General features: G+C 39.8%; 2 protein-coding genes across 2 annotated transcripts; one reads left to right on the plus strand and one right to left on the minus strand.

The window, feature by feature from the left end:
- The first annotated feature begins 3,927 nt into the window (after window positions 1-3,927).
- LOC126475250 (NHP2-like protein 1) lies at window positions 3,928-23,040 on the plus strand. Its single transcript, XM_050102952.1, has 4 exons — window positions 3,928-4,078; window positions 4,181-4,298; window positions 19,638-19,775; window positions 22,838-23,040. Exons 1-4 carry the CDS (start codon window positions 4,076-4,078, stop codon window positions 22,960-22,962), a joined length of 384 nt encoding a protein of 127 aa, XP_049958909.1. The 5' UTR covers window positions 3,928-4,075; the 3' UTR covers window positions 22,963-23,040.
- On the minus strand, window positions 23,030-112,386 carry LOC126475249 (chitobiosyldiphosphodolichol beta-mannosyltransferase). The gene is made up of 6 exons (XM_050102951.1): window positions 112,043-112,386; window positions 76,124-76,466; window positions 57,824-58,083; window positions 51,456-51,629; window positions 23,444-23,558; window positions 23,030-23,263 (listed from the first exon to the last, which is right to left on the minus strand). The coding sequence occupies exons 1-6, from the start codon at window positions 112,242-112,244 to the stop codon at window positions 23,050-23,052; spliced, it is 1,308 nt and encodes a 435-aa protein (XP_049958908.1). The 5' UTR covers window positions 112,245-112,386; the 3' UTR covers window positions 23,030-23,049.
- Window positions 112,387-144,179: the final 31,793 nt, after the last annotated feature.

Here is a 144,179-nt window from a genome sequence, read left to right on the forward strand (position 1 = left end):
ACCTGACCGAAATCTTTCTCTTGCAGAATTTTGAGTGATATGGCTTTAATACTGCATATTTATTCCGTGATGAATGTTTCTTCATGCTTGTAAGCACACTGCTAGAAATTGTACACTGGTGCAGTGTTGCATTTGCTAAGCTTAAGGCCCGTCGATACACAATAATATGTCTGCACAAATATCTATGTAAATGTCTGTATATGCAATTAATTGCTGCTAATTTGATGTGTGAACGCACCAAATTCAATCCAGTCTACTGTTTATCCACCATCTGTCAGTGTAGAAAAGAAATTTCAACAGCAAGCTATTAAGCATTCGTAACTTCAATGTCTATTTCATTTTTTCAGAAATTCGCATCGGAGGAATTTTTTTTGTAGTTTGTGTCGGCAATAAACACACATCAAAAAATTTTTACATCACCTGGTTCCCAGAACGCCTGAAGATAGACGTTGACTGTGGATATTTTATCGCAGACACAGTCCCTTTGACTGTTCAGAGATGTCACTAAACCCACTCAAACATGTAAACAACCTTGCATGGTTCAAATGGTTCTGAGCACTATGGGACTTAACATCTGTGGTCATCAGTCCCCTAGAACTTAGAACTACTTAAACCTAACTAACCTAAGGACATCACACACATCCATGCCCAAGGCAGGATTCGAACCTGCAACTGTAGCAGTCGCGCGGTTCCGGACTGCGCGCCTAGAACCGCTAGACCACCGCGGCCGGCCAACCTTGCATGAGCAGTGCCTATTAGATGGAGAGGGTCTGACAGCCGATCAGTTCCAGTCATGCCACCAGGAAGGAGGCACACAGCTCGTGTTGGCTGTAGTTCAATCATGCCTAGACAGTCAATAAATCGGGTCCATCACATCCACTTTGTTACTTTGTGCCAGGAAGGGCTCTCAACAAGGGAAGTGTCCAGGCATCTCGGAGTGAACCAAAGTGATGTTGTTCGGACATGGAGGAGATACAGAGAGACAGGAACTTTCGATGACATGCCACTTTCAGGCCACCGAAGGGCTACTATTGCAGTGGATGACTGCTACATACGGATTATGGCTCGGAGGAACCCTGTCAGCAACGCCACCATGTTGAATAATGCTTTTCGTGCAGCCACAGCACGTCGCGTTATGACTCAAACTGTGCGCAATAGGCTGCATGATGTGCAACTTCACTCCCAACGTCCATGGCGAGGTCCATCTTTGAAACCACGACACCAAACAGCGCGTTACAGAGGGGCCCAACAATATGCCGGAGACGTGTTTAGAGGCAACCCAATCAGGCTCAACGCCTTAGACACACTGTCCAGCGAGTGCAGCAAAGTGGAGGTTCTCTGCTCTTTTGGGGTGGCATTATGTGGGGCCGACATAAGCCGCTGGTAGTCATGGAAGACGCTGTAACGTCTGTACGATATGTGAATGCCATCCTCCAGCCGATAGTGCAACCATATCGGCAGCATATTGGCGAGACATTCATCTTCATGGACGACAATTCGCGCCCCCATCGTGCACATCTTGTGAATGACTTCCTTCAGGATAACGACTTAGCTCAACTAGAATGGCCAGCATGTTCTCCAGACATGAACCCTATCAAATATGCATGGGGTAGATTGAAATAGGTTGTTTATGGACGACGTGGCCCACCAACCATTCTGAGGGATCTACTCTGAATCGCCGTTGAGGGGTGGGACAAATCTGGACCTCGAGTGATTGATGATATTGTGGATAGTATGCCACGACGAATACAGGCATGCATCAGTGAAAGAGGACGTGGGGGCTGGGTACTAATGTGTACAGCAATCTGGACCACCACCTCTGAAGGTCTCACTGTGTGGAGGTGCAAACTGCAGTGCGTTTTTATGAATAATAAACATGACGGAAATGGTGTTTATGTAGATCTCTATTCCAATTTTCTGTACAGGTTCTGGAACTTTCGGAACCGAGGTGATGCAAAACTTTTTTTTATGTGTGCATATCTAAAAAATGCAAACAAAGTGCAAGAAAGAGGAAGACTGATCAAAATGTCGAGACAGTGGTAGCATAAGTGAAGGCAGTTTTCGAATGTAAAATTTACTCGCTAGCTGCAGAGCATACCCAACGACTAGCGTAATTATTTGCGGATGGACTTGGAAACACACAGTTATCTTTTGATGCTCATGACCTGTCGTATAACACGAAAAAGTACTTATGTGAGGAGATTAATTTCTCCACTTGAGCGGCTGATGCTGACGTTAAGGTTCCTGGCAACAGAAAAAAGCTATAAAGAGAGAGATTTCGCTACTACACCCCCAAAACAAGCATTGAATGAAATCATATCCAATGCATGTGATGCTATGTATGCTGTCCTGAAAGAGAATTTCACAGAGAAAATAAAGTACCAGTATCTGAACTCTGTAATATATCAATTCTGAGAAGTTACAGATAGCTGTCCTGAAAGAGAATTTCACAGAGAAAATAAAGTACCAGTATCTGAACTCTGTAATATATCAATCCTGAGAAGTTACAGATAATATTTTTACAGGTTTAGACACGCTTGAAACTTAGTACAGTCTTAGAAATCTTAGGTGTGGCCAATGAGGTGTAGTTTAGTCTGTTCCTGAGTCAGGATTTTCATTTCTGTGCCTGAAGTCCTCCAACAACCTGTGTAGACTTTTGTACCAACACATAAAACTCCAGTCTGACCTCTGGACAGGGATTCATAGCATATCTCGAAAGTTTTACTTCTAGTATTGTTGTAGTGAATTCTACAGGTTGTCTCTGATTCACTCTGGTTGTGAACCACATATTATTTTTTGCAAGAAAAACAAGTTTAAGAATTCTTGTGCCCCTGAAGGCACTGCTGTAACATCTTCAATTACGAACTCCATATGGCATTATTAGTGTACTTTCCTTTAGAATAAAGAGGACAATTTTGGTACACTGTTACGTAAGATTATAGTAGAGGACAGTAGTGAGTGAAAGTATGCTAACAATTAGTTTTGCATGTCGACGTAATGAGAGAGGTTCTCAGTGCAAAGTACACAGAACTGCGCATTTAGGTTTCCTCATCCACAAGCTAGAGCCATCTCAATTTGACGAAAAGATTTCCATCAGTACCATCTAAAAGAGGAATCGGGTAAAACTCTGTGTTAAAATCGGCAGTCACGCCCTTCATTTCTTACTTGTATGTTTTTTGTGGAGTAGATCAGTGAATAGGGTTGAAAAAGACAATTTGTAATTAGTTCTACCTACAAGACAAATCTTAAAATGTGTTTCATATGGGCCACCTTCATAGGAATCAAACAGAAAGCGGAGGATATCAAAATACCACAAACATGGCTTTCTTATCGTCGCCCCCAGTTTCAGATCAAATATAATTCTTTACTTTGCTTAGCTCTTTGCGGTGCGTAGTCCGCAGCGAATGTATTATTTCTATTGCTTCTCCCCTGTTTGGTGTAGGGCCAGTCGCACCCAATTTCTCTAATAAACAGTTAAAAGCTGCAGTCTTCTTGTTTCTATCGCTGATTCCTTGCTCTTAATTTTCCACAGTAGTGTGATTTCTATAGATTTCAGTAAGTTCAGCAATGAACTCTCTAGATAACTCATGAATGTCTGCCACTTTGAAATTCACTTCGGGCACACAGACGAGAAACACTCGACTGATTAAACACCTGACTCAAACATGTTTCGCTCGCCAGATTTGCCGCGATCTTCCGTTCACACGCTAGGATTTGTGAGCGCAGATATGGTTGGTGCCCCATAGATTTGAGCAATTTTGCTCAAACTACCAACTTCAGCTTCCCAGTTTGCGCAAACCTCCGACATGTCGGCGTAGATGTGATGTGTACAGAAATTTGTGCAGACAGATCGTTGCATGTGCCTTCAAATGAAGTGGCGTATCTCCGACGTCATCTAGTTGAAGTGACATATCTTCCGGAGCCTCATTGAAGTAGTTTGTATTCGACGCGGAACGTGAGCGTGGTTGGGAAGAGTGAAATTAAAGCAGTGTGAAGTGTAAATCCTCAGTGAAGCGAAAATATTCGCGGAGAGGTAATTCCAAGTCTCTCATTCCGAACCACCAAAGCTGCAGAAATGGTAAAGCATGATTATTATAGTATCGTAATGAAAGAAGCACGTGTTTCTTTCCCCCTTTAAAAGACGCATTACAGTGTTTATTTACTTGAATACTTTTTTTAGGTCGAGGAGGTTAATCCAAAGGCGTACCCTTTGGCAGATGCCACACTCACAACGAAGATCCTTAATTTAGTGCAACAAGCCATGAATTATAAACAGTTAAGAAAAGGCGCTAATGAAGGTAAGCAAATCCCAACTCTGATTGATGTTATCAAGTCGTAAGTCACTGGCAAATTTTAGTGCTCCACAAGTGTAAACACATTTGGTTCAAATAGCAACAGACTATATTAGAGTTGCACGTGTATCCTCACGCGCTACACATAGGGGGAACATGCGCTGATCACGAGAAAAGTATCTATATTTGAAGGAAAGTTGTATTTGTGAAGATATAAGCACAACCACAAATCACGTGAGTCAGTCTGGCAAAAAACTAAAGGTAAAAAAAAGGACAAAAGGCGTTTCGGAATTCAGCGTGCTATGCTGAATAACACCTGGCGGAAATTTTTCTGGCGTCAACGTGTTGGGGAAGATCCATTCCACAATTTTGAGATGGTCGAAAAGTCTGTCGTAATGCTGCAAATTAACTTGAGGTAGCTGTTTTTATCTAATCTGTGATTCGAGCTCTAATGTTTATATCTGTGCAAAATAAACAAATAAGATTTTTTGAGAAAATTTTGTTATTCCATCTTTTTTGCAAAACAAAAAGTTTTTGAAATTCCGTGCATACATATGCAATACAGTATTTTTTATAAAAAAAAAAATTTTGACAGTTAATTGATCTTTTTTTTTTATCCATATGAAAATAAGTACTTTTTTGGTGACGAACGCATCAGATATGACTGTAACACACAATTTTTGAAATAAAAATTTTTTTTGGTATTCCGTGCATATATATGCTTATACCTTCAGAAATAAGCGTTTCCTTCAAAAATAGGTACTTTTCTAGTGATCAGCGCATAGACCCCCTAAACTGCAATAAGTGCCGTAAACAGTCTCTAATTTGAAATTAAACATAGACACAAAGAATGTGTCTACCTAATGCAAATCAGCTTTTGCAGAATGTCATTTTGCTTTTTTTGAATATCGAATTTTCTGGTGTTAGGTTTTGGTTGATGTACTTTTATAATAAAATTTAAGGTCAAAAGCTACAATTATGTAGTATCCATACGCCCCAGAAAGAACAATGTTCTTTCACACTATAATACATGTCTAGCACATAACCATGCTCATTTTAACTGTTACACAATTTAATTATTTTTGTCATTTGTGTCTTCTTAATAGGTACGTGCATAAGTTGTTTCATGGTTGTGACTGCTAATAAACTGGTACGTAAAATATATGAAGGAAAAGATCCTACATCTATCATCTTTATACCTATAGAAAACTGAAGGAGATATAGGACTGGGGTGTAAAAATAATACATGGAAAAAGCCTCCACATTATTCCCATTTGTTCGTGAAGTTTCTGCGAACATTGGTTTCTGAATATTATTGTGTGATGCTCATATATTCAGGGACAGTGCTGTAAATATTCATGCAGGTTGATATTTTATTTGCAGAAATAATGAAACTGTTATTCGTTGTTTCATCTTACACAATTAAGAATAATCTGTAAATGTGAAATTGCTGAGTCCCTTGGTTAAGAGAAGAGCCTCACTGCAGAAGTAACACACTTAAAAATGGAGTTCTGGAGGAATGGGTGCTGAGAACATCTGGGAAAGAGGTAAAAAAAGAAACCAAGAACTGCTTATCTATCCACTACTTTCCAATATGTGGATAGATTGGCAGACTTCCATGAAAACATGCGTCCTGTGCACTTAAGGTCCAGCACAAAATTTATTGAGATTTTGCTGGCCATCTCATTCAAGAGAGATAGGCGGTACTGAGAGAATGTGTGTTTCAGGTATGGGTGCAGGACCTGAGAAACAAAAGCATCAAGACATAGTGAGCATCAGGAGTTGAACTCTCATTTAGATATAAACAGCAGTGTGGGACCAGCAATAGTTTAGTCTAATTAAAGTCCAGGCATTAAGTACAAATAACAGGAAAACTCTAGCATGTGCGGAAGACTGGGTTGATCAAAATATTGTGCAAAAATGGAAGCAACTCGACTGCATACCCAGGAGCACACCAGTAATGAGAGGTGTGGCTGGAGTGTAAGAAAGAAACAAAAGACTGAATAATAAACTCAGAGCTTATATATGCTTGTGAAGCTATGACCAGACAGCTGGTTTGGAATTCACAACATCCATTTTGAAGCCCTGCAGTGCTTTGCTCTGCGATTCAGATCTCTCTTCCCCTAGAGACAAAAGAGAGAATAGATTTCCACTATATGTTTCACAAATTTCAATATGGTGAGTGCAACCAAACAGCAGTCCCATTCCATATGGTTAAGGAAACATGGTGATTAGCTATGTCACAAGGCAGCACGGGTTCTACAGGTGAAGATGGAGCCTACACATACTACTACCTGCAGTCTATGTATATTCACTTGGCTCTTGCAAGCCGCGCAGGCAGCTGTGTCACTAGGCAAGGTAGTCTCAGGACTCTTCGGCAACTTATGCCAAGAATATTTCCCCTCTCTCTTCGCACACTGCAACCAAATGGTCAGAAGGGGCATGTGCTCACTGTGCACTACTCAGCACCAATTGGCTCAGTGTCATTTGGATGCAGTGTAAGGGTAATGGGGTCAGTGGACCACACTTCCAGCCATTGTCCATTTCCCAGACCTTTGAACCACTAATTGCCATTCAAGTAACTCCTCAGTTGGCATCATGAAGCTGAGTGGCCCTGTTTTTTTTTCCCCCACCAGGAAAAATCAGTGGCAGTAATGGGAATTGAACCCGGGTCCTCCATGTAGCAGTCACACTGACCACTTAGCTACAGAGGTGGACATCTAGTCCAAGACCTCTGTCAAAGTCAGTTCTATCAAGAAAAATGTTGTGACTTTTAACTCTAGGAATACCACCAGAGGGAGGAGCAGGGAGTGTACTTTGTGTCCATCTCCTTTTACCTTTTGTAAATACTGTAACTGTCAATTACTTTATATTTTAAAATTTTGAAAAGTTTTTAATTAATTCTGTAGGGTTAAGTTTTTCAGTTAAACCTAATCCAAAAATTTCAGCTTAATTGACCCCGTTTGGTAGTAGGTACAAAATATATTTTCAGGTTCTGGACCCTACTCACACATCTGTATCTCCTTAAAAAGTATGTTGTTAACAAAAGTCAACAAGAAATTAGAGTATTTTTTATGGTCATAAAGTACCTCCCCATTGGTAATACACAGTATTGAAAATTTGTTGTGTTGCTAGGGTTACTAATGATGAAAGTGATCTTAGCACTGAAGCAGATGTCTTATTCCTGTACCTCAAACCATATTGAATATTCCCCATGCAAACCCAGTCTTGTTTATGGAGTGATTCCAAGAATAACACAAAGAACCTAATTCAAGGTCTGTCGACTTAAGTCCACGAGCATCATGTAGGTGATGCAGACACAATGTTGAGCCATTTTATAAGAAAAATTTTTCTTTGTGGAGCTAGAACATTAGCTCTTCTTGTAAATCAAGTGGCAAGTATTTCATAAGAGAAGAGCTCGTGGTGTAAATATTGAAAAATATGTTTCATTGGAAGAAGTAAGGTTGATGGTGGGAGAATTTCCATACACTGACTGAGCATTCTAATGGGAAGAGCGTTAACCCATCACAGTACTACCACAATTTCTGGGGCTGGATAGACCTTTGAGGCTAAAGTCCAGTTATAGTGTACCGGTGCTCGTTTCATGTTCCTGTTGACAATTTATTGTTGTGCATAGCCAGTCAGGTGATAATATACCGTAACCAATGAGAAATGCTTAATCTTATAATCCTGGTTGTCACAGATAATTTACTGAATATCAATATTTCCTAGATTGTGATTAGATTGGGATTTAATAGTTTAGCAAATTAAGTTAAATACCACTACCTTCATTTATGTTGCATAAGAAATCATGAATGAGCAGTGTGACTGGCAGCATACATCAGGCTCAGGATGTCGCGTTTGCTTCACATCATTCATCGCGCAAACGATTTAAAACAACAGTGTGCAACAGAAAAGCCAGTGTACATCATAATTACTTTTACTAGCCTTTCAAGTAGCTAATAATTGTAAAACCAAATCTTCTCCTCGATAGTGGTCTGAGCTTGTCAAAGCTGATAGGGCTTCAGAGTGTAACCTCAATAGGCAAAGCAGCATTGCTGCATATGTGGTGATAAAGCAAAGCACTCGGTGGACAAGTAAACCAAATTGCTTGCAAGTCCTTAACATCAAATTGCAGTGTGTGCAAAGCAGAAATATTCCATGAAAGAGATCCCAAAAAGAACTAAAATTGAAATGTTTCTATTTAGAAAGTGTAAAAATAACACACAACCGCACATGCACTCAAATGCAAACATTCGTGGTAAGACTGCCTATTGATGATAGTTTGTTGAGCAGTTGTTTGGACAGGTAGAGGGAGGACAGGGAAAGTCTCACAAGACAAGAAGAGGGTGTAGCAGGGTACTGTGAGGCTACTTTTTTGGCAGATGACTCAATGGCTGCACAACAATATGAAAGGAATTCGGAGGATAGGGAGAGAGGAGGAAAGGAGGGGAAGCTGGTGATGAAGATTGGGGGGGGGGGGGCAAGAAGGAAAGGGAGTAACAGGGGTAAATGGAAAGGGGGGAGGGGCAGAGAGGGAGAATGTAAATGTAGGGAGGTGGAAGAAGCCAGTACACAAGCTGGGTGGGGAAGGTGTGTTGTGTATAAAAGAGGGAAAGGAGAAGTAAGGTGAGGCAGTGGAAAACTGGTTAGCAGAGGATTAGGCCAGGGTGTTTGTGAGAGCAGGGGATATGCTGGAGAGATAACTCCCACCTGCAAAGTCTAGAAAAACTAATGCTGGAATAGAGTATCCAAATGACTCACACAATGTAGCTGTTAAGTCATTTGTGGTGTTGTGCATGGGATGTTCACTAATTGGATGGTAAAGTCTGCAGTTTGGCGGTGGTCATTCATGAGAGTAGATAGTTGGTTACACACATGTTCATAGAGAAGGCTGCACAGTAATTGCAGCATAGCTGGTATATAGGGTGTTCCAGAAGGAATGGTAAATATGCGGGGATATGACAGGAATGTTCACTCAAATCAAAATTGTCTCATAAACAGGGACTCTAAAGTGCATATCTTAAAAGCTATGAACATTTCTTCGGTAGAAGAGGTCTTTTTCACAGTAGCAAAGATATACAATTGCACATAGCTTTTAAGGTATGCATTTTAGAGCCAATTTTTATTAGACTTTTTCCTTCACTGTAACTTCGTATGATATACCTTAATACAAACTGACCATTCTTCCAGGGATACACTGTGTAACATCTTGCTTTCACACATGGCCCTGCCTTCCATTGGGTAGGAAATACCTGTGACTGGATTGCAGTAGGAGGTGATGTGTAGGTGTAATGGACAGGCCCATGGTGCAGAGATGGAATAGGGATGGGCAAGGACATTATGTATGTTGGGAGGGCAGCGGAACATTCCTTAGGGTGACATATGTAATATTGGGTGGGATATCCCTGATATCTGGGAATGTCGAGAGTTAGATCCATAGTATAGGATGAGGTTGAGCTTTCCAAGGCCAGGCTGAAACTGAGTGATCAGTGTGTTGTTTGGTGGCTGGTTAATAGGTTTACTGGTATCGAAGGACGGGGCAAGGTAAATCTGTTTATGGATTACCTGGATAGGATATTGTCAGTCAGTAAAGCTCTGGTAAAGTTATTGGTATATTTCGACAACTCCTGCTTTCTATAGCAGGTACAGTGTCCACATGTGGTAAGGCGGTACAGGCGGCTTTATGACTGGGAACTGCTGACAGCTGTCAAAGTGTAGGTAATGTTGTTGCACTTGATGTGAATTGATGTATTTATGTAGCCATCTAATAGGTGGAGATAGACATCTAAGAAAGCGGACCATGAAGCAGATACGGGAGTAGATGTAGAGGTTATGAAGGAAAGAGCAAATATTGTCACTGCTTTGAGTCCAGATCATGAAAATATCATAAATGAATTTGAACAAGGCGAGGCATTTTAGGAAAATATTCTCCAGGTGGCCCATATATAGGTTGGCATGGTATGCTGCTATGTGAGTCCCATAGCAGTATCACGGATTTGTTTAAAGATTTGGCATTTGAAATTGAAATCATTGTGGACCAGGATGTGGTTGGCTAGGAACATTAGGAAAGAGGTGGTAGTTTTAGTGTCGGGGTGACATTAGGGAAGGTAGTTTTCATGGCCACAAGGCCATGTACCAGGATGTCACTTCCACAGCGAACAGGGAGTGTGGTGGTAGTGGACAGGAACAATGAGGTTATGGAAAATAGTTTGGAAGTTTAGGTCAACAAAGCCATAGGTTTGTTCTGCGAGAGCATTGTAAGCAGCATCAAAGGAGTGAGCAGTAGGGTGCTGTTTGGAGAGTAGGAAAAGGTGTGTGTGTGTGTGTGTGTGTGTGTGTGTGTGTGTGTGTGGTTTTGGGATGAGCCTAAGGCATTTAGAAGTTGCTGGAGATCCTGGACTTCTGTAAGGGGATCATTGTCATTTTTGTAAGCAGAGGTGTCCAGAAAGTTTTCAGACCTCCAGCCACATGTTACTAAGATTAATGATCACTGTAGTGGAGCCTTTGTCTGTGGAAAGTATAAGGTTTGGACTTGTTTCCAGGTCACCCATAGCAATGTGTTTCATAGGAATGATGTTGGATTCACTGGGGAGGTACTTACGAAAGGAAGCTGAGGCCAGGTTAGAGGTGAGGAATTCCTGAAAGAGTACTGAGATGACTTACGTGGAGGGGAAGGAGATGGGAACTTTCCTAAACCAGGTTCTGTGTGGGGTTTTGGTTGGCTGTTATCATTGGGGTGTGTGGCGAAGAAATGTATTTACTGTAGACTGCAGGTAAAGGACAGACCACCTTCACAATCCAGCAAGGTTGAACTTTGGTTTTCCTCTAAAGGTCAGACCTTTAGAAAGTACTGTGACTTGTGCATGGGTTAAAGTGGAGCACATCAGCTGCAGGTAATCTCAGCCAGACATTGAACAGGAGTAACTGGGACACCTATTTCAGATGGTGCTGGGAAATCTGTTGCAATCGTTGAAAGGCAAGAGTCTCTTTCACAGTAATAGAATGAAGGACTCTGTGGTCAGAGTAATAGGATTTTGTGAAAGGAGTAGAGGCCATAAAGTGTGGTTTGATCTTAGACTGTATGATTATGAAGCAACAGATAGGTAAGTGTGAGGGACTGAAGGAATTGGAAGAAGTGAAGGTCCTTGTGGTAGGATGGGTGACAGCCAGGGATGCCAATTTTAATGTTGGGATATCATGTGCCAGACAGTATTTCAGAAAGAGGATGTGTGATTGGAGTTCCACCCAGGCAGAGTGGAGTTTTTGAAATTAGCAGAGGTAGAATGGGGAGGGATTTGTGGTTAATGTCTGGGAGACCAAAAGGTTGACTGAAAAAATAGCTAAACACATAATAAAAATAAGTCTGCTTGATAGTCACTGATGACATTTTTATGATCTGGACTCATGAGAGGGGCAACATTTGTTCTTTTCTCAATAACCTCAACCTCTGCTCTCAAATCTGTTTCACCTAGTCTTTCTTAGTTCCAACAGACAACCTTACTACATTTCAATCTCCACGTCTCAGATGGCTTGATAGATATGTCTGTTCATAATAGTGTACCAAGCACCAGCAGTATCTCCATTTTGACAGATGTCACCCATTTCATGTGAAAGTCTCTTCTTCACAGCCTCGCCACTTCTAGAAAGCAGTAGTAGATGGAGTACACCAATAACCTTACTAGAGTCTTTGACAGATAATACCCTGTCCAGGTCATCCATTAACATATTTCCCTTACCACTGTTACCAGTTAACAAGCCATTGTTCAGTACTCCTCTGATCACTCAGCCTCACCCTGGCTTTCCCCCAGGGGCTCAAGGTTCTTTTTTGAGTGCACATGGGGCCCTGAGCTGTTGTAGCCCATTTGTCCATCCCTGGCTGTATTTCATTCACCGTGCTCCTCCCTCCCCATCCTTGCTGCTTCCCCGCTGCCCCCTTCTTCCCTTCTCTGTGTTCTGATTTAGGTCAACCTGGCTGTCCACCTGACTCCCTGTATTCCTTGCAAGTTTGTTTCTCTTGCCTGTTCTTTCATCCTTTTTGGCGTTTTGGTCCCCCCTTGGGATTTGACGTCTACTTATAAATTTTCTGTCTTTAGTATGAACTATTTGAGAAATAACTCCCTCCCTAGCATCTACAGTGTGGACTCCTCCTGCCTTTCCCCTTCCTTCCGCACCATAGCACCCCATTAGGTCACCAGTACGTGCAGCCAGTCCATCTGGTGGGCCTGTTAAGTAACCATCTGGCTGATCCCCCTGACAACAGTGATTACACTACTGATACCTGCGCAGTTGCCTCGCCTTGTATGCCAAGGAGTGGCTGCTTGTCATCCTTGAGCATCAGAACTCCCGGCAATGACCGCCGTGATAGGCAGCCCTTACTGTGGCTGGTATGCACATGGGGAGAAAGCATGATCAGAATGGGTGGTATCAGGGTGGATGCTTGGCGCATGAAGCATATCAAGCTGCAGAAAAATCTGTCTGTTTGCAAACAGCCATCTGTGAGTGGTAAACATTCATTGACTGCTGCTTTGTATGACCCTGCAGGCTTCCCTTGCCTGGCTGCACCGTGGGAGGAGGACCAGTCTTGCCATCTCGGAATGAAACACTTCCCCTGTACCTGGTCTGTACTAGGGCTGACAGGAACACATTCACTGCCAAAAAGCCATTTTCTGTGGAGAATATTCAGGGTAAGTTTGGCGAAGTGGAGTCCCAGTAAGCTGCAGTTGGACTCGCTGCTGATCAAAGCTTCTTATGCTGTCCAGTCTGCAGCTCTTCATCCTTGTGATTGCCTTAGTGACATCCTGGTGTCTCTTACCTCTCACCAGCCATTGAATGTAATCTAGGGAGTGATTTTTCATTGGGACCTCTTGCTACAAACTGATGAGGAACTCTAATATAATCTGGGACAACATGGTGTTCACTTTGTTCGACATGTGCAGAAGAGTCATAAAAAGACAATCACACCAGTAATGGTGCCCTTACGCGTCTTAAGAGGGATATACCCTCCCATAGAAGGTCAAGATTGTGTGTTATCGATATGGCATAAAGCTGTATGTCTCGTCATCCATGAGGTGTTTTCAGTGCTCGCATTTTGGGTGTTTGTCTTCCCGCTGAATGGTGGACCCTGTGGATACCCACTCCATGAGGAAAGCCCCTGTGTCCCACCACCCATGTCTGAATAGTCATGACCGCCATTCTCCACACTCGCCAGATTGCCCAGCTTAAAAGAGAGAGAAGAAGATGCAAGAGTAAAATTCCCTGCGTCACCTTTCTTACGCTAAGGCTCATCAAAAATGGCAGACTCCACCCAGTGTCAATTTCTTCAACTTTTGCTGCTGCCTTCCTACTTAGGCACCCACCGGTACTGGAAGCCTGCCACCACAACTCGGCCATGAGACACACCATCTATGCGTTTCAAGGTCGCTTGCTCTCTTTTGGTCCCGGTTCTTGCAGAAGCCTGCTGCCCCTCTGCACCCTGCCCCCCTCATCCTCCAAAAGAGAAGATGATGAAAGATATGTCCCAGAAGAAGACCCTCCCCCTCACAACCTTAGTCTGACATCTTATTTATGGAAGTGACCCCATCTTCCTCAGTGACACACACTGCCAGAGTGACATGACCGTCCCTCGGCTTCTTTGTGTCTAACATGGATTCTCACCACATGAAAATCCAGTCGTGTACTGAAATCACGAAACCTTGTTTCCTTTTATTTTGCATTTTGTCTTGCTCTTAAAGAAAAGTACTTCTGTGGTGATCACCCTCAAACATCTTGTGGTTATCAAGTGTTCTGTCGGAACTGTGCCGGCCCTGGGATAGCATCTGGAGGGATCTACACTTTAATGGGTCACACCAGTCATTAGTAACTGCATCCCCGTGTACCAACCTGGTAGCAATAGTGGTATGAGTGCGAACAACTCAAGCAATCACAATTTTAAATATCTACCTCCCTTCGGGTAGGCCACTTCCGTACATTGCACTGCATACCGTAGTACAGTAATTAAAACACACCGAACAGGCCGTGAAGGCCCAACGGTGCCGACTGGTTGTTGTCATCCTCAGCTCATAGGCGTCACTGGATGCGGATATGGAGGGACATGTGGTCACCACACTGCTCTCCCAGCCATATGTCAATTTCAGAGACCAGAGCAGCTATTTCTCAATCGAGTAGCTCTTCAGTTTGCCTGACAAGGGCTGAGTGCACCCCACTTGCCAACAGCGTTCGGCAGACTGGATGGTCACCCATCCAAGTGCTAGCTCAACCTGGCAGCGCTAACTTCGATGATGTGACGAGAACTGATGTTCCCACTGCAGCAAGGCTGTTGGCGTAATACAGTAACTCATGCCCCTATATCTTCTCCTCAGGGTTTTCAGTGCACACCACCTCGTAGGTGGGGAGTGCCACTGTAACTGATGGGGGGCTTCTAGTTGACCAACTTATTACAGACTTTAATTTATGTCTCCTCAGTTACTGCTCCTTACCCACTTCAGTGCCACACATGGCACCATTTCTGTTATCAATCTCAAGATCTTTTCCCCTGCTCTCATGGCTTCTCTGCATTGGTCATCCCATGATGGTCTTTGTGACAGTGACCACTTTCCGGTGATTCTACCATTCCCCTGCCACTGCCAGACAGACAGGCCCCCACTTTGGGCATTCTGCAGAGCCAGTTGGTCTCTATATTCATCTTCCGTGCACTTTGACGCCTCTCTTTCGGATTGCATTGATGTGATAGTGCAAGGCATATCTGACGTTATCCTTCATGCTGCTGGCACTGCTATCCCCCTATCCACAGGTTGCCCTCATCGTCGACCAGTACCTTGGGGTCCAAGGAGGTAGCAGTCACTATCCAGAGCTGCCGACAGGTGCTGCGGTGATTTAAATGACACCCTTCACAGACCCTCTTCAACACCTCTGTGTTAAGGCTCATTACTTTATTAATCAGAGTAAAAAGGAATGCTGGGAGTGCTGTTTCCTCACTGGGGATGCCTCTTCATCACAGGTTTGGTCCGAGCTCTGTAGCCTTCTGGGCTGCCAGTGACAATTAGCTTTCCAGGGTGCTCTGTGTACTGATCCATCGGTCCTTGCAGAACATCTCGTGACACACTTTGCTTCAGCATCAGCATCTTCTTCATATCCTATTACCTTTCCCAATAAAAAACAAGAAGTTGAAGAAACTTTTCTCTGTTTCAACATCCATTTTTGTCCTTGTATCAGTGTGGCTTCCAGGAAGGATGATCTACAGCTGACCACTTACTCAGATTGGCAATCCAACTGGCTTTTACTAACTACCGGCAGCTTGTCACAATCTTCTTTGACTTACATAAAGCTTACGACATGGCTTGACACCATCACATTTTAGTTACCCTCGATGACCAGGGCTTTTGTGGCACCCTTCAGATTTTTATGCAAAAGTTTTTATCCTATCAGCTCTTCTGGGTTCAAGTTGGCACCTCTTTCAGCACCTCTAAGATCCTGGAGAATGGTATCCCAAACAGTTCTGTGTTAAGTGTCACGCTCATCACCACCATCAATGAGCTTGTGCCTTCTGTTGGGCCTCTGGTTACCTCGGTGTTGTCTGTTGACAATTTTTGCATCTGGTGCAGCTTCCACTCTGTAGCATCCGCTAGATGCCACATCCCAGGCACCATCTGATGGGCTCTTTCACATGGATGGGCCCTTTTCCATTGCTTCCAGTTTTCTCCCTCCAAAACATGGGTTATGCATTTTTGCCTTAGACCTACAGTACACACCGATCCCGAACTTTATTTAGGTGACCAGTGCCTAGATGTTGTTGCACTGTCCCATTTCTTGGGCCTTCTTTTTGATAAAAAGTTGACATGGCTGCCCCATATTTGCCACTGGAAGACTAAATGCTTGTGGAATCTTAATGCTCTCGGTGTCTAGGCCCACAAGTGTTGGGGTGCAGACTGTGCAGCTCTTCTCCATCTTACTGTGCTCTGGTTTTGTCCAGACTAGATCATGGCTGTCAGGATTATGGCTCAGCAGCTCTTTCCACTCTGAAACTACCTGACCTTGTTCATTATTATGCGGTGCATCTGGCTATTGGTGCCTTTCACACTAGTCCTGCAACAGCCTCCTCGCAGAAGCAGGGATTCCCCTTAACAAATACGAAAGAGTCAACTCCTGGTTTCTTGCGCAATCGCCATTCAATAATTACCTGACCATCCCGTGTACCCCACCGTGTTTGCAAATGAGGGAGGTCTCCCTCCTGATACCCACCCTCGAGTGGATTTGCTGGTTGGAATGTCTCTCACTTTCATCTGTCAGTATCTCCACTCTCTGGGAAGTGTCCTGTGGTACCTCAACCATAGATTAGGACTGATCTATTCCAGGGTCATAAGGTCTCTGTTGTCACTAAGTTATTCCAATGTCCTGTACGTTCCATCCTTGAATAGTTAAAAGGTGCTACCATCTTCTGCACTGATGGTTTTTTGACAGATAGGTGGGGTATGCTTCTATATCTGCTATTGGCATGCAACACCATTTACTGCTGGGACTGTGGAGTGTCCACAGCAGAACTGCTAGCCATTCACAGGGCCCTCCATAGTGTTTTAATATTTACCAACTCAATGAGCAGCTTGCAGGCTATTGACTGATGCTAATCTCGTCACACTTTGGTCACTGCTATCCATGACCTTCTCTCTCCCCTTGGCTGTGCCGCCTACCTACTGAGTTGTCTTTCTCTGGGTCCCAAGTCATGTGAGCATCCCAGGGAATTAACTGGCTGGCTGTTTGGCTAGGTGGGCAGATACTTAGCCCTATTGTCTTTCATGATTCCAGGTCCAGGTATGCGGATTCACATAAGACCTCTTTTTGTTCAAAAGTGGAATGATATCTGGTGTGCTGCTGCTCTCAATAATAAATTCAACACAATCAAGGAGACTACTGAAGTTTGGCACTCTTCCTTCCACTCCTCTCAGGAGGAGTCCACTGTCTCATGCCATCTACGCAATGGTCATACTAGGCTCTCCATTGTTTTCTCTTGCATAACAAGCCACCCCCTCAGTTTGGTTCTGGAGCCAGATTGACAGTATGGCATATATTGGTAGACTGTCCCCTCCTTTTGGGCCTTCGTACTAAATATAGCCTTCCAAATTCCTTGTCTTTAATATGAGCTGACGATTCACAGATTGTCGAACTGATACTCAGATTCCTTAGTGAAAGTGGTTTTTATTTTCAGTTATAAGGTTTTGCTTTCCTTCTGGAGCAAGGGCTGGGTTGTTGTGGTTGGGAGCCTCTTTGTGTTTTTTTGAGTCTGGGACCCATGGCCGCTCCCCCGTGCACAGACAGCTCCTTTTTCCCCCCATGTTTTTCCAGCTTTTAGATTTGACCCTCCCTTTTATACCTTCTACTGTGTGTGTGTGTGTGTGTGTGTGTGTGTGTGTTTAGCTTTGTAGTTTGACTCCTCAATCAATCACTCTGGTCTTGAAAAGCTTAAACACATCATTCACTAAAGCTTAGACTTCTCGTCATGACGTGAGATGAGGGTAGCCTACCCGACATCCTATCAGTATCGGCCAAAATAGTGTTCTGCTGCCCACCCAAATTTCAAAGTAGTCTTCATCCATCATGCACCCTGTGGATCCATTTCCTTGTTGTCCCCCCCTTTCCCCCTACCTGCCCTCTCTCCATTTCCCTTTCCTTTCTGCTCACTCAAGTGGTTATGTTAATATACACAACTGTAGAATTTGGGGCGGTGAAAATCCACGAAAATCCCTGGAACAAAAATGTGACAGCAGAAAATTGAATGTGTTTTGTGCATTGAGCAACAGCAAAGTTAATGGAACTTTCTTTTTCCAAGAAAAAAACGATCAGTGGAATAGTAGTGTGCATAGATATGTTGAAAACTTCTGAATCCCTCAGATGGAGGTTGATAACAAAGAATGCAGAACAATGTCCAGGATTTTCTAAATATCCACTATGTCAACTCTTGATAACTGGCTTAGTTTGATGAAGAAGGTATGCTGGAGCCAGTTGAAGCCACTTCTTGATTACATCCCACAGAACTACTAAATTTTTGGGGCATTGACTGCTAAGTTTCACCCATTCCAAATAGTCCCAGGCATTTTTTGTGGGATTAAGGTTCGGCGATGTAGCCAGCTAGTTGGCGTGCCATAGGTGTTAAGATGTTAATCAAACCAAGCGTTGCAGCCCTTTGAACACGACTGTTACCTCATAAGACAGAAGTGTCCACAGCATACTCACCACGAAGATATAGAAGAAGACACAACACGATAAGTTTTGAAGTAAACACCCTGTTTCCTGTTCTTGGTACCTTGAATGAGTTGAATGACTTGGTCCAGGTTTTAATATGAAAACACCCCTCAAAGCATCACAGAACTACCTCTGACCTGAACTACATCAACACTCTGCGAGTTAAGTAGACCATCAGAGCACTCTATGCCTTGCATCATTTACAAAATTAATCGGGTCCTACTTCTTGGAACAGAATTCAAGCACTTTTCTTCATAATTAAATCTCACAATTTTTATGATGATGTTACTTTGTACTTTTTAAACTCAGAGTGGGCAATGATAATTGTATTAATTTGTCTAAACATAGGTTTAACCATGATAGAGTTGTTCGCTCAAAGTTTCATGGAAGCATATAATAATATCAATTGAAGTATAAAAAGTGACACACTACAAAGCAATTATACCTGCGGTTTCTTTTCACATTTCTCACACTTGCCAAGCAGTCTCTGTAACAAATGGCAAGTGGCCAGCCACATAAGACTGGTCTAGTGCAGATGCCCCTCTCTCTTGTGTTTGACAATGCCGTAGTATGCCTAACAGACTGCAGTGTGTTGCAGCTGCTACCCATTGTTTTTGACTAAGCCTTAAATAAGTATGGTGCAACATTCCTCCAAAAGGTTTAGCTGATTTGAAGTATTTAGTGCCCAGGGAATTATGAAATGAAATGTTAAATGTCAGCTTATTGTGTAACATTTAAGTTTCATTAAAATTAAACACAATAATTCAGAAAAATAGCCTGTGATGTAATTCTGACTCAAGGTAATTATTCCTTAAAAGTAAATTGCAAAAAGGAAGAAAATAGCATTTATACAGTTTGGAAGTGATGGCAGAACAAATGGATATATTCCACTTAGCTATGTTTCAAAATCTAAGTTGGCTTGAAGGTCTGTTAGACTTGGGTGATTCAAGGAAATGTACACCAAAATTGACACTGCAGCAGAGTTTAACTTGCATTCATGCTTATTTTTAACATAAGACACCCTTATCACAATACATATATTCAATCTTTGTAGGTGTAACATCTGTTTTTATTCCTATATGTTGTCTTAATTTAATTTTAATGTTCCAGCTACAAAAACTCTGAATCGTGGGCTGTCAGAATTTATAGTAATGGCTGCAGATGCAGAACCATTAGAAATTCTGCTTCATCTACCTCTTTTATGTGAAGACAAAAATGTTCCTTACGTGTTTGTGCGCTCGAAGCAAGGTAAAGTTAATTTCTTACTCGTATCAACTAAATTTGCAATAAATTCATATACCTTTAAAATATATTGACTTCACTTTGTGTGAGGAATTCTATTTACTTAGGGTGTTTCACAATCCAAATTACAGGCTTCTAGAGGTTGTAGAGTGGACTTTGTGCTGATCACTTTCCAATTTGGTGTGTGTGTGTGTGTGTGTGTGTGTGTGTGTGTGTGTGTGTGTGTGTAATTCAGAGACATCCAGTAAAACTTAGGATTCTGGGAATTTTTCATTGTTTTCGTTTTCAGTTAGATTTTTGTAATTCAGACTGGTAAGAACTGATACTCTAACAAAGAATTTTACTGTGTCCCACTACTGCAGAATAATACTGCAGCAATAAAACAACGGAAAGAAAAAATAAATAAAACTTAAGTTGCAAAGGAAATGTGCCATTTACAACAACAAACATAGTGCACACAAGTGTCTGCCAACAGCAAAATGTGTCGAAGGCTTTAGGATGAAGACTACACAATACTTCACAAGAACGAACTGCTCCTGATGAGCATGAAATCACAACTGCTTACATTAAGTTTGTTTGATCGGATGCCAGTGGGCTCATGCACATGCACAGTTGAGTTGCCCATGAGCAGTATCATTTCCCACTTCTGGCTACTTAAAAAAAATTTATGACGTGCCGAATCTGCGCAGAACAGTCTTGAGTTGGAGTAGGGAGGGGCCTGTCTCCCATGTTTATGTTTAGTTATTTTGCTGTTTCTTCTTTGTTCACAGCTCTCACATCAAATGAAAACAAAACTAATTTGTGGCTGGAAGCTATGTAGTGAATTAAAATACATTCGCATAATCATGCCCACCCCTCCCCCCTCGAGGCTCACCTCTCTTTGGTGGGTTCATGCCTGGCTACCACAGGGCCCCATCCTTTGCAGCATCTTTTCCTTTCCATGCTGCATGTCTATCCACTTGCTGTTCTTTTTCCACTCCTTTGGGGAACATATCTGAGCTGTTTCTGGAAATGTGTTCTGCATTCTCAGTAGTCAGTATCGGAATAATCTCCATCATTTTCCGTTCCTTTATTCGTTCTTCATTCCATCTTCTCCTATTGTTCCTCCACTTCGGCGTTTGAGGTTCCTCTTTTTCTTCTTCCTCTCTGTGCACTCCTGAAGGCCAGCCCACGCATCTGACTTATTAACAGGTGATTGGGTAACGCATAATTCCCAGCCCCAGGTTGACAGGTAGGGTTCGTGATACTCGTGGTACAGGCCAGGCCCGGGGCGGGTTGTTTGCCTGAGCTGCTACCTTCCCAAACTGTAGATTGTTTCAGGTGTTCGGGTGGTGTGACCTGAGGTGTGAACAATCACCTAAGGCGAGTGCACTCCTTGTGAAGGAGGCCCCCAGTTGGAAGGAGCGTGATATCAGAGATGCTGGCAATTGTGGGAGTTTTCTCACAGTGAGCCAATCATCTTCACAATCAGCACCTACGAAATGTAAACAGAATGAGGCTAACGATTCAAAGAGCCTCCTAGCAGCACCATAGTTCCTCGTTGCTTCATGTACTGAAGAGTCAGTCCTTCACTACAGTAAGTCCGTTTATTATTCAGAAAAAATGCTGATGCAGTTGCTGGCCCTGTGAACTGCTCTCGTTCACGCAATGGCACTTTGCTTTCGGAGACTACTTTTGATTCTGAAGCACAACTACTGCTTGGAACTACACTTCCCCTTGGCTATCATGTTCGTGTTGAAAACTGCATTCTTCCTGTGGTATTATATACACCAGGCTGCTCGATGGGCTGACCAAGGCAGAGATCTAAATATACCTCTCTTATCAGGATGTCATTGCTGTCCATCAGGTGATGCCTCCTTAGTGGCCACAAGCACCCTTTCTCACTTTTGATAGTGGTTCTTCCAAAAAGATCAAAGCAGGTTATAAAGTTATCACAGTCAAACTGTATATTCCAAACCTGATGCGCTGCTACCAGTGTCATTGTTACAACCACACTCGTGAGTCCTGTCTGCATACAGCTAAATGTGTAACCTATAGTAGGGATGCTCAACGCTCCACCTCCATCTCCCCGCTGCATCAACTGCAATGGTGACCATGCCGCCTCCTCCCATAATTGTCCTATACATCTTGATGAGTGGGCTGTCCAGGAGATCTGGGTGAAGGAAAAAGTACCTTACCCGGTCACTCGCAAGTTGTTGGCTAGTCGGAAACCCTGTGTTCTACCATCTGGCACGTACAGTACTGTTCTTGCTACATCTCACTCCACGCAGACATGTGACTTCAAATTCTGGAATTGTTTGCTAAATTTCAAGTGCACATTTTATCTTCTGGCGTGTGTGGCATTATACCGTAATAAAGAGCCAAACGTGAGGTAATACGATGTTAGTGCACCAGAAAATCTGTGTCTCGAAAACTGCACTGAAGAGCTTAATATTCGGTGTATTGTTAACTGGGAAATCAGAGACTTTCCCCCCCTTGTCCTCATATGGAAATGAAATCCTATGCTTCTTGACAGAGCATAGGGAACGGTGTGGGTAACTTGCACCACCGTACTAGGCAAGGTCCTAATGGAGTTGGTTTGCCATTGCCTTTCTCCATCCATAATGGGAATGAATGAAAATGAAGACAACACACCACCACCCAGTCATCTCAGGGCTGGCGAAAATCCCTGAACCCCCCCACCCCCCTTGGGGAATCGAACCCAGGACCCCATGCTCAGGAAGTGAGAATGCTACGGCAATATCACGAGCGGTGGACTTGTTCCGTATGTGTGTGTGTACACCATGAAATAATCCTTTGTTACACCCAAACAGTAAATTTCCAGACATGGGTTCAATATCAAAACTTCATACAACCTCTAGCAGCCTGCATTTTTCATGAACACCCTTTACCCAACTGCCAGTAAGTTTGTTTGTTCTGAATCAGACTGTCAGTGAAATGCAGTTAATATTCATAATTACTCAATAACTTCAAGTGTATTTCCCGTTTGTGCAGATTGATGCATTTCTAGCATATTCTGTCAGTGTAATCTTCTCAAAAACACCTAAAAAGTGTTCTTTGTGTTGCAGCTCTGGGGAGAGCGTGTGGTGTGTCACGTCCCGTCGTTGCGTGCTCTGTAACTGTTAATGAAGGCTCACAGCTGAAACCACAAATCCAAGCTATCCAACAGGAGATAGAAAGGCTCCTTGTGTGAACAGATGTTTATGTAATTTTGTTACAAAACATTCATTTTATATCTAGTTTCATAAATAAAGTTTAAAAAAATATGAAAGTTATTTATTTAATTTGTAAAAATGGGCATAACATTAAACTTCCAATTTTCGTGCCAACGCAGTTGCTGAAATTTCCTCAATTCATAGCGAAAGGATTCGGCAATTCTTTGTTGTGTCTCATTCTCTGGAAAACGATAAAACCAAGTCTGCAATTGTTCAGAGAGCTCAGAACTGTTTGTAAATTCATAGCCATTAATTTTGTGCTTTACCAGTTCATGTAAGCTGAAAGGAATAAAAAATTTAATTAGTATCACATTACTTCCATGAAATGAAAATTAATCGTCTGCAGTTGGTTCCAGTTAGATTTATATGCCATATTATCTTAATCAAATTGTTTTTACTTCCACAGATTTAGAATTGAGTACAATATAATACATTTTTAATAAATATAAAAAGGCTTACCAGCCATAACTGTAGGCACAAACAGGAAGCCCGCAACCAAACATATCAACTACTTTCATTGGCAAATCCAAGCCACTGGATGATGTGTGAAGACATACACCAAGGTCAGCACTTGCTGAAAGAGAAAATGTATTATGGCAATCTAACCAGAATTGTAAATTCAGTAACATACGAGGGGGGACCCAAAAGAAACCAGACTTCGAGGACGCTGCCACTTGTAGATGTAGTGCAGGGTTCTCACGCTAGATGGTGTTAGTAGAGACCTTCCTGAAACAGCTGTGCAGAGCTAAACGTGCAAGTGTGGTATTGTGTTTCTCTTACTGTTGGCGGGTTACCTTTGCAAAGTCGTTATGGCAACTTTAAAAGAACAAAGAGAGCGTGTGAAATTTTGTTTCCTGCTTAAAAAAACTGCAATGGAGACACACCAAATGCTTCAGGAAGCTTTCCAGGATGACGCTACGAGCCGCACACAGGTTTTTGAGTGGTTTGGGCGCTTTAAATGTGGTGAGATGTGTGCTGAAGACCAAGCTCGTTCTGGACACCCTTCAACATCGCGAAATGAGAACACTGAAAAGGTCCGCCAAAATATCAACGAGGATAGTCGCCAGAGATAGGAATCAGTTGGAGCTCGTGCCAGCAGATTTTGAGTGGGGATTTGCAGGAGATGTGTTGCTGCTAAATTTGTGCCTTCTCACACAGGAGCAAAGAACCATCCGCATAAATGTGTGTCTGGACTTTAAACAGAGATTGCACGTGATCCAAACTTCTTGAACAAAGTCATTACAGGGGATCAGAGTTGGTGTTACGGGTATGACCCAGAAACTAAACAAGTGTCAAGCCAGTGGAGGACTCCCAACTCTGCCAGAGCAAAAACTGCAAGGCAAGTGAGGTCAAATGTGAAGACGATGATCATTGTCTTTTTTGATGTTCGTGGAATTGTGCATCGGGAATTCGTACCCCCTGACCAGACTGTTAACCAGCACTTTTACTTGGATGTTTTAAGGCGTCTGCAAGAGGAGAAAACGCCCAGAACTTTGGTGATCAGGTGACTGGTTTCTGCATCACGGCAACGCTCCAGCACACACGGCCTGACGAGTGACCCACTATTTGGCATCTCAGAGATGGTCTGTCATTCCCCATGCTCCGTATTCGCTGGACCTAGCCCTTTGCGACTTTTTCCTATTTCCACGAATGAAAAAAAACTCTAAAAGGGGAGTGTTATGATGATGTGGAGGCGGTAAAAACAGTTTCGCAAAGGGCACTGGACAATATCAAACTTGAAGAGTTCCAAACATTCTTCCAACAGTGGGAAAAGAGACTTGACAAGTGCACTGCATGTAATGGAGAGTATTTTGAAGGTAACTGAAGTAATTTTGTAAAAAGGGTCATCAATAAATTTTTTATGACAAGCCGCCCCCCCCCCCCCCCCCCTTGTACAGAGCATCTCAGGCATTTAAGATCCATAATGATTTTGATATTTCTGTAATACATACTGAACACAAGATAAATTATTGTATTTACTGGATAAGAAATTTTTTCCCAAATTTGTCATAATAAAACCAGGGTTGTCATACTCCCAGATTAAACTACTGCTGCCAAGGTCAACATTTTTATGTCGTTTGGTTGTGTGTATGGTATTTGTAGGGGTCATCTTAAATTTAGAGAAGAAGCTTTGGGTACTGAGTTCAGGTGCACATTTATTTTGAATAATTTGGAAGGGTAGAGCTCAACAAATGATGATCACATTCCAACAGGATCAACACTAGCAGTCACATGACACACGCCAGAAACTACACTGTTGTCCAAAATTAAAGCAACAAACTGCAATTTCCCCATCTTGTGTCTAATTCATGTCATGGTATAATCATATAAAATGTCAACTGATGTCTGTACAATCGTGTTTCTACATGGAATATGGCATTCCAGTCAATGGATAACCATGTTAACGATAATGTCAGGGCACCTATCAAACGCTGTAGTGTGTGCCACATCCACAATAGCTGTGTATACAGTCACAGGCTGGTCAGTATGGCACAAAGAAGGTCCCTACCAGACACTCTGCAGTGGAGAGCCATAAGAAGAATTGTAGCAGGACAGTCACAAACTGATGGGGCCCGAAGATTAATGTGAATCATTCTGTAGTTTCTCAGATGGGGCAAAAATGTAGAGAGACTGAAACAGTACCCCAAAGACCATGGTAGGACCATCGACATGTGATATCAAAAAGAGAACAATTAATTGGCCATAAAGGCACGACGGTACTGCCTCAATAGTGCACTGCAACTTGCTCTAAACTCTCAGCATTCACTGGACATTTCGTATTGTAATAACGATGTACAGAAGGCTTTGTTGGAGACCTTCTGTACGTGTACCTCTGATGCATGTTCACAGAAGGGAACGTCTAGAGTGAAGTCGTCAATGTGCCATCTGGACGGTCGAACGGTGAACCAATGTTCTCTTTGCAGATGAGTCCCGATTTGGTCTGGAGAGCGATTCTCAAAGCATTTACATCTGGAGGAACATGATTTTGGGACCCAAACATTGTGGAAAAGAGACAGATATTGAGGAAAATCCTTAATGGTGTGAGCAGGGATTATGTTGACCATCAAACCCCTATTCGTGAAATTGTACAGGTGAATCGGCAAGGCTTATCTGTTGCTGGGTATCGCGACAAGATCTTGGGACCTTATGTGCGGTTGTTCCAAGGTGGTGTGGGCTCAGACTTTGTATTCATGGACAATAACACTCAACCCCTTAGAGAATGGGTGGTTGTTGTTTTCCTGGAAACAGAAGATGGTGTGGCCTGCTTGTTCTCCCGATTTGAACGCCATAGATCATATGTGGGTCCACTAGGGAAACAGTTAGCATCACGTCAGCATCCACCAACCCCTCTCGAAGGTCTGCGAGCCAGCTCTGCAGGGAGAATGGGTGTTATTGTCTCAACATAAAACTGATGACATCACTCACAGCATGCCCTGTCGTCGTCAGGCCAGTATTGGTGCTGGAAGTGGTCACATTAACCAGTTTCAGGAATGTTTGTGCAAATCCATTACATTGGAAAAATGGACATTTTTGTCTACCATTATGCAAGTTGCAGTTGTTCATATTGTTTTTCTACTTTACTATCAAACGTTTACATGGTTTTGTGACAAAATAAATGTAGCCTTGCAAAATTTTCGTTTATTGCTTTAATTTTGGACACCAGTGTATGAACTAGCCACTACAACAGTCTGCTGCTGTAATTAAAATTTGACAGTTTTGTAAAACACACGAGGAAATTGCGTTAATTATCGTCGTCTTAACTTCTGTTGTATTTGAACAGGTTTGCAATAAACCTTCTCGTACCTCTATGGATACCATATTCAATGTTTGTTGCTCTTTAAGAAAAGGTAACATTCAAGAACGGAAATGTCCTTCAAAAAACGTTAGTTGATTCAGAACCCAGACCAGTATTTTATTTAGTTATAAGGTACTCTTATAATTTACTAAGTAGTGGATTGCAAATGAGAAATTCGGTCACTATTCACATATCAGAATACCACCAGGTAGAAATGTTACTAGCTTTAGAACACAGTGACATTCAGTTGAAACAAGATGGAAAATTAATCGAAAATGAAATGTCTGATGAAGGAAACAAATCATATTAAACAGGCTGCAATTGTTATCACGAGACTGCTAAAAGATGTCACTAAATTGTGGGACAAGCGAAAGTTCGAGAATGGTACTGCATTCTAATTGTGATCTTCATTTATCTATTAGTTGTTGCTGTTGTTAAACATGATTTGCAGTCTGTTTTTTCACAGTTCCTCAAGCTCAGCACTACAGAATGATTGGAAGAAGAACAGTGACATCAGTTTGGCCAAGAGCCAGGGTGATTGCAGAGCGGGGAGTAAGTGGCAAATTTTGTCATGTTGCCATCCAACTTTGGCTTTTTTCTTTTCTCCTGGGACATGTACCATACTCAACAATAGTACTAATTTCTGCAGGAGACAGTAAAAGTCTAGATAGTGGCCAGTGGCATACTTACGTATTTCTTGATGCAATGTCGTCAACACTAACCATAACGTACGAAGACAATGAAATGGGGTGCATCAGGTGGTTCTACAAAACCAATAAGAGAGCAACGGGCATGTTTGGAAGCAAGAGACAATGTAACATTCTCGCATCATTATAGAAGCAAAATTCGATACATATTCGGGGGAAAACACAGTTGTGGTCTTAGGTCACACCCTAATGACAACCTCAGAAATAGCAACACATTCTGAAAAGAAATTTTTAAAAAAAGCGAAATACTTTGGACAAAAAAACATAAATTTAACAGCTGTTCCATTAGGAGGGGGGGGGGGGGGGGGTGATAGTGGCAGCAATGATTAAAAATGATACTCATGCTGCAGGGTTAGAAAGCAAAAAAGGTACAAAAGAAAATATTCCAAAAATTAATGTAAACCATTTCTTTTTATTTAAAACAAAACATACAGTATTTCAGTCCAGAGAGAGTTACAAAAAATTTGCACAGCTAAACCACCCTCCCATACAAAGGCTAAACACACGTGCCTCTATCAGCACAAATGAAAACACTTATGGAATGTATATAGATGTATACAGGGTGGTCCATTGATAGTGACCAGGCCAAATATCTCACAAAATAAGCATCAAATGAAAAACTACAAAGAACGAAACTCGTTTAGCGTGAAGAGGGAAACCAGATGGCGCTATGGTTGGCCCGCTCGATGACACTGCCACCTGTCAAACGGATATCAAATGCGTTTTTTTTTTAAATAGAAACCCCCATTTTTTATTACATATTCGTATAGTACGTAAAGAAATATGAATGTTTTAGTTGGAGCACTTTTTTCACTTTGTGATAGATGGCGCTGTAATAGTCACAAACGTATAAGTACGTGGTATCACGTAACATTCCGCCACTGCGGACGGTATTTGCTTCGTGATACATTACCCGTGCTAAAATGGACCATTTACCAATTGCGAAAAAGGTCGATATCGTGTTGATGTATGGCTACTGTGATCAAAATGCCCTATGTATGCTGCTCGGTATCCTGGATGACATCATCCAAGTGCCCAGACCAATCGCCAGATAGTTAAGTTATTTAAGGAAACGGGAAGTATTCAGCCACATGCGAAACGTCAACCACAACCTGCAACAAATGATGATGCCCAAGTAGGTGTTTTAGCTGCTGTCGAGGCTAATGCGCACATCAGTAGCAGACAAATTGCACGAAAATTAGGAATCTCAAAAACATCGGTGTTAAGAATGCTACATCAACATCGATTACACCTGTACCATATTTCTATGCGCCAGGAATTGCATGGCGACGACTTTGAACATCATGTACAGTTCTGCCACTGGGCACAGGAGAAATTACGCGATGACAGATTTTTTGCACGCGTTCTATTTAGTGACGAAGCGTCATTCACCAACAGCGGTAACATAAACCGGCATAATATGCACTATTGGGCAAGAGAAAATCCACGATGGCTGCGACAAGTGGAACATCAGCAACCTTGGCGGGTTAATGTATGGTGCGGTGTTATGGGAGGAAGGATAATTGGCCCCCATTTTATCGACGGCAATCTAAATGGTGCAATGTATGCTGATTTCCTACCTAATGTTCTACCGATGTTACTACAAGATGTTTCACTGCATGGCAGAATGGCGATGTACTTCCAACATGATGGATGTCCAGCACATAGCTCGCGTGCAGTTGAAGCGGATTGAATAGCATATTTCATGACAGGTGGATTGGTCGACAAAGCACCCTACCATGGCGCGCATGTTCACCGGATCTGATGTCCCCAGATTTCTTTCTGTGGGGATAGTTGAAGGATATTTGCTGTCGTGATCCTCCGACAACGCCTGACACCATGCGTCAGTGCATGTGCGAACATTACGGAAGACGGACTACTCGCTGTTGAGAGGAATGTCATTACACATATTTCCAAATGCACTGAGGTTGACGGACATCGTTTTGAGCATTTATTGCATCATTAATGTGATATTTACAGGTAATCACGCTGTAACAGCATGCTTTCCCAGAAATGATAAGTTCACAAAGGTACATGTATCACATTGAAACAACCGAAATAAAATGTTCAAACGTACCTCCGTACCCATATAACATTCCAAGCAAATTTTTTTTTTTTTTTTTTTTTTTTTTTTTTTTTTTTTTTTTTTCCCAGGAACTGGTTGTTGCAGCTCCACTAAAGACTTTTCCAGTAAATTAGGGTCACAGTGACAAGTTATTTTATCAGCAGCTGGAAAGACAAGAATTTACTTCAGCAGCTTGGCTCTGGATCCAAGTCCCCAACATCACTACCTTTCAGTTTTGGCTCTTGAGTACTACTGTACTGCTATTCCTGAATGCAGAATGATTTAAGTGTCAGGAAGTCATTTCTGAAAGTATTTGTATGGAGTGTAGCCAAGTATGGAAGTGAAACATGGACAATAGTTTAGACAAGAAGAGAATAGAAGCTTTCAAAATGTGGCGCTACAGAAGAATGCTGAAGATTAGATGGGTAGATCACATAACTAATGAGGAGGTACTGAATAGAATTGGGGAGAAGAGGAGCTTGTGGCACAACTTGACTAGAAGAAGGGATTGGTTGGTAGGGCATATTCTGAGGCATCAAGGGATCACCAGTTTAGTATTGGAGGGCAGCGTGGAGGGTAAAAATCATAGAGGGAGACCAAGAGATGAATACACTAAGCAGATTCAGAAGGATGTAGGCTGCAGTAGGTACTGGGAGATGATGAAGCTTGCACAGGATAGAGTAACATGGAGAGCTGCATCAAACCAGTCTCAGGACTGAGGACCACAACAACAACAACAGTTAATTTGTTGTTTATAGTGCATAGGTACATCATCAGATGATAGGTGAAAGCCATACACACATGCCAAGACGCCTAAGTTTAAAAAATGTCAATCAACCTTTAACAAGCTGACCGCCGCACACTCAGCCCTTCCGTGACGGGTGTTTCACTGTGATGCCAGGCACATGGCGTCTGGCATGTGGCCAAACGGCATTGGACTTGTGGCTGTGTTGCGGCCAGCGGCAGTCAACTCATTAAAGATGGCAATAGCAACACAGTGTAGCTTAGGAATGAATGAGCTTGTCTCGTGTAACTTCAACTTCTCAGTGCTTATCTTGTAAAGTGTGTCTCATGAGAATCTCAGTAATGTAAGCATGCTTTTAGTGTCACCATTCTCCTGAACTGAGTCACAGGACAGTAGGCTCATGTGACTTGTGGAATGACAAATAGGCAGTCATAAATGGGTGCGGCCTCCTACTGACAGTGAAATCATACAGGGTGTTTCAAAAATGACCGGTATATTTGAAACGGCAATAAAAACTAAACGAGCAGCGATAGAAATACACCGTTTGTTGCAATATGCTTGGGACAACAGTACATTTTCAGGCGGACAAACTTTCGAAATTACAGTAGTTACAATTTTCAACAACAGATGGCGCTGCAAGTGATGTGAAAGATATAGAAGACAACGCAGTCTGTGGGTGCGCCATTCTGTACGTCGTCTTTCTGCTGTAAGCGTGTGCTGTTCACAATGTGCAAGTGTGCTGTAGACAACATGGTTTATTCCTTAGAACAGAAGATCTTTCTGGTGTCGGAATTCCACCGCCTAGAACACAGTGTTGTTGCAACAAGACAAAGTTTTCAACGGAGGTTTAATGTAACCAAAGGACCGAAAAGCGATACAATAAAGGATCTGTTTGAAAAATTTCAACGGACTGGGAACGTGACGGATGAACGTGCTGGAAAGGTAGGGCGACCACGTACAGCAACCACAGAGGGCAACACACAGCTAGTGCAGTAGGTGATCCAACAGCGGCCTCGGGTTTCCGTTCGCCGTGTTGCAGCTGCGGTCCAAATGACGCCAACGTCCACGTATCGTCTCATGCGCCAGAGTTTACACCTCTATCCATACTAAATTCAAACGCAGCAACCCCTCAGCGCCGCTACCATTGCTGCACGAGAGACATTCGCTAACGATATAGTGCACAGGATTGATGACGGCGAAATGCATGTGGGCAGCATTTGGTTTACTGACGAAGCCTATTTTTACCTGGACGGCTTCGTCAATAAACAGAACTGGCGCATATGGGGAACCGAAAAGCCCCATGTTGCAGTTCCATCGTCCCTGCATCCTCAAAAAGTACTCGTCTGGGCCGCCATTTCTTCCAAAGGAATCATTGGCCCATTTTTCAGATCCGAAACGATTACTGCATCACGCTATCTGGACATTCTTCGTGAATTTGTGGCGGTACAAACTGCCTTAGACGACACTGCGAACACCTCGTGGTTTATGCAAGATGGTGCCCGACCACATCGCACGGCCGACGTCTTTAATTTCCTGAATGAATATTTCGATGATCGTGTGATTGCTTTGGGCTATCCGAAACATACAGGAGGCGGCGTGGATTGGCCTCCCTATTCGCCAGACATGAACCCCTGTGACTTCTTTCTGTGGGGACACTTGAAAGACCAGGTGTACCGCCAGAATCCAGAAACAATTGAACAGCTGAAGCAGTACATCTCATCTGCATGTGAAGCCATTCCGCCAGACACGTTGTCAAAGGTTTCGGGTAATTTCATTCAGAGACTACGCCATACTATTGCTACGCACTGTGGATATGTGGAAAATATCGTACTATAGAGTTTCCCAGACCGCAGCGCCATCTGTTGTTGAAAATTGTAACTACTGTAATTTCGACAGTTTGTCTGCCTGAAAATGTACTGTTGTCCCAAGCATATTGCAACAAACGGTGTATTTCTATCGCTGCCCATTTAGTTTTTATTGCTGTTTTAAATATACCGGTCATTTTTGAAACACCCTGTACATGCAATCTAGTAGAACAACACAGAAGAAAAATTCATTAATTTCATGTGAGCTCTGTCTGCTCAGCACAAGTAGGCAAAATCTGCATGCATCAAACTCAGTGCAGTATATAGTGATGGCAACAAAGAAAGCACGAGTCAGGGAATATTGTCCATATGTCTAAAAATAATGTGAGATTTCGTATTTGTTCCTTGTATATTATTTTCATAAAATTAATGCAGTGGGTACAATTCAAGGCAGTAAGAAAACAACTGGTAGAGCTTCCTCTTTGCATCTTATAATTTAGTGCAGTTATGACTAATAATGTCTATTGGTAACTCGTTTTCTGGCAGAAAGAGATTTTAGTGTGTGTAAGGGGGTGAGGGGTTAAAGCACATCATTGTATTGTCATAAATATTTCAATAAATATGTATTAAATTGGCTTTCTTTGTAGTAAACACATGTAATAGCTTTCTCTGCTCTATTTTTATGTATGCTACATGTAAATTGCATTCAGTTAGTTCTGCTTTAGAAGTTGTTTAGGACATGAAACACGATTAAGATGAGTCATATGTTGAAGATGTACATTTTAGACATATATCTTAAATAATTAAAATTAACACACTGTGCTTAATAAATAAAACTTTTGAAGTAGTCATCCATTTTGTAAGAGTAACAAATATTAGCAATTACCGAAGTTTTCAAATTCTTCAAGGTAACATAGATTGAATGTATCTGGAAACTTAAAGCTGTTACAGCACAAAGGCAATTTGAAGTTGAAGGTTGTACTGGTACAACTTATTGCCATCATATAAAAACTGAAAATTTGAAGTTGCATAAAACAAAAAATAGGCATAGGAAACTTGTGCATATAGTGTCATACTGAACACCATCATTAACAGATGTTTCTTCTACATAAATACTCTTTAGAAAAAATGTGATTATGTCACCATTGCCAATATTTTCTCAGGCTTCTGCAACTGGTTTCATTACAGGTGCCCCAAAACAATGAATACATTCTTTGAAATTGCGTATCTCCTTAATTAATACAAATAGAAAATTTCTTGTTATTGTTTATATAAGGTGGTAAATGCTCAAAATCACTACCTTCCACCGCTATGCATCATCGACGATGGCTTGGAACTGAGCAGCATCACAAGCCTGCTGAATTTGCTTTTGTAAATCATCCATTCTTTGTGGTTTTGCTCTGTACGCTGTGGTCTTCACAACATTCCAAAGATAGAAGTCTAGAGAGCTTAAAGTTGAAAGTGGGGTGGCACTCCATCCTATTAGAGCAATAGTCTTCATTGACAAAAATGTCATTAAGACATGGAGTTCTCATGTGCAACTTTCCTACGTAATAGTCACTTGTGAAAGTCATTTCAAAGAAATACAGCCAGATTAACCCTCTAGATGGCACACTCCTAGTAGATTAGCATTCCTTTCTTTGACTATGTATGGGTTTTTGGTAGGGTATAATGCGCTATTGTGGCAATTGATTATTCCATTAAGTTTAAAGGTTCTTTCATTTGACCAAACAAATCATATACATTCATTCTCTTCATACGTGTTTCAACAAAATTCAATCTGGCTATCAGGATCATTCTCATTCAGAGCAAGGAGAAATGTCAGAATGTAAAGCTTCCATCTCAAGAGTCCACAAAATTCTGGGAATAGTTGTTATGTTGACTGTTGAACATCTTTCTTCCACTACACTCCTTCGCAACATACACCATTCCAGCAACTTCAAACTTGTCTCAGATTCTATCAGCTGTGGACTATGAAAGTAGTTATGTTCCAGATTCAATTCTCCAACGTTGCTGATCTTTCCAGTAATACTTTAGCACCCACTTCCATTCTTCAAACAATAATGCTGTTTATTTCCAGTCCTGCTACAAATGAAAGCATTTCTCAGTTTCTCACTGCCTTAGTTTCAAAGAGTGTATGTGTCATTTTTGAACATACTGTAATGCGATTGCTTTTACTGCAGAGTTTATGATGTTCCACAAAATTCAACAAATATTAATCAAGAGACTGGAGTGTACAGTATGTTTAGTACACTGTCCTGATGGATGATTAACAGTGCGAGACATGTGGTAGAAGGTTCTTAATGTACCACAGTTTCCAAAGTAAACCCAATTTTTTCATACATGCATGTGTCTGCTTCAGTTTATCAGTAGTTCATTTTGTCAATTATTCCTTCAGTGAAACGTAAGTTTCTCGATTTCACCCCAACTTATTATGCGCACCCAAACAAGGACTGACTTGTCTTTGTAATTTTGACTGGAATTACTGTACATCTATGGACTGCAGATGTATGTTTGGTGTAAAGTTACTGAACTTCATTTTCAAATTGTGTTCCAAAAACAACTATTTTTTAATGAAAAACATCCTATAATGAATAGTATTACATACAGACATTATTTTTAGCCTTAAAAGCTGTCTTTATAAGTTAGAAAATTTTGAAAAGCACCAACAATAAAATCCCAAGTATACTCCTGCATTGGACTGACTAAAATATCCTGAAACCTGAAGTCAATTTTTAGCTTCTGTGTATCTCTGAAGTCTAACCACGTATTTCACAACAGTTCGTGGAGGAGCTAGCTAGAACACAGTGGATTTATCTATCTTGTAGCAATGACGAGCAGTTGTCGCTCAGCTGACAAACTATCGTCACCTTCAGTGTCTAATGAAGTAACATTACATTCTTCTTCACTATCTGAGCTGCTAAATTCAATGTCAGACTCAAGATGACTATAGTAATCCATTTTCAAAGCACTGCCTGGACATCGGTATACACTACATGATCAAAAGTATCTGGACACCTGGCGGAAAGTGACTTACTAGTTCGTGGCGCCCTCCATTGGTAAATGCTGGAATTCAATATGGTGTTGGCCTCCTCTTAACATTGATGACAGCTTCCACACTCAAAGGCATATGTTCAGTCAGGTGCTGGAAAGTTTCTTGAGGAATGGCAGCCCATTCTTCATGGAGTGCTGCACTGACGCGAGGTATTGATGTCAGTCAGTGAGGCCTGGCACGAAGTTGGCGTTCTAAACATCCCAAAGGTGTTCTATAGGATGCAGGTCAGGATTCAGTGCACCCTAGTCCATTACAGGGATGTGATTGTCCCGTAACCACTCCGGCACAGGCTGTGCATTATGAACCGGTGCTAGATCGTGTTGAAGGATGCAGTCGCCATCCCCGAATTGCTCTTCAACAGTGGGAAGCAAGAAGGTGCTTAGAACATCAATGTAGGGATGTGCTGTGATAGTGCCACGCAAAACAACAAGGTGTGCTGGCCCCCTCCATGAAAAACACGACCATACCATAACACCACCGCCTCCAATTTTACTGTTGGTGCTACACACACTGGCAGATGACGTTCACCGGGCATTCGCCATAACCACATCCTGCCATCAGACCGCCACATTGTGTATCGTGATTCATCACGCCACACACTGTTTTTCCATTGTTCAATCGTCGAATGTCTACGCTCCTTGCACCAACCAAGGTGTCGTTTGGCATTTACCAGCGTGATGTGTGGCTTATGAGCAGCCACTTGACCATGAAATCCAAGTTTTCTAACCTCCTGCGCACCTTACATAGTACTTGCAGTGGATCCTGATGCAGTTTGGAATTCCTGTGTGATGGTCTGGATAGATGTCTGCCTACTACACATTACAACCCTCTTCAAGTGCTGACAGTCTCTGCCAGTCAACAGACAAGGTCGGCCAGTACGCTTTTGTGCTGTACGTGTCCCTTCAAGTTTCCACTTGACTATCACATCAGAAACAGTAGTCCAAGGGATGTTAGGAGTGTGGAAATCTCACGTGCAGACATATGACACAAATGACACCCAATCACCTGACCACATTTGAAGTCTGTGAGTTCCGCGGAGCACCCCATTCTGCTCTCTCACGATGTCTACCTGGCAATAGGTGGCAGCACAGTGCACCTAATATGGAAAATGTATGTTTTTGGTGGTGTCCAGATACTTTTGATCACACAGTGTAGGAGAGAGACTGAAAGTGCACATTTTGTTGTCCAGTATCTCAAGCTGCACACAGTAAATATAATATCAGTGGCAAACACGATAGCCACGCTACAAATGTAGTACCAGTGCTATCCAGCAACCGAACATTTAACAATCAGTGCTGAAATGGATATAAGTGGGGTCCCCCCCACCTCTCCGCGAAGGTCCCTTCTCGAGGCACTTGGATATACTCACGATTTTAAGTTTCTGTCAAAATAATAAAAACAAGATAACTAGGGAGTTCTATGTAAGGGGTTAAAAACATACTATTTGATCAAAAATAACTGGATCCTTACTAGTAGACATTAATATGCGGCATGTCCACACTGTCTCATTATAACAGCTTGAACTCTGCATTCAGTGAGGTGTGCAGGAATAGCAGTACATTATTCCTCAAGAGCCAAAACTGAAAGGTAGTGATGTTGGGGACTTGGATCCAGAGCCAAGCTGATGTTCTAACTCAACTCAAAGGTCCACTGGGTTCAAGTGGGGAATCTGGGCAGGCCAGACCATTTCAGGAATGTTACTGTACACAAACTATTGTCTTACAGATGTCGCATTATGACAGGGCGCATTGTCATGCTGCTACAATAATCTCCAAACTGTTCCTCTATTGTACACACTATTGTAAAACATGTTCATATCCTTCTACATGCTGTGTTCTCAAAATGGCTCTGAGCACTATGGGACTAACTTTTGAGGTCATCAGTCCTGTTATATTCTCTTAACTGGAATAAAGGGACGACACCCACACCATCTCCCTCATATTTCACAGATGGCAGGTAACATTTCCAGGAATTTGCTAAGCCCGAACCCTTCCATTAGACTGCCACAATGCACATTGTGCTTCATCACTCTAAATCACTAATGTCCAGCCATCCACACTGTCCACAGTGGCATCACTCTTGACAGCACCTCAAGCTTTGCTTAGCATTGTCTACAGAAATGAGTGGCTTATGACAAACTGCTTAACCATTGTACCCCATTCTTTTTAACTCCTTGTGCACAGCATTGTGCTAGCTGGACTCTGGCAGCATTTTGGAACTTGAGAAATTCCTTCCACTAACTCAATCCAATTTTTTACAACCACTCTCCTCAGTGCTCAAGGGTCCTGCCCATCAGTATGTCAGGGCTAGCTCTGATTGTTCCTTCATGTTTCCACTTCACAATTACATTTTAACGTGTCATTTTGGTGGCTTTGGAAGGATTTAAATGTCCACAATGGATTTCTTACTCAGATGACTTCCAGTGACTAGTCCATGTTCAAATTCACCGGGCTCTCCCATTCTGCTGTTACCATTATCCTACTGCCACGACACTAGCCCCTGCCTCCTCTTGTATTGATGGGTCTGCCTCTTATTACATCGAGTGATCAATTCCACATTACACAGGGGTGTCGGGATACTTTTGATAAGATACTGTAAGAGACATCTGATAAAAAAAATTATTAAACTTCGTTAACGGCTGCATAAATTATTTGTGTGTTATTTATTTGATTTGGTCTTGCTGAGTAAAACCTGTTCTGTTCATCTTTGTAATCGAAACAAAAAACAAATCAGCGTAAAAGGAAAATAAAATGTATTTGTTTTCTTTATTTTCTGGAACATAGGACATGGCATGAATATGCAGGCTAGGGCATCATTACAGAATTATTTTTGGCCAAAAATTCACCAACACACAACACAATGTGGTAAGTGTTTTATCGTGGTACAAAAACTGTCAATTGTTATGCCACAAATTCACACGTAACTGCTTCACACAAACAGCATTGAAATTTTAGCTAGTACTCTTTATTGATTGTGTCAGCTTGTGGCAAGAGAACACGGTGCACTATACTGTTAAAATCAAAGAACACAGTGCACATAACCTTCACATTTGACCGCACTTGTCAATCGTTTTTAGGTCTTGATAATCCAGAATGCTTCCACTGGGATGATTATGTCTTTTAGTTTCAACATCATATGGTTGTTTTAAGTAGTTTGGCATTGTTTCTGGGTTTATGTAGCGACTCCTGACCGGTTTGCATTTGCTGATGCTTTTGTTCGAAATCAAACCTGTGAAACAAATTTACCCAGAACGTCTGCCTGTGGCACGATCCAACTGTTATCCCAACATCAAAAGCAGCTTCGATTGTGATTCAGCGCTCGCTCACACCTGTATTCACTTCTTTCACTTTTTCTGCAATTTCATCAATTGATGTGCTGGGGCATCCAGGTTGCTCATCACCTTCAGAATACTTATATCACTCGTACACCCTTTTTTTACTAATAGCAGACTCACCAAAAGCAATATTTAAGATTTCTCTGCTCTTACACAGGGTGTATATGCAGACAAGGAAAAAAAATATTCCTGGTTAAAAATACACTTTCGCCCGCGTGAAAACACACTTTTTCCGTGTTAAGTGACAGTATATTTTCCCTCAGAACTGCAAACTTATCAATCCTTTGAATGGTTATGGTTTTATACACAGGCGTAGAATTTCCCAGCACTTTAGAAAACAAAACTCAGGGAAAAAGATACATTTTGGAAATATGTACGCTGCTTATTTTTGTATTACGAAGGTATACATTGGAATTCCACCACACACTGCATGTTGCTCTCTGAATCATTGAAATGGAGAGTGCAATGTGCTTTTGTAAGCCAGTCATAGCTCATGTCACGTGATCTCGCCAGCCGATGACAGCGGATATTCAGAGCATAGGACACGTGATGTAGTCAGGCAACAGCAACATCACTGTTAAGTAGCACGAACACACAAACAGGGAAAGTTAATAGTTTGAATTAATATACATAGTATTGCTACAAGAAAAGAAAAGCTTTCACATATAATATTGGTCTCTAAGGTTAATAAGCTGCAAGAGAAGCTAAGCTTTCGCATATAATGTTGATCTTTTTTGCACGTGTTACACTTTAAGATATGTCACACAAATGTGCCAGTAAAATTTTTAATAATGATAGAAATGTGTGATCTTCAGGGTTCGAAATTCTTCTAAATGGCTCGTCATCAAAGAGTCCATTTTTAAATCAGAGTCAAACGCTCTGTGATTAAGAAATTCATGGTACATTCTCGCAAATAGTTCAACTTATAGTAAAAGGATATTTACTTTGAAAGTAACGCTTTTCAAACCACCATTCGCAATATTTTCCCGCAACCTGTTAGAAATAGGTTTGTTTCAGCAGTTGCCAGAGAGCACAGATAACAGGTGACACCGCTCTTGCGCAGCTACCATGACATAGGAAGCCCATAAGTACGTACGTGTAAAACATTGAAAGATCATACCTTATGTCATACAAGAAACAAGACATCAGAGGATACTCCAAGAGCATCGGAATTTCGTGAACCATACTAAGATGTGCACATTTAAATTCCATACTTAAAGTGCACATTCGTATGTCCAGATTCCCAATGAAGTATACCTCCTCCTGATATTCAGCTTTTCAGTGTGGTTTTCGGGATGTAAATTTTCTTGGAGCACCGGTACTGTATTATGTCATGTTTGGTTCTTTATTATGGCATAATGCCATACGTGCTAGAAGACGAAAATGTGCACTGGAAATGCAGCGAACAGTTGAAACTAGCCAGTACTGTGGAATTAAACATTTCATTTCAAATACATTGACTGGCTCTGCGGAAAAGGTTAATAAAAGTTAAATTTGTTTAGCAAACAGACAAAAATAACTTCATTGTTCTGCAAGGCGATTAATGCTTAACTGTCAGAAAGGTGGAAATAAAATAAAATCTGAAACTAATAACATATTTTAGCCTTCCATAGTTATGTGAATGTATTTTAATTCACTTGATAGCTCCCAGCCACAGATATCCGTTTTGTTTTCATTTGACGTGAGAGTGAACGAAAGGGAGACAGCAAAATTACTAAATGTAAAAACGGGTCACGTGGAGACTATCCACTATAACTCAGACTGCTCTGCAAATCAGCCCTGGATCTGTGATATTTGCTAACCAGGTCAATACTAAAAAAATCGAACTTTCAAAAATATGTTCATCTTGTAGCGTACATCTTTCTGAAAAGTCTGAAACATAAAACATATGGGTTTGAGGAAATGTAACATGTTATCTGGTCTTAATTGTGCCAAAGTGCAGTGCCACGCCTCTTCATACAGCATTCTTCTATCGCACGTCACTGTATTTCATTCTGTGGAATTGAAACGTGTATTTTTTGTACTGGATGCCATCAAACTATATTCAGGACAGTGGAAATTAAAATGTCCTGTGGTGCGTCTCATTGCTCCCAGTCACCAGGTTTGACATTAAATATAGGATACATAAAACCAATAAAGACAAAAGACAAGCAAGAAAGTACACATTTCTTCAGTCCTTAGATCCTAGCATTTTTTCTCTCTAATCTTGCTACAGCTTTACATGGCATGCTTTCCTTTCTGCAAAAGAATCTATTACGGTACCTCATCAAACGTTTTGCTACATGAAAAATCGAAATGTCGTTTTCTAATACTGAAAAAGCTGTTAATACAAATATTACCCATGACTGGTGTGGTTTCTCGATCTCATTACGTCTATTTTGTCACTGTCTGCTAGATAAAACAAAATAGGCCTTTCTAATATTGCAGAAATTTTGTAACACACACCAAATAAACGAGACCGTTTTGGCGCAAATGGTCATTTTTATAACACAAAAGAATATAATTCACGAAGTACCAATATCCAATGACTATTATGCCTACTACAAGCAAAAAGCTTTATGTTAGGAAATAGTTTCACATTTCATTCATGCGCACCAGTTTCTCAAGCATAAGATCAAAAAGTAGTATTACGACATTTTTATACGAATTTGGAATCATCTTATTCTTCCATAATTTGTGTGATGTCCCTGTTTCTTCTCCTTCCTCATTCCAGCAATCATCACCAATTCTGTAGCTATTCCTGCCATTGTCAAAATTTGTTCACCGATTAACTTCACTAACCTTGCCGGAATCACAGGTTTAGCTATCCTTCTATTATTCTCCGGTTAGGTGTTATTACGTGTTCGTACAAGACGTTTTCCGTGGTACTTCCAGAATAGAACTTAAGCAGCTGCTAGCCGGAGTCTGTACAACTGGTCCTTACTAGTGTAGCGATCTGGCCAAATATTTTCTGTCAAAATTTCATTTTCTTGGATACACCGAAAAGATAAAACGTAATCTTTCTCATCTGTTATTCCTATGTTAGTCGTTTATTTCCATTCTAGTAGTCTGAATCTATGGATTTCGCTAGTAACTATAACAAGGTTGATCATTCGCAAACCCAATCAACCACATAATCAGACAGCGATTGGCATTCATCCGTTCGGCTTTATTCCGCTCAGCTCGTATAGCCTCGTCCCATTCTGTCTGTGGAAAGTTTATTTCTAGATGCGACGAGTATTCTCCTGACAGACACATCATGTACACTACGCGCGTTCCAAAATAACTTATGATCCATTCAGAAATAAACTTAAAATGTGTTCAACAATGTTCGAAAACCAACAGGGATGCGTTTCAAAATCATATGAATAATCGAGAGACCAACGTGCGCCGGATGCTAGGCGCTTTGTGAAACAAGTTTTTTTTCCTGAAGAATAAGAATTTGTCACCCCCTTTCCCCAGTATCAACTAGCTGCTTGCTGCAACTGCTTGCACAGCCAACAGACACATGCCTATAGCCAGAAGCAGGAGAATCTACTATTCAAACACGACTCAACTGTGCATGTGCATGAGCCCGCTCATAACTGCTAAAACGAATTTAACCCGTAACTACTAGGAACACAATTACTATGGAGAGGTCTCACAGACTGCATTTTTCTATTTTGTATATCAAACCAGAATTTTGCAGAAGATATATAGTTTCTTGAGTTCCTGTCATTCATTACACTTCTTAGAGGTGGCCTTTGTAGAAATTTGATTTTTTTTTTTTTAAACAATGCAGTATTTTAAACACTTCGACAATTAAAACAAAGCAAAATCTGGAGTATATTTTTATTTTAGGGGTTACGAAAATAACAGCAAATAGTTAGCTCTCTACTCACACACAGATTTTCATCAGAGGGATTATATTACAAATTGGCAACATAACTAGGTGGAAAAATCCAACATGACTTACGATAAATTGTGTGTGAAGTCAGCTTTCAGTTTATGACTCATCTTTGCAATGTAGAGCGAATATTTCAGTCCATAAGTCTACGAATGGAGAAACTTTGCCACATTTTACTTCTAATATTACAAGTAAAAACTAAATACTTGTTCTCATGAGTCACTGAATCATACTTTAGTCAATTTCCACCTGTGAACACTTCACGCAGACCTTCCTGGAACACTCCAAACAAATAGGAACACCACACTGTTGACATCGATGAGAGGGTAAAAAGCACACGTTTTTCTATTTTCGAATCCTTCTTTCAGTGTCTGAGGCTCATCTTGTAAGTGAAGTATACTTCTGATGGTGTCAATTAACTCTCGTGGCAAGCGCCCAATACAAATTCTACGCTTCATATGAGGTTCAACTAGGTCTCTTGCTAGAGTCTTCATGAAGCTCGATCTTGTCATTACCTCTGCCTTTGGATAAGCTTGATGCACCACATAACAATTTACATGGCAAGCAACAACTACTAATTTGAAGAAAATGGCCAAAGGCCATCTTCTTGTCTGGCGGCTTGACGAATAAACTGCACACCATTGGTCGAGACAGTCCACACCACCTTTTGTTGTGTTATAAAACAGGATGATCTCAGGTTTTCCTGATTCAGGATCATTTTTTACAGAATGATGCATAGAAGAAATCAGTATCGCAGCTTTGGACTTCTTGGGCACGAAGGAAACCAGAGTCGGGTCTTCTGTAAAACTGTAAACAGATGTCTCCACACCACATTTCTTATTAGGTGAGAAGTTCTGTGGGCTCTTCTTTTTGTTCTTTCTCAGCGTACCAATGTATGTGAGATTTTTTTTTTGAAAGTTCATTGACTAGTTCTACTGCTGAGTACAGGTTGTCACCTGTAACATTTCTCCTTGTGTTTTCAATGGGTTTCACCAATCGAAGAACAGCCTGTGTGGGAACACTGTGACCTTTCTCATGGCTATGAAGGGTGTGACCGTCGCTGCCTTTTCCAGAATATATGTATGCATTGTACAAGTAATTTGACAAGCGTCAGTCAAACACTGAACTTTCAGGCCATACTTTGCCGGTTTGTTTGGCATGTACATTCTAAACCCACACCTTCCACAAAAAGGAACAAGCATTTCATCGACACACTGTTGCACCTACAGAGTAGCAAAGTTGACTGTTTTCGATGAAACGCAAAAATATTTGTGAAATTGCTGCTGCTTTGTCTATTTTCTTTCTTTCCACCTGATCATCTGGATTGTCAAATCGTAATGCAGACAATAAAAACAGAAATCTTTCTTTGCTAACAGTGCATCTGTAAACATATCTGCCTGTTCCATCGGCTGCAAACAAGCTGTAAACAGACAGGTTCCCCGACTGAAAATGGCTGAAAACACTAATAGACAAATTAGATCCTTCAATTCAATGACATCAACATCTTGTAAATAGGATAAGCAATCGTTAGCATACTGTGCTCTAAGCTTAGATATTTTCAGATTTGTCCATCGAATGATTTCGTCTAGAATGTCTGATGTAAAGAACAGTTTCCATACCTCCAAAACAGCAGGGTTTTCTCCAAGACTTTTCGCCATGTGTCGCAGTCCAGGAAGCTGCAAGACGATGTTGTGTTACTTTGTTCTTATGTTAGCTGGTGGCTGCTTTTTTCTCCATCGAAAACATCTATTCTTACCGAATAAGTAAGCTCCATAGTCATCAGCTGTCACATCTTCGTCACTTTTGGTTTCCTGCTCTGAATTAGCGTCATGATCACGAAATATCTCAAAATCAGGGTCATTATCACTGTCATCAAAGTCTTAATCCGAAGATTCAACAGGGTGATCTTGATCCACATCTGTCTCACATAACAATTATTGCATAGAAGGCCCAGCTTTCCCCGCCATGGAGAAACAGTAGCATGCAACAAAAACGCGGCACGCAAACACTATGGTACGTCTGCGAGACCTCTCAAGGCTAGTAATTACGAAACAACAAGCAGCAACAACGCAAGAATGCTGGCACATGTAGCTTGACAGCCAATAGGAAGGTACACGGCAGAGTCCATTTGGCTTTACAGGAATGTGAGAAATATCTAGACACAAAAATTAGTAGCAGTCTGAGAGACGGTCGATAGTAGTTAAGGGTTAATGTAAACGGTTGTGACTTCACGCTCATCAGAGGCAATTTGTTGTTATGAAGCACTCCATAATCTTCCTAAAACCTCTGACACATTTTGCTGTTGGCAGACGCTTGCATGAGCACTGTGTGTCGTTGCTGTATATGGCACATTTCCTTTGCAATTTAAGTTATTTTCGTTTTTTCTCCCGTTTATATTTTATTATTGAAGTATTATTCTGCAGTAGCAGAATACAGTAAATATCCTTTATTGGAGTATCGGTTCTTACCAGTCAAAATTACAAAAATTTATAAGAAAACTAAAACAATGAAAAATTCCCAGGTTTTTCCCAGTTTTCTCCCGGATGAAAAAAATTCCGGATCTCCCGGTGTCCCAAGTCGTATACACCCTGTTACAGCAAAATTTAATACAAATTTTCTGATCCATTTCTATAATCAACGGTGCTACCAAAACACATGTAACCTTTTTGACAGCTGACAACAGACTAGATAGTTGATATGGATAACATTCTACACATAATTTTCTGATATATTTATCAACACAATGCCAAACATGTCATGCAAGATGGACTAAATGCAACATGAGAAATTACTAATTCTTTCTTCATTACATTTTGAACACATCTCATATAATAATAACTGTTGCCTTTCAATGCAGCCCATCAAAGAAAGCTTCTACCTCTTGATGGGAACACAATGTAAGAATAGGACTTGAATTGTGTAGAATAATTGCACTACACTGCACTGAAAATGACATTGGAATACACACATCAGTTTAAGAGCAGTTATTAGATTAACATTCATTTTGTTCTATATTTGTAGTAGATAAATGACTCCCAACTTATGACTTCCATTCCTATGTTAATATAATTTACTTGATAACATTGTATTTCAGAAGAAAACAATCAGCTTTTATATTCTGTGCACAGTTAACTTATCCATCTAAAAATAAATACTGCATGGATGTATCTGCATATTGTATCGCCACTGATTTAAAGCAGTGCCGCAGAATGGCTGGTACAAGGTTTTGAAACAACCTGTAGAAGCATCTTGTGACATAGCTAGGTAGGCAGAGTGGGACTCACTACCTCGCTCAAAAGTTTACCAGCAGGTACAGCCACGGCCATTGACGACATCAAGTTCCTGCTGAGTAAGCATTCTTGACTCTTCACTCACTGCAGTACTGAGGAACTCATACCACAGCTTCATGCGCAAAAAATCCCTTAATTTTTTTTTTTTTTTTTTTTTTTTTTTTTAATCTGGACATTGGAACAGCACTGGTGAAGTTAAAAATATTTATTTATGTTGCTATTTGATGATTACACCTCTTCAGTTTTGACACAAATAGGGAATCAATTGTATGTAATAGAGAACATGTCCAAACATCCAGCTCTGCACAAAAATACCACCACATACAAAAATTATTAATTGCTTTATGCGGTTCCTTAGCTAAGATTTCATTATCATTCAACAACTTAGAAAAAGTAGGAATCTGCCCAGATATGGTCATCTGAATAATGATGTGATGTAATATATAAAAACATCACAAAGAAATGAACGGAAAGAAATTAAAGCTTTGACACATTGGATTACCTTCGTAACTTTCCATTTATCACATTCAGCAGCTTAAAGTTTTCTTTTGTGTTGTGTGTTTTGAAGTGGGGCTCAATTGCTTTTGTCCTCCTTTAAAATTGAAGATCGTAACTTAGAAAGTGACAATGAGATGGTGCGTACACCATTCTCCCTCTCCCCTTTGTCATTAGACAGTATTTCGGTTAGTTTTGACTTTGAGCTTTCACATCATACTAGAACAAATTTGCAAAAAACCTTGTTGTACAATGTAATGGTTTTCACAATTTTATTCCAAATCTACATCTTTTGGAAGGAATTAATTGCTTATGGAATAATTTGTTTTTAAGCACAAGGAGACTTTCAGCTACACTTCATTAACAATGGTATTTACTTTGTAAATACAATGTGTTGTCTGCAGAGAATCACCTAGTGACTTCTTTATAAGAGACTTGAAGAGACATAATGTAAGAAAACAGTCATCATAGATCCACAGTAGTGATCATGAGAAGATTTCAATTGACTTTTCAAAAAACGGATTTCTCTTTTCTATAATAAAGTTTACAAAATGATGGGGGCATGAATACATTAAATACTCCAAGATTTGAGACCTAGTATTTTCATTAGTAGTAACTCCTGCCTTCTCCCTGTTGAAAAGATCCACTCCATCAGCTGTGTAGGTTGGTACATATAAAGATGCACTGTCCTTCCACTGAACCAATAACACTGACTAACAAATGCTTGTTATCACTTTTGATATGTTCAACAACTCCTGGTTGCACTTTAGTCTGTGCCGCAAAAACAACACGAGACATTGGCTCGTTACATGGCAAGTATTGTCCATCTTGAGTTGCATAAAATTATGCAATTGAATGCAACCATATATGTGTAATGACACTATGTGGCTGTGTATGATGTAGAATGCTGGCAGTGTAAAGCAGCATCCAGTCACTTTTAGTTGGTTTACTGTATTAAGAAAAGCACTGTTGCGGGTTTCGAAATTATTTACTCATTATCAAATGGCTTACATGCCTTTATCGGAATGTGGGTGATGGTTCAAAGACGAATTGCGGGGAAATTACCACAAGGAACACTTGTCTTTCGCTAATGAATAACACTTATGTTGTTCTTTTTTGTTTTTCACACTTACACACACACTCATGGTAGTCTTCGTTATTACTGAATAAAGTGAATTGGTTACCTGGCCAGGGTGGCAGCACTGTCATGTTTATGCCCTAGAAGCAGGGAGGGGAGGCAGTAAAGGTGCCTTTTTTTCTGCTGTTTTGCACATGCACTTAAGATTTCCACCAGCACAACTACGCATGCAGAACTTCCTCGTAATGGAAGCCATGCGTAACTGCACAATGCTTGCTGGGTTAGGTGGTAATCTCTTGCGCTGTTTAGCAGATGACAGGTAATTGGGTTCCATGTATGTTTCACTGTGTAGTATATTGAAGTTATGCTTTAAGATGATTTAAATGCCTGTTGAAATTTATAGGGGATTACAGACAATGAAGTCATGTGGAATACCACTTCTGAGTATTATTTGAATAAAAATTTGAGATGTGACGTGTGAGTGTCAGATATTAGGAAAAACGTGTCAATCATATTATTGTACAGAATTAGATACTTTTCAAAGTAGAAAAGCAGAGAAGCAGCAGCCTACAAATTTGTGAAAAGTGTTTGTGAAGACTGCGGACAAATATTCATGCTATGGCAGCTTAATAACACAACAATTGGAACCTGACATCTGTAAAAAAGAAAAGGTGAGGTATGCACACTTCATCAACAAACTACAAGAAATTAAAATGGAGACTTACGGTGCAAAAAATGTAAAACTTAGAATGTTTACCTAAAGTAATCTTTTATTATTAAAGTTGTGTTAAGAGCTTTGTTACATAATAAAATACAAATCATGTATCGAAAGGGAATTAACTTTCACTTAACAACTAAGAACCTTCGTTGAGTATTTCTCAGTTTCATAAATAATCACTGAAGTGCTTTGTTTTTAATTGCAAAATAATTAGTATATAAGTTGCTGGTTACAAGCAAAAGACATTTTATTGCCAGCCTTACCACTGTAGTTTCTCAAGCAGAAAATCTAAAATCTCATTGTGAACTGAAATTTGCGAACAAAGTGTCGTCGTTGCTTTGTATTTTCCGTACCTCAGTTATTTAGACACTTCTTCCCCCCAAGTGTCTTTGGGTTCTCTTTTTTGGTCATCTTTTCATCTCAATAAATGCAGCACAAACTCCCGAGCGAAGAAGAGGATGCATAGCAGACTGCTCTTGCAATGAAGCAATGAGAGGACACGATAAAGCATGCATTCATGTGATGCTTTCGCTAATTTTTGTGCATGTATTTTCACTGCGAATGTGCATTAGGAAAGAGGCATCAGGACACACCTTTACAGCATACCCTCTGGTACTCTTACAAATGGAGCAATGTCACAAGAAACATGTCTGCAAGTGGCACTGACTGAAGTGACTATTAGTAACAAGAACACTGACACAGTGTACAGTATATCTCATCTTGTCTCCTCACAATGTTTCACTGTCAGTATCTGTAAAATTACATTCTCCAGCGATATTGTTGTGTTACACAACTGTGTCTATCGAGTCATTATCTGCTGTTTCAGCCACAAATGACAATGCCGAATTCTTGTTCAGATCTATGTCGACTGATTTCATTATATTTTCAGTGTCTTCATCCGTCACAGTCTCTCTCACCACGCATTTTTTGTGTGATACACAATTTACAAAGTCTTCTAATGTCCCAACATCACAGCAGCAAAAGCAAACTGACCACTTAGTCTTGTGGTTACTGTTTTTGGCTAGTAACACAGAGGGCCAGTGTTCAATTGCTGGTAACCACCTGAAATTTTACTACAGTGGAAAGGCTGCACAAAAATTAGTGAAAACATCACATGAATGCACTCTTTATCATGTCCTCTCATAAGCCATTAATTTTTGGAATCACAAAGTGAGGGACTTAATGTATTACGGTTATGGAGCTTACTTTGCAAGATTCCTAACCAATTCTTGCAAGAATTTGTCAGAGCAATAAACAGGAGAAGGCCGGTAATCCTCAATTAATAGTACAGGTTCTGCTTTCCTTGTCACTATGTATTTTTAATTTTTTCTGTTCATTTATATATGATAGTCCAAAGTTCTCCTGTTATTGTCGCAGAGGTGAACTGAATACGAAACAAAACTCTGCAATCGCTACATTGTGTGTCACTGATGTTTGAGAATACTCTTCACATACTGTCACTCAGTAACATTTATTCGCAGTGTAATGAGTACAAGTCCATGATTCACCTAAATAAACTCCTTGCCACTGTAATTCTGAAGTTTCATTTTTCATAATATACCTAATGTAGTATGCTCTTTTTGCTAGTATAAAGGGCAGCCAAGTGAAAACGAAAGAGATGGGGAAAAAAGCTACGTAAACTGTTTATTATTTCAAAACTAATCACCATAAGTGTTAATGCATTTATCCCACTGCCTTCATGGAAAAAGTTTGCGACTGCCTAAGGAAAAGAGATTGTACTCTGTTGTGCACCTCTTTGTACAAAGTAAATAGACTGTCACTAATATCTTTCTTCAGGACTCGAAAAATATTGAAATCATGTGGGGGAAAATTGGGACTCTATGGAGAATATGAAAGGCTTCCTAGTAAAACGAATGCAGCATAACAAACAACTTTGGCAACATGTGGGAATTTCAAGTGAGCTGCACATGTCTCACTGGGAAGCCCTTACACATCCTCCATACAGTCCTGATCTCTCCTCATATAATTTTCGTAATTTTCAGTCCTCAAGAAAGACATTCATGGCCTTTGAATTGCTTCAGACAAAGAGGTGCACACTTGTGGACAATCACTGTTCAGTAGGCAACAGCGAACATTTTTCCACGAAGGCACTGACTCTCTTGTCTCACAGTGGAATAAATGTATAACAGTTAAGGCAATTACTTTTGAAATAATAAACAGTACTCTTATTTTCTTTCCATCTCACTTGTTTTTGTTGCACTGCCACATATATGTTCTCTTTTCCACACATAATGACTTGTCAATTCAGCCACCTATTAGAGTCAAACCCCCACTGAAAATGGAACAGTTTTTCTCAGAATTTCTTTGTTAGCCTGGAAGTCCAGTTCTATGTGATTAAAGCTCTGAAGTTGTTGCAAAGATAGTATTTCCTTGTATTTTTCCTAATATTGAAGAAATTGCTGTCTAATAACCGACTTGTCTATATTATCATAAAATATTTACTGTAGGCTTTTTATTTATTCTGCTTTGGGGCGGATACTTGCATCTTCCTCTGCTCAACATTGTGCCCCCCCCCTTCTATAATGTGCACACCACAGACTTACTTAACGTTTGCTAGCACATTCCACTGCCTTCTCTGTTCACACTGTCAGTAAAATTAATTACATTAACAGCAAGTTAGTGTGGCTTCAGAAAAATGTCCACAATCACTTTTCACACTCGCACTATGAGATAACAAGATACATTACTTTGAATTGGAACATGGCTGTACCTAGTCGTGTGATTAAGTTAGTTGCCACTAAAATCAGATAAACCAGTCCACCTTGGTGAGTGATAATATTCAACATTGTTAGGCAAAAACACAAAACACCTTGAAGACCCAGTATTTTGACTGACTATTATCAGGTGAAAACAAATAAATTTGCTGTCATCTGATACAAACTCCATTCAAAATCTTTGGATGTCTGATGAAGCGCATTTTCACTTAAGTGGTTATGTGAATAAGCAAAAATGTACTGGGCTCAAGGAATACCTGCTCAGCCTCACCAGCACCCATTACACATGGTGTGCAGTGCCATGTCCTGGACTGATGGGCAGTTACATTTTTTTAGGATGAGACACTGCTGTTCCTGTGAGGTCTGAGAGTTATGTCAATTTACTGGCAGTATTTCTGGCTCCAAGACTCCACACACATTTCCAAGAAACCTAGTTCTGATCAAGACATTACACCATAAAAACCTATAGCAATTACACCGAATGTGTAAAAAGAAATAAGCAGTCCCGTACAACATATTATGAACCTCAAATAAAGTTTTGCAAAGTTCTTTCATCTTTTCTAATTATTTCAAATTTTTGTGTTTTTCTGCACCATGGTGTACACGACATCTGTTGCAATTAGCAGTTTTATATTCATTCAGTCACTGCTACTATATCTATTGAGACACAGCTACTTGATCCATGAGAAAAAATTACACATAACAAGATACAATATACCAATTGCACGTTAAGTATTTCTTAGTCCAAAAATGTGTTATTTGTATATTTTTTATTATACATACCAAGCAGTGTAGGATAGTCTTCAGGCTGCAGCCATGGTGTGATAATTTTTACATTCTTCCACTGTTTGTCAGCAATTATTGTTTTATAGTAATCTTTAAGTGGCCCTTTTCCTGTGACTGCACACACTAAGTAAGGATAAGATGCTGTCTCCAGATTTCGTGCATCTTCGTATTCTGCAAATAAAATTAACTCTTATTTTAAGTATTTTATTATTCACATATGAAAGCCATTATTTTAAATAATTTATTACTTATATGTGAAAGCCATAACTATGGAATCACAATTAATTTGTTTATGATCTACTAAAACAAACAACAAATCCCAATACACCTTTTCCACTTGCACAGTAAAGAAAAAGTAGATTCTCAATCGGCACAAAAGATTTCTTTACTGACTGGCATATTTTGAGAGTAAAGATTGAATCAGAAGATAGGGTTTTTCATATTTCAACATTTTCTTTCACGTCATCTCCCAATTTTTCTTGATGTGATTAATTAATGGCATGCTATCTGGTGTTCAGCCGCATTTTTTATTTCATTTTATGCGCAATATTTCAGAGACCAAGACCAATCTAGTCATCTACAGGCGCTACAAGCTGTGCCGTAATGTGCACTTGCTACCTGGACTCCAACCAGTTCTGTGAAACAAACATTCCTTCAGCATTTCCCATCTGTGGTGGATGAGGTTTACAGCAAGATTTTAATAAACTGAGTGCCAAACCTCAAGCTTTGTTCACATTGTATCCTCCATCCCAGTTTATTGGGCCTTCTGACATCTTCATGTCAATAGGCTTTTTAATCACACTGTCCCAAAATCTTAGCATCTGCACCACAGCATTGGTCTTGTCAAAATACATTTCGTGATTATATTTGAGATCTGACTTGCTTGGTTGTTTTTGTCAGTTGTGTTGCTAATATTCCTTACACATCTTCCCGACTGTTCTAATTGTCTGCACCATGCAAGGCTTTCTACATTTGTATGGAAGCTACACAGCCAGGTTTTTGGAGACATATACTCCCTTGAACATTACAAAAAAAGGTCTTTGTTGATGGGAAGAAAATACAAGGGTGGTTTGAAAGGTTCTCAGAATCACCACGAGAGGTCAGTGCAAGCGCAACGAGTTGTTCATGTGATATTCATTAGACTGTTGCCTGTAAACACGTGCCATGTCAGTGCCCTTGGAAGAGAGCTGTGGCAGTGACGTGGCTCTATTGTTGTTCTTCCTTAGTGATTTGCAAAGATGGAAAAAATTGAGATTCGAGCAGTGATTAAGTGGTTCGTAAAGAAAGGTATGAAAGCAAATGACATTCATGCTGATTTCCAGAACACACTGGGGGACTCTGCTCCTTCATATTCAACTGTTGCCAAGTGGACAAATGAATTTAAATTTGGTCAGGAGAGCTTAGATGATGATCCATGCAGTGTTTGGCCAAGATGTGTCACTAATCCAGAAATCATTGCAAAAGTGCACAAAATGGTCATGGAGGACCGCTGATGGAAAGTGTGTGAAATTGCTCACACTTGCCAGATTTCTTTTGAAAGGGTATATCACATTTTAACTGGAGAATTAGAAATGAAGAACTTATCTGCAACATGGGTGCCGTGGCTCTTGACACTGAATCAAAAACGCTTGAAAATGGACATATCAGAACACTGTTTGGCCCGTTTTAGGAGAAACGGACAATATTATTTTACACTGGTTTGTGACCATAGATGAAACCTACTATACCCCAGAGACAAAACAACAGTCAAAGCAGTGAGAACATGCTGATTTCACCACCAAAGAAAGCAAAGACAATTCCTTCAGCAGGAAAAGTCATGGCATCAGTGTTCTGGGATGCGAAGGGGATTCTTTTTGTACATTATCTCCCCACTGGGCAAACAATTACTGGAGAATACTATGCTAACCTCCAGGACAAATTGCAACAAAAGATACGCGAAAAAAGGCCAGGTTTAACAAGGAAGGAAGCCATCTTCCATCAAGACAATGCGCATCTGCACACGTGCTGTCGCCATGGCAAAATTACAAGTACTAAAGTATGAATTGTTGCCACACCCACCTTATTTACCTGATATGACTCCATCAGACTTTCATCTCTTCCCAAAACTGAAAATTTTTCTTGGTGGACGAACATTCACTTCAAATGGAGAATTGATAGCCAAAGTTCACAACTATTATGCAGGCTTGGAGAAAACTCATTTTCAAGATGGGATCAAGGCACAGGAACATCGTTGGACCAAGTGCATTAATCTACAAGGAGACTACATTGAAAAATAAAAAAAGTTTCACTGATGAAGTACTTTTTTCTATTCCATTCTGACAACTTTTCAAACCACCCTTGTATCTTGACTTGAGCGCGATGTTTCTTTTTCCAGAGATTGGGCCAGTGTAAGGCGATAAGCAATTCTTGGCTTCTCTTTCTTTTATGACTCCCTACCTCATCCAGAGTCATTGTCGATTCTCATATCAGACAACAGCTTCGAGACCTGAAAAAGAAGGCATCTCCCTCTTTTGAGTATACCCATCCCTTCACAGTTTCAGACATTGACCCTGGACTGAAGGACCTCAAACCTCTTAAGGCATCTGGATTCGATGGTATCCATCCAGAATTCCTGATCCATATGGGAGGAAAAGCTAGGAAATGGCTGGCAGAATTCTTCACTGACATCCTGTTGACTAGTCAACTTCCATTGGAGTTTAAAAAGGCGAAGATAATATCTATTCTGAAACCTGGCAAACCCATCAACAAGGTAGAAAACTATCGCCCCATTGCCCCACTTAGCTGCTGCTACAAGCTTTTTGAAAGGCTCATATATAACAGAATAAGTAGCGCTAGAGAACGTTCCAGTTGATCTGGTAGGCTTCAGACCAGGGCGTAGCTGCTGCGACCAAGTATTCTCTCTCACATCCTTCATAGAGTCAGGATACCAAATGAAGCAGAAAACGTCTGTGGCATTTGTTGATCTAACTGCCGCCTTCGACACTGTGTGGAGGGAAGGCCTTATCTACAAATTTCTCCGCATAATACCCTGCAGAACAATGGCTCGACTGATTAACAGCATGCTAAGTGATCGGAAGTTCCAGGTAATCACTGGAAGCAACATAAGTAAGGAGAGGAAGTTGAACAACGGATTGCCTCAAGGATCAGTTCTCTCACCCTTATTGTTCAACCTTTATCTATCTGATCTACCTGACACTTCGTCCAGAAAATACTGCTATGTCGATGACCTGGCTCTAGCCATAAAACACCAGGAAATGAAGACAACAGAAAAGATTCTAGCCAATGACCTGTCTGCATTAGATAATTATTTCAGAATCTGGAGACTCCAACCCAGTGTGAGTAAAACAGAAGTGTGTTGCTTCCAACTAAATAACCGGTTGGCGAACGTAAAACTGGAAGTAGGTTTCAGAGACAGAATTCTTCATCATAATTGGAACCCAAAATATCTTGGTGTCATCCTGGATCATACACTATGCTTCAAACAACACCTTCTTAACTTAGCTCAAAAGTTGAGGACTCGAAACAACATCCTCCATAAGCTATGTGGAACTACCTGAAGATCTTCAGCTCTGGGCTTGGTGTACTCAAGTGCTGAGTATTGTGCACCTGTTTGGATGAACAGTCATCATACAAGGCTTGTTGATAACCAGCTAAATACGACAATGCGCATAATATCTGGCGCAATCAGATCTACTCCAGTTTATTGGCTTCCACTGTTAACCGGTATAATGCCTCCTGATCTACGCAGATGTACTGCCCTTATGAGAGAATTCCACAAGATCTCCAGGAATTCTAACCTACCCGTGCATAGCAACCTGCCACTTTTAAATCGCAAGAGACTGAAATCACGCCATCCAACTCTGTGCGATGCTGCTGACATGGTTGCTAAGGATTTCATACCTCTTGAAGAAGGGAAAGGTCGGTGGGAAGGAGTGACAGATGTGCACCTGCATAACATCTTCTCAGGTGCTAAACTTCCAATTAGATTCGACCTACCACGCAAGACCTGGACTACTCTCAACAGAATCCGTACCGGCCATGGCCGATGCAGGGATGCTCTCTTTAAGTGGAAGAAGCTGTCTGATCCAGGCTGTGACTGTGGGGCTCCATACCAGACTGTTCACCACATTGCCAGTGAATGCAGGATTCGAGCCTTTCATGGCGCCAAAGAGGACTTCCTGCTAGCAACTCCAGATGCAGTGCGCTGGATTGAAGGACTGGATGTTCAGTTGTAAAGACAAACTTAAGTTTCTTGTGTGTCAATATGTATATATGTATATGTAATTTAATTTCATGGTATGTCTGTGTTAGCCATACGCTAAATAATAATAAATTGTCGATTCTGACTGCAATGGCCACTCAATTTGTCGATCTGTGTGCCCATTACTTTAGAACACTATTTGTAGGTGTAGGGTTACCCTTTAAATAAGGTTTGGAGCATTGTTTTAGCTACATTAAAAAACTATGGCAGCTGGCTCAGATGGTACAATTTAATGACAGTAGTACTCAAAAGTGATTCATATTTCTGTCAGCTTACACTTTTGAGATGTTGTACTTTCCCATGTGTAAGGGGGCAGCAGCGATGGTTACTACAACGTGTGCTGCTGGTCTTCCACAGCATAAAAAAGGGCCACCATATTTTGTACGAATCAGTTCTGGGAAAATCCAATTATCAAACAGCATTCTCACCCGAAGGTGGCACCAAGATGGACTGTGAAAATATTGTGTCTGCACAACTGTATGATCTGGCAGCAGACTTGACAAGAATATGAGCACTTAATATGCTGGGAAAGTCTACGTAGTCACACAATGGCTTGAACCTGGTGGATTCTAGAGACTTTGCTTTTAAAGTCTCCCACGTACTGGTTAGCCTCAAAAGGTGATAATAGACAACCCAGTGCCACAGGACCAATTTGTTCATTATGTTTTCCAGCAAACAGGAAATAAGTTTTTATGAGAGCGCTTAAAGAATTCAGCGACAGTGAAACAATTGTCGAACTTTTCCATGATTAATTCCAAGTATTCGGAAATAGGGACTCTCATAATGCAGGAAAGAGGGAAATCACATTGAAACTGACCACAACGTTCACTGCCCAGTGCCACAACTGACTAAGGCAGTGTACAAAGTGCATGGAGTTACAAATGTGATGTTTTCAGTTCCCCACATATTCACTGAAAATGTGTTCCAGACATTTTGTTAACTGGCATGTAGGTGTGACAGTATTTTGAGTCTTAGAGGAATGCCTTCCTTGTATATCCCAGCATGGCCACATAGTTGTGGTAGCACACCTGTTCATGTCATAAACCTCTAAATGACCTTACCTGGCAAGAGTCACTAAATGAGAAGAGTCATCTTCTTTCTCTCAGTCTCAGTTACAGGACTCACATCAATCTGTCTGCATGCAACATCATTCAAAAGTCTTCTTGTACCAGATGTCTGACACGAGGGCCATAGTGTTGTCCTCGCTGGCTGCAGAAAATTACAGTTTCCTTCTCCTCCCAAAGATTTTACCCACTATTATAATTGGCTATGGCAGTCTCAAACCCTGACTGCTGTTCAAGAACACATCTATGCCACCTCAATAAGATTTATATGGGTTATTGCATTTATTTTCAACAAGAACATCCTTAGACCTCGTTTTAGCTTGCTTCTATCACTACCTTGTCTCCTACCTCCCAAACTTCATGTAAGTTCTCCCGTTCACGTTCTGTGCAGTATGGAAAGTAGGAGACAAGATACTGATGGAAGTAAGGCTGTGAGGGTGGTTGATGAGCCATGCTTGGGTAAGACAGCGAAGTTGGTAGACCACTTGTCTGCAAAAGGCAAAGGACCCAGATTCAAGTCCCTGTCTGGCACACAATTTTAATCTCAGGAAGTTTCAAATCAGTAGACTCTCTGCTATGCAGTGAAAATTCATTATGTGACAGTGTCTTCACAATTACAGCTAATACTCACAATAATACTGATAGTACACAAACTCTGCGTAATTCATTTACATATTTTCTCTGCCAATTAAATATGAGCTCTTAGCTGCTCTTTAAAGATACTATTCACAGAAAGCTTTCCATATACCTTGCACACGATCAGAAATAATGAAGACAAGTGAACAAAAAAACACCATATGTGCATGATGCGTGAGATCCAAAAGTCAGCCATAGTAGTATTAAATAATGCACTAAGACAAAAAGAGAAAATGTAAGACTTTCAGTTATGTTCACTATATTACATAACAAACAAAATGTATATTTCATTTTGATGCAGATTTTAAATTTGTAAACAACCTGAATATTTCCACATAATTCCATTTTACCCGTATACAATTAACATTTCACTATAACTGCATGGTATATGCACATTTATTTACCTTGTAGTGCAGACAACAATATAGAAAAGTCTTCGTCTTCTGTCCAGCTGGTGCTTGAGACTAATAATGCAGGGCGATCATGTCTGAGAAGTACTTTTCCGTCTTCAGTCATCTTCGTAAATGCTGTTACAGCATTGACACAATCATCATTACTGCCAAAGACTGGATATATCTGAGCCAACTTTTGAAAGAGATTGTGTTTTTCAACATCCGTGATGGGACGAAAGTAGTGAGGAGGCCTATCATAGTGTGTTGTTGCCCTAAGAAAAGAATAAGATCTGTTACTTTAATTACACAATTCTGTACTCGCTACATTAATATACAAACGAAAGCATTTACAACTAACATAACAAAAAATAGGTGTCATTTACAGTTGAGTGTTTAGTTAATCTCGAAGTAACATTTAGTCATTTTATTTCGCTGCTTGAGTGACCGAGGTGAGAAACAACAACAAGCAGGAACTATGCTTTTCCCTGATTGTGCTCATGTGAAAATCACCTTAAATGTACAGAATGAAACCAATGAAAAAAATGACATTAAACAATATTACTTAGTAATTACCATGTAATCCTTCATCATGCAAAGAAAAAAACCGAACCATACAAGAAAGAAAGCACAATTTAAATGCAAGCAAGATACAAGATTTGAAAGTCTAGAAGTGGCAGAGACAGCAATTGGTAATTTAGACATAATGAAGATGCAATAGGGATTACAAGCATTGATGAAATGAAGAGACACATGGCAAAGAAAAGGAAGGATGGAGCTAATTGTGTAACAAAAGAAAAGTACAAAGAAGGTGAGACATAAATAAATGTTATGAATGGGGAAAACACAGCATATAAGATGCTGCAGATTATGGAGAGCTGATGATCTGGTGGAAAAGTATTTAGAGATTGTTTTTTCACATTCACCTCATAGTAGCTCCCCCTTTGATTAAGTTGATCATGACAGTAACTGGGTTGGCATCGGTAATAATACAATAGTTCATTTGACAAGTTTTACAGCAAAGGCAGTTAGAAAGACATGAATGATCTTGCAAGTAAACTCTGTGAAGAGGAGATGCAATCTGACCAGAGTGTCATGGAGATTTGGAGGGTTACAGAAATTTGCATTTCATGGAGAATGCCTTCTGAAAATCACTGTCAGGGAAGTGGTTGATGCATTCCAGCACAGTATAACTTTGTCATAACATGCACACTTCTTTCTTGCTGTTGGAATAAATAAATAATTCTTGTGATGGCCAAAATAAAGAAAAACATTTTCTCATAAAATAGGCTGTTGTCAAAAAAAACACCATGCCTGTACATCTCAGGGTATTCAATAAGAACAATGACTATAAAATAAAGGGGTCCATATTTGGATCCTATCCAAATATAGTTTTAATCTGTCAAAAAGTTTCCATACGAAGTGCTATATGATACAAAGTGAAATATTCATCCTCGAATGCTGTTATTTGGTGGAAGTAATAAGTACTGGAATATAGAGTTGGCCATCAGTAAGACACCAATCAACATCAAAGATGATATGAATGTCTGTATCGGATTCAGAAAAGAGCCTACTTCCCAAAACTTGCAAAAATCCTTCCCAGATCAAATCATAAAAAGAATGGCATAAGAAGGGATTCAGCATGCCTCTTGTGTTTGTATATGTGGCCTCTTTGTATGCCTATTCCTCAAAGGTGACACAGTTACTGACAAATAATAGTCCTTAATTGGTTTCTTGCTCACTAATAACCACTCTCCCTTCAAGTATCAGGGGCATGGCATGTCTCCTGGATGGATTTTTGCCAAATACTTTAATAGTCGATTCCACCAACCATTTTTTGCATTTTGCCACAAGAAAGAAACCCTGCTTACGCAAACTAGTACTTTAGTAACTTTTGTGATAGTCCTGCTTTCCACATAGACATAAAAATCCATATCAAGTCTACCAGACTGTGTCTCATTGGCCAGTGCTTTGCATTAAAGGTTTTTAGTCCACCTCCTGGGCATCCAGGGAACATATGCAATGCAACTGTCTTGCTACTTCAGTCCTAGTAATGAGGTTTTTTACGTAGTCATCCTGAGAATCAGTTGAAATGGGAACATTGTATACACTGTTGTTTCAGCCTCTCACCAGAAAGAATTGTAAGAAGCCTGTAGAGTCTTGCTTCAGTATGTTATATGCAAATGTCATAGTAGGCAGTATTGTATCACAATCTTTCAGTTCGATACCAGCATTTATTGAGAGCATATCTGTCAACATCTCATTAAAGCATTACGTGAGGCCACTGATCCGTGGATGTCACACAATCGTCACCATGATGTGAAGTTGCCTCTGGTACTAGTCTTAGCTGGAAAATTTTTCCACAATCGCAGATCATCATACGAGGTACTCTGTGCTTCAAAATAATGTCTGTTACAGGGAACCTTGCAATTTCCAGAGCTTCAGCAGTTGACACAACTTTAGTTCCAGGGTAGCATGTGAGGTAGGCTGTGCAGATTGATATCTGTTGATTCAGGATTTTGTTGACTTTAAGGACTTCCCAAAGAAATCCATTCCAATCTTGTGGAAAGGTGGTGGTGCTGCTGCTGATGGAAATGGTGTCAGATTCCCTGAAGGTAATTGCAGCACATGCTTCTGTCACTGGCATTCCTTACAGTGACTCACATAGTGTCCAACAAATCCACAGAGACTTGGTCATGAATACCAGGTTATCATATGTTGGATTGTTGTGGAAATACTTTAGGATAGCTGGCTGTATATGACATGGAAAGATTAGCAACCATTTGCACCCCATAAGATCATAATACCTCTAATCCTGTTTATTAATTGGAATTCCCCTTTGGTCCACTCTTCCTCCAAAGGTTTTATAGTTTTGAGTAATGCTGGATCTTCCATCTCTTCAGCAGCAATGACATTTAATGCAGTAATGGCTAATATTTCGTCCATGTTACTGTATGTCACAAAAAGGGTTCCCTGAAAGGTAGCTGGCGTCATTGTACATGCAGCTGCTTTGTACGCCACTGTGACAACTTATGCCTGAAGTCACAGAACCCTTCTTAACAGTCAACTTGATAGATCCTTCAGCTAGTCTGCTAGCACAGAGAATTGTGGTTCATCATAATAGGGAATGGTTTACAAAAGAAATATGGCCACAACATGTTGATGGGCCACACAAATGCAAGGCACACTTTCTCAGTTGTAGAGTTGTTCATCTCAGACTTGGAGAGTACCCTGCAAGCACAAATTACGACCTTTTCAGCACCTACCTGAATTTGTACTAGAACTGCACCTATCAAAAAACAATCAAAGAGAAGTTCTGTCTCAGCATTCTCATCATACAATGCTAAGACTGGTGAAGATGCTAGCACCTCCTTAAAAACAAGCAAATATATTTTTTTAACACCGTTCCAAGAAAATTGGCCATCTCCCTGTAGTTCTTGTAAGGGACATGCCTTGGTATACAGGTCTTTTATCAGTAGCCCATAGCACAAGCATATTCCAAGAAAACTTCTCACATTATGAATCTGTCAAGGATTCAGACAGTCCAAACAACATAACTTAGAACTCACAGAGGCCATCATGCATTACAGGGGCAATCTTTCCTCAGTCAGCTCTGTCAACCTTGATTTTCCAGCAGTCCATCTCTGCATAGCCATACTCAAGAAATACTTCAGTTCTTTCAACCACTCTTGGGTGCCATCAATGTGTGGCACAAATAGAGATCTTTTGTTGTGATTTGTGATTTTGTTCAGCCATCAGTAGTCAATGCAAAAACACCATTTTCCACAAGGACCACTGGAGAGAACCAAGGACTCTCTGAAGGTTCGTCATCCTTTAGCAACTTCTCCACTTCATCTTGAATTACGTGTTGTTCAGCTGGCAACACACTATATGAGCACTGGTTGGTTAGTTAGTTAGTAACATGTTCCATGGATCATTTTGCATGATGGATCGTAATGATGCGGAACAAGTCATTAAACATTCACAACACACATTAACTTGTACATACGATTACAAGAGAAAAAAAAGATATACAGATGTGAGTTAGTAGTTCCTGCCTACCACCTTTTACACATTACAATGATAGAAATTCTTCTAAAGAACAGGAGTTGTCAACAAGACACTTTATCTGTATGTTATCAAATTTTATTTTGTCGTCCATCAGACATTTTATATCTCTGGGTAAATGATCAAAAATTTTTGTTGCAGCATTAGGTACCCCTTTTTGTGCTAAAGTCGACCTTAACATGGAGTAATAAATGTCATTCTTCCTTTTAGTATTGTAATTATGTACCTCATTGTTTCTCCTGAACTGTAGTGGATTATTTACAACAAACTTCACAAGGAAATAAATATATGTGGATGCCCAGCTCCTTAAACAGATCTCTACAAGATGATCATGGGTGAGCACCACATATTATTCTCACAGCACATTTTTGCGCAATGAAGACTTTCTTTCTTAAAGATGAGTTACCCCAGAACATTATTCCATACGACATTATTGAATGAAAATACGCAAAATATGTTGGCTTACTGATTTGTCACTCCCAAGATCTGCAATGATTCTAAGCACAAATGTGGCTGAACTAAGTTGTTTTTGGAGTTTCAATATATGAGGGTTGTACCAAAAGTAAGGTTCGCATATTTTTTACAAATAGAAAACACTGTTTATTGTTATTAATTTATACACCATTGAAAAGCTTACATTTTTGTCTACTTTTCAACATAGTCTCCATTTTTTTCGACACACTTTTGAAGATGGTGCTCCAGCTTTTGTATTCCTAAGTCAAAGAAGTCTCCTGCCAACAACCCACTGAGGAAGTGTGTGACCTCTGCTTGAACTTCATCATCGCTCTTGAAGCGTTTGCCACTAAGTGTTCCTTTAGCTTGGGGAAGAGGTAATAATTGCTGGGGGCTAAGTCCGGGCTGTACGGGGGATGGGGCATAACGGTCCACCCAAATTTCTTCAAAAGCTCCTGTGTTCAATGAGTGACGTGTGGTCAAGCATTGTCATGAAGAAGCATTACTCCCTCCTTCAGTCGTCCTCTCCAGCGATTCTGGATTGCTCGCTGGAGTTTGGTCAATGTTTCACAATATCTGTCAGAGGTTATTGTCGTCCCAGGTTGCATGAAATCGATGAGGAGTGCCCCCTTCCAATCCCAAAACACAGTAGCCATAACCTTTCCTGCCAACTGCGTTTGTTTGGATTTCTTTGGTGGCGGTGAACAGGAGTGACGCCACTGACAAGATTGTTGTATTGTTTCGGGAGTGTAATGAAACACCCACGTTTCATCTCCTGTGACGATGGGGTCCAACAACTTCTCCTTGTTTCCCTCCCCCACGCATTGTTGTTGAAACTTCTGAGCACAGTTGAGGTGTTGCTCCTAGTGCCCGTCAGTCAGCTTCTGGGGGATCCAGCGAGCACACACATTGCGATAATCCAGCGTGTCTGTTAAAGTTCTTTCAATTGTGCCATGGGAAGCTTCAGGAATGCATTCAAAAAGTTCACAGACAGGGACCCTCTGATCTTTGAGCAGCTCAGTGTTGATCTTCTGGACAATCGCATACGAAACTGGCGGTCTTCCACTCCGTTCTTCATCGTGAACTTCCCTGCGAGCCTCAGCAAAAGCCCTGCATCATTTGCAGACGTGCTGAATGGACATGCACTCTTCACCATAAACCTCAGTCAGTTGCTGATGAATCTCCATAGGCGGTAACTTCCTTGCGTGGAGAAACTGGATTACTGCTCGGACCTCGCGCTTGGCAGAAGTGGCGATCAACACTTCCATCTCTGACAGCTGCCAAGTCAACACTGAGCGAATTGCGGATGGGCAGGCTCGAGAGTGGGGGAATCACTGTGTGTGGCACTGTTGTCGGATTTAACCTAGCACCTTCTGTCGAGGCTGCAGCTCATTGGGAACCTTACTTTTGGTACAACCCTTATAATTTTTTTCCCCCAGTTTAAATTCTCATCAGTATGGACCACTAAGAATTTTTGAAGTTACCACCCTATTTATTATTTCCTCACCATGTGTTACACTTAGTACTGGTGTAGTACCTCTAGATGCGCAGAGCTGAATATGTTGCATCTTTTTAAAACTGAGGATGAGACCATTCGCAGAAAACCAGTCAATGATACTTTTAATAACTTTGTTTATCATTTCTTCTGTTTCTATATGTATGCTTCGATCGATTACAATACTAGTGTCATCTGAAAAAAGAACTAATGCTGCTTCTATACTAGACGGAAGATCATTTACATATTTGGTGGATGATCCCCAGTGCTGATATGGTGTTTTACCACAGGCCACTTGGTATGCCTTTTCTTCACTCTGGATTTGAAAGAATCCACAAATTGGTGCAGAGTGGCTACACCCTATGTTGACATAGTTCCTCAGTCAGGTCAGACAGTAGCTACCAGTTCAATAGTAATTTACTCCATTGCATTGCCTGTAGTGGTAGTGAAGATTGCACTGGTTCGACAGCTCCTCTGTGAATATATTTAGGGGTGAGTTGTGGTTGCTCTTGATAATTGGAAACCCAAATTTCCCCTTGGGCAGCTGCACTGCTTATGATCATTGGCAGTGTGTACATTGTGTTTGTGAACCTGAGTAGCATTTTGCAATCGACTAAAGCTTCATAGTTTAACTGAGTGTCTAAACTGATGACTGGAACTTATCTTGTTGATGAAGATAGGATAGCAATGTCTGCAATAGCAAACAACCACCTAGAGCAATATTTCTTATGTATGCTTGTTGGAATAGTTTCATCAATCTCGAGCTCTGACCTTTCACAGTCTATGCCTGCTTGTGACCCCTGCAAGAAGTCTCATCTGAGAATAACATTATGACTACATTCTGTTAAACTGACAAATACCAAGGGCTGTGCTCTGTCTTAGTAGTTATTCTTGCAATATAAGAACTTGTTGGTTGGATCTGTTCCCATCTGTGCTCTTCAGCATAATCACTTCCTAATAAGTAATGTAGTCTTTTTTAGTTGGTGGTGATAAGCATTCCACATTACAGAAAATTACACTACCCCAGTAGACTAGGGTCTGGACAGGTTGGCCATTGATGATGATGATGATGATGATGATGACGATGATGATGTCAAAGAGACTTCCCACATGGATTTACATCTGTGGCAATCTCACTTCCATAGATAATCACCTCGCTTATTTTCCTACAGTTAGTAGCAAGGCGAGATGCTGGTACCCCAGTACGGCGATGGAAACAGCTACAGCACACTGGAAAGTGACCTCGTCCAGGGTATGGCAATGGGCTTCATTTCACAGGTCGACAATAATCATGTGGAGTCGGTGTGAACAGAGCTGCTATGATGGTAGATATCTGACAGCACAACAGTTGTTAACACTCATCATCTCTCTCTGCAACAAAGTACAGAGTGTCCAGTGTGTTCATAGTTGAAATATGCTGTAGTGTTATGCTCCATCCTACAAATGTCTGTTCAAATGTGTGTTCTTCTGTGTGCATTTCAGATGCTGGGTTGTCATTTAACAGCTGCAGAATGAGTCCAAGTTTGCCATGACGATTATTCGCAACATGTTCAACTGCTGGTTGAGACTGGTACCAAAGGTTGATACCATTTTTCTTTACCACCGTCTATTATCTCCCAACATATGAGGTCAACACTCATTGTCGCTATCTGTTATGTGCTCAGTCTGACATTCTAGCTGCCACAGATCGCTGTATCTCTTCTCTTAGTACTTGGCATATGAGAGATGAGGTCATGGTGGTCTTCTTCATCTGCCACAGAGACCACATTCAGGAGTCTGTGTAGCCCTTTCATCCAACTCTTTTTGTGTTGCATTTCCTCAATGTGGTGGTACCACTTGATAAATTCCTCTGTTCTTGTGACATCTCCCAGAAGAGCTTGGTACAAGTCCTCAGTGGCTTATTTCCTCAAGTGTGAGATTTTGTTAGCTTCTGTCATATTTGGATTCAAAATGAGGCACAGGACCAAAACTTTATGTACGTAAGATTGTGTTGTTTCCCTACGGCACCGGGCCCTGTTCTTCTGTATTTCACAAAAAGGATTCCTTGAAAGGCAGTTGGTGTCCCTGTGTATGCATCCACTTTTGTATGTCACTGTGACTTTGTATTCCTGAAGCATATTGCAGCTGCTGATTGTCAGCAAATGTCTTCTTCAGTTTAGTCTGGAAATTGTCCAGATATTGAGGATGCTCTTCAAAGTTCTCAAACCACTGCTGGGCTCTGCTATCCAAATAAAAGTACACATCTGCCAAATACACCAGGTCATGCCACTCACTATACTTGGTAACTCAGGTGAATCCTTTCCTCCATTTCTTCAAGTCCTGGCCAGTGTCTACAGAAAACAATGATAGATGCCTGATGTGCAGCTGGCTTACTGCTGTTTAGGAATCCATTGGTCTCCTGAATATATGGACCTGTGGAATGATGTACTGCTTGTAATGTAGTTCCTGTCCATGTGGGCAACATCTTTTACAATGCCTAAGTAGAGTCATGGTGGTGCAGATGATTTTTATCACTGAAAGCACATTTATTACGGCCACCAATGTACACACACAGAAAACAACTGCCTCCCAGGTGGAGTATGCTGCTATTTACATAAACATTCCAAAATATGCAAACAATTCAAAAATAAGAAATTTTGAGAACCTCCTAGAAATAATACATACTAAATAACAAATATTTTCTGGTGATCAGATTTGAACTGACATCCTGCAGCACACTGGCCAACAATGCCAGCCATTCCTAGACATTGCATGCAGCACAGCTCATGACAATATAAAGTACGACCCCCTTGATGTACCATTAAATAATTGGTGAAGACAGAAGATAAAGTAACCACTGATCTGTTCATTGTACTTTATTAGGTAGTCACACCGAGAAAGATTGCATTTCAAATAAGCAGTAACATGAATAAGATATAATTCAGTATTATGCTAGATTGTCCACAGCTCGTGTCTCATGGTAGCGTTCTCACTTCCCGAGCATGGGGTCCCAGCTTCGATTCCCGGTGTGGTCAGGGATTTTCACCTGCCCCAAGATGACTGGGTGTTGTTGTGTTGTCTTCATCGTCGTCATCATCGTCATCATCATCATCATCATCATCATCATCATCATCATCATCATCATCATCATCATCATCATCATCATCATCATCATCATCCATCACCATTACAGTTGGAAGGAGGCAACGGCAAACCATCTCCATTAGGACCTTGCCTAGTACGGCAGTGCGGGTCTCCCGCATCGTTCCCCTACGCTCTGTCAAGAAGCTTGGGACTTCATCTCCATTTCCATTGGGCTAAATCTGGCCAATATTTTTACAGTATATAAGTAACAGTTGTTGCATACTACATAAAAAAGGTCATTCAGAAAGCATTGAAAATTTGTACAAAAATGTGGCTGATCATTTGTTTCCTACACACACCACATACACTGTTTAAGGATAACACAGTGGCCAAAATGTAACAAAATTCTTTTATCGTATATTTCAACACCAAGTTACAAAAATGGTATCATGACCAGTTTTAACTTCTTAGCAAGAAATCAATAAATATTCTGAATACATTACACAGTAATTCATTGACTGAACAAGCCAAAAGGGCACCTCTCCTGGCCTGTTCAGATGACAAGTTACATAGCAATGGAATCAAAACAACTGATGATGATTTACTAAGAAGTTGAAACCAGTCATGATACTATTCATATGATGCAATGCCCAGAAATGCAATAAAATAATTTCATTTGTTTCCTGTTTCCTGTAAGATGTGAGTGTGATTGTAACACACATGACAATGAATTTTCGGACAGACGTATAAATTGTTAAGTTCACAGTAAATTTCACTGTTTATGGTGAGAAATATTTTACTTGTGCTATTCAGAACAGACTTTTTGCCCTCTATGGCACATGTATTTCTAAGGAAGCCAGTTTCTTGACCTGAACATTTAATGTTTATTGATGGGCACACATATGTTCTTGAGAGTCTACTATCAGCTATTCACTGAAAGAAATGGTGAACCACAATTAAACAGAGCTAGCATGTCATAGATCTATGGAAACAGAAGCCGCAGCTACATGAGTGTGACGGTGGCAAAATCTCCATGGGGCGGGTGGGGGGCGGGAGGGGGGGGGGCAGGATATTACACAATAGGCTGAAATTAAAGAGCTCAGAGTGACTAACCATTCTCATTTTCCAATAAAATAATGGAAATTCAAATGAACTTACTCATTTGCAACTAATGAGCTCTGATTTTAGGAGTCATCAAGAAGTTCCACTCACAACACAATCACAGATATCAACAGCTTCAAAGCTACATTTCCTCATCTTCCTTGCTCTATAGAGAAGTGCTCGTGCCACTATTCCAATCTAGAACAACGGGCACTGGCATTCTGTCATGCCTTTTCATGTTATAAAATCCAACGTAACCTGTAGAGTTTATACCTAGTTCTACACCTATATTCTGCAAACCACTGAAAAGTGCATGGCAAAGAGTACATCCTACTGTACCAATTAATAAGGTTTCTTCCCATTCCATTCACATACTGAGTACAAGATGAAAGCTTGTTTAAATTCCTCTGTGTGTGCTGTAATTAATCCAATCTTGTCCTCAAGATCCCTATGTGAACGATAAGTACACGGTTGTATATATTCCTAGAATCATCATTTAAAGCCAGTTTTTGAAATATTGTAAGTAGGTTTTTTTGGGATGGTTTACATCTATCTTCAAGAGCCCGCCAGTTCAGTTTCTTCAGCATCTCTGTGACACTCTCCTTGGGTCAAACAAATGCATGACGAGTCATGCTGCCCTTCGCTGTACATGTTCAATATCCCCAGTTAGTTTTATTTGGCGTGGGTCCCACACACATGAACAGTATCCCAGAATGGGATGCATGAGTGATTTGTAAGTAATCTCTTCTGCAAACTTATTGTATTTTGCCAGTATTCTGCCAATTAACTGACATCTACCATCTGCTTCCCCCCCATGAACCATGGACCTTGCCGTTGGTGGGGAGGCTTGCGTGCCTCAGCGATACAGATAGCCGTACCGTAGGTGCAACCACAACGGAGGGGTATCTGTTGAGAGGCCAGACAAACGTGTGGTTCCTGAAGAGGGGCAGCAGCCTTTTCAGTAGTTGCAAGGGCAACAGTCTGGATGATTGACTGATCTGGCCTTGTAACAATAACCAAAACGGCCTTGCTGTGCTGGTACTGCGAACGGCTGAAAGCAAGGGGAAACTACAGCCGTAATTTTTCCCGAGGGCATGCAGCTTTACTGTATGATTACATGATGATGGCGTCCTCTTGGGTAAAATATTCCGGAGGTAAAATAGTCCCCCATTCGGATCTCCGGGCGGGGACTACTCAAGAGGATGTCGTTATCAGGAGAAAGAAAACTGGCGTTCTACGGATCGGAGCGTGGAATGTCAGATCCCTTAATCGGGCAGGTAGGTTAGAAAATTTAAAAAGGGAAATGGATAGGTTGAAGTTAGATATAGTGGGAATTAGTGAAGTTCGGTGGCAGGAGGAACAAGACTTCTGGTCAGGTGACTACAGGGTTATAAACACAAAATCAAATAGGGGTAATGCAGGAGTAGGTTTAATAATGAATAGGAAAATAGGAATGCGGGTAAGCTACTACAAACAGCATAGTGAACGCATTATTGTGGCCAAGATAGATACGAAGCCCACACCTACTACAGTAGTACAAGTTTATATGCCAACTAGCTCTGCAGATGACGAAGAAATTGAAGAAATGTATGATGAAATAAAAGAAATTATTCAGATTGTGAAGGGAGACGAAAATTTAATAGTCATGGGTGACTGGAATTCGAGTGTAGGAAAAGGGAGAGAAGGAAACATAGTAGGTGAATATGGATTGGGGGACAGAAATGAAAGAGGAAGCCGCCTGGTAGAATTTTGCACAGAGCACAACATAATCATAACTAACACTTGGTTTAAGAATCATGAAAGAAGGTTGTATACATGGAAGAACCCTGGAGATACTAGAAGGTATCAGATAGATTATATAATGGTAAGACAGAGATTTAGGAACCAGGTTTTAAATTGTAAGACATTTCCAGGGGCAGATGTGGACTCTGACCACAATCTATTGGTTATGACCTGTAGATTAAAACTGAAGAAACTGCAAAAAGGTGGGAATTTAAGGAGATGGGACCTGGATAAACTAAAAGAACCAGAGGTTGTACAGAGATTCAGGGAGAGCATAAGGGAGCAATTGACAGGAATGAGGGAAATAAATACAGTAGAAGAAGAATGGGTAGCTTTGAGGGATGAAGTAGTGAAGGCAGCAGAGGATCAAGTAGGTAAAAAGACGAGGGCTAGTAGAAATCCTTGGGTAACAGAAGAAATATTGAATTTAATTGATGAAAGGAGAAAATATAAAAATGCAGTAAGTGAAACAGGCAAAAAGGAATACAAACGTCTCAAAAATGATATCGACAGGAAGTGCAAAATGGCTAAGCAGGGATGGCTAGAGGACAAATGTAAGGATGTAGAGGCTTATCTCACTAGGGGTAAGATAGATAGAGCCTACAGGAAAATTAAAGAGACCTTTGGAGAAAAGAGAACCACTTGTATGAATATCAAGAGCTCTGATGGAAACCCAGTTCTAAGCAAAGAAGGGAAAGCAGAAAGGTGGAAGGAGTATATTGAGGGTCTATACAAGGGCGATGTACTTGAGGACAATGTTATGGAAATGGAAGAGGATGTAGATGAAGATGAAATGGGAGATACGATACTGCGTGAAGAGTTTGACAGAGCACTGAAAGACCTGAGTCGAAACAAGGCCCCCGGAGTCGACAATATGCCATTGGAACTACTGACGGCCGTGGGAGAGCCAGTCCTGACAAAACTCTACCATCTGGTGAGCAAGATGTATGAAACAGGCGAAATACCCTCAGACTTCAAGAAGAATATAATAATTCCAATCCCAAAGAAAGCAGGTGTTGACAGATGTGAAAATTACCGAACTATCAGCTTAATAAGTCACAGCTGCAAAATACTAACACGAATTCTTTACAGACGAATGGAAAAACTAGTAGAAGCCAACCTCGGGGAAGATCAGTTTGGATTCCGTAGAAACACTGGAACACGTGAGGCAATACTGACCTTACGACTTATCTTGGAAGAAAGATTAAGGAAAGGCAAACCTACGTTTCTAGCATTTGTAGACTTAGAGAAAGCTTTTGACAATGTTGACTGGAATACTCTCTTTCAAATTCTAAAGGTGGCAGGGGTAAAATACAGGGAGCGAAAGGCTATTTACAATTTGTACAGAAACCAGATGGCAGTTATAAGAGTCGAGGGACATGAAAGGGAAGCAGTGGTTGGGAAGGGAGTAAGACAGGGTTGTAGCCTGTCCCCGATGTTGTTCAATCTGTATATTGAGCAAGCAGTAAAGGAAACAAAAGAAAAATTCGGAGTAGGTATTAAAATTCATGGAGAAGAAATAAAAACTTTGAGGTTCGCCGATGACATTGTAATTCTGTCAGAGACAGCAAAGGACTTGGAAGAGCAGTTGAATGGAATGGACAGTGTCTTGAAAGGAGGATATAAGATGAACATCAACAAAAGCAAAACAAGGATAATGGAATGTAGTGTAATTAAGTCGGGTGATGCTGAGGGAATTAGATTAGGAAATGAGGCACTTAAAGTAGTAAAGGAGTTTTGCTATTTGGGGAGCAAAATAACTGATGATGGTCGAAGTAGAGAGGATATAAAATGTAGGCTGGCAATGGCGAGGAAAGCGTTTCTGAAGAAGAGAAATTTGTTAACATCCAGTATTGATTTAAGTGTCAGGAAGTCATTTCTGAAAGTATTCGTATGGAGTGTAGCCATGTATGGAAGTGAAACATGGACGATAAATAGTTTGGACAAGAAGAGAATAGAAGCTTTCGAAATGTGGTGCTACAGAAGAATGCTGAAGATTAGATGGGTAGATCACATAACTAATGAGGAAGTATTGAATAGGATTGGGGAGAAGAGAAGTTTGTGGCACAACTTGACCAGAAGAAGGGATCGGTTGGTAGGACATGTTCTGAGGCATCAAGGGATCACCAATTTAGTATTGGAGGGCAGCGTGGAGGGTAAAAATCGTAGGGGGAGACCAAGAGATGAATACACTAAGCAGATTCAGAGGGATGTAGGTTGCAGTAGGTACTGGGAGATGAAAAAGCTTGCACAGGATAGAGTAGTATGGAGAGCTGCATCAAACCAGTCTCAGGACTGAAGACCACAACAACAACAACCATCTGCTTTACCAACGACTAATCCTAAGTGATCATTCCATTTCACATCCCCACAATGTGTTACACCCAAGTGTTTACAGAAGTTGGCCAATTTCAACTGTGACTCACTGATACTGTAGTCATAGGATTTTTTTTATTTTTTTTCCATTTTGTGAAGTGGACAATTTTATACCTAACATTTAAAGCAAGTTGCCAATCTTTGCGCCACTTTGAAATCTTGTCAAGATCTGTCTGAATATTTATGCAGCTTCTTTAACACAGTAGTTCACTATAGATGACTGTGTCACCTGCAAAATGCCTGACATTACTATTAATATTGTCTGCAATGTTATTAATAAACAACATGAATAGAAATTGTCCAAACACACTTCCCCTGAGCACACTCAAAGTTATTTCTGCATCTGATGATGACTCTCCATCCAAGATAACATGCTGCATCCATCCTACCAAAGATTCCTCAGTCCAGTCACGAATTTCACTTGCTACCCCATATGAGTGACCTTGTGACAGTAAGCGTAATTGTGGTAGTAAGTCAAATGCTTTTCAGAAATCCAAGAAATACTGCATCCATTTGACTTCCTTGATCCGTAGCTTTCAGTATGTCTTGTGAGAAAAGTGTAAGTTGGGTTTTACATGATTGATGTTTCCAGAATTCATGCTGGCTGGCATGGAGGAGGTCATTCTGTTTGAGGTACCTCATAATGAGCTCAGAATATGTTTTAAGAATCTACAACAAATTGATGTCAAGGATATTCATCAGTAGTTTCATAGATCAGTCCTACTAGCCTTCTTGTAAACTGGTGTGACCTGTGCTTTCTTCCAACTAGTGGGCACAGTGTTTATGTACAAGGGACGTATAACAGATTACAGTTAGAAGAGGGGTTAACTCAGTTGCAAATTCAGCATAGAAACTGGAATCTGTCCAATTTTAATGATTTCAGCTGTTTTCAACACTACCCTTTGACATTCCACCTTCTTTGCAAGAAGATTATGGTTCAATACCCTGTCAACAAGGAAGTCATTACAGATGACACAGACTTGTGTCCCCTTTGTCTTTGCTGTATTTTATTTATTTATTATTATTTCATCCAACAACATCACACAATTATCCTCGTCTAAAAAAAAAAAAAAAAAAAAAAAAGGGGGGGGGGGGGTGCCTACTGAAACATGACAAAGGAGGAGCTGAGTACTCTACTCTTAAATTAATGCAGAGAGTGTCAGAAATTAATTTCACATTTTGAATGCAATAGAAAGCAATCAAACCTCATTCATTTTTAAATAGTATATAAGCTGTTTGAAACACTTTTAAAGATCCTATCATTCATAGCCTGCTGTTACTGATAGCAAATAACTGAAACCCATAGCAGAAATCATCTACAGTGTTGTGGTTCACTGGGAGTGGAATGGCAGCATGTTTCTTGTGTTGCTTCCTTTAGTTGCCCAACAGTTCCACAGTATTGTGCAAAAATGATGCTTTAGGTACTCCATGAGACAAAAATGTTACATTATCAAAGTGGATGACTAGATAACCCAAACCACAGCTGTCACCATGTCAACACCCAGATGAACAGTGAACATTAATCGCAAATTTTAAAGTGAAGAATGCAGTCAGCTGTGACACTATTCTACTGAAATCACACACTGTCTCATTGTCTATCTGACCTGGACCACAGGAGATTCAAGCCCCATCTTGTTGAGCTACAGATTATTTCTCACACTATGATCTCAAACTCAAAGATTAGTTTCATTGTGGAATGCTGTGAGGGCAGTTTTCACCGAATGATAATTTTCATGGATCAAGCTGTCAAAGATTGTTTTGATGGTGACCTAGTAACTGTCATGTTCAACAGCCACAATAGAACTCTCTTTTGATCACAATTGGTGCCAGTTAATGAAATCTAAAATATCTGAGGAGTGCACCATGTGTTGCCATCACAGATTCATTTTTCTCAAAAGACATTTTGACATGGATACCTACTCTTGGCATCCAGCTGGAAACAACATAATTCTAAATGTTTGTGTTAATTCTGCCTTAGCCTGGTCAAACAATCAAAAAGTCAAATACACCATACTGTATTGGTGTGGCCATAGTGTCTGTAGTTGCTTTATAATTCATGAGGGTATTTTTGATCTGTCGTTGCAACTACAAAATGCGTGATTTTTTGCAGATCGAAAAAACAGTTCATTAAGAACAGGTTGTTTTGTACTTATGGTGATTTTTCGGCTGCTTTCTCACTTACATCGGGAAATGCCATCTACTAGTACATTGTTGTTTTTCTGTGTTAGACACTGATAATTTTCATCTACTTCTTAGATGTTCTGCAGCACTATGCATTTCTCACAACAAACTTTTATGCTCACCGCTGTATTCTGTTTGTTTTCGTACTTCAAGTATGTGTTGTTGTTTGTCTTTTGTAGTGTTGTCAACATAACCTTTCCACAACTTTGTCTCTGATCTACAAATATTCTTTTTTAAATTAGATTATTGTATATTTGTAATTCTATTTAAAAGTATGTTTCTGTGTATTTATATACAGAGGAGAAAGTGAGGAGCAAGAGGTGAAATGAAACTGTGAATGGAGAGGGGGGGGAGGGGTGAAGGATAAAAAAGGCTCTTTTCTTTTGCATGTGATTTCATCAATTATTCTATATAGAGTCTGGTTTCCAATATTTATCTGGTCATTGAGCAACTGTTTATTTTGTGTTAATGCTTTTTGTATGTGGAAATTTTCTTGGAAAGGAAGGAGGTGTCTGTCTTTACAGATTTTTATGATATTCACATCGTTTCCAATATTGCTTGGTCTATGGTGGTCTATCCATCCTTCACCCCCTCCCACAACCCGCCCCCCACTCCTCCCACAACCCCCCCTCCCCCCACCATCCCCCACTCACAGTTTCATTTCACTTCTCGCTCCTCACTTTCTCCTCTAACACACACTCCATCACACTGCTATATACTTATGTCCACTCATCATGGTTTCTCCTTAAAAAATGAAATCTCCACCGCTATTCCTTCTCTACTCTTACACAGTATATAAATACACAGAAACATACTTAAATAGAATAACAAACATACAATAATCTAATTTAAAAAAGAATATTTGTAGGTCACAGACAAAGCAGTGGAAATGTTATGTTGGCAACACTACAGAAAACGAACTTCAACACATACTTTAAGTACGAAAACAAACGGAATACAGTGGTGTGCATAAAAGTGTGTTGTGAGAAATGCATAGTGCTGCAGAACATCTAAAAAGTAGAAGAAAATTATCAGTGTCTCACACAGAAAAACAACAATATGCTAGTATGCGGCATTTCCCGATGTAAGCTAGAAAGCAGCCAAAAAAATCACCGTAAGTACAAACCAACCTATTCACAACGAACTGTTTTCCAATTTAAAAAGCAAATCAAAATATATATAAACTTAATTACAGACCACTGATGATGCTTTACCTCAATAAAGCGAAACACGTCTGGTGAAAAAAATCGGATCAAAAATGAACAAGACACTGTTTCTGTGTACTGCATATGATATGACAACAAGTTCACTCCAGTAAATATAAACTGCAATTATTCATTATTCCTTTACTGTTTAAGGTATGACTGCCTACAAACAGCAATTCTTAACTTTAAGTGTGGTTTCTATGAACAAAAAAAAAAGTTTAGTAAGTTCTTCTGGTTGATGTCCGTATTATTTATTTCTTAAATTGGATTTCAGATTACAATGACATAAATCGATGATAGCCTTGAAAGCTGAAAATCAGTTCACAAAATAAATAAATATTGTGGAACATTACCAAATCTGTGTCTTCACTGTTAATCTACAAAACTTTTATTATTAATTGCCTTACAGACAGATAAAGTAATTTGTACAACAACTAAACTGGAAAGATGGTAACAGATACGGGAATGAATAACAGGTGGACACAGATTTATTTGAAAAGTAAGACCTCATCTAAACATAGAAGACCTGCAGCAATATTCACTCTGTATCAACATCATCATATTATGATCCAAGCAGAAAGCAGGACTTACATTATTCCCCAGTTTTCTTTGAGATCTGTCTTCATGGCAGCAGTGACACATATATTTCCATCTGATAATTTTCCATATGTTCTCTCAAATAATTCAGATACACGGATAAGCTTGTGGCTTTTTCCCAGGGTTAAGGCCATGATTGAATAACCATAGTTGTGCCAATCTATGACATAATTTGCCCTTACACACAGTGAATAAAACCAACAGACAGCTAGTGTTGGGACAGCAGGAGGATTCTGCACTAGAACATGATTGGAACGTTTCTTGAATAACAAAGCAAACAAAAGTGTCAGGCTCTGCCATATTACTTTCAAGGCATATAACACCATACGGGGACAATCTGAAAGTAAGGAAATAAGAATGAGCAAGAAAAGAATATTAGGTTAAAGAAAATGAAATTATCTAGTCACTGCAGAATTAAAAGCATACAAACACTACTAATACTGTGAACATTATAACTTAGTGTAAAAGGAGGCTGTCAACTGGTATAGTGGTACAGAAATATTTTACTGTCCTGTTATCCAATGAAAATGTACAATACTTGTTAAAGATGTCTCCCAAAATGTAAAACAGGTGAGTTATTCCTCCCAAATTTTATATGAGTAATGACAATTACACTTTAGTGCAAACAGTCATGTAAGATTAGTTCACTATCAACTGCATTCTCTCTCTTCCCCACAATAAAGCAATAAAATGAATTCCCTATTGCATCACTGATACCAAACCACTCTGATTCTTTAAAATGACATAATATATCAAATACTAAGTAATTCAAATTATCGTCATCATTTGCATAACTTGTCAATGAAATAGCATATGCGAATGCTATGTGAGAAAATGGACCTCACAATTCAGCCGTAACAGCTCTTTCTTTCAGGCACAATATTCCTTAATTTTGAGTGAATGTTAACACTTTTGGACCAGTGAAAAAATTGCCCATTTGTAAATGATAATTCTTTTTCAGGTATTAAAAGTCTGTCCACTTGAAGATGTTTGATGGTTCTAGTCAACTATGACCTACACACAAAACACACGCATACACAAAAAAAACTAGAAGCAAGAAAAACAAAATTAATTATAAACACACAAAAATAACACTGTGAACAAAGGGCAAAATAAGTCATAAATCACATAAAGAAAACGGTAAAGTGTGGTAATTAAAAGTATGGTAATTATCAGCATTATGGCACTTTCACTTGTGCCATTGTGAAAATTTGGTGTAGTAATGTTTCTTACTCAAAACATATCTCTTTACCCTACCTCCATTTAAAAAAAGAAAGAGAGAGAGAGAGAGAGAGAGAGAGAGAGAGAGAGAGAGAGAGAGAGAGAGAGAAGAAGAAGAAGAAGAAGGAGGAGGAGGAGGAGGAGGAGGAGGAGAAGAAGAAGAAGGAAAATTACACACATTTCCGTTCAGTCATGTACATAATGTTAAGTGCCCAGTATCTATACACAAAACAATGGCAGTGAAATCAGTGTTGCAACACTGGCATATGAAGTGACATTCCTGTCTTCCTATATGAATTAGTAATAAAAAGAGCTGCAGGATCCTAGACTAAGCACACTGCACAGCATTATGCACTGCAACACAGATGTACTTGCACAAAAAAAGATCATTAAAAAGTTCCTTCAACTATTTGCATATATAATGATTCAATCAACAGTCCAAAATCTAGTTAATTCCATAAAGAATGTTAGTATCTCACTTACCACAGCTATCTCAAATGATGTTGCCAAAATTGAAAGTATAATAAAATAAGGGCAGAAAAATACATATTTACCTTCTGCTATCAACAAATACATAAATACCATCAAAAGAAGGATCTCTTTCTATCCAGCAATAAAGGAAAGTATTTGTATAAAAATAAAACTCAGATGTCAGACGCACAGATATTTTTATTTCACAAAATAGCATGGATGCCATGACCACCATACTGTCACATTTTTAAATGTCACCCATGAGAAGTAGCAGAAATCTTTGTTCTATCTGTAAGAAAAGCAGTAATTTCAAATATGCCAATATTTTACAGTAATACTTTCCACAATGCTATTAATCAGTAAGACAATTTAACACATGTAGACAAGAAAACATTAAACAAACATTTAGTTACAGAATGACTGATGTTTAGAAAATGAATTATTTAACTCAGTAAACCTAAATTAGGTGTTCTCTAAGTAACATGAGACACTGACTTCTTAAGTAATAGAACCCAGTACGTTGTCCTCGATGGTGAGTGTTCATTGGAGGTGAGGGCATCATCTGGAGAGCACCAGGGAAGTGTGGTAGGTCCGCTGTTGTTTTCTGGCTACATAAATGATCTTTTGGATAGGGTGGATAGCAATGTGCGGCTGTTTGCTGATCATGTGACGGGAAGGTGTCGTCGTTGAGTGACTGTAGGAGGATACAAGATGACTTGGACAGGATTTGTGATTGGTGTAAAGAATGGCAGCTAACTCCAAATATAGATAAATATAAATTAATGCAGATGAATAGGAAAAAGAATCCTGTAATATTTGAATACTCCATTAGTAGTGTAGCACTTGACACAGTCACGTCGATTAAATATTTGGGCGTAGCATTGCAGAGCGATATGAAGTGGGACAAGCATGTAATGGCAGTTGTGGGGAAGGCGGATAGTCGTCTTTGGTTCATTGGTAGAATTTTGGAAAGATGTGGTTCATCTGTAAAGGAGACCGCTTATAAAACACTAATACGACCTATTCTTGAGTACTGCTCGAGCGTTTGAGATCCCTATCAGGTCGGACTGAGGGAGGACATAGAAGCAATTCAGAGGCAGGCTGCTAGATTGGTTACTGGTAGGTTTGATCATCACGCGAGTGTTAGGGAAATGCTTCAGGAACTCGGGTGGGAGTCTCTAGAGGAAAGGAGGCGTCCTCTTCATGAATCGCTACTGAGGAAATTTAGAGAACCAGCATTTGAGGCTGACTGCAGTACAATTTTACTGTCGCCAACTTACATTTTGCAGAAAGACCACAAAGATAAGATAAGAGAGATTAGGGCTCGTACAGAAGCATTTAGGCACTCATTTTTCCCTCGTTCTGTTTGGGAGTGGAACAGGGAGAGAAGATACTAGTTGTGGTACGAGGTACCCTCCGCCACGCACCGTATGGTGGATTGTGGAGTATGTATGTAGATGTACATGTAGACACACAAAATTTTACTTGCTATTGCAGGAACTGAAATAGCTGATCAAAGGTGCAGTTAATAAACTCAGTTCTGCTATACAGCCAGTTCAATCAGGTACATGTCATCACATCTCATTGAAAAATAATTATTGATCTAAAATTTAGTTAATGGAATACATTTACAGCCAGTCACAAAAACTGACAACAGCTGACCACATGCCCCTCTGTATCTGTGTCCAGTGATGCCCTAGGGCTGAGGATGTACAGCAGCCAGTCGCTACTGTTGAGCCTTTAAGGCCTGTTCAGACAGTGTTTTTCTAAGTAATATTTATATATTATGTACACCTTCCTTCCATTCAGTGTGTATCATAAGTCAGCCATTTTTGATTAAATAACAAGCAAAAAGTTAAATATATTTTTTGTTGAACAGCTATCATTAAATAATCTGCTGGGTCTCAAGAAACATCATCACAATGGATTAGTGAGGAACTTTGTTCTTTGAAGAAGATGTGACCAACCTCTGGTGCTTTAGTAGTTGTGTTTGTCACTACATAATTAAGAAGAAAGAGCACTTGACCTTAAAACGAAAAGCTGATTTGGAAGGAACACAAGCAAAATTAGAACAGTTGAGAGCTGCAGTTCGTAGCAGTAAATTTAAGAATAGGAAACGATAGATGACTGGACTTTGGTCAAATCTGGCAAGAGGTTCAGGAGATTCTGCAAGTCTCCTAGTTTTAACAGGAGATATTGAATGTATGCATAGGAGGACAGCATGAATGGACACAAGCTTGTCTGACCTGTGGAAGAGAATCACAAAGATGCTGAAGAAACTGAACTGGCAGACACTTGAAGATAGATAAAAGCTATCCTGAGAAAGTGTACTTACAAAGTTTTACGAAGCTTAAAATGGTGACTCTAGGAATATGCTATAACCACCTACAAACTGCTGCCATAAATATTGTGAGAACAAGATTAGATTAATTATACTGAGCACAGACGTACTTAAACTGCCCTTCTTCCTGCTCTCCGTACATGAATGCAACAGAAAACCCTAAAAACAGGTACAATGGGAAGTACCCTCTGCCACGCATTTCAGTGTGTGTGTGTGTGTGTGTGTGTGTGTGTGTGTGTGTGTGTGGAGACTGTAGACAAAAGGGTGCAGACAACCCAAGGGGTTCAGGTACACTGGCAAGAAAGTGAAAAAAAAAGTTCCGGGCCAGCAGTAATCTTAGGGTTAAAAAGACTAAGAAGCTCCTTCTGCTATGGAATGATCATGGGAGGATAATGTCTGAATTGGAACAGAATTCCCTAGGTAGCAAACATTTTGGACCATAACTTTAATTTCTCAATCAAGGATAACATCAGGCACATCAGTGAGAATCTCCTCATGCTAATGTGAAGAGTATCACTATTTGCATGATATGACAAATGGACAAATAGTTCTATGGAATGTGTGTAAATGCAGAATTTCACGAGTCACTTAACAGAGTGTGAGGAAACACGAGTGTGGACTAATGCATTGCCACTCGTGTGGCCACACGACATGTGGCAAGGTCTGCATTTGAATGTTCCCAATAAGAAGTTACTTGTGTAACTCCAACATTATTTTCATTACTTTTTTTCTTTTGGGAGGGGGGAGCGTAAATGTTTCTCAAAGACAGAGCTGCTGAATGACTACTGACCAACACTAGAACACTCAGGGGTAAAAAAAGCAATTGTATTGAACATGTCCTTATCACTGATTTTTTACCACTAATAACAGGGGTCCACTTTTTGTTAGAACTTTTTTTTACTGGTATATGTTTTGGTCATTCAAGAAATTCCACTTTCATCAAGTATGTAGTTGTGCAATACCTAATAGCCTTGCAGTGAACTCTTCTTCATGCTTTAGTTACTTCATGACAATTGCGATGTTTGTTGCAGATATTCCGATGATGGGCTGTGAACAGAATGAATAAGTAAAAATGTTTTAACAACTTGATTCCTGTCATTGGCAGCCAAATAGACGTGATAAGGCCATGCTCAGCAGTCATAAAATAGCTACAAATGATGTTTGTACCTTCATGATGCAAGTAAAACTGAAAAACAACATCTTGAACAGCCCAAAAACGTGAAAAGTGTAACAGATTTGGACTTTTCCATCAAAATATAAGATGATCGTTAAATAAGAAGGATTAAATTATCACATCACAACAGGAAACTGAAAACTCTTAAAGGATTTCTACAGATGCAACACGCATAACAAAAAATCATTTGGAAATCAGAGAATTTGAACAGACACACCTATATGCAAGCAACATACTATTACTTTATTGTTGTTGTAGTTATCTTCAGTTGAAAAACTGGTTTGATGCAGCTCTCTACAATAACCTATCTTGAGTATATCTCTTAATTTCTCCATCCAGCCTCTTAATACCTGCATAACAACTGCAGTCTATGCTCATTTGAAGCTGTTTACTACAGTCACATTCCGGTCGCACACTACAAATTTTGCCCACCATGCTTCCCCTCATTACCAAACTTACTATTCTTTGATGTCTCAGATTGTGTTCTATAACCTATACCTTACTTTTTTCCATTTGTTGCACAAATTTCTTTTTGCTCAACTTCAATTCAATACTTGTTGCTCAGTTACCTGATCTATCCATCTAGTCTTCAACACTCTTATGAAACATCGCATTTCAAAAGCTTCTGTAAGGGCCAAGGTTGAGACCCCTACTTTGTTGGCAAGATGGAGCATGGGGTGTGGTAGGGTGCTAACGATACGACATTAGCGAAATAAGAATTTATTACATTAAGGCTACAATCATGTGTTATTCTCTTTGTTAGAGGCCAGGCCAACAGCAGCGCAGCACACAGCCTTACAGCTTGCTGACGCTATCTCAGCAATCTCTGGAAGACATCGCCCTTCAGCGTCTGGCTCACTTAACCACATTGTAGGGTGGGCGGCAGGCTGCATTGGCAATCAGCGTAGCCCTTATGACAAGCTTTTGCTGCCAAGAATGCAGATAGCATTTTTACCAGAGAGCTCTCATAGACATCAAAAGGATGTGCTCGGGTAATTTCTCAGCAATTCTGCATGGTTTAGATGAGTAACAGCATAGCTATTTCACAAGGCCAGGGATGTCGATGATGGCTTACACGCACCTTCTTAATGCTGCGACAAGCAGGAAGGGCGCCAAATGCCATCAGTTTAGCTCAGCAAGCCAGAGGTAGAAGTCTCCATGTCTTCTCGTCAGTGGATGAGAGGTTCGCAGCTCACTGCAACAACAACACGTCACCGGTTCGGTCTCGTAGCTGGTTTGCAGCAATGTAAAGTTGGAGACAAGGGTTCAGAAGTGTGAGTATTAACTACTGCAAGCCTGACGCAGTGATGTTACGTCTGCCCGGAGATGACCAAATTCACCTTCTTTTCCGGACTCATCAGCAGTCTTCATCACCCTTCTGTCAGCCCCTGGTAGCTAAATGGTCAGCGCAACAGAATGTTAATCATAAGGGCCCAGATTCGATTCCTGGCTGGGTTGGAGATTTTCTCCACTTAGGGACTGGGTGTTGTGTTGTCCTAATCATCATTATTTCATCCCCATTGACGTGCAAGTTGCCGGAGTGGCATCAAATTGAAAGACTTGCACCCAGCGAACGGTCTACCCGACAGGAGGCCTTAGTCACATGACATTTTTATCACCCTTCTATTTCACAAGAATGGCTTTCAGGGCTTCAGCCTGTTGCTCTTCTGCCATGTCAGATGGCACTTCTACATAATGCTACACTTCACACAAATACTTTTAAATAACACAACCGAACACTTAAATTTAAATTAGATCTTAATTTATTTCTATTTTTCAGAAAATCTTTTCTTGTTATAATCAATTTGTACTTTTAGTCTCTTTACTTCTGCCACTGTCAGTTATTTTGCTGCCCAAGCAGCAAAACTATCTATTATTTTTAATGTTTAATTTTCTCATGTACGAGGGACGTTCAATAAGGAATAGAACTTTTATTTCTGAAAGCTGGTTGGTTTTATTCAGGATTCTAATACACAATAGGATATACAGGGTGATTCAAAAAGAATACCACAACTTTAAAAATGTGTATTTAATGAAAGAAACATAATATAATCTTCTGTTATACATCATTACAAAGAGTATTTAAAAAGGTTTTTTTTTCACTCAAAAACAAGTTCAGAGATGTTCAATATGGCCCCCTCCAGACACACGAGCAATATCAACCCGATACTCCAGCTCGTTCCACACTCTCTGTAGCATATCAGGCGTAACAGTTTGGATAGCTGCTGTTATTTCTCGTTTCAAATCATCAATGGTGGCTGGGAGAGGTGGCCGAAACACCATATCCTTAACATACCCCCATAAGAAAAAATCGCAGGGGGTAAGATCAGGGCTTCTTGGGGGCCAGTGATGAAGTGCTCTGTCACGGGCTGCCTGGCGGCCGATCCATCGCCTCGGGTAGTTGACGTTCAGGTAGTTACGGACAGATAAGTGCCAATGTGGTGGCGCTCCATCCTGCTGAAATATGAATTGTTGTGCTTCTTGTTCAAGCTGAGGGAACAGCCAATTCTCTAACATCTCCAGATACTGTAGTCCAGTTACAGTAGCACCTTCGAAGAAAAAGGGACCAAAAACTTTATTGGCTGAAATGGCACAGAAAACGTTCACCTTAGGCGAGTCACGTTCATACTGAGTTGTTTCCCGCGGATTCTCAGTGCCCCATATACAGACATTGTGACGGTTGACTTTCCCGTTAGTGTGGAAAGTTGCTTCATCACTAAACACAATCTTTGAAACGAAAGATTCATCTGTTTCCATTTGAGCAAGGATAAAATCACAGAAATCAATTCTTTTAATCTTATCAGCTGCAGACAGTGCTTGAACCAATTTCAGACGATAAGGTTTCATAACTAACCTTTTTCGTAGGACTCTCCATACAGTTGATTGTGGAATTTGCAGCTCTCTGCTAGCTCTGCGAGTCGATTTTCCTGGGCTGCGAACAAATGCTTGCTGGATGCGTGCTACATTTTCATCACTCATTCTCGGCCGTCCAGAACTTTTCCCTTTGCACAAACACCCATTCTCTGTAAACTGTTTATACCAACGTTTAATACACCACCTATCAGGAGGTTTAACACCATACTTCGTTCGAAATGCACGCTGAACAACTGTCGTCGATTCACTTCTGCCGTACTCAATAACACAAAAAGCTTTCTGTTGAGCAGTCGCCATCTTAGCATCAACTGACGCTGACGCCTAGTCAACAGCGCCTCAAGCGAACAAATGTACAACTAAATGAAACTTTATAGCTCCCTTAATTCGCCGACAGATAGTGCTTAGCTCTGCCTTTTGTCGTTGCAGAGTTTTAAATTCCTAAAGTTGTGGTATTCTTTTTGAATCACCCTGTATTTCATCATTTGGAAGTTGCACATGGTTCAATTTGCACAGTGTAGAGATTTTTAGTGTGTTTAGGTTTGTCATCGAGGATATGTGATGTGCATTCAATGCCGTATTTTACGGATTATAAGACGCTACTGACTACAAGACATACTTTAATTTTTAAGCATTTTTTTTAAATAACAATTTTTCCTATTTTTATTATTAGACTGCAACATCATACTAAAAAAATTCTTAGTTTATAAAACCAAATTGACCTTTAAAATGTCTGAAAATCGTCTTCTGAACTGTATTCTTCTTCTTCTTCCACTAAGCACTAGCTTACAAGCTTTTACTTGAATCATTTTTGTATTAATTTCGATGTCATTTTGATGGTTTCCCTGAATCCATTTCAATATGTCATCTTCCATTTTTGTCCATTTTGCATTCAGTCCTCTATTCGCACATTTAGCCTTCCTCTTTTTTTTCAGTTCTTCTTTATGAGTCCACCAATCACAAATGGTTTTTTTTTCTGTTGGTGGAGGGCCGAAATGCCACTCAGCTGCTCTGTTTCCACATTCTTCTGCATGTGTTATTACTTTTAATTTACAGCCCGCATCATATGAACATCTTTTACTTTTTTCCATTACAAAACTAGCTACTAACAAAAATATTGTACTGTTACTAATAGCACAAATCACTTTCATTTCAAGTTCACTGGCGCCATAGACAGTAATGATGCAACATAGGCTAGACAGTGTTTTGGATCTGTGACGGCGTGGTGGGAGGGAGACAGTGCTAGCTCGTGAAACCCCACAACGCATGTTCATCGCATTGGTACACTGTTGCTGCCAGTTGAATCAAATGTTGCCAGATAGAGAGAGGTTTCCTACGGCATCAAATATATGGCCATTTTTTAAACTGGTGGGAACTTTAAAACAAACACTGGACATTTTTGTACAAATTTAGAGTATAAGGCGCACTTGAATTTTGGAGGCAATTTTTCGAAGAAAAAAGTGCGTCTTATGGTCCATAAAATATGGTAAGTAATGCAACACATTTTTTGCTGAAAGCAGGTTCTCTTTATTTACGATTCCAATACTCCATATTATTCCCCACTGTTTTGGTTACAAAACCCTATTTTTCAACATAATCTCCATTCCATGCGATGGCCTCATGCCACCTTACTGGGAGGGCCCGTATGCCCTCATGATGCCACCCTACATATCAGTGTCAGAGCCAATGTTTTGCTACCGAGTGAAGTGGTGCAGTAGTTAGCACACTGGACTCGCATTCGGGTGGACGATGGTTCAATCCCGCGACCGGCCATCCTGATTTAGGTTTTCCGTGATTTCCCTAAATCGCTTCATGCAAATGTCGGGATGGTTCCTTTGAAAGGGCACGGCCGACTTCCTTCCCCATCCTACCCAAATCCGATGAGACCAATGACCTCACAGTTTGGTCTCCTCCCCCAAATCAACCCAGCCCAATGTTTTGCTGCATCAACAACCTCCGCAACATCCAAGTACTTCTTCCCATGGAGTGCATCCTTCACTGGACAGAAAAGATGGAAGTAGCAAGGTGCAAGATCCAAGTTGTAGGATGCATAAGGAAGAACATTCCAATGAAGTTTTGTGAGCTAGTCTCAGGAGGACAGACTTGTGTTGTCATAGAAAAGGAGAAGTTCATTTGCAGTTTTGTGGCGAAGAACACGCTCAAGTTGTTTCTTCACTTATGTGAGAGTAGCACAATACACTTCAGAGTTAATTGTTGCACCATGAACGATGGCATTGAATGCAATAATCCCTTTAGAGCCCCAGAAGACTGTCACCATGATTTTACTGAATGAGGGTGTGTCTTTGGACTTTTTCTTCAGAGGAAAGGTGGTATGGTGCCACACCATTAATTGCAATTTGTTTCCGGTTTGAAGTAATGAACCCGCATTTCATTGCCTATGATGACGAATTAGACAAAACATTGTCATGATTGTCCTCGTAATGCACAAGCAATTCCACACAAGTGGTCCTCCATTACTCTTTATGGTCTCCTGTTAGGCAGCATGGAACCCAACAGGCACACACCTTTGAGCACCCCAATTGGTGGTCAAGTGTGTCAGCATTACCAACAGAGACATCCAGTTGTACAGTGAGGCGTTCGACTGTGATCCGTCAATTACCCTAACGTGTGTGTCCGCATGTTCCAAACTGCAGGTGTCAAGCTGTGTGGAGCTGGCTGGCATGCAGGAGGTCATACAGGTTTGTGCGACCTTGCTGCAATCATGACAGATGTCTCACCCAACGATTCACCGTGCTTCTGTTCACCACCAGGTCTCCGTAGACATTCTGCAGGAGCCCATGAATATCTGCAATTCTTTGGTTTTCCACCAAGAGAAACTCAATTCCCTCTGCTTGAAACACACCTCCATTACAGATGCTATTCTGAAGGCTATCTATATAGTCACCACCTATTGAAACTAAATGAAACTGCAGGGGCTGAACTGGGAATATTCAATGGTGTCCCAAAACAAATCCCGCATTTTTTCCATCGAAACTGGCCAAGAAAAAAAACTATTGCATTACTTATTCAAGATCCCTCATAATTATCTCAACATTACCTGATTTATTTTGATTTAATTCCATTATGTAACACTGTTTTACTTTTGTTAGTGTTCATATTAGAGCCTCTTCTCAAGACAGTATTCATTCTCTCAGCTGACTTTCTAAGTCCTTTGTTGTCTTTGAATTACTGATTTCTTAGGCAAACCTCAAATGTTTTGTTTCTACTCCCTGAAATCTTGATTCCTTTCCCAAACTTCTCCTTGGGCTCTTTACCATTTTTTTTTTGGGAGGGGGGGGGGGGAGGGAGAATAACATGGGGTATAGGCTACAGACGTATCTCTCCCTTCCACAATCTCCTTTTCATTTTTTTCATTTTCTTCAACTCTTATAAAGGAAGTATGGTTTCTTTACAAGCTGTAGATAATATATCTGACTGCATTTTATCATGGAATGCCTTGAGTTTATTTTTTCTTCTCCTTACTGTCTGTTTTCTACTTGGTGTGATGAATTCTTCTCTTGTGCCAACCTCTTTACCTCAGAGTAGCACTTGCACCAACAGCCTCAATTACAGGGTTGGGCAAATAAAAGTGCCCCAGACGAGTGGATACGATTGGGTGTAGATCTCTGCATATAACCACACTCCATAACACGCACACCATATGTACACCTGTCACGCGATCCACACTGGTTTGGAGTGTAGTGCGGGCTGTGTCAGTGTGAGTGGAGCAGTGTGAATGGAACATAGTATTCACAGTGCGACAGTGGATTTTTGTTGTTGAAAGTTACATGATACAAGTCGTGGAAACGGTATGGTCAGCTGTTTGCTGAGAAGTTTTTGGTGGCACTTTGACACCATTACAGTGCTGTGCAATGCTTAGTCCAAAAATGGCGTCAGGCAGGATCTGTTTTGAAAAAGTCAAATAACATTCCAAAACACATCCACACACCAGAAAATGTGGTTGTAGTTCACAAGAAAATGCTTCAGAGTCCCACCAAATCATCCTGATGCCTGTTGCAAGAGACCAGCATATCATGTCGATCATGTGGACAAATACTCCATCTGAACCTGCACAAGGGTCCCCTGAGTGTCTGTTGTTCATGCATTAAAACCAGCAGATGCTCCTAAGCATCTCCAGTTTTGAGAGTGGCTGTTCATTGAGACAACAATGAATGACTTGGACATGGATCTGTTCCTTATGTCTAAAGAAGCCTGGTTTCACCTGAGTGGTTTTGTCAACTCACAGAATCACTAGTTCTGGGCAGTGGAAAACCAGCATAACTTCCATGAAAAACCAATGGTTTAGTGTGTAGCACCAGCATGCCACATTATTTGTCTCATCTTCTTTCATCAAACATTGACTTCGGCACGTGACATTGCCAAGATTTCGAACTATTTGTGGCAGCATTAATGGAGGAGGGAAACCCCAACAGTTACTTCCAACAGGATGGAGCAACTACCCATAAAGCCAATTGAACCCAGGAGCACATTTACACAATCTTCATGCCTGATGAAGTTTTTAGCAGAGGTCAGCCTGGTCACAGCCCTAGCTGGCCACCCAGGTCATCTGATCTGCCAGTGTGCGATTATGTTGTGTGGGGAGCCCTCAAGTCTGAGTTTATTGCAACAACCATCATAGTCTTCAAGAACTGTAGTAGAACATTTCAAATGAGACTGAAGCAATTCTAGCAGTCCAACTTCGATCTGCCTTCAGCAACTTGCTGATCTGGGCCAAAAAGTGCCAAGTAATGAATGACGGTCAATTTCAACATTCGCTGTAGTTGGTTAGTACTGTATTTCCTTTCCTCAGCTGTGTTCTTTATACCCTGGAACTCTGTTCTCCAGGCTCCTTTTATTTTCCCCAACCTGTATGTATTGGATATTCCAAATCTGTCTTCCTCCACAGTTTTTACAATCTATAGCTCCGACAAGCACCATGAAAGTTATTCCTTGACATTGTACCCAATTTGATATCATCCTGTCCCTTCTACCTGTGATTTTTCTGCATGTTCCTCTCCTCGTCAATTCTGCCACGCAACCATCTCATTTTTATTTTATTATTCCACCTAATTTGTGACATCCTTCTATAGGATCACATCTCAAACACTTTGATTCTCTTCTTTTTCCAGTTTCCCCTTAGTCCATAATTCACCACTATACAATGCTGCTCCAAATATACATTCTCAGAAATCTACAAATGTTATAAATGTAAACTGAATTCAATATCTTCTGTGTTATCCACGAATTTCTGCCTGTGGCAGTTTAAAGAAACAAGGAGTGAATATTTACACAAAAAGTGGAAGAAAGCACCAGGCAATAAATCTAAATAAATACTACACGGTGGTCCATTGATAGTGACCAGGCCAAATATCTCACAAAATAAGCATCAAACAAAAAAACTACAAAGAACGAAACTCGTCTAGCTTGAAGGGGGAAACCAGATGGCGCTATGCTTGGCCCACTAGATGGCACTGCCGTAGGTCAAACGGATATCAACTGCGTTTTTTTAAATAGGAACCACCATTTTTATTACACATTCGTGTAGTATATAAAGAAATATGAATGTTTTAATTGGACCACTTTTTTTGCTTTGTGATAAATGGCGCTGTAATAGTCATTAATGTATAAGTATGTGGTATCACGTAACATTCCACCAGTGCGGACGGTATTTGCTTCGTGATACATTACCCGTGTTAAAATGGACTGTTTACCAATTGCGGAAAAGGTCAATATCATGTTGATGTATGGCTATTGTGATCAAAATGCCCAACGGGCGTGTGCTGTGTATGCTGCTTGCTATCCTGGACGACATCATCCAAGTGTCCGGACCAATCACCGGATAGTTACGTTATTTAAGGAAACAGGAAGTGTTCAGCCACATGTGAAACGTCAACCATGACCTGCAACAAATGATGATGCCCAAGTAGGTGTTTTAGCTGCTGTCACAGCTAATCCGCACATCAGTAGCAGACAAATTGCGTGAGAATCGGGAATCTCAAAAACATCGGTGTTGAGAATGCTACATCAACATCGATTGCACCCGTACCATATTTCTATGCACCAGGAATTGCATGGCGACTACTCTGAATGTCGTGTACAGTTCTGCCACTGGGCACGAGAAATTACGGGACGATGACAGATTTCTTGCACGCGTTCTATTTAGCGACGGAGCGTCATTCACTAACAGCGGTAACGTAAACCGGCATAATATGCACTATTAGACAACGGAAAATCCACGATGGCTGCGACAAGTAGAACATCAGTGACCTTGGCGGGTTAGTGTATGGTGGAGCATAATAGGAGGAAGGATAGTTGGCCCCCATCTTTCAATCGAAATCTAAATGGTGCAATGTGTGCTGATTTCCTACATAATGTACTACTGATGTTACTACAAGATGTTTCACTGCATGACAGAATGGCGATGTACTTCCAACACGATGGATGTCCGGCACATAGCTCGCGTGCGGTTGAAGTGGTATTGAATAGCATATTTCATGACAGGTGGATTGGTCGTTCACCAGATCTGACATCCCCGGATTTCTTTCTGTGGGGAAAGTTGAAGGATATTTGCTATTGTGATCCATCAACTATGCCTGACAACATGCGTCAGCGCATTGTCAATGCATGTGAGAACATTACCGAAGGCGAACTACTCGCTGTGGAAAGGAATGTCGTTACACGTATTGCCAAATGCACTGAGGTTGACGGACATCATTTTGAGCATTTATTGCATTAATGTGGTATTTACAGGTAATCACACTGTAACAGCATGCATTCTCAGAAATGATAAGTCCACAAAGGTACATGTATCACATTGGAACAACCAAAATATAATGTTCAAACGTATCTATGTTCTGTATTTTAATTTAAAGAACCTACCTGTTGCCAAATGTTCATCTAAAATTGTGAGCCATATGTTTGTGACTATTACAGCGCCATCCATCACAAAGCGAAAAAACTATAACATTCATATTTCTTTACATACTACATGAATATGTAATAAAAAATGGGGGTTCCTATTTAAAAAAACGTAGTTGATATCCGTTTGACCTATGGCAGTGCCATCTAGCGGGCCAACCATAGCACCATCTGGTTTCCCCCTTCAAGCTAGACAAGTTTCGTTCTTAGTAGTTTTCTCGTTTGACCCTTATTTTGTGAGATATTTATCCTGGTCACGATCAATTGACCACCCTGTATATTGAGCAGCTCTTTCACTGCTGTGCTTAAGCCATACACTTATAAACACAGTAGAAAAAATGGGTAATCACTGTATCTAATTTCATTTTGGATAATACTGGTGTCTAACTTTGAATTGTCCTCAAAGTAACATCCCAAACAAGAATGTAAATCTAGTTTTATCCATATTTCACAGTTGTGGACATGACTGTATTCAATACACAAGAAGTACAAATGATACTGCCTTCAATCACAATTTTTCTGGTTTTATTGAATCACAGGATTTGAAATGCACATTGTGATTGAATAAGATATGAAGAAATTGTTACTAAAGGCATTACCATTCATTCTTCCAGTATAAAGATATAAATGCTGAATGAGTCACATTACCTAGGAGGAATTTACTCTATTGCCAAGGACACACAGTGGATGAGAAATTTAATGTTATTTCCTAAAAATATTCTCACAGCACTTTGAATCCAGCTTTTATTTACAATAGGCCAGGAAAAATTACAGTGGAAACTGAGAGCGAGGATAACTAACATCTGGGATCAAAGTGTCTTGTGCCAGGAAAAGTGCTTTGTTTAACATGGATCACCAACTCCAATCAAAACATAACGGCTACAACTATATAAACACTATGATCAAAAATTCAAAATACAAAGAACAAAGCAAAGGCAGTTTGAAGTACTATTAAAAATGAAATGATGATCCCTTAAGACTTACAGGGAGACAAATGCAGATGCTAGCCATGCCTGCAATTTACACTGTCATATTTAACAATGAATGGCAACTGTTGTGTCCTCAACACGTTTCAACTGTCAGTTATGATCACAACAGCACTCTGTACAGTTGTAAGTTCATTATATCTGAACCCAGTGCCAAAGTTCTAGGTGTTTCAAGAAGGACTGTATAAAATATTTATAAAGCATGCAGGGAAAGTGGAAAAGTATCATCTGCTAAGTCATAACACTGACAAAAGTGTCTGTTGAGAGATCATGAAGGGCAGTTATTGAAGAGGATTGTGATACAAAATGAAGCTACAGAAGTCACTGCAGTGTTCGCGAAACATGTCAGCACCAAAACAAAATGAAGGGTGCTCCAGAAGCAGGGAACTGCAATTCCAAAACCACTCATGAGAGATACAAATGCCTGTACAGGAAAAATGTGCTGCCGAAGCACTAAAACCTAGCTGGTTTAAAACAAATAGCTTACCCCTTAATCTTACAAAAAATTGCTCATACTATGCAAGTCCACACAAATAAAAAGACTAACAGGCAGGGTGCCAACTTATAAAAAATATTGGGGGGGGCCACACTGGGGGTCTTGCCCCAGGAAATTTTCTAAATTTTAGGTGAAAAATAGTGAGTTTTAAAGTTCTTTTAAGCATCTTAGAGTCATATGATCAACATTAGAACCCCAAAAACTGGACTCTCGATAACTCGACTCTCCGGGAAACCCAACAAGCCTGACACATTTTTTGGCTTTGAAAAAAGAAACAAAACCTAAACACGCACAGTATTTTCATAAAAAGCTAATTTAATTTATAGTAATAATCATGCTTATAGACTATTACAGAGCAGTGAATACATAGCTCTGAAAACACTGAAATTATATTTACATAAATCCTATACTATCATTAAAAGAATAAAACATAAAATATTGCTGTCGCACAGTAATAGCACTTTGATTAATAAGTGAAATAGCTAATTTAAGTTTACTTTGAATAAGGCTCAGGGTTCATTAAATAAAAACAATATCTCAAACTTAACGCTTTAATACAGTTATAAAGTTAATACAGTATGCCTAATGCTTTCAGTCAAAAAGTATGTAAATAGCGGGTTTTATTGGGTCTTACACCCAAAAATATTTAAGTACTTGAAAATAACTAATACAGTACTAAACTAGTACTAACATTTCGAAACTGGAAATTTAACATTATGTATGTTTTAATTCTCCATTTTAGAAAGATTTTTAATATTGCTCTAAATGCCATTATTAGGGCTACAGTGTCTTTAAATGTTGACCATCTGACTGGATTACTGAATATGAAGTCGTTGATGACTGGTTGGATATCCAATTCATAAAAAACATCTCGGTGGGCATGAAGAAGTTTGTTCAATCACTTCTGTCCCATTGTTGATCAGAGATATGACTTCAGGTGTCTAAGAGGGCTAAATGACCATTCTGCTGTTACTGTCATGATTGGAACTACTTGCAGAAGCTTAATGCACTTGACGTAACATTTCTCCAACTGCAGGCTCTTGTATAATGTACTTTCAAACATCACGCATGTTTTTTAAGACCAGTTGTTTTTTATTAGCGATATCAGCAAACATATTCAAGTGTGTGTGCAGTCTCTCAACGTCTAAGTCATTTTTGAGAAACTCAGTTGATTTTTCAAATTTGTTTCACCTCTGTTTACTAAAAGCAAGCACCCTTGTTCAACTGCAATGACCTGTGTGAGTCCAGTTGAAGCAAACCACTCAGTATGCAAGATTGCACCGCTTCACAAATTTCAATGTAAATAGCTTTGTAGTATTCCTTTTGGGTTTTGAAAGTGTGTGGTGAGGTGGCTTCATTGTTTTCATCCTTCTTTGGTATACTTTGATTCAGAGGAAGCAAAGGATCATAAACTTGTGAAGGTTTTTATTTTAAACACAATTCCCAAAAGTGTTAAAAACTATCACACCTTCCATTCAACATACCAATCAAGCACTCATATATTTTTTCCAGATCAGTAACACTTAGATGAGGGCATTGAATTTTTTCATTGACATCCTCTACTGGGTTCATTGCATGGCAATAAAGACGTAAAAAGAAATAAGTCTTGAATTGTAACATTGACTAAAGGTAGCCCACAGATTTGTAACGTGCCTCTGTTTTGTCATCTGCAGAAAATGTTTCAAAAAACTCTAGAAGAGTTCTTCCAAGTTTTTCAATATTCTCAAGATACTAGGAGCTCGCATAGTCCATCAAGTCGGGCAAAGGGTTCGTCGGCCAGCTTGGTCGTTGGCGCTCTCATAGCATATGCTTCTGAAAAGTCCCACCATTTTGTTGGATTCCTTTATGGTATTTATTAAGTCCTTGGCTAAAGCCATAATATTCCTCATAGGCGTAAGATGGCGGAGACTGTCTACAACTGCCAAGTCTAAACTGTGAGCAGTGCACTGCACATAATGTGCTTTTGGTTGTATATCCAAAACTAACGTTTTAGTCCTTTGAACTTACCTCTCATAGTCAAGGCACCATCATAGCACTGCCCAAGTCATCCAAGTCAACCAAGACTTCTGAAATGATCTTTTAAAATACCAAACAGAGTTTGTGATTCAGTGTTGGGGATCTCGTATAAGCCAATAAAGTCTTCGCTGATGATTAAAGAATCATCGTCAGTACGAATACAAAATGACACTTGTTCATAAATCGAAGAATCACTCGTTTTGTCAACCATAATAGAAAAATGTTCACTCTTCTTGATTGAAGCCAATACCTTTCTTAACACAGACTTTCCTAGTAGATCAATGATCTCATTTTAAATATTTTAGGACGTCCACTTATAGCCCAAACACCCTAACAATCTTTAAACTCAGGTATGTCATTCTTTTGAAGTTCCAAAAACTGAAAAAGATTTGAGTTTACATCTTCGTGCCCTCTAATTGCTAGTCCTTGTCAGCATAGAAATTGCATGGCAGTAAAAATTATCTCAAGAGCAAAACGGCCTTTCTTCATATCATTATCTAACTGTTCATTAATTCGGTTAGTGATAGAATTTAGTTTCAGAACACCTTCTTTACGCGTAAACATATTTTCATGAAGACAGAATTTTTGCAAAGCCTTTTTCCAGTTAGAAAACCCTACAGAAGTAAATGCATCTTTTTTTTTTAATTGTAATAGATTTTTAGCATTTGCCTCTTCGATGGTTTTGCAAAGAACTTTTTCAGTAGATGGTTCATATTCTAGCCATGTATACAGGGTGAGTCACCTAACATTACCACTGGATATATTTTGTAAACCACATCAAATACTGACAAATCGATTCCACAGACCGAAAGTGAGGAGAGGGGCTAGTGTAATTGGTTAATACAAACCATAAAAAAATGCACGGAAGTATGTTTTTTAACACAAACCTACGTTTTTTTTAAATGGAACCCCGTTAGTTTTGTTAGCACATATGAACATATAAACAAATATGTAATCAGTGCCGTTTGTTGCATTGTAAAATGTTAATTACATCCGGAGATATTGTAACCTAAAGTTGACGTTTGAGTACCACCACTCCTCCGCTGTTCGATCGTGTGTATCGGAGAGCACCGAATTACGTAGGGATCCAAAGGGAACGGTGATGGACCTTAGGTACAGAAGAGACTGGAACAGCACATTACGTCCACATGCTAACACCTTTTTATTAGTCTTTTTCACTGACGCACATGTACATTACCATGACGAGTGAGGTACACGTACACACTTGGTTTCCGTTTTCAATTACGGAGTGGAATAGAGTGTGTCCCGACATGTCAGGCCAATAGATGTTCAATGTGGTGGCCATCATTTGCTGCATACAATTGCAATCTCTGGCGTAATGAATGTCGTACACGCCGCAGTACATCTGGTGTAATGTCGCCGCAGGCTGCCACAATACGTTGTTTCATATCCTCTGGGGTTGTAGGCACATCACGGTACACATTCTCCTTTAACGTATCCCACAGAAAGGCGTGCAGAGGTGTAAGATCAGGAGAATGGGCTGGCCAATTTATGCGTCCTCCACGTCCTATGAAACGCCCGTCGAACATCCTGTCAAGGCTCAGCCTAGTGTTAATTGCGGAACGTGTAGGTGCACCACCATGCTGATACCACATAAGTCGACGCGTTTCCAGTGGGACATTTTCGAGCAACATTGGCAGATCATTCTGTAGATACGCGATGTATGTTGCAGCTGTTTGGGCCCTGCAATGAAGTGAGGACCAATGAGGTGGTCGCCAATGATTCCGCACCATACATTTACAGTCCACCGTCGCTGTCGCTCTACCTGTCTGAGCCAGCGAGGATTGTCCACGGACCAGTAATGCATGTACCGTAGATTCACTACCCCGTGGTTTGTGAAACCCGCTTCATTGGTAAACAGGTAGAACTGCAATGCATTCTCTGTTAATGCCCATTGACAAAATTCCACTCTATGATTAAAGTCATTACCATGTAATTGCTGATGTAGCGACACATGAAACGGGTGAAAGCGGTGACGATGCAGTATGCGCATGACACTACTTTGACTCAGTCCACCGGCTCTCGCAATGTCCCGTGTACTCATGTGTGGGTTCATGGCAACAGCAGCTAACACACCAACTGCACCCGCTTCTCCTGTGACGGGCCTGTTACGGACCCGTTTGCATGCTACGACCATACCTGTTGCATACAGTTGGCGGTAGATGTTTTGCAATGTGCGGCACGTTGGATCCTCTCTGTCCGGGTACCGTTCTGCATACACCCTGCAGGCTTCAGCTGCATTTCATCGACACTCGCCATAGGTGAGTATCAACTCCCCCTTTTCAGAGTTCGAATACACCATGGTCACAGTTCCTACAACACTACACTATCACAGACGTCTGGTAACACGGTGTACTACAGTCGGTCTGTGTGCGGAGACGAATGCAGAATAACAATAGCAGCAAGCGCTACATGCGGACACTGCGACAGCTAGACCAAACCGCAACAGTGCACTACAGCCACACTCGTAAACATGGTCGTCATCGTAAACATGTCCCTGCAGATGCTGCTCGCCGACCGTGGCCCGTGTTTGTTACAACACGCAACTGAACGTCGGAGGTTTCAAGCGTCAACTTTAGGTTACAATATCTCCGGATGTAATTAACATTTTACAATGCAACAAATGGCACTGATTATGTATTTGTTTTAATGTTCAGATGTGCTAACAAAACTAACATGGTTCCATTTAAAAAAATGTAGGTTTGTGTTAAAAAAACATACTTCCGTGCATTTTTGTATGGTTTGTATTAAACAATTACACTAGCCCCTCTCCTCACATTCGGTCTGTGGAATTGGTTCGTCAGTATTTGACGTGGTTTACGAAATATATCCAGTGGTAATGTTAGGTGACTCACCCTGTATTTTATCAACCAAGACTTCTGAAATGATCTTTCCGTATCGGATTGTCCAGGTCTTGGCTGTGAACCGTTCTCGCCTGACGCCAACAATGCAACTGATGACAATAATTGTTGGAGGTTGACTTGCAGATTCATCAACTTCCAAGCGCGCCTTTTTGGTAACAAATTTATCCATTGCAAACTTAATTCACAATACACTAAGAGAGTACAGGAAATGAATAAAATATAGTCATATAAAATAGTCCAATAGACACTAAAGACGGAACACTAAACACTGAATGAAACTATCCACACTGAATGACTGCGACAGCAGAGTGGGCTTTGATGCCATAGCGGCCGCAGTGCTGGCCCACCAGTGCCAGACTTTACCTGAAAGTTCACGCACCAGGACAAATTCAAAGTGTGCCTGCAGCACTGTACCACTATCATGATTCACACCACTCATTTTCAGTTAACCTGCTTACTACCATAATAATTATTTGTTTTAACTCATTACTGAATGTATTTTAAAAGGTAGCTATCGTCAAACAAAGAAAATAAAAAATTTCAACATAATTTTGTGATTTTACAAAGCATAATATACCTAATAACTTTCTTAAATTATTGGGGTGGGGGAGGGAGGACTCTGTGTCCCCCCCCCCCCCCCCCAAAAAAAAAACAAATTTTTGAGGGGGTTTGGAGCCCCTCAGGCCCCATGGAGTCAGTGCCTGTGCCAACGGGTACCAGTAATAGAAATCAAATCGCATACACTTGATGAGACTCCATGTGCAAATTTCCTTGAGATTTAGATGGATAATAAACTGAGATGGCACCAGCATGTGGATAAGTTAACCAATAAACACAGTCACACCTGCTTAGCACTTAGAAATCTTTTCATTGTGCTGGCCTGCAGGCACGTTTGCTAGGATACTTCTACTGAATACTCACCTATGACATAATGCTTGAGACAATAAATTTAAGATCAGAAAGTTTTTATTCAATATAAGTGTGGTGTAAGAATGTGTGTTAGGTTGGAAACAAAATATCTTGCTGAAATCTCATCTGGGAGCTTCACTTACTGTATAATGGCATTTATGCTTAATAATAAGAGTGAATTTAGGATGAACCATAAAATTTACAATCACAACACTAGATATAAAAATAATTTTCACTTTACAGAAGTAGCCTACAGGAACTGCTTTTGCACACATTAACTTGACTTGTTCCACATCCCTAAAGGTTCTCCTTCATGATGGACTTTTTGTAACATGATGCACAAATGAATGAATATGTTATACCATAGTCACAATATTTCTGAAATGGTACAGATTCCCCATTTTCATTTAGAAGCATTTTTTTATATTTATACATAAAAACACAAAAGTCCAGATTGAGTGCAGGGAGGACACAAAATCTCCTTGAAAGACATTGTAAATTGCATAATGAACCTCACAAACATCATGGTTATGGCACTAGTTACAGCACTTTCTGTTAATGAAATAAAGTAGTCTCATCAAATGTAAATGAAATAGTGTAACTGTGGTGATCAGAAATGTAAGGGCCTAAAGCACATCATCAGCAACTGGGAGACTGTAGTATTTATAGTATTTAGTGATGTTTCTGACATCTGTTGATTTTATGGTGAATCATGTTTATCTGTGCGGTGCGATCACATAGTATATATGAACATTCATGAAAATCTGTCTCACCGGTTTCTCTGAAACTCACTTAAATGTAGACTTGCCGATGATATGATTTAGGGCATAATGGTTCTCAGTGTCTCAAAGAGACTGCTCAACCAGTAAGCTTTCAGCCAAAAACCCTTCTTCTGAATTAGACAAAGCGCACACATGCACGCACGCACGCACCCACCCACACCCACATACACACACACAAAATTACTGAGAGAGGGTCGTCATGATGATGCGAGTTGCATTTGCATATGTGTGTGTGTGTGTGTGTGTGTGTGTGTGTGTGTGTGTGTGTGTGTGTGTGTGTGCGCGCTACCTAATTCAGAAGAAAGGATATTCCACGTAAAGTAGGACACACTTATGACTTTTAAAAGTTTAAAATTTGGTACATTTTATATATTGTTTGGAAAGGCTGGATTTTTATTGTATGGCAACAATGGTTTGTTGCCAATTATTGCTTTTCCTCCACAATTTGTAGGCAATTTTGTAAGGCCATACGTTTTTCATGTGATGAGAGTGTGAATTATTGGAAATTTTGGACCTTCGTTTCAACTAATTGGCAGGTAATAATTAGCTTTTACATTAAAGTTACATAGCCTAATGTACTGCATAAACAGTATAAAATTGAAGTATGTAAATTATAGATTAGGATAAATAATATAATACAACAGGCATGAACTTTAATATAACAGCTCACTTCATCTTGTTAAGTAATTTACTTCTTTGTGTGAATGTGTAACTAATATCACTATTAAAAATTTCCTAGTTTCATCCAATATTGTAAAAACAGAAAATTAAATTTTTAATGTGAGTCACATAATCTGAGTCACAGTTATATTTTTTTTAAGGTTAAAAAAAAAAGAGATGCCTTCAACAGCACAAGAAAGACAACAGTAAAAGGAGAAGGGAAAAGTTAAAGAGTGAAGGAAAATACGAAGAATTTAAGAAGCTGCATCTGGAAGACACTAGTAAAAGTCAACAGAAGCACAAAAAAAGTTCCTACAGTTGAATCAACGTAATCAACATCTGTTATTAGAAGAAAGAAGAACCAAAACCACGGAGGGAGTTAGAAAACATATGCAATGTAAGATGCAAAATCAGCAGCCTTGTAAGGCTGGTCTGTCACCGAATAAGTCACATAGTGCTCAGGGTAAAGTAACAGCTCGAGCAAATCATTCCTTGCCATCTTCACCATGGCATAAAGTCGTAGTTGTTCGTAAGCTGTTTAGTGAGTTATGTGGAAATTCATCAGATGGAAAGTTAGAAACATGCAGTCATGGCAGCAGTCCACAAAATAGAGACCTTAGTTGTGAAACTAGACACCTGGTAACTGGTTTCTACTGTCGTGACGACGTTAGTTGCCAGTCACCATGCAGGAAGGACATAATAGAGGTTAGAGATAATAATGAGAAGAAGACAGTTCATATTCATCACTTAGTCATGTCCATCATGGAAACATATGAGGCATTCAAACAGGAACACCCTGAAGTTCAAATTGGGAAATCTAAGTTTGCAGAAATACAGCCACCACACGTTCAGTTAAGCAGCAAACTGCCTCATAACATATGTCTGCGTAAATAATGTGAAAATTTCATAAATGCTATCAGCAGCCTTCATAAGAAACCTCTACCATTCTGACATGTGTTTCATTCATTCTACAAACAAAACTCACTGGGTGGCTGGCATATGATAATTGATACAAATGTGTTGCTGTAAGTTGGAATATTAATTCCAACTTACAGCAACACATTTGTATCAATTATCATATGCCAGCCGCCCAGTGAGTTTTGTTGGTAGGATGAATGAAACACATGTCAGAATGGTAGAGGTTTCAACAAAGCCCATTAAAATCGACACTCTGGAAATTGTGAATTTATCATGGTATGTTTGGAAGATGGAAGAAAAGGTTCTAAAATTATTAAAGTCAAAGAAAAGGCTCTACAGCTGATACACTATGTGATCAAAAGTATCCGGACACCTGGCTGAAAATGACTTACAAGTTCATGGCACTCTCCACCAGTAATGCTGAATTCAATATGGTGTTGGCCCACCCTTACCCTTGATGACGGCTTCCACTCCCGCAGGCATATGTTCAGTCAGGTACTGGAAGGTTTCTTGGGGAATGGTAGCCCATTCTTCATGTAGTGCTGCGCTGAGGAAAGGTGTCAATGTTGGTCAGTGAGGCCTGGCACAAAGTTGTCATTCCAAAACATCCCAGAGATGTTCTATAGGATTCAGGTCAGGACACTGTGCAGGCCAGTCCATTACAGGGATATTATTGTCATGCAACCATTCCGCCACAGGCCGGGCATTATGAACAGGAACTCAAGAAGATCGTCAACCATGAATTGCACTTCAACAGTGGGTGCAAGAAGGTGCTTAAAACATCAATGTAGGAGTGTGCTTTGATAGTGTCACACAAAACAACAAGGGGTGCAAGCTCCCTCCATGAAAAACACAATCACACCATAACCCCATCGCCTCTGAATTTTACTGTTGGCACTACACCCGCTGCCAGATGACAATCACAGGGCATTTGCCATACACACAACCTGTCATTGGATCACGACATTGTGTACCACAATTCGTCACTCCACACAGCGTTCAACTTTTCAGTTTTACAATGTTGATGCTCCTTACACCAGGCAAGGCGTTGTTTGGCATTTACCGGCATGATATGTGGTTTATGAGCAGCCGCTCGACCATAAAATCCAAGTTTTCTCACCTCCTGCCTAACTGTCATAATATTTGCAGTGGATTCTGATGCAGTTTGGAATTCCTGTGTGATGATCTGGACAGATGTCTGCCTATTACACATTACATCCCACTTCAACTGGCGGTGGTCTCTGTCAGTCAACAGACAAGGTTGACACGTACGCTTTTGTGCTGTACATGTCCCTTCAAGTTTCCACTTCACTATCACACTGGAAACAGTGGACCTAGGAATATTTAGGAGTGTGGAAATCTCATGTACAGACATTTGACACAAGTGACACCCAATCACCTGATCACTTTCGAAGTCCGTGACTTCCGCACAACACCCAAATTCTGCTCTCTCACGGTGTCTAATGGCTACTGAGGTCACTGATATGAAGTATCTGACAGTAGGTGGCAGCACAATGCACCTAATATGAAAAATGTATATTTTTGTGGGTGTCCAGATACTTCTGATCACATAGTGACAGTGAAATACATAATTTCCATAATTCCTAAGTTTCTTCTTCAATGCTACACAGAAAGAGCTCAGTCTGCATCTTATTGTCAGCAAAATGAAATGGTTCCAAGCCAAGATACTGAGCAGTTTGTATTGCTGCATATTGACTTTGCTGAAAATTACACTTGTGTTTATCAATATGAAGTGCAAAGTGCACCCTGGGCACAAGCACAAGTTAGTATTTTCACTGTGTCATTGTGGCATTCACGTTCTCATCACCCAATTGTTGTTGTTTAACCCATTCCAAGGATACTGTGATCGTGCCCATTAGCAAGGTACTGTCAACTATACCTGAAAACGTGGAGGTAGTTTCAATCGGGTCACATGGATCTGCCTCACAATTCAAAAACAAATATATATTACTGCTGCTGTACCTCAACTTCAAGCGTGCCACAATGTAGGAATCTATTGCAACTTTTTTTGCTACATCACACAGTAAAGGAGCTGTAGATGGCATTGGTGCAGTTGTGAAATGGCAAGTGTGGAATGCAGTAAAAAGGCAAAAATTCATAGTAGGTGATGCATCAACTTTTGCTCAGGCACCTGCAAGTACCACAACTATGCAGGTTTTTTTCATGTGTCTACTGATGAAATTGAAGGAATCAATGTGAAACTCAATCTGGCTCAAATATTTTCTTTAGCACCATCAGTACCAATCATAAAAAGTATTCACTGTTTTCACTATGAGAAAGGAGTACTACAAAAATATATGCTGTCTCCAAAGAATTTCCCTGCTGCTGATCATTATACTGAAGAGACTATAGAAAGTGTAAAAATTGGAAACTGGTACAAAGCACAGTATGATGGTAAATTCTATGCTGGAGAGGTATGTGCAATTTTTGGAAAGTCTTATCTAATCAGTACAATGGAGCATGCTGGTCACTACTGGAAATGGCCTGCAAAATGTGATGAAATACTGTACAAAAAGGACAAAATTATAAAGAAATTGAATCCCTCTGACGTTGTCAATGCAAAAGGATATTCTCAATTCTCTGAATTTTAATTGAATTTACAGTTTATTTTCCCAGAAGTCATGCTCTTATAATTTTTCATAGTGTTTAAAAAGTAAAATGTTAATGTTAAGTTTATCTTATTTGGTAAATAATGTCATATTTTTATTTCTCTGCTCGCAGGAAGAACTTTTTCCAACAATAAGTAGCAAGTAACATGAGTCACATAACATTGAGTCACACACTTTTTTCAATATATTACAATATTTTACATGGTACAAATATTTTTAGAAATCTGTAGCTGTGTTGCATTTTCTGTGATAAAAACCAGATCCATACTCCTAATAGTTTGAAGACACTTTTGACATAAATTGCACATTAGCAATAGGATGTCCCAAATTTGTAACATGAGTCACAGTATAAATTACTTTCTTGTTCTTCAATTTCAATGCTCTTCACTGCTTAAATATTAATTCAAGATCTTTGCCTGAATAACGCAATGCATGATGATGATGATATATGTTTATAGATTGATAAAAAAGTCAACATAATTAACCACTGATTTCAAAACGTAACAAGAGTCTCCATGGAATCTCCCAGAAGGCATTTTGGCCAGTTTAGCATTATTTTTGTTGTGCCTGTCTGCAATTCATCACTTCCACTGTATGGCGAGTAGATATTTATCCTTTTTCATAATACTGCCATTATTCCATCCTGGATATTCCACTGTTCAGACTTTCACAGAGGTGGAAAAAGTATAAGTTTCACTAACAAAGTGGAAATAGGTGGAACCTAGCAATATCAGATGCTGCCCTTTACCCACTGTAAATGATGTGGCATGTTATGTCACACATCCGTAAAAAGAGCAGGAACAGAAAGATCACAAATTTATTTTGCTCTGAAATGTAGGCTGTGCAGACAAACTCATCTGTAGAATAGCCCAGTGTCTAGCTTAGTTTCTAAGGTGGCAGGCATGTTGGGAGTTGGTAAACCCAATGGACTGTACTACAAGATCTCAACTGTGATAATGTACTGATCTGAAGCATAACTCCAGGCCTTGTTTTGTTGAAAAGTGACAGTCTGGTTATCAGATGACGATGCCCACAAATGTGATGCCATAAGAATACTGGGTCAAGTGAACAGCATGAGCCATCGGTATTTACTTTGAAGAGTGACATCATATGTTATGTGGATGGTATCTGTCTGAAAATTTTAGTTGCAGACGTCGCTCACATGTTTTGTTCTTGTGGGTGATGGTTTTCACTGCTTTGTTTACTAGTTCTATGTAAGTCTAGTTGAGATGGCAATCCAATGAAGGGAACAATGTTCTATTGTGTTGTTCATTACACCTACATATTTTTATGAGGGAGTGGTGACAGATTGATCGACTGATGACGTCCGAAGTTAAGTCGCATAGTGCTCAGAGCCATTTTGACAGATTGAACTGTAGTGTAGACCAGAGCTCTAGTTTAGACTGGCAGGTGACAGTTCAGTTGTGAGTAGGTGAAGCCAATCGATGTGTTATGACAAAAGATCATTCTCGTAAACAAAGTTTGTGGTGACAAACTAATCTGTAATGTTGCCCAGTGCTTAGGGCAGGTTAAAAGTGACAGGTTGACTGAGAGTTGGCAATGCAAATGAGTATGTAATGACAATCTTTTTTTCAGGTCCAGTGAACATACCAGCACCCAACATTAGGTTTCTGTCCACAAACAGAAATAGAACAAAACACTGCAAATGTTTTTTTGAGGTGGAGGTCAACATCTAAGAAAGTGGCTTGTTGGGTTGAGTAGGACCAGTGAAGCAAATAGGGGAGAAGTTGTTGAGGTTTTGGAGGAATGTGGATAGCATGTCATCACCTTTGATCCAGTTGTGCATATATGCACTCAGTATCTCTGCTATATCGTTAGTAGCAACGTTCTTTCTCATAATATTGTTACATTCCATCCTGTATTTTCCATTGTTCAAGTTTTTAATTAGTTTAGAGGCATTAATCAAAAGAACACTCCTGGTCTAAAACTGGGAAGTCTCATTAGTTTATCAAATTTTATTTTACCAATGTTTTCAAATAATTTTTGATGTCAGCCACTGATTGTTTTTTATCCTCCTATCTCACATATGTTAATGACTAGAGTGCTGCAACGCTCCATGTTTGACCGGTCACGGCTCGCCTGTTGACGGGGGGACTGAGTCGCTCATGTCCGGCCCCACACGACTCGACTCGGTCACGTACTCGCCCCATGTCTGTTGTCCGGATTCCGGACACGCAGATAACCGAGCATGACCAGTCACCGCTGACGTCTCACCTCCCCTCGCCCCGGCTCGCTTTACTGTGCTGTACAAATCCAATGCCTCTCTCTCTCTCTCTCTCTCTCTCTCTCTCTCTCTCTCTCTCTCTCTCTCTCTCTCTCTCACACACACACACACACACACACACACACACACACACACACACACACACACACACACACACACACAATGTATTTATCTCTGTCTCTCTCTCTTAATACAAATGTAACGTTTCCAAGAACAGGTACGTAACACATCTAAATTCATAGAGCACTTTCTTTTATAATATTTACTCCTGTCTTCCTAACGTCCAGGAATTTTGTTGTAAATAAAACACTGATCACAAGAGACCAATCTGTGTTAATGTAATGTGTTGTAAGCGTCAAATAGTGCACCTGATTATGCGGATCACTCCACATATCAATTGTCGCAGCACATGTTTTATTAATAACTTCCGCAATAACAGAAGGCATTATGCTGTTTCGTATTGCATCAGCTTGTTCTTTGACATGTCTGCTTATAGTAGAGGGATGTGGCATGACATCTGCCACATTAACTTATCCATAATGCGCACCTAGACGTATTAATTCTTGGCCTAGTTCTCTGAAACCTTCACCGCAAACAGCATTAAAAGGTCTCATATCTTTAGCACACATTGCAACACACTTTGCTGTAATACTATTTTTTATTACTGCCGGTATTCCTGAAGGAGCTGTATCTTTGTGAGGTTTCTTGCAACTGTGCTTCTTTAAATGAGTGGTTCCTGATTGGAAACACAATAATGTGGAGCAGTTTATGCACGATACGTACCCAGCAGACGCACTGTTTTCGTCTACAACCAACAAAAATATGCTCCATACTTGGCTTTTTAGACCTTCCCATTTCTTCAATGTGTAAACATTGGTTTCAATCTCACGTCTTACAGCACTGGCTTCCTCGCACTGCATGATTACAGAGCGAGAGACACACCACAAATGAGAAGCCCGTACTGGCTGCAGTCTCACACGGATAATGATACGTGTAATGCCTTTGAAGTTACGTGCTACGTATTCGGTCACGGCTTCTATGCTCGGTCACTAGAACTAGTGCGGGCAGCCTATCCAGTTAGGGTGTGCTCGCCCCATCTTGTATTTTGTGCTCACTTACTCTGTCATGCATGACTCTATTAATGACGTCACTGTCTATCGGTGTCATATCATGCTGTTAACAAACTGCAGAAAACTATAGGTCTTGTACTGGTGCATATGTTACACATATTGTATTTCAGTGAGTGGCTCACGTCCATCATTTTGATGAGGTCTGTGTCAAAGTAGCCAGAGGGTATTACAAGGTTCTACATTTCCACAAAGTGAAGCACCTGTTAGAAACTGTATTAATAAACCAAATCTATTAAACAATTATGAAATATTTGCGTTTACTAAATCTAAAACTGAAACGGTAAAATTAACAGAATTTCTGCTGTTTCTACCGATATATTAAGGAGTTGTTGCCTGCTTCCTATTGAAAGCTGAATTAATCCTGCCTATATTACTTCAGTTATATGTATTATAAAACAAGGGTTAACACTGTGCCATACACACCTAGGCCTATTTACAATCAACATTACATGTTTTTCAAACAGCTACTGGAATGTGAAAAGTAGAACTTGGAATAGAATGGTCTGTAAGAACAAATACTTTAAAACTGTTATTGTACAAACACTCAACTGAAGAGGAGGTGGAGGATACTGGTGTTTAATGTCCCATTGACAACAAGGTCATTAGAGACAGAGCACAAGCTCAGTTTAGGGAAGGAAATCGGCCATGCCCTTTCAAAGGAACCATCCCAACATTTGCCTGAAGTGATTTAGGGAAATCACAGAAAACCTAAAACAAAATGGCTGGATGCCGGTTTGAGCCGTCATCCTCCCAAATGTGAGTCCAGTGTGCGAACAACTGCGCCAACTTGCTCTAATAATGCTTAGGATTTTTTTCCAATTGTATCTTTTGGAATGTCACTTTTTATTGTACACTGTTTGCAAGTTATTAATATTTAGGTGAAAAATAGACTTTTTCTTGTTCTTTGTTTCAGTACCTACACATAAAATACTTTTAGACCACAGAAAATCCAGTATGGCATGACAGTACAATGAAAATAATAAATTGCTACTCACCATATAGAAGACACGCTGAATCACAGATAGGCTGGTTTGCTGATCTGGGAAAGAGGACCAAACAGCAAGGTCATTGGTCCCATCAGATTAAGGAAGGATGGGGAAGGACGTCAGCTGCGCCCTTTCAAAGGAACCATCCCAGCATTTGCCTGAAGCGATTTAGGGAAATCACAGAAAACATAGATCAGGATGGAAAGACAGGGGTTTGAACCATCGTGCTCCCAAATGCAAGTCCAGTCACAGATAGGCACAACAGAAAGACTGCTATACATTTGAGCTTTCAGCCAAAAGGCCTTCTTTGAACACAGAAAACTCATACACAGCTACACAAGCACACTCTGCACATACACAAGATCATTGTGTCTGCCCGCTGAGACCGGACAGCACACAGAAACTGCACTTGGTGGTTAAAGCAACCTGTGCGTGATGGAGTTAAGGAGAAGGCCGTTGGGGGAGGGGGGGGGGGGGGGAGGATGGCGGCGTTGATAGCAGAAGGGTGGAGGAAGGTGTAGTACTGCTTGCGGTACAATGCAGGGATGGGGTGACGGACAAGATATGGCTTCTAGATGTAGTCGAGAGGCTTGACGATGGGAAAGAGGGTGGGAGGGGGTGGAGGGCAACATGTCACAGCCCACAAGCAGCACTAAATCTCCCCCCAACTCCTAACCTGCTATCCCTCCCCCTCCTCACACCAGCCTCCTCCTTACCCCCACCACTTACATATTGCTTCTCCCAACACAGCAGCTGTGCACAGTCCAGCCTCAGTGGCCACACACAGTTGTGCGAATTTGTGTGTACCTCAGAAGGCCTTCCAGCCAAAAGTTCAAATGTATAGCAGTCTTTTTGTTGTGCCTCTCTGTTAATCAACATCTCCTTTATTTGGCAAGTAACAATCTATCCTTTTCATAATACAGCTGTACAATATTATTAGGACCTACATGGTTTAGTGTCTGTGGGTGACAGACAAGAAATTCAAAGATCCAGAGTTAAAGCCTTAGTTTCTTCTAAAATTATATGCTTCACTTTATATAACTTACCCTCTGGAAACGTTATGTGTGTATGAAAATTGTGCTGCACTTTGGATTTCACAATCAACCACAGGTGCCTGTTCTCCTGTCTGAGCAATGACTACAAAAGCATTATGTACGATTACCTTGGGGTTTATGATACTTGCAGCATAGGGCTACCTCTGATGTGGGTGTGATTTCAGCTGTTTTCAGAACATAAAAATAAAATAACTACGAACCAAGATTGCTTACAAAAGAAAGAATCCACTGTTTGTGATATGCAGTGGCAGCCACTCGACAGTGTTTCCCTTTACTGATAAGAATTTCCTTGTAAGCATAACAAAAATTTTGAAAGTGGATAGTACAGCAGTATCACTTACATATTTTCAGAATCAACTACGATGTACTTGTCAGCCAAAGTCAATTATTTTAAGACACTCCTCAAAGACATGAACTAGAGTGATGTATGCAGTGTTCACGGCATGAATAAAAAACACAACATTGTTATTAATTAAGTCCTCACTTGCTTTAATATTGTTTTCCCCTAAAACTAAACCAGATTAGACCAAAGTCTACAAAGAATCATGAATTACTCAAGGAATAAAGGTATCATGTAAAACAAAAAGGAAACTGTATCTTAATCAGATTTGATGATGATTCTATAGCTCATCACAACACATATTGTAAAACTCTCGACAGTAATAAAGACATCAAAGCAAATGCATTATGAGAAAATGATCACATCAGATAACAAAATAAAGACAATATGGAATATACTGAAGGAGGAGAATGTTAGAACCAGACATGAAGAAGAGCAAATAGCATTAAAAGTAAATGATACAATGGTAACGTGTGTGCAAGATTCAGTAGACGCTGCCACAAAATATTTCACATAAGAGTTTAAAAACAACTTCAATAATACAAATACGACACACTCTACACCAATAGAACTAATGTGCACCATAAAATCAAAATATTCAATTAGTTATGATAAAATATCAATGAAGTTAATTTGAGAGTGTGCTTCTGAGATTAGTAACATATTTAAGTTATTTATCAATGGAACATTTCCTAGTGGCTGAAATAAGCTGAAGGTAAACTTTTGTTTAAGAAAGGAAACAAAGAAATACCATCAAATTTCCATAAATCTCTAAATCTCACTTTCGCCAGCATTTCCAAAAATTTTAGAAAACTTAACACAATCAGGCATCTTACCCATATGACAACAAACAATACAAGGCATTGTCAAAGTCACTGTTTGGATTTCTAAGAAATTCAGATATCAAGAAGAATACCTATATACTGCAAGAATGTACTTAATTCATTCGACAAAAAATTACAGGCTACCGATGTAATGGACTGCGTAGATAATACAATCCTTTTAAGTAAATTACAACAGTAGGGCATAATAGAAAGTGCTGCAAAATGATTCAAACACTTGATAGGAAATAAAGGGTGTTAACAGGAAAGAGACGAGTATTATGCTATCCAGTTCATCCAAATGAGGACTAATTACATGTGGCATCCCACAAGGTTCCATCTTAAGGTCCTTACTTTCTCTTATGTACATCAATGACCTTTCACCAGTAACATCTGCAGATGCCAAGATTATTTTGTTTCCAGATGACACAAACATTGCAATAAATACCAAATCAAGTAAAACATTTGAAAGATTGGTTAATGAAATTTTCATGGACATTAATAAATGGTTACTGACTAATTTTTTACCACTAAACTTATAAAAAACACACTGGGCTATAAGCATTCTAGAACTTACAAGAGGTTCCCCACCTGTAGACTATTTGCCTAAAATATAACGACAAACAGATAAATTAGACAGTGTTAACAAGCTTGGGATTAAAGCTTGATAATAAGTTCAACTTGCAGGAGCATGTCACAGAATTGCTGAAGTGCCTAAACAAATCCAGGCTAAAGTGACATATTGGACCACAATCCCCCCCCTCTCCCCCAGAAATCTTGGTTATGGCGACAACCTGATCTGTAGCGCAACCCCAGGTCTATGTTAGGTTGGAAGATGACAATTTGGTTGTGAGTCGGTGTGGCCAACAAACGCAAAAGCAGAAAATCTGATTGTCGTAAGAAATTGACCAGTAGTGACGTATAACGTTTACGTCCGCGCCATACTGAAAAAAGCAAGGTGTGGTCCACAAGTTACTCAAATTTCTATTTGCAACGTGAATTCTTACATACATATGAGGTATAAAAGAACCAGCAAACTGCGCTAACTGTCATTCCATAATGTCACACAGGTATATTTTTTACGATAATTCATCAAGCCATGCTACAGTTCCTTGGGTCCAAAAGCATGTAGTACGAATTATTTGTGGTGTAAACTCAAGACCAGCCTGCAGAAGCTTGTTTAGGGTACTAGAGATACTAACTGCTGATTACCAATATAATTTTTCCATGGTGAAATTTGTCATTAAAAATATATCCTTTACTCAACCAAACAGCTCACCCCATGGAATCAATACGGGAAATAAGCCCAAGTTCCACAAAAATCTAATGTCACTTACTTCGGACCACAGAGAGTGCACTGTTTAGGAGCACACATTTTCAATAACTTGCCAGCAGATATGAAAAATATAAGTATTATTAAAGGTCAGTTTGAATCTCAAAGGATTTATTTCTTAGCAGAACCATCTGATGTGTGTACGTTACTTGTGTTGTAAAATTATTTCTCTGTTTGATGATGCATGGCTAAAATAGCCTAAGAATTACCGAATGTCCTTCAGTTTACTGAAGATTTAAATGTTTCTATCAAGTTTTTATACGTTTTTACATAAAAGTACGCTTAAGACTTTTATGCCTTATTCCACATCCACGACATCGTTTAATTTGGGATCTGTTGAAGGTATATTAGCATATTCGTAGTTGTTTGTAAATATTCATCATGTATGATTGTTTGTCTTACATGTTCTGCACCCTGCAGGATCTTCTCATTATGGATCTACTGGAACAAAAAGTAAATCTAATCTAAAGTGCAGTAGCGTTGCAAAAAATACGTAGAGAATGCGACGTCTTCATTGGCCTGTAGGTCACAATGTAAAAGATTTTTCTGGTTTATTCGTTAGATTGATCACTTAATTACGTTCGCTTGGGGGAGGGGGGTTCTTAGAACGATCTTTCTTTAAAGTGCTTTAAATTCAACGAATCAATATAGGCTTTGTACATAGAAAAAGACATTAACAGCTGGAAGACACGACATGCAGCCAATGAAATGCACTATATACGTACGCCTGAGGAACTCCGGGCAAGGTCTCATGTAGTGAAAATTAACATGTGAATTCTCTACCAACTCCTTGATCGGTTCTGAACCATCATAACCAATAAGATCAACTTCAAATCCTTCTTTGGCAAACGACAGCGCATGATACTGCATCCTTGGGCTTCTTCCAATATCGCCCAAAACAACAACCGCGACATTTTTCCGCACCATTTTAGAACTTCTGCTACATGCCCTACAGCAAAATAAATTGTTCTTTTCTGCTAGAGTTCTGTCTACCAACACGCGTCACAACAGTCCACGAGCACATCAGCGTCCTGTCAACGTAAACAACTTTGATGCCACCAGAGAACTTCGAAGTTACGATAGTCATACGCACAGCTAAAGTGGCGCCACTACTCGTAAATACAGTGACAGCACAGTCTAACATAACGGTCACGACACTTCGCCTCGATTTTTTTGCCTACCGCGCCAGCAGCACCCCAAGCGGCCAGTAAGTTAAACGAATAGTGGTTGTTTATTTTGATTTCTACAATGGTTTTTACAAGCGGGAGCGTTTGTAGCACAATAAATTGCAGCAACAACAGGAAGAACACACCACAGCTGTCTCTTTTTAGGTTTCCTAAGGATCCTGAGAGGTATATATCGGTACCATCATGTTACTAAACTGTATCGTCAGGATTCATTTGCAAACTACATGTGTATTACTGATTAATGTTTCGTTTTAGGAGCAGAAAATGGCTAGTTAATAGCAGACGAAAAAGCACCCAGTTAACCTGTACACTAATATTAGGTTTCGTTCGCTACATTTCGAACAAAACCAATCCACGAATACAGACAATAATAAACTCGTGTGGAATGCAGTACCCACACTGTTTGACATCCCAAATAAGCCACCTAAACTGACGATGAAGAGGAAACTGCCACAGAGTTTCGACAATCCATCTAAAGCTGTAAAACAGTCCTATGACACAGAAGCAGCCAGTTCAACTCTCCATGTATCAGTGCCACATTCGTGTGGATCGTCAACGCACACCTTCTTTGACGATGAAGTGGTTAGATACTCACTGAACTAAATCTGTTCCTAAGTATGGAATTGCTGATAATAAATTAGTAATTACTGTTGCACAGTCCGTGTTAAGTGTCAGAATGTGCAGATCGATAGACTTCGAGCAAAACTATTACAGTAAAAGGAAAGTGTCCACAGACAGTGACAGAAACTATATCAGAAGGATCAAGTGAACAAGGACAAACGAATGTTGAAGTCTGTATTTCATTCACTTCTGTTGTTAGTCACTTAATTTCCTTTTCTCCCTTCGTGTGATGACATTTTGTTAGCACCTTGTTCACTGACAGATTGTTTGAAAATTATTCATATATTTGGTATTGCGTGAAATGTAATGTAATCAGCTCATTATAAAGTTTTCAACATATTTCTCCCATTATTTGGCAGTTGCTTGTCGTACTTAGAATAATATAAAGATGAAGGTCATACTTGTGGCAACAGGCGACACTGACAAACACAGTAGGCCTACAGAACGATAAATGAGCTGTCGTTCGCTTTCGCATGTAGAGGTACATGTCTGTGCTTCTTACGTGTGAATCTGTGTGTTTATATTCTATTGCTATCAACGTGGTAAGTTGCATTTCTATCCAACGTCACAAGTGTTTCTTCACGAATGTGTTGGAGCTTGCAACTCGGTTCATGGTTTTAGTCCATATTTGTGCTAATTTTAGAATCATTTTAGAAACATATATGCCTTTTGATACTACACAAACCCTTTTAGGCAAGAAAATAACTCACATGAAACTTCCTGGCAGATTAAAACTGTGTGCCCGACCGAGACTCGAACTCGGGACCTTTGCCTTTCGCGGGCAAGTGCTCAACCATCTGAGCTACCGAAGCACGACTCACGTCCGGTACTCACAGCTTTACTTCTGCCAGTACCTCGTCTCCTACCTTCCAAACTTTACAGAAGCTCTCCTGCGAACCTAGCAGAACTAGCACTCCTGAAAGAAAGGATATTGCGGAGACATGGCTTAGCCACAGCCTGGGGGTTGTTTCCAGAATGAGATTTTCACTCTGCAGCGGAGTGTGCGCTGATATGAAACTTCCTGGCAGATTAAAACTGTGTGCCCGACTGAGACTCGAACTCGGGACCTTTGCCTTTCGCGAGCAAGTGCTCTACCATCTGAGCTACCGAAGCACGACTCAAGTCCGGTACTCACAGCTTTACTTCTGCCAGTACCTCGCCTCCTACCTTCCAAACTTTACAGAAGCTCTCCTGCGAACCTTGCAGAACTAGCACTCCTGAAAGAAAGGATATTCCAGGTTCACAGGAGAGCTTCTGTAAAGTTTGGAAGGTAGGAGACGAGGTACTGGCAGAAGTAAAGCTGTGAGTACCGGACGTGAGTCGTCCTTCGGTAGCTCAGATGGTAGAACACTTGCCTGCGAAAGGCAAAGGTACCGAGTTCGAGTCTCGGTCGGGCACACAGTTTTAATCTGCCAGGAAGTTTCATATCAGCGCACACTCCGCTGCAGAGTGAAAATCTCATTCTGAAATAACTCACATGTTTCGTAAATTAAGTAGGAATTGAATGGAAAACAAACATTATGCTTACGACGCGTCTGACGATCGTCTTACTCTCCGCTTGGAGCGCTAGTGTCCCTCCAGCTGTCAAACGGTAACAACTTTTACAGCAAAGAGTGTCGCGACTGTTACGTTAGACAGTGGTGGCAGGGAGTTGTGTGAACCAAAACTCAAAACATCATTTTCTTACCAGGGACTAAACTTGAATATAAATTGCCAAAGGAGACGAAAAAATTATTAAAATAGATCTATTTAGAACGACAGATAAAAGCGATCCTTACTGCACAATTAAAAATTACTTGTGGACTCAGAGTAGTGATTGATAACGAAAGGAAAGAACTGTCACATTATATTTCATGAGCCAAGTGTATTGCTTTTAGAAAAGTACCATGTGCAAGGAGAGTACCGTGCATGATAGAAATCTCTTTTCATTCTCCTGAGCTCGTGAAGCATCGCCTACTCCACATAAGCCAGAGCCATCAATATAACAATATCGTGCACTGTCAAATAGATGCCCAGATGTGCAGATCGGACATCCTGTTGCACATTAAACACGAAACCATTTTAGTCCCTAAAACATGCTGTTGTACATTTAATATGTGAATACAATAAAGACTTATTGATATCTTCCCATTTTTGACAAAAACCTGTTTTTAGTGAGCATTGAAAATTATGAGAGACGAAAACGGAAAAATGTGCAGAAATCAAGTACCAGGAGGGACATATCGTATGTTCAGACATAAACACAATGCTACGATTGATATATCTACATCTGTACTCTATGAACTATTGTGAAGTGGATGGTAGGGGATATGTCCCACTGTATCAGTTATTAGGGCCCTTAGCATTCACGTATCGAGTGTGGGAAAAATGACTGTTTAGATGCCTCTGATCATGCTGTAATTAATCTATCGTATCCTCACGATCACTATGGGAGCGATATGTAGGGGGTTGTAGTATATTCCTTGAATCATCATCTAAAGTTGGTCCTTGAAATTTTGTTAGACTCTCTCGGGATAATTTCTGTGTATCTTCAAGAATCTGCAAGTTCAGTTCCTTCAACATCTCACTGACACTCTCCCTAGGGTCAAACCAACATGCGATCATTCATGCTGCCCTTCTTTGTACACGTTTGATATCACCTGCCAGTCCTATTTGGGAACAGTCCCAAACACTATTAGATGGGTTGCATGAATGATTTGTAATCAATCTCCTTTGTAGACTGATTGCATTTCCCTAGTAATCTACCAACAAACCGAAAACTAGCACCTCCTTTATCCACAACTGAGCCCATGTGGGTATTCCACATCATGTCCCTGCTCAGTGTTATACCAAAGTATTTGTATGAGTTTACAGATTCCAAATGTGACTCAGTAATATTATATTCATAGGATACTATGTTTTTTTTTTAGTTTTGTGAAGTGCGCAACTTTACATTTTTGTACATTTATAGCTAACACCCAATCGTATCACTTTGAAATTTTATCAAGGTGTGATGGAATATTTGCACAGCTTCATTTAGACCGTATTTCGCTGTAGATAACTGCATCATTTGCAAAAAGCCTGAGGTTACTATTAATACTGTCTGCAAGATCATTAATATACAATAATAATAGCAAGGGACCCAATATATCATATGTGCAGAGAGTTGAATCAGTGTCACTATTCCCATTTCAATGGACAAGAAAGGACTTTTAAAAAATGATGACAATTATGAAACAAGAAAAAAAACGTTATGCAGCTGTCAAGTATATGACAGCATGAATGGTACACATATACATAACACATCAAGAAACCTTTTTTCCACGGCAACAGATGTAAAAAATGATGACAAATTGTCTTCACATATTAAAATACTAAAAAGGTATGTAGTTCCATGTTGTATAGGGGCAATATAATAGCGACATTGCATGGTGTAGTGATATAACAACATCTTATTTTGCATTGTTAATACACAATGGTAAGACACGTTTGCATCACAAGAAGGCATAGAACATAGACTTTACTGTCTCCCCACGCAATGGGATCAAAGAAAGTACATGCTTTGGAGAGAAATCACTTGTCAGTGGTGTTACTTTGCGTGTAATTCCCACAAGATGCTCTGCTCCCTCTTACCCATCCTGCAGAACAATGGAAGGAAGGAACTGAGGTTATCGGCGCACTGCATGGAGTTGAAGATACTGCAGCTATGTGGGTGGGTAGAGCATGCAGCCGAGGCAGAATTGTTGCACAGCGATCAGTGGTATGGGCGATCTGTTGAGGTCACGTTGTATGAACCATCCTTATTTAGTATCGTTGCTGTCTTGGTGGTTAGTGCAAATCGAGAGGTGGTAACCTTGAGGAAGCCATTGGCAGAGAGGTATGATGAGGCGCCAGCTGTGTCAGCGTCCGCAGGTAGTATGTAAGAATAGGTGAACTGGCAACTCATGGACCCATTCTCAGTATGATGTTTGGGATAGTTGCCTTTGAAGACGAGAAGGTTGTCTATTAATTTGATACTGACATCTTCAAGTTGAAACTCGTTGGTGTCCATCGTGATTATGAAGTTGGCGATGGGCAAAGTGTGTGTGTGACCACATTGTTGAGGAAATTGGTGAGGGTCAACGCATCAGCAGTGATCAGATCATCAGGAAGATTCCATGCTGGCTTCAAGCGATTTATTGAAACCTTGGTAGGTTTTTAGGATTGCAAGCTTGTGTGCACTGCATTTTAACTGCTTTTGTGGGCCCATATAAGGGGGCTACACCGTGAGGCTGTGGGAGCGTGATTTTTAGGCGAGCAGTGTGTTCTTTAAATCTCATGACAAGATCAGGATGTTCAGTGGTATCCACTGGCAGTACCTAATGCACAAAATCGGTGGGAAGGGCGAGTGATTTGCCATATAAGAGTTCTGCGAAGATTGCGTTTTGTTCTTTCTTGTGAGTGGTATGTATGCCTAGCAGCGCCCACGGCAGTACTTCTGTCCAGTAACCACCATGGCACATTAAAGCAGCCTTTAGTGTGCAGTGCCACTATTCTATTATTCAATCAGTTTGGGAGCAGTGGGCACCACATGGGGAGCACATTACACGAAGCAGCTATCGACCCTGGTCAGTGGTAATGGATTCAGGGCATTGGTAGCAAGAGGTTCAGGTATAGAGTAAGGCCCTAGCAGTAGATTCTGCTGACATGTCACATAGGGCAACAGCTTCAATCTAACGTGTAACGCTGTCAATCGTTGATGGTATACACTGGTAACCATCGGATTTGGGTAAGTCAGTGTGGTTGTGTTGAAACTGTTCTTTCGGTATGCTAAATTGTCCAAGAGTTAGTTGTGCATATCGTCCTACTTTGTTTCTCTGGCAAGGTATATATGTGCATGTCCATTCTCTGCAGTCTTTTTTGACATGTGTCCACACAAAACAACCGGTAACTAATTTTGTCGTTGCTCAGATGCCATTATGTGCTAAGCTGTGCATTTGATCGAAAAGAAGTTTCTGCAACTGCTGTGGTACAAGAGAACGAACTCGCTTCTGTGAGCCATCACATAATATCTGCCGTGTTGTGCCTGGATTGAAGTGATTTTCAATCTTGAGGTTTGTTGCAGTGTCACTGAGCAATTCCTAGGTTTGTGCATCTAGTACTTGTGCTTCTGCAAACTCGTCTTAATTAATTTGTGTGGAAATGACGTTGATACGATGGTAATTGGAGAGACATTGTCTATACCTTTAACGTGACAATCATTTGTCGGGAATTGAGCAATGTAATAGAGGTGCCAGAAGCGTCTTGAGAATAAATCTTTTTATTGCTTATGGATGGAGTCCGCTACTGCCCTGTGGTCTGTGTAGATGGTTAAAGCTCAGTCTTCGACGTCGCCTTTAAAGTGGTAGATTGCCTTGTAGACTGTGAGGAGTTCACGATTCTAAGCCGACCATTTATGCTGTGAGGCAGTGAGCTTCTGAGAAAAGAATCTGAGGGGTTGTTGCATGCTTGACACCTCCTGTTGAAGAATAACGCCTATTGCAAAGTCACTGGCTTCCATCGTTATTTATAACTGTGTGTGAGGGAGTAGCTGTGCCAGAGTTGTCGCCTCAGTAAGGCAGTCTTTTAGTTTTTCGAACGCTGTCTACACGAGGATACTCTACTGCAGCTTCAGTTTTCTGTTGGCGTTTTCTCCGTTTAGTGCTTCTATCAGTGGGGCCTTTAAGGTGGGTGCCTGTGGCAGGTGGCACAAGTAAAAAGTTATCATCTCTAGGAAACAGAGTAGTTCATGGAGTCTTGGTGACAGGGTAATTGACAGGTGAGTTCTGTTCTTTGTTGGGTTAGGCTGATGCCGATGGCAGAAACCACGTGACATAGAAAAGTAACTTTGGCTTGTTTTGTACTTGACTGTTTCGTTGGTGTCGTTATTTTGCAAGAATATGATAAAGTCATGTAAGTATGCATAGCAGAAGGGAAGTTCGAAGAGGATGCTATTGAAGAATCTTTACCACATTTGAGCTACCTTTTTGAGGCTGCATAGCATAAAAAGATACTCAAACAGGCCAAACGGTGTAATGATGCCATCTTCTGGATATCATCTGGGTGCATCGGAATTTGGTGATAAGTCTGTTTGCAGTCCAACATGCTAAACACAAATGTGCCCATGAAGTAGTGGGTAAAGTCCTGCATGTTGGGTATCAGATAGCTTTCGATGTTAGTACATGCGTTAAGGATTCTGTAACCACCAAATAAGAATAGAGTATCGCCTTTTTTAGACGCTAGCTTCATGTGTGAAGCCCATGAGCAGTCTGATGATTGAACTGTCCCAGCTGTTATGAGTTCATCACTCATGCAAAGTTTATCAGGTGTGAGCTGGTGTGGGTCTGTGCCAAACCAAGGGCCCTGGCATGGTAAGGTTTCGATGCACTGTACTGTTGGTAACTGTGCATTGGAAGAAAGTCACACATAAATGGGCCTTGGGAGGCTGAGATGAGAAATGGGTAGGGGAGAGGTAATGCGCACATTTGCAAGAAATACGTTATTGACCTCATTGGTAGGTGAAGGTAACATAGGCATTGGCATGAATTGTGAGGTGGGTGGAGGGGTGGTGAGGCAGTATGGTGTTGCAGATCGTGAAGACGAAGATATGCTGCAGTGAGCTCGCTGGATCACCTGTTGCAGCGAGTGGTTGTCCATTTGAAGGCAGAGAGGTTCTAAGCATTGTTCGATATAACGAAACTGGTTTCATTGAATTTGTTCAAGTGTGGCGGCACATCCAAGGGGTTGGCAGCAATTTTCATCTGTATCAGTATTGTATCGTTCTTCATTATAGATAATTGTAGGAATGTTGTGTCACTTTGGAGGGAGGGCATCGCTCATGATGCCTGAGACTGTGTGGGCAGTGACCCACTGAATGAGCATACCTTTCACTGAAACTGATAGTATCCATAATGACAGAGCAAATCAGCTATCAGCTCTGAGGGTGGTTTCGGTAACTCCTGAAACTTGAAAGTCCCATGGAGATGTCGTTTTGAAGCCAAGGTTCAATGTGTATGTTTCAGAGCTGTAAACAGTAATTGTAGGATTGTTCACTGCACAAAGTTGAACAGCCATTGCTGTGGAGTTGGCAGTTGGAGGTGCCATGCTGCCATCCAAGCCAGAGTTGATGAAATAGTATTGTTGTCCTATTAGGTCGAGGATGTAGACCTTGCCAGTATTTAAGGGGAGTGTGATATATAGCTAAATAGTTACATGTTCCATTGATCATTTGAATGATTCTTTTATCGAAATTATATGTAATGAGTCAGTTTACAGTATATTTATACCTTATTACTGTAAACATAAATGAACGGGACCGAGCGAGGTGGCGCAGTGGTTAAACACTGGACTCGCATTCGGGAGGACGACGGTTCAATCCGCGTTCGGCTATCCTGATTTAGGTTTTCCGTGATTTCCCTAAATCGCTCCAGGCAAATGCCAGGTTGGTTCCTTTCAAAGGGCACAGCCGACTTCCTTCCCCATCCTTCCCTAATCTGATGAGACCGATGACCTCACTGTCTGGTCTCCTTCCCCAAAAACAACCCAACCCCATAAATGAACACATCATTTTATTCCTACTCATGCAATTATACTTAAAACTTTCTTTTTACTTACTGCCAGAGTTAAGTAGAAATTCATCAATGCAATAGAAAGAGTTGTCCAGGAGAAATGATTTTAAATTAGATTTAAAACTTACTTTGCTACCTGTCAGACATTATATGTTACTGGTCACATGATCAAAACAGTTTATTGCTGAACATTGAACTCTTCTCTGCACCACTGACAGCTTAAACAATTGGTAATGAAGATCATTTTTCCCTCTAGTGTTGTAGGCTTGTACTTCACTGTTCTCCTCAAATTGTGGTGGATTATTCAGGATGTATTTCATTAGTAAAAATATGTATTTAACGCACTTAAATTGCCTAGCTCGTTGGAGAGGGACCTGCATGACCTCCATGGGCGAACACCACATGTTATTCTCACTGTTCGCTTTTGTGAAACCAAGACTTTCTTTCTGAGTGAGGTGTTACACAAGAAAATTAATCCACACGACATTAATGAATGGAAGTACTCGAAAACATCAGGAAGTTGATATATTTGTTCCCGAGATTAGCAATTATACAAAGAGTAAAAGCAGCTGAATTAAATTGTTTCAGAAGCTCAGTAATATGCTTCTTCCAGTTCAAACTTTCATCAGTACGTAAATCCAAAAATATGGAGCATTTCACTCTACTTACAGAATGCTGCTCATGTGCTACATCAGTTGCTGGTATGACTATTTGTTGTACAGAACTGAATATAGTGTGCTTTTGCAAAATTTAGGGAGAGTCTATTTTTTAAGAACCACTTAATAATTCTTTGGAAAGTATCATTGACTAACTCTTCTGTTGCATCCCCTCTAACTGAATTTGTTATAACACTAGTATTATCTGCAAAAGGTACCAATTTTGCCTACACACACACACACACACAGAGAGAGAGAGAGAGAGAGAGAGAGAGAGAGAGAGAGAGATACACACACACACACACACACACACACAGAGAGAGAGAGAGAGAGAGAGAGAGAGAGTGAGAGAGAGAGAGAGAGAGAGAGAGATTCCAAGGAAGGTAATGAAAACTATGAGGAATAGGAGAAATGCAGGTGATAGTAAATGAAACATTTTAAACTCATTATAGCATAGCCTCTGGTAAAAAAGGAGAATAATAGGCTATCGATACATCTACATCTACATTGATAATCCGCAAGCCACCCAACGGTGTGTGGCGGAGGGCACTTTACGTGCCACTGTCATTACCTCCCTTTCCTGTTCCAGTCGCGTATGGTTCGCGGGAAGAACGACTGTCTGAAAGCCTCCGTGCGCGCTCTAATCTCTCTAATTTTACATTCGTGATCTCCTCGGGAGGTATAAGTAGGGGGAAGCAATATATTCGATACCTCATCCAGAAACGCACCCTCTCGAAACCTGGCGAGCAAGCTACACCGCGATGCAGAGCGCCTCTCTTGCAGAGTCTGCCACTTGAGTTTATTAAACATCTCCGTAACGCTATCACGGTTACCAAATAACCCGGTGACGAAACGCGCCGCTCTTCTTTGGATCTTCTCTATCTCCTCCGTCAACCCGACCTGGTACGGATCCCACACTGATGAGCAATACTCAAGTATAGGTCGAACGAGTGTTTTGTAAGCCACCTCCTTTGTTGATGGACTACATTTTCTAAGCACTCTCCCAATGAATCTCAACCTGGTACCCACCTTACCAACAATTAATTTTATATGATCATTCCACTTCTAATCGTTCCGCACGCATACTCCCAGATATTTTACAGAAGTAACTGCTACCAGTGTTTGTTCCGCTATCATATAATCATACAATAAAGGATCCTTCTTTCTATGTATTCGCAATACATTACATTTGTCTATGTTAAGGGTCAGTTGCCACTCCCTGCACCAAGTGCCTATCCGCTGCAGATCTTCCTGTATTTTGCTACAATTTTCTAATGCAGCAACTTCTCTGTATACTACAGCATCACCCGCGAAAAGCCGCATGGAACTTCCGACACTATCTACTAAGTCATTTATATATATTGTGAAAAGCAATGGTCCCATAACACTCCCCTGTGGCACGCCAGAGGTTACTTTAACGTCTGTAGACGTCTCTCCATTGATAACAACATGCTGTGTTCTGTTTGCTAAAAAATCTTCAATCCAGCCACACAGCTGGTCTGATATTCTGTAGGCTCTTACTTTGTTTATCAGGCGACAGTGCGGAACTGTATCGAACGCCTTCCGGAAGTCAAGAAAAATAGCATCTACCTGGGAGCCTGTATCTAATATTTTCTGGGTCTCATGAACAAATAAGGCGAGTTGGGTCTCACACGATCGCTGTTTCCGGAATCCATGTTGATTCCTACATAGTAGATTCTGGGTTTCCAGAAATGACATGATACGCGAGCAAAAAACATGTTCTAAAATTCTGCAAGAGATCGAAGTAAGAGATATAGGTCTATAGTTTTGCGCATCTGCTCGACGACCCTTCTTGAAGACTGGGACTATCTGTGCTCTTTTCCAATCATTTGGAACCCTCCGTTCCTCTAGAGACTTGCGGTACACGGCTGTTAGAAGGGGGGCAAGTTCTTTCGCGTACTCTGTGTAGAATCGAATTGGTATCCCGTCAGGTCCAGTGGACTTTCCTCTATTGAGTGATTCCAGTTGCTTTTCTATTCCTTGGACACTTATTTCGATGTCAGCCATTTTTTCGTTTGTGCGAGGATTTAGAGAAGGAACTGCAGTGCGGTCTTCCTCTGTGAAACAGCTTTGGAAAAAGGTGTTTAGTATTTCAGCTTTATGCGTGTCATCCTCTGTTTCAATGCCATCATCATCCCGTAGTGTCTGGATGTGCTGTTTCGAGCCACTTACTGATTTAACGTAAGACCAGAACTTCCTAGGATTTTCTGTCAAGTCGGTACATAGAATTTTACTTTCGAATTCAATGATACACGAAAATAAAGAAGCTTGATCTCCGCTCTCCAAATCGAAATAATTATGATCTTTGTCCATTTGTATAAAAAGAATGATCGTTTTTTGTTTCATTGTCTTCTCGATTCTGATGTTCTAGTTGGACATTTACTGTTCACAGTCTGTAATTCATACAATTATCTGTAGCAATATTAGAATTTGTTTGAATATGTACGAAATTACTGGTTATAAAATGTGTTTTTGTCAGTAGCAAGTACCTTTCCTGAATATGATTGTTATGTAACAATTAAATGTTGCCCTGGCCATTTTTCTGTATGCTCATTGTTGTAGTGACGCCATTAATGATAAAAATGATATAAACTCTTTTAATAGTCACTGCATGCTAAAAGTATTAAAAAGAATAATCTCAATAAATGGAAAACGGTGTCTTGTAATATTTTCCAGTTCATATTGGGCCAGAGGTACAGTTTTTTTATTAACAGGAATTTCTATAAATGCTTACGCAGTCATTGCACATAGGCAGCTATCCTGGAGCATCAGGCTTCACAGAAAAAAAATAACTAAGCATTGTGTTTAATGGATTATTGTGTAATATTAAAGAAAGAGTTTTAATCCGTTGTGAGTAAGAAAGATGTCTTCATGTTGGGATACATATGATATTTCTGGCGATAGCGCCCTGAGAAAATTTAACTGTGGCTTTTAAGAAACATAAAAGAGTATTTTCAAAACCATTTCATACAATAGAAATAACGGTACAGTTATCGTTGTATGAATTAGCAGCATTTTCAAAAAGTTACACAATATCATGTTTTGTTTAATTGTGCACAAGATGTTCAAAAAGTCTACCATTAACTGCAATGCATTTTGCTGCTCTTGTAAACAGCTGCTGTGCTGCTGATCTTATTCATATGGTCCTTTACTTGAGCACACACATGTAAAATACGAGCTAGATATTCCTCCTTTGTGTCGACTCTTGTGGTCAGTAAAGACAACACTACCCAGCCTAAAGTCGCTTTCTTTGTATTTGCTTGTGAGTACTGATGAAGGACATGTGACTGACAACTATGATTGTGTAACACTTGTATGTTGGATGCAGTTAAGAAAAAGACATATGTTCATTTGAAATTTTTTGTTTAGAATTACCAATACCATCACCCATCAAACCATGTACCTTTCTTCCTGACTCACCCTGTATATATATATATATATATATACACATATACACAGGGTGAGTCACTAACTATTGCCACCTAGAATAACTCTGAAAGTATGATAGTTGCCGAAAAGTTTGTGGGACAAATGTTGGATGGGACAATGGGGGCCATAATATGATGGTTTTTGGTTGCTAGGTGGAGTCACGTCAGAGATATGAAGGTCAACTTTGTTTTTTCAAATGGGATGGTATAGTTTTGCGACATGCAGCAGCTGTTGCATGAATGTCCATTTACAGTAGGTGCTTGAAGTGATGACCACTGGTATCAATATAGTAATGCAATCTGCTTATCATGGGCTGAGAGGTATTCCCTATACTTTGGCACTTATAGTTAGTGGCTCACCCTGTACACACACACACACACACACACACACACACACACACACACACACATACACGCACACACACACACACACACACACACACACACACACACACACACACACACACACACACAGATCATAAAGAATACCAACTGGCGATATATTATCACTTAAGGGTTCTACTGTTTGGTGAGTGAATGTATAAATAGCATTCTCAGTCGAGAGGCCTTTCTACAATCTAAACTGTGATGTGCCAAATAAATTGTTTCGACCTCAGTGTGTGACTACTCTTCAACATATTGCTTTTTCGAATATTTTTTAAAAAAATATGTCAATATGAAAACTGAACAATAATTGTTTAAGTCTGTGTTGTCACCATTGTTATGAAGTGGTTTAATCATTGCGTATTTTAACTTGTCTGGCAAAATTCCCTAAGCCAGTGATGCACTGCATGTATCACTGAGGACATTACCTATTAAGCTGGAACAACTCTTCAACTCTTCAGAATTCTGTTTGAAATTCTGCCAACCCCACAAGAGCTTTTGTTTCTTAGAATATTTACAACTGTATTACTTTAACTGTTGTATGTTGGTTGTACTTCTAGTTGCTTAAAATTTCGTACAATTTTTATATATTCTCTTGTTTCTTCAAGTGAACCATTTACTCCTATATTTGCTGCTACGTTTCGAAAGTGATTGTTAAAAGTACTTGCAACTTCTGAATTATCAGTCATAACATCTCATTTAATTTGTTATGGGATTTTGTGCATTGGCTGGATTTACTGTCTCCCATTTGACAATGTTCCATATAGTTTTAATCTTATTATCTGCATTATTCTTTCCGTCAGTACATACATATGTCCAGACATTTTAATGGCTTTTCGTAAAATTATACAGTATTTTTTGTAGTACTGTATGCAATTAATGACAGATCTTGACTTATTCTGTCTTTCACATAAATTTCTCTCCTCCTCTTAAATAAGATTTTAATTCCCATGGTTATCCATGACTTACTTGTTTTTAATAGATCTTTTGGCTGATTTTTTAGGAAAACAACTTGCAAATACTGACACAAATTTACTAAGGAATAAATTGAATTTGGCGTTAACATCTCTTTCTAAACAAACCTCATCCTATATCACTCCTCTTAGCTCTTATAATGTTGTATCATGTTTTCATTAATAAGCCGCACTGCTTTGTATGAACCTGCCTCTGGTGTAAGGTGCAATACTGCTTATTTCCATTAACTGTGCATCACAATCAGATAGTCCATTAGCAATTGAGTATTCAATAATTGGTTCAGTCTGATCAATATATATGTTATCAGCCAGTGACCTACTATTTTACAGCACATGAGTTGGAAAACTGGCTACTGAAATTAGATTGAAACACACAAATAATAATTCTAGTTCATTTTTCTGTCCGTATTTTTTAAGAAATCTAAGTTGAAATGTCCACAAACTACTAACTGCTCCTTCTTTTCTGTCAGGTAGCTCAATAGTCGATTTAGATTTCTTATAAACAGCTGAAAGTTTCTTAGAGGGGATCTGTAGACTGTTACAATTATCAGAGAAGTATTCTGCAGTAACATCTCACAAGCACATGCTTTTAAGTTCTGAACAACACAAAACTGTTTGTTTCAATATTTTTCACTTTATGTCCAACTTTTACATATGTTGCAACTTCTTCTTTTTCCATGTTAACACTATACGAAAATGATGCAAGTCTGTAATCCCTGACATTCAACTTCTCTAGCCCTGTGGTTACACTGTGTTCAGAGAGCCACAGAACATCTATCCCTTCAGAATTTCTTTCACCTTCTAGGGATGCAGTAAGCTCATGTACCTTGTTTTTCAACCCTGTAATGTTCTGATAAAACAAATTAATTTTTTCTAGAAACTTTTACACATATTATGATCTTGTACTGCTCTAATTTCTTCCAATACATTCTGTCTGTAATCTGACTATAAAATAAAAATGTACCCCCTTTGATTCCAGAAATCATAGGGATTTTACCTTGTCTGCTTGTGGGTCTCCTTACGCTTTTTGCAAGATGCACATGATGAACCCTCGACTCTTGAAACAATGTGACTTTTTTTGGGCATCCCCATTTGGTGCCCCTGCTGTGAACCCTATGCACCATTTGGGTGGTCACAAGGGAGACGACATTTATGGGTGTCACCACTGAATTATGAGTGATGCCAGCTGTTGGGTAAGGTGCCATATTTTCGGATAGTTAAGGAAATCAAAGGATATGATTGGTTAAAAATCATCTGAAAGCTTTAGAAAATGACTGATGCAAAGAAATTTAAAAATTTAATAATTTATGACAATGAAACTTGTGCATTTTGGAGAGTGTAGTACAAGTGTGCACAATTTCCGACAGTGTGGTTCTTAATTTCGGATAGGATTCTTTCATAATGTTGTTGTTGTTGTGGTCTTCAGTCCTGAGACTGGTTTGATGCAGCTCTCCATGCTACTCTATCCTGTGAAAGCTTCTTCATCTCCCAGTACCTACTGCAACCTACATCCTTCTGAATCTGCTTAGTGTATTGATCTCTTGGTTTCCCTCTACGATTTTTACCCTCCACGCTGCCCTCCAATGCTAAATTTGTGATCCCTTGATGCCTCAAAACATGTCCTACCAACCGATCCCTTCTTCTAGTCAAGTTGTGCCACAAACTTCTCTTCTCCCCAATCCTATTCAATACCTCCTCATTAGTTACGTGATCTACCCACCTTATCTTCAGCATTCTTCTGTAGCACCACATATCGATAGCTTCTATTCTATTCTTGTCCAAACTGGTTATCGTCCATGTTTCACTTCCATACATGGCTACACTCCATACAAATACTTTCAGAAACGACTTCCTGACACTTAAATCTATACTCGATGTTAAAAAATTTCTCTTCTTCAGAAACGATTTCCTTGCCATTGCGAGTCTACATTTTATATCCTCTCTACTTCGACCATCATCAGTTATTTTACTCCCTAAATAGCAAAACTCCTTTACTACTTTAAGTGTCTCATTTCCTAATCTAATCCCCTCAGCATCACCCGATTTAATTTGACTACATTCCATTATCCTCGTTTTGCTTTTGTTGATGTTCATCTTATATCCTCCTTTCAAGACACTGTCCATTCCGTTCAACTGCTCTTCCAAGTCCTTTGCTGTCTCTGACAGAATTACAATGTCATCGGCACACCTCAAAGTTTTTACTTCTTCTCCATGAATTTTAATACCTACTCCGAATTTTTCTTTTGTTTCCTTTACCTTTCATAATGAAAATTCAAAATTGCTTGCCTATAAAAATATTATTTTATTACAAAAAATACAAAAAGTAATGTAGAGATCTTCCAATTTCATTACAATATGATGTATTTATAACTATATTGGGGCTATCATTTGCAGTATTCACATCTGTACATCTTCCACCCATGTTCCTCAATCCCAGCACACAATTCATGTACCTAGTGCAAACATCCTAAACACTTTATCCAATGTTCTCCAGATTTATCTTCCTGGTAAAGGACAGAATAATAGATGCATTCCTCATCTGCACTGTCTTCATCATCTTTTGAAACAAGTAAACAGAACTTTCGTAATCGTCAGCAGACGATAACTCACATGTCGGTCTTCTTTGTTAGCTACTTGTTTTAGCTATCTTGGTGTTTTGGTAGGCCTTTTGGAAGATCCTGCTACTTCTTTGAAAACTGCCCTCTTGCATTTCAGCTTGTATTGAGCTGAAGGCTCTTCCTGAAGCACATTTTCTGTGTATCCCAGACCCCAGTTCCTCTTCCAAGTATTCTGCCTTTATGTGGCAGGTGTCCTGCTGTTATGTAATCTAAAAGTGTAGATTTTGGCACTTGAAACATTTTGTACACCTTTAATAATACCATTTCTTTAATTCTAATGGCTTCCATTGCCTTCCTAATATTTTCCTCTGTCCAACACTTTCTTTTATTTCCAGCTACCTCCAGAAAAGTAATAAAATGCGAAATCTATAAAGGGCTCGTTTGTCTGAGGGTCGAAATTAGGCACCCTAGCAGTATCCGAAATTAGGCACCAGTTGACAAACATGGGTGAACTATCGAAACATTTAATAACTATTGCATTTAAAAGCTACACACAAGTTTCATTAAATATGAGAAGTCACTAATAAATAAGGCTAAAATGTCAAACTACTTGCCATGTAGTTGCGATGCTTACACTGTGTCTGCAAAATATCACATTCAAATGAAAGATATTAAGAAAAACTCAACTGCGAGCACAGAACGTTTCAGATGTGCTTAGCAGTTAGCAGTGCTCTAAAATGACGGACATACAAGCATTTCAGTTAGTTTCTGCAACAGCAGCACTGACCAGGGAGCAAATATCCACCTACCTGGAATTAGGGCACCTTATCCTTGCATGGGCATTAGTCCGCTTTTTTCCAGAAATATGAATTTAGCAGTAAGTGGATACGCTAAAATTAATTGTGGGAAAGAAAAAAAGAAAAATTAAGTGGGATTCTCCAAGTTAATTGTGCCAAAACATAAAGGAATATAAGATTACAACTCAACCTTACGATCTTTTCGCATTTTCTGAACTAATACTTAGAGGAAAGTGGCACCTTTAATAGCAATGCTTAAAAAAAATCTCTCATGTGTGTACTGTTATTAGAATCTAAATCTTTACCAGAGGATAAAACTCGGATGTCTCGCCTGGCGCAGGGCTACAAGCAATACAGTGTTAACCCCTGAGTGCAATGCTTCATCGTACAGTGCTCCACAAGCAACCTTCCCACGAAGTATTCTAGTAAAAAGTGACAGGTGACACATCTTACTGCAGTGACTAAAAAATAGTATCAGTGCCGAATAATAGTGGTGGATTTACTGTGCGACTTTGACACCACCACCTATTTGCATGCAGTACTCACTGAACATTTACCATACTCATCTGTCATCCACGCAACCATCTACCACGATCTACTTTTCTAATACACCGCATGAAACAGATTTCGAATTGGCACCTCCACAGCTGCGTATGCATTACATAGCTCGCACTATAGTACACTCTACCAACTACACCACGTACTTCAATGAGACATTCGACTGCATTATCACTGCACACGTCTCCATGGCAACAAATGCAATCAACCACTGACTTCAACCCTTCAGATTTAGCGTTTTACCAAAGCTTCCACTATTTTGCTCGGCTCAGCCTTTCATATAGTTCGTCATATTGGACAATGACCTTGCTGCCCATAACATCATGAATGACATCTAAATTCGTCACATTCCTAACCAACCGTGGGGAACATGTAGACTTGGTTAGTGACATCGTCTTGGCTCCACTAGCAGAAAGCAAATATTCGACAGCAAGTTCAACATTACTTCAGCATCCCTCTAGGACGTTAGAAGAACAACCATGTGCAGTTTGCATACAATAAAGTTATATCCTGTTGTGATTAAGATAATTTAATGGATACTGCTGTTGAGTGAGTATTAAGTCCTTGTTGTAAGCGGAAATAAATAACTTTTTATGCTACATCGTACACCTGAAGCACTAATCTCTGGGCCTAATTTTTGCTGCTCATAAGTAACGAAACTGAGTGTAGTGTAAAGTGTGTCGAGTGATTTCCTTCTATGAGAGTTGGAACTTTAATAGTGGCAACTACTTATTTACAGCTCGTACAAAATTGATGCATCTACATCTACATTTATACTCCGCAAGCCACCCTACGTTGTGCGGCGGAGGGCACTTTACGTGCCACTGTCATTACCTCCCTTTCCTGTTCCAGTCGCGTATGGTTCGCGGGAAGAACGACTGCCGGAAAGCCTCTGTGTGCGCTCGAATCTCTCTAATTTTACATTCGTGATCTCCTCGAGAGGTATAAGTAGGGGGAAGCAATATATTCGATACCTCAACCAGAAACGCACCCTCTCGAAACCTGGACAGTAAGCTACACCGCGATGCAGAGCGCCTCTCTTGCAGAGTCTGCCACTTGAGTTTGCTAAACATCTCCGTAACGCTATCACGCTTCCCAAATAACCCCGTGACGAAACGCGCCGCTCTTCTTTGGATCTTCTCTATCTCCTGTGTCAACCCGACCTGGTACGGATGTCACACTGATGCGCAATACTCAAGTATAGGTCGAATGAGAGTTTTGTGAGCCACCTCCTTTGTTGATGGACTACATTTTCTAAGGACTCTCCCAATGAATCTCAACCTGGCACCCACCTTACCAACAATTAATTTTATATGATCATTCCACTTCAAATCGTTCCACACGCATACTCTCAGATATTTTACAGAAGTAACTGCTACCAGTGTTTGTTCTGCTATCACATAATCATACAATAAAGGATCCTTCTTTCTATGTATCAGCAATACATTACATTTGTCTATGTTAAGGGTCAGTTGCCACTCCCTGCACCAAGTGCCTACCCGCTGCAGATCTTCCTGCATTTCGCTGCAATTTTCTAATGCTGCAACTTCTCTGTATACTACAGCATCATCTGCGAAAAGCCGTATGGAACTTCTGACACTATTACTATTATATATATTGTTGAAAGCAATGTTCCCATAACACTCCCCTGTGGCACACCAGAGGTTACTTTAACGTCTGTAGACGTCTCTCCATTGAGAACAACATGCTGTGTTCTGTTTGATAAAAACTCTTCAATCCAGCCAGACAGCTGTTCTGATATTCTGTAGGTTCTTACTTTGTTTATCAGGCGACAGTGCGGAACTGTATCGAACGCCTTCCGGAAGTCAAGGAAAATGGCATCTACGTGGGAGCCTGTGTCTAATATTTTCTGGGTCTCATGAACAAATAAAGCGAGTTGGGTCTCACACGATCGCTGTTTCCGGAATCCATGTTGATTCCTACATAGTAGATTCTGGGTTTCCAGAAATGACATGATACGCGAGCAAAAAACATGTTCTAAAATTCTATAACAGATCGATGTCAGAGATATAGGTCTATAATTTTGCGCATCTGCTCGACGACCCTTCTTCAAGACTGAGACTACCTGTGCTCTTTTCCACTCATTTGGAACCTTCCATTCCTCTAGAGACTTGCGGTACACGGCTGTTAGAAGGGGGGCAAGTTCTATCGCGCACTCTGTGTAGAATCGAATTGGTATCCCGTCAGGTCCAGTGGACTTTCCTCTGTTGAGTGATTTAAGTTGCTTTTCTATTCCTTGAACACTTATTTCGATGTCAGCCATTTTTTTCGTTTGTGCGAGGATTTAGAGAAGGAACTGCAGTGCGGTCTTCCTCTGTGAAATAGCTTTGGAAAAAGGTGTTCAGTATTTCAGCTTTACGCATGGCATCCTCTGTTTCAATGCCATCATCATCCCAGAGTGTCTGGATATGCTATTTCGAGCCACTTACTGATTTAAGGTAATACCAGACCTTCCTAGGATTTTCTGTCAAGTTGCTACATAGAATTTTACTTTCGAATCCACTGAACGCTTCACGCATAACCCTCCTTACGCTAACTTTGAAATCGTTTAGCTTCTGTTTGTCTGAGAGGTTTTGTGTTTCAAAGTTTTACTGACCTTCGAAGTAGTTACCAGTATCGTGTATAACCCATTGCCAGCGATGTGGAAGTCGTAGGATACTCTTAGCAGTGCCAGTTGTGTCGACAGTTCGAGTGGCGCGATCTATTGCCTGACGTATTTGTAGCAGTTCTGAAGCGAATGCCGTGACGTGTTTCCTTCAGTTTAGAAATCGAGTTGAACTTACGAGGGCTTACGTCAGGGAGTGCAGTAGGTGGTATAGCACTTAGCAGCCCCATCAGTCAAACAAATCAGTAACAGCTTGCACTGCATTTGCGTGAGCATTGTCCTGCAAAATGATGGTCAGGTCCTGCGGAAAGTGTAATCACTTCTGTCTCTAAGCTGTTCTATTTTGGAACACAACCTATGACCAGTTTAGAGACAGAAGTGATGACACTTTCTGCAGGACTTGATCACCATTTTGCAAGACAATGCTCAAGCACGTACAGTGCAAGCTGTTACTGATTTGTTTGACTGATGGGGCTGCTAAGTGCTATACCACCTACTGCACTCCCCTGTCAGAAGCTCTCGTAAGTTCAGCTATATTCCTAAACTGAAGGAAACACTTCACCACATTCGCTTCCGAACTGCTACAAATTCGTCGGGCAATAGACCGTGCCGCTCGGACTGTCAACACATCTGGCACTGTTAAGAGTATCTTACAACTTCCACATCGCTGGCAACCGGTTATACAAAATGCTGGTGACTACTTGGAAGGTCAGTAAAACTTTGAAACACGTATCTATTTAGTACAAGTTGTAAATAAATAGTTTCAACTATTAAAGTTCCAACCCTCGTATTTTTAAGCATGTAATCTGTGTTCAATGCGCATTAAGTGTGGGTTCTGCTGTAAGATAGTCAAATAGGGAGTGGTATGTGTAGAATTTCACTGGGCTGAACGTAGTGGGGAAATGAATGAGGCTCTCCTATGGAACTGAAGTCTCTGCAAAAAAGAAAAGAACATCGCTGAGCAGATGACCAAGATCGGTGACTTTCAGGCTGAATTAGATCACACGAAATTTGAACTAGATAGGCTGAAATGGAGAAAGATCTTGGTAACTGGGCAACGGTAACAAGCAATGGGCGAAAGGAGAACAGCTCTTCAATTTCACCTACATTTCAGCTAACAGTATCGAATAAAGTTGACTTTTTACCTGAGGTAGGATGGGAAGAGCCTCATCGAGCCACAGGTTACAGTAGGGTTCAACAACATTCTAACAAAGAAACTCAATGTAGGATGGTAGCGCAATAGAGTAGGAAGAAAAGAGTCTTGCTGCTAGGTAGTAGTCATGGGAGGGATGTAGGCCAGATGGTACAGGACAAATTAGGGACAAGGGTACCAGGTTACAAGCGTTATGAAGCCAAGTGCCAGCCTTAGCCACGTGACAGAAGTCATAGGAAGTTTTTTGGAAAGGTTTTGCCAAATAGTGTCAGGTTATTATAGTTGGTGGAGTAGGGAACAGCCTGGCTAAGAACATGAACAGCAACTGCACACACAAATGTGAGTTTTGTGGAGGTCCTGCAGTGCCATGACCAGCCCCAGGTACACACTGCTGTGAGCCATTTGAACAGTGAGATGAGCAGGCTGCTGCTGACTAAAACAAAGTCTCATATCAGTGCAGTGCCTATTGCTACAATTGGGAGATTGGAGTATACTAGATATGGCCTAAACCTAAATAAGAGAGGCAAAGATAGGTTGGCTGAGCTTCTTGCTGATAATTTGTAATTTATGGGAGAGGGGGGTGGGTAGGGGGTGGCGCAATTACAAGCAGCAAGATCCCTGTGGTAACTGATGTCAGAGGGGCACCTTTTTAGGCTAGAATCAGGTTTCAGACACCCTGTTTCGAAAGAAGTGAAAATAACATAATATCCCCACAAAATCATTAATAATACACAGAAATATGAGGTTATCTTATTTCATTAAAATATTAGAGGACTGAGTAGTAAGGTATAAGAGCTTCTTGTCTGTTTGGTAAATGTAGAGAGCTCTGTAAAGATAGACATACTGTACCTGTCTGAAAACCACACAACCATAGGGTTAGGTAAGTTACATATAAAAGCTTACACTATTGCAGTTTACTCATGCAGAAGTAACATGGGAAAAGAAGAAATTGTTACAGACATTAAAACAGAACACAAGTTCCAAAACACTGAGACAAGTAGATTTTGTACTGATTAGCACAAGAAGTGTGTGCTTGTAAACTGTTGCTGAAAAATAGTTCACTTTTAATAGTAACTGTATATAGATCCTTACTGGGAACTTTTGAACTACTTATGACGAACCTGGATTCCTTATTGACTTATCTGTCAAACAGTAATGATTTCAATGTAGATTTTGTGTGTATGGGAAAATAAATCTTGAAACTTTATTCAGATCTTAAAATTTCATCTCTGTATTTAACTCTCCAACATGGATGGATAAAGACAGTAGGAACCTAATTGATAATGTTTTCTTTGATGAAGCTCAAAGTAAGAAAATAATTGCAGACTCACTAGCAAATTCTCTCTCTGGTCATGATGCACACTTCGTAAGGTTAAATAACATATCACCTTACAGTATGGATATGTTCCAGTTGAAAATAATTAGTGACTCGAGGACAAATGTTTTTAAGAATAGTTTACAGAGATGACATGGAATGTAATTTATAATGAACAAAATGTTAACATAAAATTTAATCTATTCCGTGATAGATTCGTATCATTATTTGAAAATAGCTTTCTGCATAAGCTAATCAGAAAGGACACTAAACAGCCATGTGGAAAACTGTGGATCACTAGGGAAAAAGAAATGTATCTTTTGACAAGGAGAAGTAGGGCTCCTACAGTAGTAGCATACTAAAAAAACAGCTCAGAATTATTAAGAAAAGTTATTAAAAATCAAGGAACAGGCATATAATGTCATAAATCAGTACTTCCGACAACATACTTGAGGTTATATGGAACGTAGTGAAAAGAGAGACAGAACAAGCAGCCACAGAACAAGACAGCATCACTACTGAACTGAATCAAAGGGCTATAAATGACGAGTAAATGCATTTAATAATCATTCCTTAAATATAGTAGAAAGCATAGGGACAAATAGTCCAACAGCAAAATCACAGCAGTGTGTCAAAAACGTAACTTTCACAAAATTCAGTCATATGAATCTATCACCAACTTCTCCTTCTGAAATTAAGAAAATTATACATTCTCTCAAAAATAAAAGCTAATATATGTAAGGAAATGAAACACTTACAGCCATCATTATGATGTCATTTATTGTGTGGCTACCAGTTTTAGTGCTTCAGTGCATCATCCTGAGGCCATAGCTGATGTAGAGAATGTTAACACCATGCCTCTGCATCAGCTAAGGCCTCAAGACAGTGCACTGAAACTCTGAAACTGGTAGCCATACAATAAATGACATCAGAAGGACAGCTGTAGGTGTTTCATTTCCTTACGTATTGAACTGGTGTAGTCCCACAGACCTCCAATCGCAAGGATGGACATACAAAAATGCTCATCTGGTTTGGATGATGTTTCCAACAGAGTACTAAAACTTTGTTCCAATGTAATAAGCCCAGTCTTATTTGAAATATGTTCTGCATCATTATCTCAAGGCATTTTTCCAGAGAGACTGAAATATGTCAGTGTTAAAACCCTCTTTTAAAAAGGTGATAAGAGAGATGTCAATAGCAATGGGCCTGTTTCACTGCCAATATCATTCTTCAAAATTTTTGAGAACATGATGCATTCTAGAATAGCATTGTGCCTTATCAATAAAAGTATCATTAGCAAATCACAGTTTCTGTTTCAGAAGGGTTGCTCTACTGAGAATTCCATTTAAAGGTTCACTAACCAGATTTTACAAGCATTAAATAATAAAATAGCACTGGTTGGTATTTTATGTGACCTCTCTAAGGCATTTGACCAGGTGATATCATAGTATTGTCCTAAATAAATTGACGTTTTGTGGGATTAATGGTATAGCCAACCAATGGATAATTCCACATCTAACCAAAAGAGGTCAGAAAACTGTAATTAGTAATTCAAGCGGTATGGTCCAGGGTCATAATTCTGACTGGTAAGAAATCACTCTATGGAATTCCCCAAGGTTCAGTCTTAGGTCCACTACTGTTGCTCATATTTATAAACGATCTTCAGTCTATTATACGACAAGCAGCATTAGTTCTTACTCCAGATGATACTAGTATTGCAAGCAATCGAAGCATATATACAGAAATATAAGAAATGGTAAACAAAGTTCTTAAAATTATCATTGACTTGATTTCTGCAATTGCTTTCTCCCTCAGTTTTAAATGGACACAAACATATTCAGTTCTGCACATCTAGAGGTACTACACCAAAGTTAAATGTAACACATGGTGAGGAAATAATAAATAGGGTGTAAACTTCAAAATTCTTAGGGATCTATATTGATGAGAATATAAATCGGAAAAAACACAATTTGGAACTTCTAAAACAATATAGCTCAAGCACACTTGTACTTGAAATATTGCAAATTTTGGAAAGAGATAAATCAGCAAGTTGACATATTTTGCACATGTTCATTTAATAATGTCATACAGACTAATGTTCTGAGGTAACTTATCGTTAAGAAAGAAAGTCTTCATTGCGCAAAATCATCCTGTAAGAATAATATATGGTGCTCAGCCACGATTATCTTATTTTAAAGAGTTGAGTATTCTGATTACTGCTTCACAGTGTATTTGTTCTCTCATGAAGTTTGTCATAAATAATCCACTACAGTTCAAAAGGAACAATGAAGTACATAATTATAATAGCAGAAGGAAAAGCGATATTCATTACTTCACAATAAGGCTCTCTCTAGTACAAAAAGGGTGTACAATGCCACAACAAAAATTTTTGGTCACTTACCCAGTGACATAAAATGTCTGACAGACAGCAAAGTAAAATTTGATAATAAACTGAGAAAGTTACTCATTGACAATTCCTTTTGTTCCACAGAAGAATTTCTATTACTATATTAATGTAATGTGTAAAAGGTGGTGGATAGGAATTACTAACTCACATCTGTATATATTTTCTCTTTTTATAAAAAAAATATAAAATGACTCATTCCACATCATTACGATCTATCTTGCAAAATAATCCATGGAACATCTAACTTACTAACCAAATAATTTTTAATTACAATGCACAATAGCTGCATGATGGCTTCATTGTTATTGTACAATATCCAGTTCATGATGTATTTGCCATAATGTATGGCCATCACACGTCACTAACGTATGCCATGATCAAGATACAAGAAGTAAATATGATCTTCACAAAGATATAAAAAATCGAAGCGTGATACAGAGAGAAGTACATTATTCAAGCACAAAAGCATACTCTAAACTTCCAGTTCATGAAAAATCAGTCATTGAGGATCTGACTAAATTTAAAAAAAAACAGCTAAAAGTTCACCCTTTGAGTAACTCTTTTTCATTATTTCCAGGATATTTTTGACAACAAGCAATAATTTGTGAACTGAGTGTAATTCTAAGGGTTATATCGTGAATTTTTTTGTAATAGCACTGTATAACACTTATTGACAAATTACTTTATGTATCAAATAGAGAAGAAACCTTATAATTAGTCTGCTAAGCTCTCATTGCTACTAGAATCTGAGTTATATGAACATCTGTACCTCAGTTTTCATGTATCTACTTACACATGAGACACACTGTAAGCGCTATGAATATTTTCACATAATTATTTCTGTGTTCTACATCGATAATGTACAAACAATAATGAATCAGAAACATACAAATTTCAGAATACATGAGATGTACCTCACAACAATTGTTATAATAATATGTTACAATTTCAATCAAAGTTCAGTCATAATGAAGTAGTACCAACATTATTAGGTGTGTAATCGATGTATTAAGAAAGCAAGACATATGAATGTGTAGGACAGAATGACTGGTAAGAAAAGAGAAAATGTATCACTAGAAATCGAATCATTTAAAGAAGCACCACATGGATAGGGGTGTGTTTACCAGACACTGATGCGTATAGGAATTACATTATCCCTGAGGAACAAGTTTTCACATCTGAGAACCAAAAAAATAAATTGTACACAATTGATACTGGGTTATAGCTTTTTTGTAATGTTTGAACTTAGCTACCAACGTTGCTTCCATTTTTATATTGTTGCAGCTGTGCAATACTTCGTAGACCAAATAGTTTTATAGATTTTGGATAAAGTAACCTATAAGCATTTAGATGAGGAATTTCAAGTAACTCATACTGTCTTATACAACTGAAAAATATTTTTAATTTAGAAGTTTCATAAGAATAAGATCACCTATCTTAAATAATGTCACTCCCATCACTGTTTTCTGATGTTACATTGCTGTTCCATTGTTTCCCTGGCTACTTTGTCCCTTTCATCTGCAGTAAGATGTCATTTAGACATGAATTCTTTAAACTCATTTATGACATTGACGGGTTCTTTTTTATAACAGATTTCTTAAGGAGAAGTCTGTTGTTGAATGCTTTAAATCACTAAAAAAAGTCTTCAAAGCTACCTGCATGTTCTGTCCTATCAGAGTGTTCCTAATGGCAATAAGGCTTATATAGGCTCCATATCTCTTTCATATATTTTTTCTTCTTGGGTTGCTAGATGGATGATATGCTGAAATTAATGCATGCTTAATGCTTCCTTCTTCTGAAATATTCTTCAAAGTTTTAAAGGTGAACTAGAATCCATTATCAGAAAGAATAACCACTGTTAAAGCCACATATTTAAAATTGAACTAGGATCCATTATCAGAAAGAATAACCACTGTTAAAGCCACATATTTAAAATAATCTCTTTTAATTTCTAGTATTATGTTTTTTGTGGTTGCTTTCTTTAAAGGATACAGTTTCATAAATTCAGAAAATAGATCTACCATAACAAATATGTAACTGCAACCTCCTTTGTTTTCAGCAATTGTGCAAACAAGTCAACCCTCTCCAGTTATATCCATTTTTTTCGGAACTTTGTTCTGCATGCACACTGTATTTGTTTCGTTTCTGACTTTCACATGTTGACATCTTTTACAATAGTAAAAGTATAAATTTTCCTGAATTTTTGACTACAGTTTAAGGCTCCACAAGGTACAAAACTTTAGCGTATATATTTTATCAGAGTACCTGTAAACTGTTCTGTCCAACATAACCTCCAATTACCATTATTTGGGCTGTTTCAGCTAAATAACACACTCTTGTGAACTTTATAAAAAATTGTTCTAACTTCTCTGTTTCTTTCTTTACCAAATAATTCTTTACAAGTCACCAAATCCTATCATGCTACTTGTTTCACCTTATTTCTTTACAATTTCTTCCAACTTCTTTTCCATCTCTAATTCCTTCCATATATGTAATTTTGAAATCTTTCTTTGTGACCACTGCTGGTTTCACATTCAAACTTTCCAACCCCCACCCCACCCCTACTGGCAGTGTACATAGAGCATTGGCAATAAGGTTTTCATTTCCTTTCATATATTTTACCGAATTATCAAACTGTTGTAAGAAAATTGCTCATCTTCTGATACTACTGTGATACAGTTTACATTCTATAGATAACTTAAAGCCTTATTCCTATAATATACATTGATTTTTTGTCTAGTAAATAGTTTCTAAATTTAGGAAAAGCTCAGTAAATTGTTAAAATTTCTGTTTCAGTGACAGGGCAATACTTCTCATGATTTTGTAGTGTTTTGCTTTCAAAAGCCTGCTGGGTAGTTTATCCTCTTGGAATAAATGAGCTCAATTTCCTACTGTTAATCAGGTAATATTTCGCCTGTGTAAAATGTTGTTACCACTGACCTGACTCTTGCTCTCATCAATAGTTTTTTTATACTCATCAAACCATACCGAAATTTTATTTTTTTTTAAGAGGAGAGGTTATTCAAACTGTCTACTTGTGTGCTATCAAAATTGGTTTTTTTGTCTTAGGGGCACAGAACTTTGCTGTCGCTAAGATTTTGTCACTATCAGGCCAAATTCGACCCTCAGTAACGCTGTGGCCAAAAAATTTCAACTGTTTCATAGCAAAGTTACCTATTCCAATAAGAATAACTTGCAACTTAATTTTCTACTTACTTCCATTAACAGTTCTAAATGTTCTTCACAACTTCTACCTGAAATCAGAATCTCATTTATGAAAATAGTTAACTTTGGTAACAATTCCTTCCTCAGAACAAAATTTTAACCATATATAAATTCTGCTACAGAAATGTATAAACCAAAGTACTGATAGGCTCTGTCAACATACAGGAAAGCAGTGTATTTTCTAGACTTGGGTTCAAGTGATGTGTGATGAAGTCCACAAGTAAGGTCAAGACTGGACATATAGGTTACATGTTCAAAGTTGTGTAATAACAAGTATATATTTTTATGATGATTGGCTTCTCTTTCTAAAACTTTGTTTAAATATCTTGAGTGTAACACTAGGCATATTCCTCCACCTTTTTTGCATACCACAACAAGCAGATTACTGTATACAATACAGCTCCTATCTATAATTCCCCAGCTCTCCATCTTTCATAGTTCTCTCTCTGCAGGCTCCCTCCTTGACATTGGTATACCATAGTTTAATAAAAAGCGGTTTGTGCGATTTTAGTTTTAGTTTACACTGGTAATTCTTTACTCTCCCAGGCTTCTCATTATCTAAATACATCATTATAGTTCCATAAAAATGTCCTTAAATCCTTTTTCTGATTCTGGCCTAGCTTCTCTACACATTCTACTTTGACTTCCACTGAACTATAGTATTGTTCATCACCTCTCCTTTCCTCAAGACAGTTCTATTTTTCGTCATAGCTTCTATGATCTACATATTCCATCCTTCTGATTTAAGTAATATCGCGTATTGGGTTCACCATGATTAATTTTGTTTGAGATGAAATCGCACTTCTAGGTTCTGTAAGAATTAGTTCCTTGTTTGTTCAACATTATCCTACTTTGGAGAACTCAAACCCATGCTCAGAATAAGATTCTCACTCAACTTGAGCATTACAAGGCAACCTTGTACAAATGCTTTGTTGTTAATTCTGAATGGCTGTAATATTTGTTTATTCACAGCTTTGCTATATATTTCAATAGTTCCTCTAATTTAATCCCTGTCACAGATAACTCAACAAAATTGAACTGTGATTAATTCTAGCTCTCAGTTTTTTAGAAACCCCGCAAATTGTACTCCCAGTGTCAATTAAACAGTTACCATCCCAGTTATCTATTCAGTATGAATATATGGACTCCCTTGTACATCACAATCATTCCTGTTCTCAGCTTCACATAAAAGATCTTCTTCTATTTCTCTGAACCCTCTTTTCCTTTATCTGATCTTTGTTGTTGTATGGTTCCAGTTTTGGTTTCATTGCACTCACTACCATATCAAATTGTTCTGACTCAAATCATTTATTGTCTGTTTCCGACATTCTGTATGTGGACTTTCACACATCCTTTCTAAGGTAGCTATATTTTCACTGCTACAACAATCACTACTGATGTTTTCCTAAGTTACTCTCAATATTTCATCATTTACACATTTTGCATATTCCGTTTATCTTTACAAGTGCTCACTGTTTTAATAATATCATCTGGAAAACTTTCACACTAATGTACCTCCCTACAATAGTTCTGGCCTCCCCAGATACTGTTCACAAAATTATCTTCCTCTATTGCATCTTCCTTAAAACCACCTGAGATGTATACATGCAGAGCAAAGCGACAAACGAAAATTCATATTAGGCAGATGCGCTAACCACTATGCTGTGCTTGCACAATGGCTTTGCACAACTGTATGGACTACCCTTTCCTACCTACCTGCTCAAACCAAATTCCCATTCATGCCTCAGCCTACTGTTATTGCCTCTAAACTCGAACAGCATTGCAGATGCCCTTCAACTATATTGGATCCTGCCCAAAATGCAGGCACATGTGCTTTAATCAAATGAAACTATGTGGTTTCAGAGACCTTTTCAAGTCTCAAACATCTATGATGTATATATGTAGACTGGAGTCTCTACAATAGCATTTTGGTTTAGAGAGAATACCAGTGGACTGAAGCATGAATGGGAATTTGGATTGAGGAGGGAGGCATGCTAGGGTAGTCCACATAGTTGTGCAAAGACACTGTGCTCGGTGGCATAGCAGTTAGCACATATGTCTACTCTGAGCAAGAGACCCAGCTCCAGATCCCAGTCTCAGTACAAATTTTCATTCATTGCTTCAGTCTGTATACATACATCACAGATGTTGAAAAGGTCACTGGAACCATATAGTTTCATTTGATCACACTACCTAACTTCTCACAAAAATAAATCTCACTTTCCATGTTTTCTTCAACAACATCTTCACTATTCTCAACACTGTTCTCTTATACAACCTCCTTGCTAATCTCATCGTCTTCAGCCTTCTCGTTATGAATACCTGACTTAACTTCTTCCCTCCTAGGTACACAATTGTCAGGCTCACCAGCCTAATTATCAGAAATAGCAAGTTCACCTTTCGTTTCTATTGCGTCCACAATCATCAGCTTCATCAAACCCTTTACTTGTCATATCTTCTCCCACCAAAATTTCATTATGCGATATGCTGTAAAGATTTTTTAGTGATTCTGCATTCTGTTCTACTTCCTCAGTGTGAGTAAGGTTTACCTATCTTTCCCCGCCCCCCCCCCCCTCACACACACACACACACACACACACACACACACACACACACACACACACACACACACATTAATGTTAATTGCCTTGCAAAAATCCGCCTCAAAATACATTCTATTTCTCCTTGCTTGACAATTTTCTCAGTGATTTTTAGTCCAGTTTTGATTATTTCTTCATGTTCCAAACTGACAAGCACCCAATGGGATGACCCTTTGTTTTACTGGGTATTACCTCTTTTCTCATTCTTTCTGTTATCAAATGGTCTGTTATTCTGTTCTTGTGGTTCATTCCTGTTTTCATGCTCTCTACTCTCATTTCCATTTGTGTAATTCCACTGTGAATCCCTCCTGTCAACTCTTTCTTGATAATAATCTCTCTAGAACTTCTTTCTCTCCTCTAATAATTCCCTATATTATTGGCATTTTGATTTCACCCTTTACTGAGACCCAATTTATCTGTTCTTGTGAAAATTAGGTATATACCATTTCTCTCTAATGATCTGTCCAATTTTTCTATATACTTTAAAAATTGTTCAATAGAATCATCTGCCCCAAAATCAATCCTACTGTACTTTTCCTACTCTTTAATGTATCTATTTGTGTAAGTTCATCAGATATTTTGTCTAAGTGGATTAATTGTCTTAATTGCTTCTCACAAAATTCCTTCTCTACAATTCCCTGTAGCTTACTTCCAAATTTTTGTCCTTTTTAAATTATGTGGTTAGTCTGTTGGTTCAGACATTTCCAACCTATCCTCCACCAGACTGATGCAGCAACACAGTATGCAAACTGAATACCGATGTTTTAAATCTTCAGTTTGTCAGAGT

This window comes from Schistocerca serialis, chromosome 4 (assembly GCF_023864345.2).
Source record: "Schistocerca serialis cubense isolate TAMUIC-IGC-003099 chromosome 4, iqSchSeri2.2, whole genome shotgun sequence".
In the NCBI taxonomy this organism is placed as follows: Eukaryota; Metazoa; Arthropoda; class Insecta; order Orthoptera; family Acrididae; genus Schistocerca; species Schistocerca serialis.

Coding starts and splice junctions, on each gene's coding strand:
- LOC126475250 (XM_050102952.1), top strand. Junction 4,299..19,637: donor AAGAAAAGGCGCTAATGAAG/GTAAGCAAATCC, acceptor TTAATGTTCCAG/CTACAAAAACTCTGAATCGT. Junction 19,776..22,837: donor GTTTGTGCGCTCGAAGCAAG/GTAAAGTTAATT, acceptor TTTGTGTTGCAG/CTCTGGGGAGAGCGTGTGGT.
- LOC126475249 (XM_050102951.1), bottom strand. CDS start 112,244: ATGGTGCGGAAAAATGTCGCGGTTGTTGTTTTGGGCGATATTGGAAGA. Junction 51,630..57,823: donor ATTGTTGTCTGCACTACAAG/GTAAATAAATGT, acceptor TTTTATTTGCAG/AATACGAAGATGCACGAAAT. Junction 23,264..23,443: donor TGTGCCTACAGTTATGGCTG/GTAAGCCTTTTT, acceptor TATTCCTTTCAG/CTTACATGAACTGGTAAAGC.